The sequence below is a fragment of the Phoenix dactylifera genome, chromosome 17, assembly GCF_051530095.1.
Source record: "Phoenix dactylifera cultivar Ajwa chromosome 17, Ajwa_hap1_PhDact_Kaust_v1.1, whole genome shotgun sequence".
NCBI lineage: Eukaryota > Viridiplantae > Streptophyta > Magnoliopsida > Arecales > Arecaceae > Phoenix > Phoenix dactylifera.
In genome coordinates, this window is record NC_143206.1 from 3075182 (window position 1) to 3219360 (window position 144179).

The 144179-nt window shown below is 40.9% G+C and overlaps 1 non-coding gene and 1 pseudogene across 1 annotated transcript; one reads left to right on the forward strand and one right to left on the reverse strand.

Annotated features, from left to right (window-relative positions):
* Positions 1-44595: 44595 nt before the first annotated feature.
* Positions 44596-99605, reverse strand: LOC149750998 (uncharacterized; annotated as a pseudogene).
* A 202-nt stretch (positions 99606-99807) lies between these two features.
* On the forward strand, positions 99808-99916 carry LOC120113366 (small nucleolar RNA R71). The gene has a single exon (XR_005509316.1). It is a non-coding gene; the product is annotated as a small nucleolar RNA R71 (small nucleolar RNA).
* The last annotated feature ends 44263 nt before the right edge of the window (positions 99917-144179 follow it).

A 144179-nucleotide genomic window follows, 5' to 3' on the forward strand; every position in this document is an offset into this window, starting at 1 on the left:
CAAGAAATTAATAAGATGATGATGCATATTCTCAAGAGTTGAGAATTTGAGCCATGTAATTAGTGATTAATTTCTAAACGCTTCTGATCGATGGATCATCATGAGGATGGTGATCGACCCGATGAGATCAGTGCACTCATTACTTTCCCTATGGATGGACGAGACTCGAGTCCACGGTGTGGAGACACTGAAGTAATAGTGCAGGTGCTTGTTAAGAATAAGGGTACTAAGCGTGACCAAGACAAGAAGTCACTTGGATGTCTATCCACTCGTCAGTGACTTGCTTAATGTTGCAGTAGTGTGACTGGTCCTTTGACCTGCGATGCTTCGGCTACTCACAGTGAGGTTATTGTAGTTTGACCGCACAAATACATGGTCTCTAGCCATATGGATCCATGCAGTGTAGATTGGCTGCAGTAGGTTCACTGTAGGAGTAGGGTATGCATCTATAAGGAATCTATCGACCTTGATAGATAAGGAGAGATCCTATGTGATTTATAAGACTGAGTTCGTGAGACCTCGGCCGGGGCAGATTGCACAGTGGAGAAAGAATTCTCCGCTCTCGAACTTAAGTCGAATAAATCTTGACATATGACAGACGAAGGGGTTTGACGAGTTATCCATGACCTTCGTCTTGTAGGGATCCACGATAGAAGGACTGTATCACATGATAACTGCACCTAGAGGTTCATCATTCTATTCTGCTGGGTAGCCACTACATGCTGCTAGGTGTCACTGGTGGATGGTGAGACTCACAGGGATTATCTCGATGATCGATAAACCCTAATGAGTAGAGTTGGAATCGTTCCAATCCATTGAAAGAAGTTTTCAATGATATTGTGATAGAGATCACAATATATCTCACTACCAGTCAGAGTAGAACCTATGGGGTCACACACACTAGAGGCATTGACCGATCCGATGGTTGAATCGTATTAAGAATCACAAGTAATCAATTCGATTGATAATAAGTTGAAGAAGGAACAAAGGGAATTAATTAATTGGACTTAAAACAAGAATCCTACTTGGAGTAGGATTCCTTGAGTCCTAATTGGATTAGGACTAGGATTTCTACGTGGACTCGGATTCCTACTTGGACTGGGAATCCTATTTGGAGTAGGACTAGGATTCCTACTTGGAGTAGGATTCCTATAATCCTAATTAGATTATGAGTTTTGAATTAAATTTGGATTCCTACTTGGAGTAGGATTCCTAGAGTCCTAATCGGATTAGGACTTCGAATTCAAATTAGAGTCCTAATTGGATTAGGACTAGAATTAAACAAGTCCTAATTGGATTAGGATTTCTTAAGTCCTAATTAATTATTAATCTAATGAATCAACATGACTTCTAATTGGATTAGGATTGAAGAGTTCAATTGAGTCATGGTTCATTCAAGTTCTAATTGGATTAGGACTAGCATAGATTGAACCCAATTGATTCATGATTTGGTTAAGACCTAATTGGATTAGGACTAAGCCATAAGAGAGACTCCTAAGGATTAGGGCATCACAAGAATGAGGGGATCACGCCCCTCCCCCTTCTCATCTTGGGTGCGGCATGAAGAGACGGGCCGGCGCCCCTCTTTGGAAGAAAATAAGGAGCTCCTAAAAGTTAGGAGCTCCACACCTTTAAAAGAGGGACATCTTGGCGGAACCCTAAGGTAATAGAAGCCCTTCTTCCAGCCGTGGCCTCCCTCTCCTTCTCCTTGTTTTTCAGCCGCAAGCAAAGGAAGCAAAAAGTGTGGTGGCGGCCTTCCTCCTTCCTCCATCGTTTGGTTCCAACGCAAGGAAGAAAAGAAGGTTGCGTGGGGTTCGTTCCTCTTCCTCTTCTTCATCCTTCTTCTTCCTCCTCCCAAGCACAATCAAGGGTTGATTAAGAGGGAGGACATCAGCCATCAAAGTTATCTCTGCAAGGGAGCTAGCACCCCGGGGAGATAGAAAGCTTGGATCGGTTCCTGCTTCGTGTGGATACCCGTAGAGGCCGGGCACTTGAACGGCTTCAAGCGAACCTTCATCCAAAACCACGATCATTAGTTTGTGGTGATCATCTACCCGCACAAGGTGAAGATCTGATCTTCTAATATCTTTTAAAAGTTTTTAATTCTTATCTATCTACGAATGGTTTTTAAACAACGATCATGCGATGAACGGTTGATCCCGCGCATGCCTCTTCTGCTGCATCTAAAATTTTTGAAATTTTTCTGCGGCATGGGTGGGTTTATAACAGTGGTATCAGAGCCTAGGCATCGTAGATTAAGATAAGGATTAATTATTAATAGGCTTATTAGATCTGAAATTTAAATGATTATGCATGCTGAAAATTTTCTGCATGCATATTTTTTCTAGGGTGCTGATTTTTGCATGCTGATTTTTATGTGATAAAAGGATGATTCTAATTGCATTGTTAATGGGATTACAAAGTTTAGAATCATGATTAGCATGATCAGCAACCTATGTCATGAGATAATCAATTAGATTTCAGATCTGAAAATTATAATTGCTGCATGTGGTGATGATCATAGGATTCAAACACTTTTGGTATCAAATGTAATGACCTGCGATGTGATCTGTAATGTCATGTAATTTTTCAGATGCTTGCATGCATCTTATTTGATATTTTGAGAGACCTGCGTGCCTCCTAAAAGGGGATGTAATTTATTATTATTTTTATTTTACATCTGGTTGTATTTCTGTGATGTGATGTACGTCAACGATCAAGTTGAAGACAAGGCATGAGATGAACGGCGATCTAAGCGGTTGATGGCGATGGGATCAAGAGTTGATCAAGGATCGAATCAAGGAGGCCTAGAACCAATTCAAGAGTTGAAGACCAATTGATCGATTGACGTGCATGTGCTTGTAATACGACCTAATTAGAATCCATGATCAACACCTATTTAAAGTTTAGCTTTATTTGATGCTGCGATTATAACTGCGTGTGATGTGCCGTTTGCATGTGATGTGAATGAGGGCAGGGTAGATAGGTTTACATATGATATAGCAAACCCAATTGAGACCTAAATTAAAACCTCCTCAATCAAGTCGAGAGTGAACCAACATGAGCAAGTCATATTAGATTAATTGATCTAATTGGTGTCTAGGAAAGCATGAAAGGTGGTTACTTAATTAGGAGCTTACTCTCTGAGTAAGGGGAGCCTCCCACCTGCTTACCTGGCCAATTGTTCGATTACCTCTTATGAAGAGCTCAAGTTGCAAACACTAAGACCTGATTAACCAATATTAAGTTAATAGGTCTTCCACTGTAGTAGAGCTGCTAAGGTCTTTTTGATGTTGATTTGTCTCGGCTGGATATAGTGGGCAAGTTGCATCGTGGGGCTGGACCTCTCTATAGACATGAGATGTTGTAGAGTAAAGATGGGGTTGGGCACCAATAACTGTTAGGTGAGGACCCAATGACGACTTTATTTCCACGGTTATACGGTGGGTCTGACTTAACTAAGAAATGGGACCAATAACTGTTAGGTGAGGTCTTCATGGCTTAGAGACCAAGTTGCACTGCAACATGCTTGAGAAGCATTGTACAAGAGTTGTACACTCATCCATCTATGTGTCACCAATAACTGTTAGGTGAGGTGCCATGTAGATTGGTGAGACCGCAGTACCTACTAGAAATCCTAGTCGCGTAGGATTTCCGTTTTTTTACCAGGGGAGTGTAAGGGATTCGAAAAAATAGTGGGAGGTACATTTGTTCTAAAAGACCTTAGAATAGATTAAGGATCAAGTACAAAAGTCTAACTAGAATCTTTACTCTCTGCAGATCATAATATCAGCCTCAAACCCTTTGACCCGTATTCTTGAGACCAATCGATTGACTGGAACCAATTACAAGGACTGGCTAAGAAACCTCAAAATTGTTTTGAATTGTGAGAAAATAGGCTATATACTCGATTCAGATATCCCCACACTACCAACACGTGCTACTGATGTTCAGCGTGAAATGCATCAAAAGTGGATGGATGATGACATTAGAGTCAAATGCTATATGATGGCATCCATGTCAAATGAACTCCAATGCCAGCATGAGAATATGAAGACTGCTAGGGACATACTAGTACACCTGCAAGAGTTGTATGGTGAGCAGAGTTGCACAGCTCGTTTTGAAGTGTCCAAGAGGCTCTTCAAAGCAAAGATGCGCGAGGGACAGTCTGTCCATGATCACGGTCTGACTATGATCAAGGACCTAGAGGAGCTTGAGAAGCTCGGTATGAACATGCACAAGGAATTGCCAGTAGATCTGATCCTTCAATCCCTACCTGATTCATTTGGTCAGTTTATAGTAAACTACCACATGAATAAGATTGAATGCACTAAGACTGAACTGATAAATATGTTGGTAACTGCTGAGGGAGCCTTGAAAGATTCAAGGGGCAATGTCCTTGCTGCTGAGTTGACTTCTGGTTCCAAGAGAAAGTCCACTTGGAAGAAAAAGAAGCCTGTTAAGAAGCAGAAGAAAGACAAGAAGCCAAAGAAGAAAGTTCAAAAGAAAAAGGCTAATGAGAAAGGAAAATATTTCCACTGCAATGTCAACGGCCACTGAAAGAGAAACTGTCCTTCATACCTCGAGAGCCTGAAAAACAAGAAAGGTGACATACCTTCAGAAGGTATAGACTTGCTCATAATTGAAACTTGTTGCCCAAGGTGACAATCCAAGAGGGGGGGGGGGTGAATTGGTTTCTTCTAATTTTGGTGCTTTTAAAAAGGACTTTCTTAATTGAGTGCGGTGGATGCTTTCTTAGATTACTTGAATGAATTAAGCTAGTGCAAGAATAGAAGATAATGCAAGAGTAAATGTAAATACAAGCACAAATACAAACACAACAATATATAGTGGTTCGGTGCTCTCCTTAGCACCTACGTCCACTCCCCAAGCAATCCCTTGGGATTTCACTATAATCTCGCGGATTACAGTTGGATTGTTTTCCGGGCTCACAATCCAAAAACCTTTGTTGGTTTTGCGGGCTCACCAACGAACCTATACACTTGGTTTTCCGGGTTCACCAAAAACCTTTGTTGGTTTTGCGGGCTCACCAACGAACCTATCCACTTGGTTTTCCGGGTTCACCAAAAATCTTTGTTGGTTTTGCGGGCTCACCAACGAACCTATACACTTGGTTTTCCGGGTTCACCAAAAATCTTTGTTGGTTTTGCGGGCTCACCAACGAACCTTTACAAAGTGTTTAACAAATAAAAAGAAAAGATTCAAACTCCTAAATGAGCATATAAAACAATATGAACTACAAAGAAGAGTTAGAAAGTATTTATCGCTTTGAAGTCGCTTTGCTCTTCTTTGTCAATGATGCTTCACTCTTCAAGGGAGGATGGAGCTCTTGATGACTCTTTGAATCTGCTCAACCCCTTTCTTTTGACTCTTGAATGAAGCACTTGGATGAAGCTTGCCTTGCTAGGGTTCTCTCTTGAATGCACTTGATGTATTTTCCCAAAAGCTTGCTTCCTCTGATGAATACTCCCTCTTAAATACTTCTCCAACCTCCAAATAGTCCTTTCTGACCGTTGGATTGAAGAAACTAGCCGTTTATAGCCGTTGGGAGTCCAAAAAGCATTTCTGCACAACTAGCCGTTATGTTCAGCCCGTGTTTGGGTCGGCTCAACCTGTCCTTGGGTCGACCCAACTTTGCCTTGGGTCGACTCAAACATTCCTTGGGTCGACCCTCTCAGAAACCACAGAAACTTCAATTTCAGCCTTCCTTCCCATGGGTCGACCCAACCATTCTTTGGGTCGACTCAAAGTCCACTTGGGTCGACTCAACTTCTTCTTGGGTCGACCCTCTCAGTAATTCCAGAGAACCAATTTCTGTCTGTCTTTCTGTCTTGCCTTTGGGTCGACCCTCTCAGGGTTTGGGTCGACTCAAGCTTGGGTCGACTCAACCACTGTTTGGGTCGACCCTCTCAGTAAATCCAGAGAGCATTCTTCAGTTGTGTTTTTGAGGTTCTTCAAGGTTGGGTCGACTCATGCTTACCTTGGGTCGACCCAACTCACTGTTCATTTGTGCCATTTTTGCAGGAGTGTGCCAAATGATTTCTTGATGTGCCGGGGTTGACCCAATCATCCTTTGGGTCGACTCAATCCACACTTTGCTGCATCTCAAGGTTAGATTCATTCATATAAACAATGAAATGTATCTATATCAATTTATACAAATATACTGAGAGTAATGAACTTATAAATGAAGTATCGATTTAACTTATAACATACTCTTGTTAAATGCTTGTTAATCATCAAAATAACACTATCATTCTCAATCTCCCCCTTTTTGATGATTACAAAATAAAGAGTATGAGTCTATTGATACTTATCTTAAAATCAGTTTTTGAAAAGGGCTTAACTTGCTGAATTTCAGCTTTTCATATATAAGAGTGAAGTCTCCCCCTATATCATTTAAATGTTGCCAATTTGACTTTTTGAGTTACTCCCCCTTTCATTTATAATTCATTAAAGATGAAACTCCAAAAATTTGAGATAAAACATGAGTTTCAGATTATGTATCGAGGTGCGAGAGGTGCGTGCCAAATTCTGAATTTATGTGTGCCAAATTCTGAAATTTGATATAAATTTTTGAGTTGATCATTTTCATTGTTGCAAATTGCTCCCCCTTGGATGTATATGCTTTCCTATATGATTTTCAATTTGTTTTACAAATTATTTCTCTTTCTTTCTTTACTTCTTCTCTTATTACTCTTTCTTTACTTCTCCCCCTTTTTGTTACTCTATTTACTCTAAAGATATCTTTACTTCTCCCTTTACTTCTCCTAAGATACTCTTTCTTTACTTCTCCGCCAAGATGATCTTTGCTTCTCCTAAAGTACTCTTTCTTTACTTCTCCCCCTTTTTGTTATCATCAAAAAGATACATGGGAAAAAAGGCAATAAATGATAAACTTCAAACTTCATTGATCAAAATAGGAATCATTTTCATACATTCAGACCAAAAACAAAAGCAGATACAATGTTCCTTAATCAAAGTTTAAAGATGCATGATAAACACAAAATACATATGAGAACTAGATACATATCCTAGGCTCTAAACAAGATCATGAGACTCTCCCGGATCGCTTGGCTACGACTCTCTTGGGTCCCATTTCTCCAAGATCTTGAAGTAATCTACTGTTTGGAGATGATTGGAGAAGATTTGAGAGTGGGGAATAGGGTTTTCAGAAGAGGACAAGGGCAAACAGTGCCCTAGATAGCTCACGGGTCCCCCTTTTAACAGTGGGATCCCGACGTTGGGTCGACTCAAGAAACTTCTGGGTTGGGTTGACCCAAGTGCAGTATTTTTCTTTTCTCTTCCTTTTTGCTTCTAAAAATTTTTCTTGCTTCCAATCCTTATAAATTCTTTCTGGGACAATGATACATGAGTAAGGAATCTATAGATAACAAGTTTGACTCATGTTTCATGGATTTTTAGAAATTGGAGGAATGTATCATGAGACTACTGGCTCCCTTTTATATTTCTTCAATAAAAAGGATCACATATACCCAATTCTCTCCTTCTGAAATTTTCTTTCTCCTCCTTAATTAATCATTCCATTTGAGAGTTTTAGAATTTGTTCAATAAAATTGTCAATCTCGAAAATATATTTTCATAAGACTCAAGGTTTGAGATAAGACAACCTTTATAGAACTCATCTCAAGGTATAAACTTATTATATAATTAAAGCAAGTCTTGCAATATAAGGAGGTTCATCAAAATCAATCCATAAAATTCAAGGTATGCATCAAATTAAAGTAACTTTAGGATAAGATACTGAATATCTAAAGATCCCCCTTAAAAGATGCATTCTTCTTTAATTATTCTTATCTTTTGTTGAATTTCAGATTTTAATGATAAACGTGAATAAAACTGAAACTTTATGATATCAAGAATGTAGAGTGATCTAGAATTATTCAAAATTTATAGCAATCACTCTTTTTAATCTTTTAAGAACAAGTTATGCTTCCTCTTAATCTTTGAGAAGATGTACTGAAATATTAATCAGAAAATAATTCATTTGAAGCTCAAATTCTTTCAAAAGCATTTACATTTTCTTTCTTTTAAGAATCATTTGAGTGAGCTGAAATATTTCTAAACTTAAGATCATTCACTCTTTTAATAATATATATATATATACATATATATTTTGATAGAAGTCTTTAATAATGTAGGAGAGAAAAAAAATATATAGATGATTATTGAAGTATATATATATTTATAGAACTCAATTTCTTAATCAAAGTTTTTCAGCAATGTATATATGAAGCACAATAAATCTTTTCAATATCAAAAATAAAATCACATATTTAAAAATATTTGTTTGCAATCAAGATCATCGAAAGACACATCATTCAGACCAATATTAGTACACTTTGAAGATAAGAAATGATATGTTTCAGATGCGTATCGGGACAAGCAATCAAGGCATCAGAATTATTCTATTTTTCTTAAGCTGTAGTTTTATCTAGAAATTCATATTGAGTTTAAGCTTTTATACAAAATCAGATTCTGAATTTCATAAAGATTCTCAAGGAGGCTTTCAAGGTTGTAATTTGAGATATGTATCTTCTCATTTGTTGCTCATCTTAAACTATTAAGATTGAAAACACATATTTCAAAAACATTAGAGCACATCCAGAATCTTTGTAATTCATATTGAATTTTGGTACAAATTGGAGGACATTATGTACTAATGTTAGGCAAGTTGAAAGATAAATTATAATCAATTCATTTTGCCTAATTTTTTAATTTCTTTCTTTAACCATTCAATGAACATTTTGATTATCTTCATTTATTTTTCGGTTTTACTTTTCTATGCTCTATATTCTATTTGCTCCCTATCCGGTGGAGTTGGAAGGGGCACGAGATACTACCACTAGCCTCCCTCTTGTGCCGTCCCTAATATGCCCTACACCGAATAGTTGGGTCAAATAGTGTCGGGTACTACCACTAGCCTCCCCATTGACACCATCCCTATGATGAGCAATATAGAAGGGTTAAAATGTTCACTTCAAACTTTTCTTGTAATTAATTACGGATTTTATCTCTTCCAAAGGAATGTTCATATTAGTCTCACAAATGTGCCAAATATATTATGCTTGTTTTGCTTTTCCTAAAGATTGGAGTATTTGCCTTTACTTAGATTTTACTTCCCTTGAATAATTGTTCATTTTCTTTTCTTTATCTCTCTCTCTTTTTGTTATTCTCAAGTAATTTACATGAAAGAACAGAATAAAGAATTAATCTAATATGCTGCATATAAATGTATATCATGCAAACAGCATTTTCATTATGCCCAATGATTCATAGCTTATCACAAGTTATTTTGAATTAGAGGTTTGAGGCATAAGCTTGTGTATTTCATGGTTATGCATTATATAGAAAAAGGTAGTTTAATCACACCATGAAACAATTATTACTAGCATGAGAATGAAGCATGATATCAAGATGATCAACAATTAAAGGTTTAATCATGCAACCATATAATTTCACACTATTGATTTTGCTCAACTAACTCGCAAGAGAAGAGTTTAGATTACCAGTGCATTTAGCATTCTTCAAGCCAAATACCTTTTAGATTCTTTACACCCTTGGCTGAAGAAAATCTCTCTCTTTTTTTGTTTGCAAGGGAATGTTTATTGTATCTTTCATCGATGTGTCCTTCAAGTTGAAATTTCTTGCTCATAAATTCTGTATCATTAGCAAAATCTTTTTCTTTTCTTGAAGGCAATTCATTAGGTTCTCTAGGATACAAAAACATTCATACAACATATTTCTTAACTAGATGACTCAACATGAGACATGACAATAATTGAATTTGAGTCACTTTACTCAAGAGATTGCCTAAGTATAAGCAAGCACAAGTCACTTGAACTAAAGAGATAACTTCATTAAGTAAAATGGTTCAAGGACAAGCATGTGAGGCAATAAAAAGATTCATTAAAGTTAAATCAAATTTTTTTTTTTTGTTTTCAGAATCAATTTAACTTAGATTCTATTTGCATAAGATAATTATCAATAAGACGTACTAGCTAAGTTTTAATCAAATTATCTTAAACAGTTGTTTCTATCAAAATTCAGATTGTTACATAGAATCAAAATGATAAACTATATTCTCAATAAAGGATCTAGTTTTAATAAGAATAGTATGAATTGATATTTCTACAACTAGTATCTTTTCATTGAATTTTCAATATACATTGCTTGAAGAGTGATATCCAAAGAAATATTTGTTTTATCAGATTTGACATTATTTTCATAAGAACATATCAAGCATGACATGTATGACTGAAAAATATAAAAGATATACAATATATCATTTTCTATTTTTCATAAGATCAAAAGGAGTTTTCTAATAGAAACCATATGTATGACAAGCAATGATGATAGCTTTTAACAGAAATCATTTAAGTAGATGACTATCATACAACATTGTCTTTTTCATTTCTTCAAGGATTCTATCAACTCTATTTTATTTATGGTGTTCTTGGTGTAGAAACAATTGTATTCAATATTATTTTCTGTGCACAACTCAATAAGAAATTGGTTTTCAAAACTATGCCATGATACAATTTTATTTTCATAGTTTGCAAACCTTTTTCATTTGAACCCTTTTTGTGAGTTTGTGCCAATGCAGAAAATATTTTAATTTAAGTGCCAAGAACAAAACCAATATTAGCTTTGAGAAATTTTCCACAATTACAAAATCAGAAGGCTTATCTCCTAGGTTCACAATCCTAGAGATCCATATAAGTTCTTATGGAGAATTTTCAAAGGCTAAAGGTGAAAACAATATTTTCAGATTTAGAAATGATTCTAGTTTATTTTTCTAGATGACATACATAGCAAACTTTGACCTTGCAAAAATTAATCTAAGTGAACCAATGACAAGGTCTTTGAGATTAAGTCCATACTAGTATGAGTTGATTTTATACGCCAAAACTAGTCTATTTAATCTTGGTATTCTTAATGTATATATAAAAAAAAATATACCAAGTAGACATTCTTGTGTTTATGATCAATAGAAGATAATGCCGAGGATAAGAACTCTCAATCAAGTATATAGAGAATTCAAAGAGTTATTCTAAGAGTATTGATTAAGTAAATTATCCATCAATAACTGAAGCATAATATAGGAAGATGGAGTGATTTGGATATATTTTCTTTTTATACCAAAAGTATCACTTATATCACAGAAATGATTAATACTAGCTACAATTTCAATATGAGAGGATGCAAGAATTACTAATTTCATTATTTCTTCCATTTTGGTCACTCTTCTTAATTATATTTTAAGTTCTATTCTTTAACACGTGTCTAGAGAACCCATTGTCCAGATTCATTGGAATCTTGGGTAGCTAGACACATTTGCTAAAACTGATCATGTTTTCAACTTAGAAATCCAAGCTCTTTTGGGTCCTTGCAGGTTAGCTATAATTGTTCCTTTTGGAACCCATATTCTCTTAATTACCATTTTGTCTATTAGTTTGCAGGTTTTAGGATTACAAGTAATATACTTCTGCATATTTTTGCTAAATTTAAACAACATAGATTTAGCAAAAACAGATAATGAATTTTCAGTTTTCTGTTTCTGTTTATTAGTTTCACCAGATTTGTGAAAAATTGTTTTAGGATGAATAGTGGAGGATTTAAGAATTATATTCTCGAAAGATTTTTGAGTGTACCAAGGTTGATATCCCAATCCAGCTTTGTCATATACAGCTCTTGAATTTTCTATCATTAAATTCAGTTTTTCAGAGCTGAGAGTGAATCTTTCAACAATAGGTTTCAAATTATCAACTTCTTTAGTTAATTTTTCATTATCTTCTGAAAGCAGTTCATTGTTTTTCTTAAGTTTATCATGGCTTCCAGTGAGAAGTTGATTTCTCTGATTTAGTTCTTTATTTTCTTTAATTAAGATTTCAATTTCATTAGTCAGTTTTAGTTTTTCATCTATTAGGATTTGATTTTCATTCTTCAAGTTCTTGTTCCTACAAATAAGTTTCTTATGTTCTAAATACAAATCAGAAAAGACATCATGAAGTTTATCAAATGTAAAATCATCTTTAGTTTTAGCATGTACCTCATATATCTCATCTTCATGTGCCATTAAGCATGAATTTGCAATATGATGCTGCTCTTCTTCTACACATGATGTTTCAGATTTGTTAGTGCATTCATATTTAACTTCAAGCATATTCCATATTTTCTTAGCAGTTGTGCAAAAAGATATGCAATTAAGTTCACTATCATCTAATGCAGAAAATAGCACATTCATGGCTTTTGCATTTTGCTGATTCATTTTCTTATCATGATTAGTGCTTGTGTGTGGTCCATTGACTATGATACTCCATAAATCATAGTCATATGCTTGAATGAAAATGCACATGCGTGCTTTCCAATATGTATAGTTTATGCCATTAAAAAGTGGAGGTCTATCAATTAATTGTCCCTCTCCTATAGAACATCCCACTTGGGTTGTCATGATCTTTAACTCTTGATTGTGAGATCAATGAGTACTATTGGAGCACCTTGCTCTGATACCACTTGTTGCCCAAGGTGACAATCCAAGAGGGGGGGGTGAATTGGTTTCTTCTAATTTTGGTGCTTTTAAAAAGGACTTTCTTAATTGAGTGCGGTGGATGCTTTCTTAGATTACTTGAATGAATTAAGCTAGTGCAAGAGTAGAAGATAATGCAAGAGTAAATGTAAATACAAGCACAAACACAAACACAACAGTATATAGTGGTTCGGTGCTCTCCTTAGCACCTACGTCCACTCCCCAAGCAATCCCTTGGGATTTCACTATAATCTCGCGGATTACAGTTGGATTGTTTTCCGGGCTCACAATCCAAAAACCTTTGTTGGTTTTGCGGGCTCACCAACGAACCTATACACTTGGTTTTTCGGGTTCACCAAAAACCTTTGTTAGTTTTGCGGGCTCACCAACGAACCTATCCACTTGGTTTTCCGGGTTCACCAAAAACCTTTGTTGGTTTTGCGGGCTCACCAACGAACCTATACACTTGGTTTTTCGGGTTCACCAAAAACCTTTGTTGGTTTTGCGGGCTCACCAACGAACCTTTACAAAGTGTTTAACAAATAAAAAGAAAAGATTCAAACTCCTAAATGAGCATATAAAACAATATGAACTACAAAGAAGAGTTAGAAAGTATTTATCGCTTTGAAGTCGCTTTGCTCTTCTTTGTCAAGGATGCTTCACTCTTCAAGGGAGGATGGAGCTCTTGATGACTCTTTGAATCTGCTCAACCCCTTTCTTTTGACTCTTGAATGAAGCACTTGGATGAAGCTTGCCTTGCTAGGGTTCTCTCTTGAATGCACTTGATGTATTTTCCCAAAAGCTTGCTTCCTCTGATGAATACTCCCTCTTAAATACTTCTCCAACCTCCAAATAGTCCTTTCTGACCGTTGGATTGAAGAAACTAGCCGTTTATAGCCGTTGGGAGTCCAAAAAGCATTTCTGCACAACTAGCCGTTATGTTCAGCCCGTGTTTGGGTCGGCTCAACCTGTCCTTGGGTCGACCCAACTTTGCCTTGGGTCGACTCAAACATTCCTTGGGTCGACCCTCTCAGAAACCACAGAAACTTCAATTTCAGCCTTCCTTCCCATGGGTCGACCCAACCATTCTTTGGGTCGACTCAAAGTCCACTTGGGTCGACTCAACTTCTTCTTGGGTCGACCCTCTCAGTAATTCCAGAGAACCAATTTCTGTCTGTCTTTCTGTCTTGCCTTTGGGTCGACCCTCTCAGGGTTTGGGTCGACTCAAGCTTGGGTCGACTCAACCACTGTTTGGGTCGACCCTCTCAGTAAATCTAGAGAGCATTCTTCAGTTGTGTTTTTGAGGTTCTTCAAGGTTGGGTCGACTCATGCTTACCTTGGGTCGACCCAACTCACTGTTCATTTGTGCCATTTTTGCAAGAGTGTGCCAAATGATTTCTTGATGTGCCGGGGTTGACCCAATCATCCTTTGGGTCGACTCAATCCACACTTTGCTGCATCTCAAGGTTAGATTCATTCATATAAACAATGAAATGTATCTATATCAATTTATACAAATATACTGAGAGTAATGAACTTATAAATGAAGTATCGATTTAACTTATAACATACTCTTATTAAATGCTTGTTAATCATCAAAATAACACTATCATTCTCAAAACTAAACTAATGGTTTCTTCTACTTCTAGTTGGGTTATAGATTCTGGTTCTAATGCTCATTTGTGCACTACCATGCAGGGTCTAAAGGAAAGTAGAAGGCTGGCGGAAGGTGCGGTAACTCTTCGGGTTGGCAACGGGGCAAAAGTTGCTGCTGTGGCTATGGGCACCTACCCTCTGCGACTACCGTCTGGTTTTAGTTTATTACTTAGAGACTGCTATTATGTACCTGCTGCTAGCAGAAATTTGATTTCTGTTTCATGTCTAGCACAGGAAGGTCATGTTTTTATATTTGACAAAGACTGCTGTTCTATTTATTTCAGAAATAAAATAGTCGCACGTGGTTTTATGATTGACAGTCTCTATCATTTGCATATGGATGTATCTGTAAATGTGTCTGAGCAAGAAGTGAGTGCCAAAGGATCCAAAAGATCCAGGGATGAGATAAACCAAAAATATTTGTGGCACCTCAGGCTTGGCCATATTGGAGAGGACAGAATGAACAAAATGAATAAAGATGGGCTTCTCGGCTCATTGACTTCCGAGTCATATCCAGTTTGCGAGTCCTGTCTTCAAGGAAAAATGGCTAGTTGTAGGACATGGGGAGAGGACCACTAAAATACTTACCCTGATACACACAGATGTGTGTGGCCTATTCGATGTGCAAGCCAGAGAACGTTACTCGTACTTCATTATCTTTACCGATGATTATTCACGGTATGGGTATGTGTATCTTATGAGATACAAATCTGAATCGTTTGAAAAGTTCAAAGAGTTCAGAAATGAAGTAGAAAAACAAACTAGAAAATCTCTTAAGGCTCTTCGATCAGATCGAGGAGGAGAATACCCTAGTGGAGAATTTCGGGACTATCTTAAGGACAATGGCATAGTCTCACAATGGACTCCTCCGGGTACACCTCAACTCAACGGGGTGTCAGAGAGAAGAAATCAGACTCTATTGGATATGGTCCGGTCCATGATGAGCTTCACTGATTTACCTATGTTTCTTTGGGGAGATGCCTTACTTACCGCAGTATATCTACTGAATAGAGTTCCCTCTAAATCCGTTCCTACCACACCGTATGAGATATGGCATGGTAAGAAACCAAGTCTTGGTCATCTCAAGATTTGGGGATGTCTGGCCCACGTCAAAAGACTACAGGCGGACAAGCTAGAGGCTAGGACCATAAGTGCTCGTTTTATAGGATATCCTAAAGAGTCATTAGGATACAATTTTTACGTCTCAGAGGATCACAATGTGTTTGTGAGCCGACACGCCATCTTCTTGGAAAACTAGTTTATCCTTGATAGAGGCAGTGGAAGGAAAATTGAGCCTGAAGAGAAAGTCTCTGAAAAGCAACGAGTCATGGATCCTATCGAACCCATTCATACAGAGCCAGTACACTATGTCCCTCAACCACCTCGCAGATCTAGTAGGATCTCCCATCCTCCCGATAGATACTTAGGTATACTAGAAGAGGATACCGAGGAAATGTTCCTAGTGGGAGATAGGGATCACATACAGGATCCCAAAATCTACAACGAGGCGATATCTGATATCGATTCCGAGAAATGGTTGGAAGCTATGAAATCAGAGTTAGACTCCATGCATTCCAACCAAGTCTGGACCCTAGTAGATCCACCAGAAGGTATTGTACCTATTGGATGAAAATGGATCTACAAAAGGAAGATAGGTTCGGATGGAAAGGTAGAGACCTATAAAGCAAGGCTAGTGGCGAAAGGATATAGTCAACGCGAAGGCATTGACTATCAGGAGACCTTTTCATCTGTAGCCATGCTAAAATCCATCCGAACATTGCTTGCCAATGCAGCATTTCATGATTATGAAAAGATTCAGCATGGAAAACTCTAAAAGGGGTCTCTTACCCCTAAGGCATGGAATTCATCTCTTAAGAAAGATGTGCCCCAACACATCTGAAGAGATTCAACGCATGAGCAAGATCCCCTATGCATCAGCAATAGGGAGCCTCATGTATGCTATGCTATGTACACGACCTGATATAGCTCTTGCTGTGAGTGTCACAAGCAGATATCAATCGAATCCAGGTGAAGAACACTGGACAGCTGTGAAGAATATTCTTAAGTACTTGAGAAGAACTAAAAATTTATTCTTGGTCTTTGGAGGATCATCAGAGTTAAAGGTAGAAGGGTACACAGATTCAGACTTCATGACTGATGTCGATGATAGGAAGTCAACATCTGGATATGTGTTCTTGTGCAATGGTGGTACGGTGAATTGAAAAAGTTCTAAACAATCGATCATTGCTGATTCTACTATGGAAGCTGAATACATCGCCGCCTCTGAAACTGCTAAAGAAGGCTTCTGGTTCAAGAAATTTATTGCAGAGTTGGACGTGATGACATCAGATGCCATAACACTCTACTGCGATAATAATCGCGCCATAGCTTTTGCTAAGGAACCAAGGTCTCATCAGAAGTCCAGGCATATAGAGCGGCGCTTCCACCTCATACGCGACTATGTTGAGAAGAAGTATGTCAAGGTGCAGAGAGTAGACTCCGCGGACAACGTAGCAGACCCATTCACTAAGCAGCTGAGTCAGCAAAAGGCTGAAGCCCACCTTGAGAAGATGGGCCTAAGATATATGACCAATTGGCTTTAGTGCAAGTGGGAGATTGTTAGATGTATGCCCTAGAAGCCAATCTGGCTGACACATTGTTAATTCTAGGAACATAATTTTGTACTTGACTATTTATTATTGAATAAATGAAAGGCATCTTTTTTATTCATATTGTTATTGTGTCTATGAATCGTCCAAGGAATTAATAAGATGATGATGCATATTCTCATGAGTTAAGAATTTGAGCCATGTATCATTAGTGATTAATTTCTAAACGCTCCTGATCGATGGATCATCACGAGGATGGTGATCGATCCGATGAGATCAGTGCACTCATTACTTTCCCTATGGATGGACGAGACTCGAGTCCACGGTGTGGAGACACTGAAGTAATAGTACAGGTGCTTGTTAAGAACAAGGGTACTGAGCGTGACCAAGACAAGAAGTCACTTGGATGTCTATCCACTCGTCAGTGACTTGCTTGATGTTGCAGTAATGTGACTGGTCCTTTAACCTGCGATGCTTCGGCTACTCACAGTGAGGTTATTGTAGTTTGACTGCACAAATACATGGTCTCTAGCCATATGGGTCCATGCAGTGTAGATTGGCTACAGTAGGTTCACTGTAGGAGTAGGGTATACATCTATAAGGAATCTATCGACCTTGATAGATAAGGAGAGATCCTATGTGATTTATAAGACTGAGTTCGTAAGACCTCGGCCGGGGCAGATTGCACAGTGGAGAAAGAGTTCTCCGCTCTCGAACTTAAGTCGAATAAATCTTGACATATGACAGACAAAGGGGTTTGACGAGTTATCCATGACCTCCGTCTTGTAGGGATCCACGATAGAAGGACGGTATCACATGATAACTGCACCTAGAGGTTCATCATTCTATTCTGCTGGGTAGCCACTACATGCTGCTAGATGTCACTGGTGGATGGTGAGACTCACAGGGATTATCTCGATGATCGATAAACCCTAATGAGTAGAGTTGGAATCGTTCCAATCCATTGAAAGGAGTTTTCAATGATATTATGATAGAGATCACAATATATCTCACTACCAGTCAGAGTAGAACCTATGGGGTCACACACACTAGAGGCATTGACCGATCCGATGGTTGAATCGTGATTAAGATCACAAGTAATCAATTCGATTGATAATAAGTTGAAGAAGGAACAAAAGGGAATTAATTAATTGGACTTAAAACAAGAATCCTACTTGGAGTAGGATTCCTAGAGTCCTAATTGGATTAGGACTAGGATTCCTACTTGGACTGGGATTCCTACTTGGACTGGAAATCCTATTTGGAGTAGGACTAGGATTCCTACTTGGAGTAGGATTCCTATAATCCTTAGGTTTACTGACATTGTCAATGGCCTAAAAAGCCTTGGCAAAAACTATACTAACAGTGATCTTGTCAGAAAAATTCTTCACTGTCTACCAAGGTCATGGGAAGCCAAGGTGACGGCAATCCAAGAAGCTAAGGACTTGAACAAACTTCCACTTGAAGAGCTCCTTGGATCCCTAATGACTCACGAGCTAACAATGAAGCAGCACAGCGAAGAAGAGTCCTCCCATAAGAAAAAGGTAATAGCTCTTAAATCTACATCATCTAACAAGGACTTATCTTGCAGTAGCAGCAGTGAAGAAGAGGATCATGAGGGAGATGATGATGAGGCTCTTCTTGTGCGCAAATTCAGAAAATTCATCAACCACAAGAAGTCCTATCATCAAAGGAGAGGCCCCTCAAATTCCTATCGCAAGGATAAAGGTAAGGAAAGGAAAAATGAGGGGATTGGTTGCTATGAGTGCAAAAAGCCGGGACACATCAGAGCTGAGTGTCCCTTACTAAAGAAGAGCAGCAAGTACAAGAAGAAGAAAGCCCTTGTCACCACCTTATCGGACTCCGACGCATCATCTTCATCATCGGATGAAGAACAAGAAGTAAAGGCCAATTTCTGCTTCATGGCCAATAAAAATGAGGTAACGTCCGAAACGCATCTAGATTTTACATTTGATGAATTGTATGATGCATTTAATGAATTAATGATAGAATATAAGGCTATAAACCTTAAAAACAAAGAGCTAAAGCTAGCTAATCAATCTTACTTACATAAATATGATAAATTAGTTAAGGATAAGGACTCTATCACCAAAGAAAATTTAGAACTTAAGACAAGCAATCAACTCTTAACTCAAAAGACTAGTACCTTGAGTAAAGATAATGAAAAATTAACTAAAAAAATTTCAGAACTTAAAAACAATAAACAAATCTTAAACGAGAATCTCATAAAAGATTTAAACATTCTAAAAACCGAAAAACAAACTCTAACTAAAGAACTTGAAAAGCACAAACCTTTGGTTGAAAAGTTTACATATAGTTCTGAAAAATTGATTATGATACTTAATAGTCAACGAGCAGTATTTAATAGAGCGGGTTTAGGGTATAAACCAAAAAATAAGCAAAAACTTCTTAGTAACTTCTTTGTTAAAGCTGGGGAAAGTAAAACTAAGAAAATAACCTGTTTTTGTTGTGGAACCTTAGGACATAAAGCAAATGTGTGCGATTATAGAAAAGATAAAACTAAAAGAAAAATTAAAAGGGTATGGGTTCCAAAAGGAACCAACATGACTAACCATGAAGGACCCAAGAAAACTTGGGTACCTATGATTATATGATCTGCTTGTGTAGGAGTGTCTTGCAGCCAAGGTCAACAAAAATTGCTGGTACTTGGATAGTGGCTGCTCAAGACACATGACGGGTGACAAGGATCAATTCTTCACCCTTGAAGCTAAGAAGGGAGGTGCTGTGATTTTTGGAGACAACAACCAAGGTCACATCATTGGTATTGGTAAAGTTCAAATTACCCCTTCTACTTTTATTGATAATGTTAGATATGTTGATGGTCTTAAGCATTATTTATTAAGCATTAGTCAATTATGTGATAGAGGCTATAATGTTATGTTTAAACCATCACTATGCATCATAACAAACCCAAACGACAATAGTTTAGTTTTTAAAGGAATAAGACGTGGAAATGTGTATGTGGTAGATCTTGAGGATCTTGCCAAACACAACCCATGCTTAGTTGTTAATGAAACTAAGGACAATGATGGTAGTAGGCTATGGCACCATAAGTTAGGTCATGCAAGCATGGACACAATATCTAAACTAGTTAAAAGAGATTCCGTGATAGGTTTGCCAAAACTAAGATTTGAAAAGAATAAAATATGTGAAGCTTGTCAATATGGCAAACAATCTAGGAACTCCTTTAAATCCATAAAATGTGTCTCTACCTCTAGACCTCTAGAATTATTACACATGGACCTATTCGGACCAACTAGAACAACAAGCCTAGGTGGAAATAAATATGGTCTAGTTATTGTAGATGATTATTCTAGATATACATGGGTCATGTTCTTAGCTCATAAGGATCAAGCATTTTCTGTTTTCAAGAAATTCCATAAGGAAGTAACCAATGCTAGAGATACCTCAGTAATAGCTATTAGAAGTGACCATGGTACCGAATTTAAAAATCAGTTATTTGATGAGTTTTTTAGTAAAAAGGGGATAACTCATAATTTCTCTGCACCTAGAACACCACAACAAAATGGAGTTGTGGAGAGGAAAAATAGAACTCTAGAAGAAATGGCTAGAACTATGTTATGTGAAAGTAACCTCCCTAAGTACTTTTGGGGAGAAGCCATTAACACTTCTTGTCATATATTAAATAGAGTTTTATTGAGACCCATTATAAAGAAAACACCTTATGAACTTTGGAAAAACAGAAAACCAAAGGTAAATTACTTTCATGTTTTTGGATGTAGGTGTTTTGTTCATAATAATGGGAAAGACAATCTAGGAAAATTTGATTCTAAATCTGATGAGGGCATATTCTTAGGATACTCTACAACTAGTAAAGCCTATAGAGTCTTTAATAAAAGAACCCTAGTTATAGAAGAATCCATACATGTTGTGTTTGATGATTCTAGTGATATTTCTTCTAGTAAGAGAGTTAATTTTGATGATGATACGGAAATTCTTGAAGAAAAGATTGATGAGATGACATTACAAGATAACAGTCAAAAATTAATTGAAGATGCATCATCAAGCCAAGAGACTATAGTAGATCATGGGCTAACTAAAGCTTGGAGGTATGCTCACGGGCATCCTAAGGAACTAATTCTAGATGATCCATCTCAACCGGTTAGGACTAGAGCATCCCTTAGAAATTTAAATAACCATCTAGCTTTTGTCTCACACTTTGAGCCCAAACACATAGAAGAAGCCGAAAATGATGTAAATTGGATAAATGCAATGCAAGAAGAACTAAACCAATTTACTAGAAGCAAGGTATGGAATCTAGTTGAAAGACCTTCTGAATATCCAATTATAGGTACAAAGTGGATTTATAAAAATAAACTTGATGAAAATGGAATTGTAATAAGGAATAAGGCTAGACTAGTAGCAAAGGGTTATAATCAAGAAGAAGGTATAGATTTTGATGAAACCTTTGCTCCGGTAGCTAGACTTGAAGCAATTAGACTTTTACTAGCTTTTGCATGCTCTAAGGACTTTAAATTATTTCAAATGGATGTAAAAAGTGCATTTTTAAATGGGTATATTAATGAGGAGGTATATGTAGAACAACCTCCTGGTTTTGAAAATCATCAATACCCTAATCATGTTTATAAATTGAACAAAGCACTTTATGGTTTGAAACAAGCACCTAGAGCATGGTATGAGAGACTTAGCAAATTCCTATTAGAACATGAGTTCTCTAGGGGTAATGTAGATACAACACTGTTTCTGAAAAGGCAAAACAAAGATATGTTATTAGTACAGATTTATGTTGATGATATTATTTTCGGTGCTACTAACAATCGCCTCTGCGAAGAATTTGCTGATTTGATGCAGAGTGAATTTGAAATGAGCATGATGGGAGAGCTGAATTACTTCCTTGGACTTCAAATCAAACAATCTGAAGAAGGCATCTTCATCAGTCAAGCCAAATACATCAAGGAGATGCTCAAGAAGTTTGATATGGAGGGAAACAAATCAATCAGCACCCCCATGAGCTCATCATGCAAATTAGACCAAGATGAATCAGGTAAATCTGTAGATCAGAAACTATAAAGAGGTATGATAGGATCTTTACTGTATCTTACTGCAAGTAGGCCTGATATCATGTTTAGTGTTTGCATGTGTGCAAGATATCAGTCTAATCCTAAGGAATCACATCTAATTGCAGTTAAGAGAATCTTTAAATACCTAATAGGAACTAAGAACATAGGTTTATGGTATTCTAAAGAATCTAGTCTGAACTTAATAGGATATACAGATTCAGACTTTGCTGGATGTAAACTTGATAGAAAAAGTACCAGCGGGTCATGTCAATTCCTAGGAGAAAACCTAATCTCATGGTTTAGCAAGAAACAAAACTCGGTTGCATTATCTACTGCTGAAGCTGAATATGTTGCAGCCGGGAGTTGTTGTGCTCAAATCTTATGGATCAAACAACAATTAGAAGATTATGACATTAAACAAGATAAAATACCCATTAATTGTGATAATACAAGTGCCATTAATCTAACTAAAAATCCAATTCAGCATTCAAGAACTAAACATATTGAGATAAGACATCACTTCATAAGAGATCATGTACTGAATGGTGATGTGACACTACAATTTGTTTGCACTGATGATCAATTAGCTGACATTTTTACAAAATCCCTAAGTGAAGAGAGATTTAGTGTGCTTAGGAGGGGATTAGGAGTGATTGATCCATCCTAGTGGTATTTTCCACTAGTTCATTGATTTTGATGATTAGATCATGGTTAATTTAGAGTTTCTTTACAATGATCATCAAATCAGATCATAACTTAGTGATTTTCCCTCATACGGCACGAACATAGCATGATTTTTAGGTGCGTGCCAGGGTTCGAGACGACTCGAGCAAGTTTCAGAGTCGGCTCGTAAGGGGGAGTCGACTCGCACATTTACGGGAGTCGACTCGAGAACGATGGCAGCAGAGGGGGAGTCGACTCGCATACAGTCGGGAGTCGACTCAAGGTAAACAGGCTCATAAGGAGAGTCGACTCGCGCATATTTTGGAGTCGACTCGAGGTCGAGTCGACTCGCGACTCAGTGGAGTCGACTCGCAGTCGGGATCCGACTTTTTAACCCTAACTCCATCATTTAGAAAATACTTATTTTCACCGCCGCCACTGTTCAAAACCCTAGAGCCGACTCCTAGATCGTCTCCGGCCGCCCCTAGGTCTTTTTCCGTCGATCTTTCATAGTTCATTAGTGTTACGGGGGAACTAAGCCGCCATGCTCCAGTGACCGGCACGCGCGCCCATGAAGACTACGGCTGTCCTTTGATCCAGCAATCCGACCCCGAGTCGGACATCTTCGGCTCCACAGCCCGACCTCGAGTCGGCTGCCCTTCGATCCAGCAGTCCGGCCCCGAGTCGGACATCTTCGGCTTCGCAGCCCGACCCCGAGTCGGCTGCCCCTTAATCTAGCAATCCGACCCCAAGTCGGATATCCTCAGCATCGCAGCCCGACCCCGAGTCGGCTGCCCCCTGATCCAGCACTCCGACCCCGAGTCGGAGATCTCTTGATAACGACAGGCTGCTTCCCAGAGGCACGCCGAGGCCTCCTGCTCCACTGCTCCCTGCAACGGCTGTATCCGATGCTGTTCCACGATCTCCTGTATCAGCCGTACAAAGCGGAACTCCACTACGCCCTGTCATGGCCGTACCCAGCGCTGCTCCACGACGCCCTGTAACGGCCATGTCAGTGGCCACTCCATCGCGCCCCACGATGACAAACCCCCCTGAGAGACCCCCCAGCCAGGTATATATGCGGCTGGGGGGAGAAGGGGGGGTAAGCAATATCTTCCAGAGCACTCTCTTGCTTGCTATTATCATTTCTCCTCCTCCTCCAAGCTCCTCTGACTTGATCGTCGGAGGGCCCCCGCTACCCCAGTGGTGGTGCGAGGCTTGCTTGCAGGTTTCCCGGTGGAAGGTGGAGCACAATCAACATCGACCAAGGCAGCTCAGACGGAACCCCGTTCACACCGCTGTGCCAATCGTTCTCGGTTTGGACCACCAGCAACAGTTGGCGCTAGAGGAAGGGACTGATCTCAGAGCGATCGTAATGGCACGGCGAGGTGGTCGTGGAGCTTCCAATGCCTCCGGTCGCGGGGCGCCGGGAGGCCGATGCGTCTCCAACACATTCTCAGCAACACTCCACCATTCCACCCCCCATTCAGATGGTCGAAGCCGCTCAGTTCGACCAGTTAGCCCAGCAGGTTCGCACCCTCGCGGAGGCAGTGCAGAACCTGCAGGGTGTGATGTCTCGAGCGCCACAGTGGGCCCAGGAGCCGCTGCCCCCCGAGCGCTCACCTGTCTTCCTCAACCCGCGCTCCTTCCTCTCCCATGGGGAGGAGCGCCGGCGCGAGGAAGGTTCTCGAGCACGGTCCATTCTGCCAGGACCTTCTCATCGAAGCTACGCGGGGTACGAGAGGCAGACCCGGGCGCGTTCTCCGACCCCCCAGTCCTCGAGGGGCCCGCACTCCAGTCGGTCCCCCTCGCGCCGCTTCTTGTCTCCCACCCACCGGTCGCGCTCCCTGGACCGGCGGGTGGACGATCTCCACAGACAACTCCAGGTCCTGAAGGGCCACTCCAAAGATCTCTTCGCCGACTTGGAGATCTCCTCCCAACCGGCGCTTGCCTCGAGGATCCTGCGGACCCCAAATCCGTCGGGATTCAAAATGCCGGCGATCGAGCCCTATGACGGGGCGGCGGACCCGCGGGATCACGTGGAGAGTTTCAGGACTCTTATGCTCCTCCATGGAGCATCAGATCCCCTCCTCTGCAAGGCCTTCCCGGCGACCCTCCGTGGCCCAGCCAGGGCGTGGTTCGCCGGCCTGGAGGCTGACTCTATCCAGTCCTTTGACCAGTTCACTCGCCTCTTCATCAGCCATTTCGCCGTCAGTAGCTGGCGGCGATTGGTTTCCGACTCCCTCTTTGATGTCCGGCAAAACGAGGGAGAAAGCCTGCGGGATTACCTTACCCGCTTCAACAAGGCTACATTGGAGGTCCGGAACCTGAGCCAGGAGGTGGCTCTCTCAGCCCTGAAGCGTGGCTTCCGGAAGGGCAGACTCACCTTCTCCCTGGACAAACGCCTGCCGCGGAGCTTCCCGGAGCTGTTGTCTCGGGCGAACCAGTATGCAGACGCCGAGGAGGCAGCCGCCCACCGGAACAAGGAGGCCGCCGAGGCCCCTCTAAAGCTCGGGAAGAAAAGGCGAAAAGAGGCACCCCAGAGGAGGAACCCGACGCCTCAACATCGGCGCAGAAGCCCGTCACCGGCGAGGAACCACGGCGCCCCACGCCCTCGTTCTCCGCACCGACGCTTCAACCGGTACACCCCACTCCTGGCCCCCCGGGCCCAGATCCTTATGGAGGTCAAGGGGCGGGAGAACCTCCCGGTCCCGAGGCAGATGAAGAAAATCCCTGGGAGGAGGCCCTCTCGGGCGTACTGTGAGTACCACCGAGACCACGGCCACGACACCGAAGACTGCTTCCAGCTTCGGGACGAGATCGAGGCTCTCATCCGCCGAGGGCGTCTCGGTCGATATGTAAACGACCGACGTCCCCCCGCAGACCCGCGTCCGGCCGACCCGGCCCCTCCGGAGCCTCGGGAGCAGAATCGACCCGTCGCGGGCGTGATCCATACTATCACTGGGGGCTGCCCCCGGCCCGAGAGGAACGCGGGGGGCTCGACTGAAGCATCAAGGGCAGCCGTCGCAAAGAGGCAGAGGGTCGGTAATGTAATCACTTTTTGTGATGAAGATGTAAAGGGGGTTCAGACCCCCCACGACGACGCCATGGTGATCTCCCTCACTATGGCAAACTATGATGTAAGGCGTGTTCTTGTGGATAGTGGAAGCTCAGCTGATATTTTGTTTTACGAGGCCTTCCAAAAGATGAGCTTGTCCAGACAATTGTTGCACAAAACATCCACCCCCCTCATAGGATTCACTGGAGACGCTGTCTCGGCCGAAGGTGTCGTTGAGCTGCCTGTGACTGCGGGCGTTGCACCCGCAGAAGCCACGGTGCGGCTCGGGTTCTTGGTCGTCCGTGTTCCCTCGGCCTACAACGTTATCCTCGGACGACCCGGACTGAACGCCCTTCGCGCGGTGGTCTCAACGTACCACTTGCTCATGCGGTTCCCCACGGCGGCCGGGATTGGAGAGGTCCGAGGTGACCAATCGACCGCAAGGCAATGTTTCTTAGCAACTCTCAAAGGGAAGAAGCCCGTAGAAGCCTTAAGCGTCGAGTCCCTCGACGCCAGAGACGAGGTGGCCTTGCGGCACGGGGGGCCGGCTGAAGGTGTGATCGAAGTTCCCCTCGAGGAAGGTCGCCCGGACCGGACGGTCCGGGTCGGCACCAATCTCGACCCGGGAGCTCGGGCTCGGTTGGTGGAATTCCTCCGAGCCAATGCCGATGTATTTGCCTGGTCGGCGGCCGATGTACCTGGGATCGACCCGGAGGTCATTTCTCACGCCCTCAACGTCGACTCAACCCACCGACCAGTAAAGCAGAAGAAGAGACACTGTGCCCCGGATCGGATCCGAGTGGTCGACCAGGAGGTAGATAAGCTCTTGGAGGCAGGATTCATAAGGGAGGTCAGCTACCCCGAATGGCTGGCAAATGTCGTACTTGTCCGGAAGGCGAGCGGAAAGTGGAGGATGTGCGTCGACTACACCGACCTGAACAAGGCATGCCCCAAGGATAGCTTTCCGCTTCCGCGGATAGACCAACTGGTCGACGCGACTTCCGGATATCAGCTGCTGTCTTTCATGGACGCCTTCTCCGGCTACAACCAAATAATGATGGCTCCACAGGACGAGGAGAAAACTGCCTTTATAACAGACCGGGGGCTGTACTGTTACAAGGTAATGCCCTTCGGTCTGAAGAATGCTGGCGCCACTTACCAGCGCCTCGTCAACAAAATCTTCAAAGAGCAAATCGGCCGGAACATGGAGGTGTACGTGGACGATATGCTGGTGAAGAGCCGCCATGCAGACCAGCACATCGCGGATCTGGAGGAGACTTTTGCCACCCTACGGAAGTTTCGCATGAAGCTGAACCCAGCGAAGTGCGCCTTTGGCGCTTCGGCCGGGAGGTTCCTCGGTTTCATTGTCAACCAGCGGGGGATCGAAGCCAACCCTGACAAAATCAAGGCCATCCAAGATATGTCCCCTCCGACCAAAGTGAAGGAGGTTCAGGAGCTCGCTGGGAGGGTCGCCGCGCTCGGACGATTTGTGGCAAAGTCGGCCGAACGCTGCCAACCGTTCTTCAAGGTGTTGAAGCGCCCGAAAGACTTCCTTTGGACGGCCGAATGTCAAGTGGCATTCGACCAACTCAAGGAGTACTTGGCGTCTCCTCCCCTGCTGTCCAAGCCGCAAGAGGGGGAGATGCTCTACCTCTATCTGGCGGTCTCCCCAACCGCAGTCAGCGCAGTACTGGTTCGGAAAGAGGCAAAGCTCCAGAAGCCTGTGTACTACATCAGCCGGGTCCTACGGGATGCCGAGACGCGGTATACGAAGGCGGAAAAGATCGCCTTCGCGCTGCTCACCGCGGCCAGGAGGCTTCGCCCCTATTTCCAGGCTCATCCTGTCACCCTCTTGACCGATCAACCACTGCGGCAGATCCTCAGCAATCCTGAGAATGCGGGACGGCTGGTGAAGTGGGCAGTAGAACTTGGTGAGTTCGACATCCGCTACCAGCCCCGACCCGCCATCAAGGCCCAGGTGCTCGCGGACTTCCTCGCTGAGTGCACTGTGCAGGAGGCGGAACCTAGGCCGCCGGAAACACCCAGCCTCGACCTCCCAATCTGGACGCTTCACATTGATGGGTCGTCGAACCCCGAAGGTGGAGGGGCCGGGCTGGTCCTTACCAGTCTCGATGGAGTGATAGCCGAGTATGCCTTGAGGTTCGGATTTCCAGTGACCAACAACGAGGCGGAATACGAGGCCCTAGTCACAGGACTCAAACTCACCAAGGAGCTCGGCATCCGGCGTTTGAAGGTCTTCACCGACTCCCAGCTGGTGGTCGGGCAGGTCCGAGGGGAGTTCGAGGCTCGGAGCCCGACCATGCAGAGCTATGTCTGGAAGGTGCAAGCACTCATTCCCGACCTCGGCAGTGTTGATATTCAGCAGGTCCCAAGAAGCGAAAATGCCAGGGCCGACAGGCTGTCCCGCTTGGTGGGCGCAGACGCGCACAACTTGTCGAGGGCGATCTACCTGGAGACCCTGGATGCCCCGAGCATCGGCGAGGCCGGAGCGGTGATGGCGATTGATCCGGAGCCATCTTGGATGGACCCGCTCGTCGCCTACCTCGCCGAAGGAATCCTCCCAGAGGACGAAGATCAAGCTCGGCGACTCGTCATGAAGTCCGCCCACTACGTACTCTATGAAGGGAGGCTGTATCGGACCTCGTTCACCGCCCCCCTCTTAAGGTGCCTCCGCCCCTCGGAAGCGGCCTACGCCCTCAGCGAAGTCCACGAAGGCATCTGCGGATCGCACCTGGGGGCTAGGTCCTTGGCGCATAAGATCATGAGGCAAGGCTATTATTGGCCTACCTTGTTGGAGGACTCAAAGGATCATGTGCGGAAATGCGACGCCTGCCAGCGCCACGCCAACGTCCAGAGAGTCCCTTCTGTCCCCTTGGCACCAATCACTGCACCCTGGCCCTTCGCCCAGTGGGGAATGGATATCCTCGGACCATTTCCCATCGCTTCAGCTCAGCGGAAATTTTTGATTGTTGCAATCGACTACTTCACCAAGTGGGTGGAGGCAGAGCCGCTGGCCACTATCACGGAGGTGCAAGTCCGGAAGTTCGTGAAGAAGAACATCATTGTCCGATTTGGGGTACCTCGGGTCCTCATCTCGGATAATGGGCGACAGTTCGACAACAAGCATTTCCGTGACTTCTGCGAGGAGTTCGGGATCGAGCATCGGTTCACATCTGTGTCGCATCCCCAAACCAACGGCGAGGCCGAGGTCACAAATCGGACAATCCTCCAAGGAATCAAAGCGCGAATCGGTCGGACGGGGCAAGCTTGGGTCGAAGAACTCGAGAATGTCCTTTGGGCGTATCAGACCACGCATCGGACCCCTACCGGGGAGACGCCTTTCAGCCTAACCTATGGCACGGAAGCCGTTGTCCTCGTGGAGCTCGGACTCCCCTCACCTCGGGTGGCCGCGCACCGACCCGAGGCCAATTCGGAACAACTCCGAGGGAACCTGGATCTCTTGGAAGAAGCGAGGGAAATGGCGCAGGTTCGGATGGCGATGTATCAGCGGAGGGTGGCCCGATATTACAACTCCAAGGTCCGACCGAAGCTTTTCAGAATCGGAGATCTGGTGCTAAGGCGAGCTAAAGCATCTCGACCTGCGGAAGGTGGGAAGCTAGCGCCAAATTGGGAAGGTCCATATAAGGTTCGCTGGGTAAACCGACCTGGCTCCTACCAGTTGGAGGCCCTAGATGGTCGAGAAATTCTAAGGAGCTGGAATTCCGCTAACCTGCGGATGTATTACCAGTAGAACGACGATGCCAGAAAGACAGTTCAAAAATGTATAACGTTTTGCATTTCAATAATTTCTGGTTACAACGGCGTGCTCGTGTGATTACAAGGAATTCCCAGAGGGGAATTAGGGTGTAAAGAAAGTAAAGAAGAGGTGGAGACTCCGTGGAACTGAAGATCCGGGATCTCAAACCCTCCATCCGAAACAGCTGCAACCCCGCTGGAAGTGGGTGCTTCTAACCGGAGGCACCAGCGACGCCTCACGAAGAAGACGAGGAACCACCGCTGGAGAAGCCGCCGCTGCCCCCAGGGGAACGCCGCCTCTAAAGGATATTCCGATCCTCCCCAGTGTCAAAGGAGAGAAGGAATACGAGGGAGAAGAGCATATGGAGGCGCGGTCCCGGATCGAGCGTCTGGTGCAGAGCTCAATCGGGAGGCTGAACTTCAAGGAGGGGAGATGTGATCCCGGATGAGAGGAATCAGCAAAGAAAAGAAAAACAGGTCGGGGGGACGAGGCCATAGGCCGAAGGGGGGAAACGTTCCATAAATTGGAGAACCAATCCAAAATCGTTGTAGACCGAACCAATCATGAGTTCCCAACCATGGGTCGAATGAAATCCGATCTAGATTGGATTAGTCTTTCTGTACCCACCCGCCACCCCTGTTTGAGAGTGATTAAATATCAATAGGGGGAGACCCTCCTTGCTGATCCCAGATGAAACGGCTAGTTGGCTGAAGTCGCGAGGGGCGCGCCTCCCGTTCCTTCGGCAGGAGTCTCTCAGCCACGCGCCAGAGAGAAGGTCCACGATCCATGGCAACTTGAACAGCTCCGGCTTGGCAAACTCCATCGCACCTGCACCTGTATTTATAGCCAAACTGCAGCCCCCCGGTCGTTCCGATGCGGGTGGCTCCCATAAATGCGGACGCATTGAATCCGGAGCCGTTCTGACTCTCGAGGCGTATCTTCCCGCGATTTCCTAAGCGTCATTCTCCTTAATCGCATTCTTTGTGCAGGACACTCCGGGTGGCACGTACCCCTAGGTCCACATATCTCCGCTCGCGCCCAGGCCGCATCCGCCTCGAAAAACGCGCGCATCGCGGCCGCTTAACTGACACTCCTCGCAAGCAGCAACTGGCGATCCGATTTCCCAGGTAACGCATCAATTAGCGTTTAATGCCCTTCTGGTGTTCCCCAGGCAACGCTTGGAGAAGAGGAGAAACACGATCGCAGCTGGCCACGGAGAAACCCCGTCGGGCTGCAAGCGACAGGCGCATGGCCAACGAGCGGAATTTCCCGAGGCACGGCCCTCGGATGCCAGGCTAACCCGATGATCATCCCGGGAGCAGACTAGCCTGAAGCCCCGACCGGTCGCCTCGGCTTGCGCCAGCCTTGGCCGACCAACGAGCGGAATTTCCCGAGGCACGGCCCTCGGATGCCAGGCTAACCCGATGATCATCCCGGGAGCAGACTAGCCTGAAGCCCCGACCGGTCGCCTCGGCTTGCGCCAGCCTTGGCCGACCAACGAGCGGAATTTCCCGAGGCTCGGCCCTTGGATGCCAGGCTAACCCGATGATCATCCCGGGAGCAGACTAGCCTGAAGCCCCGACCGGTCGCCTCGGCTTGCGCCAGCCTTGGCCGACCAACGAGCGGAATTTTTCGAGGCTCGGCCCTTGGATGCCAGGCTAACCCGATGATCATCCCGGGAGCAGACTAGCCTGAAGCCCCGACCGGTCGCCTCGGCTTGCGCCAGCCTTGGCCGACCAACGAGCGGAATTTCCCGAGGCTCGGCCCTTGGATGCCAGGCTAACCCGATGATCATCCCGGGAGCAGACTAGCCTGAAGCCCCGACCGGTCGCCTCGGCTTGCGCCAGCCTTGGCCGACCAACGAGCGGAATTTCCCGAGGCTCGGCCCTTGGATGCCAGGCTAACCCGATGATCATCCCGGGAGCAGACTAGCCTGAAGCCACGACCTGAAGCCTGGCTTAGCGCCGCAAGAATTTCCTGAGGCCTAACCCTCGGATGCCTGGCTTAGCGCCGGAAGAATTTCCTGAGGCCTAACCCTCGGATGCCTGGCTTAGCGCCGGAAGAATTTCCTGAGGCCTAACCCTCGGATGCCTGGCTTAGCGCCGGAAGAATTTCCTGAGGCCTAACCCTCGGATGCCTGGCTTAGCGCCGGAAGAATTTCCTGAGGCCTAACCCTCGGATGCCTGGCTTAGCGCCGGAAGAATTTTCTGAGGCCTAACCCTCGGATGCCTGGCTTAGGGCCGGAAGAACTTCGAGAGTTAGGAGTCGGCAAGACGCTGCCAAGAGTTAAAAAGAAAAAAAAAAAGGAAGACGGGCGGGGGAGGGCCCCCGGTTAAATAGGCGGAAAGGCGGGTGATGCCTCGATGACGCCAGAGGACGCCTGGCCGCCGAAGGGTCGCTCGCGCCCCAAAGGCGAATCGATACCATTAAGGAAGGATGTCCGCCGAAATCCTCAGACTGCCAGGTCAGCAACAACCGCCATATGCCATAAAGAAGGCGGGGAGCTCGAAGCGCGCGCGCCTCTCCGAGGGATGGCGGCAATCTCGAAGCATCACTCCCTTCACCCGTTCCCCTTCTGGTTCCAGGCTCGGAAGTGGGGGGCTACTGTTACGGGGGAACTAAGCCGCCATGCTCCACGTGACCGGCACACGCGCCCATGAAGACTACGGCTGTCCTTTGATCCAGCAATCCGACCCCGAGTCGGACATCTTCGGCTCCACAGCCCGACCTCGAGTCGGCTGCCCTTCGATCCAGCAGTCCGGCCCCGAGTCGGACATCTTCGGCTTCGCAGCCCGACCCCGAGTCGGCTGCCCCTTAATCTAGCAATCCGACCCCAAGTCGGATATCCTCAGCACCGCAGCCCGACCCCGAGTCGGCTGCCCCCTGATCCAGCACTCCGACCCCGAGTCGGAGATCTCTTGATAACGACAGGCTGCTTCCCAGAGGCATGCCGAGGCCTCCTGCTCCACTACTCCCTGCAACGGCTGTATCCGATGCTGTTCCACGATCTCCTGTATCAGCCGTACAAAGCGGAACTCCACTACGCCCTGTCATGGCCGTACCCAGCGCTGCTCCACGACGCCCTGTAACGGCCATGTCAGTGGCCACTCCATCGCGCCCCACGATGACAAACCCCCCTGAGAGACCCCCCAGCCAGGTATATATGCGGCTGGGGGGAGAAGGGGGGGGTAAGCAATATCTTCCAGAGCACTCTCTTGCTTGCTATTATCATTTCTCCTCCTCCTCCAATCTCCTCTGACTTGATCGTCGGAGGGCCCCCGCTACCCCAGTGGTGGTGCGAGGCTTGCTTGCAGGTTTCTCGGTGGAAGGTGGAGCACAATCAACATCGACCAAGGCAGCTCAGACGGAACCCCGTTCACACCGCTGTGCCAATCGTTCTCGGTTTGGACCACCAGCAACAATTAGGTTTCTCATCCCATTCTAGGTCAACCATGCCTCGCAAAGCCACTGTCCCAAGCCGGAAGAGGCCCCATTCCGCGACCGGTGCCGAGCGGCGTTCCAAGGCTCGGAACGACCCCGTGAGGCCACAACCTCCGGCTCGTTCCCCGCCGAGGGCCGTTCCCTCGAGGCCGTGTGCCGGAAAGGCGGTCTCCACCGGGAGATACGTCGATTTCGACTATCTCTCCCGGGAGGGCTTCACTATAGGAGATAGACTTAGGGCCCAGGGTTTAGAGTACTTTTGTTCCCTAGACCTCCCCACATATCCTGGCCTGATTAGAGAGTTCTATGGTACTGTCCATAGGGGGGATGGGGGAATAGAGGGAACCGTAGCCGGTGTCCCACTGTTTATTTTCGAGGATTTCATAGCCCAAATCCTCCACCTTCCACAGTTAGGGGTGGCTCCCACACACCCCGAAGATAGGACTGAGGCCCTTACGGCCATTCTAGGGCATCCACCCCAGTCCCCTTTAGATGAGGTGTCCGCCAGCTCACTTTCAGTTGAGATGCGGCTCCTCTTGAGCATCATTTCTCGGTCTTTGTTCCCAAAGACCGGACGGTTCGACTTTGTGTCTGAGAGGGACCTAGCCCTCATGTACTACTTTCTCCAGGATACCCCCATAAACTTTCCCAAGATGATATATAGATACCTATGTGAGCCACTAGATAGACCTAGGCTCACCCTCCCCTATGGCATGTTGTTCACCCTTATCTTTAGGGAGGCCGAGATCCCTATTCCTGAGGGGGAACCCTCTCGCGCATTGCGATGGACAGATCGCATGCGTCCGGGGACCCTACACAGGATGGAGTTTCGGAAGGTCGAGGGGACATGGGTTAGGAAGTCTTCTACCTCCACACGTACCACCAGACACTCTCCTAGTCCTGACCCAGACTCTGATTATCCCACTCAGCCTTCCACTCCAGTACCCTCCACCTCAGCCGGACCCTCCTCCTCAGCTCCACCACCCATGGAGGTCCGGATCGCTCCTGAGCAGCTCCTAGAGTTGCGGCAGGAGATTGTCAGAGACCTGCGGGATGATCTACTTCGGGAGCTCCGAGGTTCAGTGCCTGCTCCCACTCCTGCACCCACATCTTCTGAGTTGGTCCCTTCCTTGACTGCCGTGACTGACATGACGGCCCATGTACGGAAAGAGATCTACAATGTCCGGAGCTTGATCCAGGCTCAGTTCTCCAGCATGAGTGAGGTCACGGGTATCACTCGGAAGATGCGCGATGACATCCGGAAGGACATGAGCACCACTACTCAGGGGGCCGAGCGCTTGTCGAATGTGCTCATCGACAAGCTGGACGCACTTCAGAAGTCGGTGACCGAGCTCGACACGATGCATAGCAGGGCCACCTCGGCCATCATCCGACAGCTAGAGCACGTCACCAATGCGGTCCAAGCACTCGCTGAGCGCATACCTCGGGGAGCCACATCCTCTTCGAGGAAGCCCTAGATATCGTTTGTATTTGGATATGTATTGTTTTTCTTTACTTATTGTATTCTCAAATGTATTTACATACAAATCAATACAATGAGTAGCCATATTTTCTGCAATTCTGTGCCATTTGATCTATGATTGCTTGCGTGTTCTGATTACCTCCTTTTTGATACGATGACAAAAAGGGGGAGAAATATTTAATAGATATGTAAATGGAATTAACATAAAAGGAATCAAAATGAAAATTAAAACATAATTTGTTCTTAGTGGATTTGGTACCTCGAGGCTCATTATCTCTCTGTTGGGGCTCCTAATGGAGTAATCTCCAGAATCTATTCAAGGGATATTCGGAGATTAGCCGAATCCTACTTAAGAACAAATTGACAGATTTTCTCTCTAAAAACCAAAAATTTCAGTTCAAAAACTTCAATGCATTAAAAGAAAATTCAGAGAATCAAAACAAAGTAGAATGCGTATGTTGAGGGGGAGAATCTGAATTTTTAAGAAAGCTAAATCATTAAATATATATAAGCCAAACAATTGATTGCATGATATGAAGGCTTATATAATTCCGAATGAAAGGGGGAGCTTTAACTCCAAAATTTATTGTTTCACACCTTTCAAGATTGGATAAATCAAATAACCAGACACTTGAATTCATTTATGGATTTTATTTCCTTGTTTATTGAGCAATTCACTTTACATATACTCAAAGTTTTGTCATCATCAAAAAGGGGGAGATTGTGGAGTGATTGATTAAAACTCCTATTTGATTTTGATGAGCTCAAAGCATTTGAGTATATCTTATATTTACTAATGAATTCAATTAAGTGTTTCAGTGAAAATCGTGTCTAAGTGTTTCTAGACTTGGTTCAAGATATTTTGGATAAGGTATGAAGTCAGTTTGAACCAAAGTCTGAGACTTGAGTCGACTCTAGGATATTACGAGTCGACTCCAAGCGTATCAGAATCACTGGCACGGGCTCGAGTCGACTCCAGACCAGTACGAGTCAACTCCGACTGAGAACAGACAGACGAACAGAAAGCATCAACTCAAAATCTGTCAGCGAGTCGACTCCTGAAGTGCGCGAGTCGACTCGGATGCTTACCGAGTCGACTCCGGAGTAATATGAGTCGACTCCAAGAAGCTACAGACAGAAAAGTCAGAGAGCGTTTTTTTGACCCTGAGATTCGAGTCGACTCCTGTGGAACGCGAGTCGACTCCGATGGTTGGCAGGTCGACTCCAAAGAAAGTGAGAGTCGACTCTCAGTGGAACACAAGGCAAAAGTTAGAGAGCAGTTTTCGGACTCTGAGATTCGAGTCGACTCCCGCAATACGCGAGTCGACTCCGAGACAGCGCGACCCCAAAAAGACAGAAGATCAATTTGTTGTCTCTGAGAGCCGAGTCGACTCCCAGACAGCTCGAGTCGACTCCAAGGCAGCGCTACACCAAAAAAGCAGAAGGCTATGTTTCGGAAACTGATAGCCGAGTCGACTCCGGAGAAGTTCGAGTCGACTCCAAGACTGGACGAGCCAAAAGACAGAAGATCGGGAGTTCGGGCTCTGAGCGCCGAGTCGACTCCCAGGATTGTCGAGTCGACTCGAGTGGGCCAAGTTGAAAATTAGCTCCATGGATTTCATAAGATGAGCCGACTCCGAAAATGCCAAGTTAGCTCCAGAAGTTGGCGAGTCAACTCCGGGTCAAGACGAGTCGACTCCCAGTCGAAGAGGCTACTTTAATTCAAATCCGGAACAGTTGCCGAGTCGACTCCAGAAAAGCATGAGTCGACTCCCGCTACAGCCGAGTCGACTCCGGATCGCGCGAGTCGACTCCGACCCCCCAACGGACATATTGTCAGGTTGTGCAGAGTGTGCAGAACGGGCAGAAAAAGGTCTCTAACGGCTAGTTTCCGTGGGGGATGGGTTAAATAGCCACAGAGGACTGTAGCAAGGTAGAGAAGCACCAATCCATTCAAAGAGATCAAGCTTTCATTCTCTGCAAGTTGGTTTTTCAACGAAAAGAGGGAAGAGCGGCATTAACTCCATCCAACTTCCTCTTCCCAGCATTTAAAAGAAGACTCCTCCTGCATTCAAGTCGACCAGACATTCAAGAGGAGACCCGAAGTTCAAGAAGCCCTACTCAACTCCAACTCAAACGTGTTTGAGGGCTTCTAACCTCTCTTCAGTTTATATTGTTATTTATCTGCTTTTGAGAAGTTTTGTTTTTCTGTTTGTCCTTTTTCTTTACATCTTATCTTTGCTTGGTTCAATCGGGGGATTGAATCAAGGGTGTAGAGGTTAGTTGGTGAGCCTAGGTTAAAACCAACGTGTAAGGGTTCGATTGTGATCCCGGAAAAATAATCGGGGTGGTTCTAGTCGGTGAGCCTGGGAAAACCGACCGAGTTCGTTGTGAGCTCGTAAAACAACAAGTTAGGTTGTGAGCTTGTAAAACAACCAGCTGTAATCTAAGGGGTTATAGTGAATTCCCAAGTAAGACTTGGGGAGTGGACGTAGGAGCAAGGGTTAGCTCCGAACCACTATAAAACTTTGTGTTTGTGATTGGTTGTCTCTTTCTATTTCTCTCATTTCATTCACAGCACATAGTAACGAATTAATCATCACGCTAAAGCATTAATTAGTCATCCACAAACGTTTTAAATAGCTAAATTATTTTAAAACCCAATTCACCCCCCCTCTTGGGTTGTCTATCTGGGCAACAACATGGAAGCTCAAGGATAGAGAAAAGAAGCTTCACTTCCTTATAGTATGGTTCTGACATTAGTTTTCATGTACTTCAATTTGAATTTAGAAGGGGAGACCAAGAAGGAATTACTATGTTCAGATGTCTACAATGACAAATCACTGAAGAGAATGGGATTTGTCAAAGCTGAAGGAAAATGGATTCATAAAGGAAAAGGAATTCAAGATAAAAGTGGTCAAGACACTCCAACACCACTTAAAGGCAAAAGAATCCCTACTCAAGCACATCCAAAAGAGCCTCCAGTCAGTCAACCTCCTCCAATCCAAAAATTCTCAGATCCTCCACTAAGACTTGAGAAGTGGCAGTTAAAATTTATTGGAGATAACATTATAAAAGCACTGTTCAATTCTGGAGTCTGCTGGAATTTAGTGATTGATCTCACTGACTTAGTAAAAGAAGTAAAAGTTGAACTTCAAAGATTGAGGCAACTGGCAGCTAATCAACAGAGGAAAATTACTGAAATTGAAGAACACTTGAAAGAACCAAGAAATTATCTTCAAAGTTCTCTACAAGAACTGAAAGAAGAGCACACTCAGCTTTCAGCTTCTATCTCTGCACTGAATAACAAGATTGATAAGCTGATGAAAGAGGAAGAGGAAGATCAGTTTGGACCTTCATCTTCAAAACCTTGAACCAAGACTGAACCTACACTGAACCCCATGTTTTCAAAACATAACTTTGTATTGAGCTTCGTTTCATTTTTTTTGGCACACTTGTATGTTGACTGAACATGATACCAATTGTATTTGATTTATCAAGTGTACTTCATTTATCAATTGCAATGAATACTTACCCTTCTTGAAATATACATTTTCTTGAATTGTATGTTGCTCTGATACATTAAAAATATATTGAGTCTGATACCTTCTCTCCTTAATACAACTGTTAATTAATCCTTAAAGCTTAAGCTTACAAAAAGAGGGAAATTGAAATCATTTTTTTTCCCTTCCTTTTGTTGATGACAAAAAGGGGGAGATATGTAAAAAGAATTCCAAACTGAGATGAGAAAAGAAGAAAAGAATTACAAAGTATATATGACATTAATGGTAATATATAGGGGGAGATTTAAATGGTAATATATATATATATATATTGTAATGGTACTGCCAAGAAAAATCTTAAGAAAAGAAGAAGAAAAAGAACTCTGCATAATCTAAATGTTTGTAACTGATAGGGGGAGATTTTCTCTTCAACTTGTTGAAATTATTCTTATATCTCTTAATATCATCTTTGCTCTGAACTTCATTACAAAATTCTTATAATTGCTCTGAAATTTATTACTAAATTCTTTTAGACTTAATGGTTTTGTCATCATCAAAAAAAGAAAGATTGTCAACCCTAAAGAATGAATTTTGATGATTACAAAATACTTGAGATAATGTTGTGTACTAATGATGTTGGCTTAATTGTGAAGTTCTATAAGTCAAGAAAAATCAGAAAAAATGAAGCACTGCAAAATCATTGTCTTTAATTCTTCATAAACAGTTTATTGGATATGTTCTAAAAAGGAAAATGATTTTAATCCAATCCATGGAGATCAAAGATGAAGCCTAAAGTTTTCTATTTGAGAAACTTGAGTCGATCCCTAAGCAAAAAGGATAAGTTTGAGTTGACTCTGGCATGTTTTCTTCAAGTGGCACGGTCAATGAGTCGACCCTCACTAAACATGAGTCAATCCTTGTGTAGTTCAAAGTAAACAGAGAGCTTTTACTGCCTAAAATAAGATTTGAAGAGTCGACCCTTATTCCAAATGAGTCGACCTCCGACATTGAAGAGTTGACCCTTGTGTTTGAAGAGTCGACCCCAGTCAGTCTCAGCAATGGCCAGAAAATTATTGGATGAGTCAACCCTTGTGTTTAAAGAGGTGACTCCTGAAGAGGATGAGTCGACCTTTAAGGTTAAAGAGTTGACCCTTTGAAGTTACAACAGCAAGAGCCGTCTCAATATCTTGAAATGCCGACCCAGAATAAACATGAGTCGACCCCTGTACTGCTGGGACCACAACGAAAAGCTTGTAACAACTTTTGTCTTCTTTTGTAATAGAAAAGATTTCCATCAGAACGGAAAGAAAGGAATTCAAATTCCTCTGATGAACTCGTCTATAAATTGAAGGAAATCTCAGAAAGGAAAGATAACGAGGAAAAAAACATAATCAAAGAGAAGAGACCACAAGAATCAAAAAGATAGAAGAAAAAGAGCTAAAAAGTTCATCATCCTCACCGATATTCTTCAGAAATCTTTTTCTGTGAGGAAATCAGTCGAAGCTTCTCATTGCATCAAGAAGAGCTGGTGTTCAAGCATTGAGACACTCTTCCATAGCCAACCTCTTCATCGGCTTCAGCTTTTATTTCTATTGATTTATTCTATATTCTCTGAAGCTTTGAGTTTTCTGGTTACAACAATCATTTATTTGGATTATCTGTTGCTATAACAGTTTTACTATCTGAAACTTGTAAAGGCTCTTCCAAGCCTTGATTGGAAGTTGTTGAATCGAGAGTATTCAGCAAGGAAAAAAGTTTTTGGTTGGTTTGTCTGAAAACCAACTAGATTGTTTGTGAGCCCGGAAAAACAAACAGTGTAAAGTTTTTGGTTGGTTTGTCTGAAAACCAATTGGGTTGTTTGTGAGCCCGAAAAATAAACGGTGATAGGTTTCGGTTGGTTGCCTGAAAAAACCAACTGGATTTTTGATTGTGAGCTCGGAAAATAATCAGGCGGTAATTTGCTGGATTATAGTGAAATCTCAAGCATGGCTTGGAAAGTGGATGTAGGTGCTGGAAGTACACCGAACCACTAGATATCTTTGTGTTTGTGTGTGACTTGCTTCTCCTCTTCTACTGCATATTTCTAACTCCATTCCTCATCTTAATTCACTGATTTATTTGTGTAACTTTAATTCCGCTGCTAAATCTCTAAGTTACTAGAAGATTTCAGTAACTCATTCACATCACGTTATTAATTTTAAAAGATCCAATTCACCCCCCCTCTTGGGCTGCACCTCTAGGCAACAATTCTGTAGGCCTAGAGTAGTACATTGTAGAGATCTTCGACCCATTGCCCTTTGGCCTTATCGAGTCTAGCTTTCAGCCCCTGGAGGATAGTTCGATTTGTCACCTCTGTTTCTCCATTAGTTTGAGGATGGGCGACCGAGGTGAAGCAATTGTCGATGCCGAGCTCAGAGCAAAATTTTCTGAAGCGAGCATTGTCAAACTATCAGCCGTTGTTGGATATGAGGATGTGGGAGAGCCCAAACTTGCAGATTATCGATTTCTAGATGAAGTCTCGCATTTTTGGCTCGGTGATTTGGGCCACTGGCTTGGCCTCGACCCACTTGGTGAAGTAATCGATGGCGACAATGAGAAATTTTTTTTGTCCAATGGCTTGAAAAAAAGATCCCAAGATGTCGATTCCCCATTGGGCAAATGGCCATCGGGCACTGATTGAGGTCAGCGGGACTGAAGGTCGGCGTTGAATATTGGCGTCTCACTGACATCGGTCGCACTTTTGGACGAAGTCTACTGCGTCTTTCTGGAGCATAGGCCAATAATATCCTTAGCGTAGAATTTTATGGGCTAAGGCCCTACCTCCTAGGTGGTTCCCGCAGATCCCTTCATGTACCTCTCGCATGGCATAGTCCGCTTCTAAGGGATGAAGATATCTGAGAAGGGGGGATGTGAAGGATCTGCGATAAAGCTTGCCTTCATACAGGAGGTATCGGAAAGCTTATCGTTTAATTCGGTGGGCTTCGAGCTCATCATCAGTGAGGACTTCGTTCCACAGGTAATTGACGAATGTGTCTATCCAGCTAGGCTCAGTTTTAACGCAGACAACTGGTTCGGACTCCTCGGTGCTCGATGCTTGGAGGTACTCGAGCGTCGTAGTCTTCGGAAGCTCACTTATGCGGAAAGTTGCCAGCCTCGACAGCTAGTCCGTCCTCTCATTCTCTGCTCTGAAAATGTGCTGGATGTCGAAGGCGCTTAATGTGGAGGTGATACCGTGCACCTTTTGGAGGTATTTCTGCATTGACGATTTTCTTGCCTCAAAATCTCCCAAAACCTGGCTCACAACCCGTTGGGAGTCGCTGAAGACCTTCAGGCTTTTGACCTCGAGCTCTTTTGCCAATTTGAGCCCTGCAATGAGCGCCTCGTATTCTGCTTCGTTGTTAGAGGCAGAAAACTCGAAGTGTAGGGCTTGTTCTGCGACCATCCCATCTGGGCTGGTAAGAATGAGGCCTGCACCGCTACCCCCCGAGGTTGAGGAGCCGTCCACATGTAGAACCCGTGGTTGCTCCGGGGCCTCCTCTTTTGATGTGAGCTTGGGCTCGGGGTCATCTAGTAAGGTGCACTCTACTATAAAGTCAGCGAGCACTTGTGCTTTGATTGCTGGCCTCGGGCGGTACTCGAGATCGATTTCTTCGAGCTCGATCGCCCATTTTGCGATTCTCCCCGTGCGATCCGACCGTTGCAGAACTTGCTTTATGGGTTGGTTAGTCAATATAGCCACTGTATGAGCCTGAAAGTACGGTCGAAGCCTTCGGGCTAAGATGAGCAATGCGTAGACCGTCTTCTCTAGCTTGGAGTACCGGGTCTCTATGTCCCGTAGAACTCAGCTGGTGTAGTATATCGGTCTTTAAGATTTGTCTTCTTCTCGAACCAGAACCGAGCTGACTGCTATCGGGGATACAGCCAGGTACAGATAAAGGAGCTCGCCCTGCTAAGGTTTCGTGAGCAACGGAGGGTAGGCGAGATGGCGTCTGAGCTCCTTAAAGGCTTGTTGGTATTCTTCGGTCCACATGAAGTCCTTCGATCGTTTGAGAATCTTGAAGAACAGGAGGCATCATTCTGCTGACTTTGAGACAAACCTCCCTATGGCCGCGATTCGCCCGATGAGCTGTTGTACTTCTTTGACCGTCCTTGGTGGCATCATCTCTTGTAGTGCTCGAATCTTTTCTGGATTTGCTTCAATCCCACGTTGAGTCACCACGAAATCGAGAAATTTGCCTGAGGTGACTCCGAAGGCACATTTTGTGGGGTTGAGCTTCATCTGGTACCTTTTGAGGATGGAGAATGCCTTATCAAGGTCGGTTATGTGGTGCTCGGCTGTCTGGCTTTTTACCAATATGTTGTCTACATAGACCTCCATGTTCTGACCTATCTGGTCCTTGAAAATCTTGCTGACCAGCCTCTGATAGGTGGCCCCAGCATTCTTTAACCCGAATGGCATCACTTTGTAGCAGTAGAGGCCCTTGTCGGTGATGAATGCCGTCTTCTCCTCATCCTCGGGTGCCATCCGAATCTAATTGTATCCCGAGAAGGCGTCCATGAAGGTCAGCAGTTAGTGTCTCGAGGTGGAATCGATGAGCTGGTCGATCATAGGAAGGGGAAAGCTATCCTTTGGACAGGCTTTGTTTAGGTCGGTGTAGTTCACATGCGCCATTTTTTATTAGCTTTCTTTACGAGGACTATATTGGCGAGCCAATCTGGTTAGGTGACTTCTCGAACGAAGCCGGCCTCGAGGAGCTTGTCAACCTCCTCGGCCGTTGCTCGCTGTCGTTCCGGTGCGAAGCTCCATTTCTTCTGCCTCATGAGCTTGTAGGTTGGTTTCACCTGGAGTTAGTGGACCATGACCTCGGGATCTATTTCCGACATATCAATAGGTGACCAGGCGAAGACGTCCGTGTTGGATTGGAAAAACTCGATCAAGCGATCCCGCTCATAAGGACTCAGGCCGGAGCCGATCTACACAGTCTGCTCCGGATGATCTTCTCTGAACGAAATTTGAAGGAGAAGCTCACCAGGCTCTGCTCGTTGCTTGTTGAGCTCATCGCGTACCTCCAGGGTTTTGATGGGCAGTGCTTGGTCCAAAACTTAGGCAGACGCGTCAGTTGATTGTTCTGCTTGGCTTGGTGTTTTGATTGGTTGCTTTGCTTTGAGGGTCGCCATCTAGCATTGCTTGGCTGTCATTTGATCCCCTCGAACTTCGCCGATTCCTCACTCGGTAGGGAACCGCACGAGCAGATGGTAAGTCGAGATTACAGCTCGGAGGGCATTGAGTTCTGGTCGGCCAAGGATAGCATTGTAGACCGAAGGCAGACGGACCACAAGAAAGTCCATCCTCACAGTGCTCTCTTGAGGAGCGAGCTCGGTCGTGATAGGTAAGTTAATCACGCCTTCATCCAGAACTGAATCTCCGATGAATCCAACCAGCGGAGCATTCATTCTTCGGAGCTGGCCCTCCGTTATTCCCATTTTTTGGAAAACATCATGATATAAAATGTTTGCCGAGCTTCCATTGTCAACTAAAATACATTTTATATCAAATTTATTTACGACCATAGAAATGACCACAGCGTCATCATGAGGAGTTTCAACTCCTTTTAGGTCCTCGTCCGAGAACGAGATGGCTTCAAAGGTGCGTTGACGCTTCGAAGGGACTTTCCTCTCGGTCAGTTCTTCAGCTGAGCTTCCTTCGGTCGGGCCTCTCCCTATGGTGTTGATGGTACCAGCGATGGGCCTGCTATCATTTTGACCTTCAAGCGGTGCAGCATTCTCCGCTAGTCTTTCTTCATCACGTCGGTTCCGCATGAATTGGTTGAGTATCCCACGGCGAATGAGTGCTTCAATCTCATCTCGGAGTCAGAAGCACTCCTCTGTGTCGTGGTCGTGGTCTCGATGGAAGCGGCAATACTTCCTAGAGCGCTGCCGAGTTTCTGACTCCCGCATTAGAGGTGGAGGTCGGAAATAGTCTCGGCCTTCTATTTCCATGAGGATCTCTGCCCGAGTTGCGTTGAGGAGAGTATAGTTTCCGTACCTCCCCGGGAGCATCCTTGGCCGAGGTGGAGATCTTGGCCGAGGTGGGGACCTCGGTCGGGGTTGCGCCCGCCGACGAGGTGGACTCCTTAAACGAGGCAGGTTCTTCTTTCGGCGGGAAGATCGACTTCTTGGGCAACTGCGCTCCTCGCGACGCCTTTCTGCCATTTTGAGGCTTGTTTGGCTGCGTCCCGCCGGAAGGCGATGGCCTCTTCAGCCTTTGCATATTTTCGAGCTCGGGCCAGCATCTTGGTGAAGTCAGCGGAAAAATTCTTCTCAATGGAGAAGAGGAACCTGTAGGACCAAGCTCCTGTTTTCAGCGCGAACATGGCGATCGACTGATCAAGCTCGCGGACCTCCCAGGTTGCGGCGGTGAAATGGTCGATGTGGTCTTTGAGGGACTCTCCTTCCTTTTGCTTGATGTCGAGAAGAGAATCCGACGTTCGCTGCTGGCATCGGCTGGCGGCAAAATTGGCAGCAAACTGCCTGCCAAGCTGCTCGAAGGAAGACACGGTGCTCGGCTTTAGACCGGAGAACCAAAGTTGAGCCATTCCTCGGAGGGTTGCGGGGAAAGCCATGCAGAGCACAGCCTCCGAGGATCCCTGCAGTGCCATGAGGGCTCGGTAACTCTCCAAGTGGTCCAGGGGGTCGGTGGTCCCATTGTAGGACTCTATTTGAGGCATTTTGAACCTCGGTGGGTCCGGCTAGTCCTCGATCTGGCGGGAGAAAGGCGACTTGATGGTGAACTCAAGGTCGCCCTCGCGCCTTGCCCTCTGGTTTTGGAGCGCCTCAATCTGCCGCTCGAGTTTTTCGACCTTCCTATCGAGCCCTCCGCCTTGAGAAGTCGCTGTGGCGGCTTGTTCTGGCATCGACCGCCCCGGGGTCGATCCGGCTTCTGAAGGCTGTGGTCTTTTATCCTGGTTCTTCCTTAGTGGCTTTCTCCGGGAAGATGCCTGGGTTGAACCTTGGTGACAGCGTCGTTCCCCATTGTTGACCCTTGAAGAGTCATGGGGATCTCGGCCTTGGGACATAGGTCCGTCTGGAAGGAGCGCCGATCGGACATGAACCTGCGGAGGCGGCACAGGATGGGCCTCCATACGCTGCAGGCCTTGGACTGCTGCTGCTAGTGCCTGGACTTGCTGCACCAGCGTATTGTTTTGCTCAGGCTATATTTGAGGAACTTGATCTGCCGGAGGCCTTGGTGGCGGGTTCTGGATTGAGTGGCCAGGACTTGGCACGCGATGCCGAGAGGCATTAGAGGTTCCTCTGCTTCTCAGTCTCATGATCACGACTCGGTCCCTTCCTCTAGTGTCAACTGTTGCTGGAAATTGGATCCGGGGGTGACCGCAGACCGAGGGGGAGGAGCTCCGGCTGGTGGTGCGGCGGTTGACGGCTGTCTCTGGTGGACCTGCAAGAAGCCTGTGGCTGGGGTTTCCGGCGTAGGCCCTCCAATGCTTAAGTCAGAGGGGTTTTTTAATGGAGAGAAGTAATGGCCGGGGAGGAAGAAGAGGTCCCGCCTTGAGCTTTTTCCTCTCTTTTTATAGGAGGGAGTGCAGCGGTTACCTGTGATCGGCCGTGATTGCGCGAATCAATGAGTTACCGTAAACGGCTCGAGATTTTGGGCAAGCTAGCGATCCGCTGAGATCATGTGGATTCAAATATTGACAGCCGTTGGGGTGGAGATTACGAAATTTGATCCTAGATATGGAGGACTTGATTTTTGATGGAGTGGGGAGGTCTGCTTCTTCCTTTGACTGGGTCTTACTTGGCTTTGAGATCGATGGGGCTTAACTCTGCCGAGACCATGCCTACCGAGGTCACGCCGAGATCGAGGTCGTAAGCTCTGTGGTCGTCAATCCCGATACCGGGCGCTCTGAGGTCGAACGCTCTGAGGTCGGTCGCTCTGAGGTCAGGCGCTCTGAGAGTATGCTTGCTGTCGTCACGTTTGTCATCAAGTGCCGGCGATTTGACCACGTGCTTTGAGTGATCCATTTTTCCTCCAACATCGTGCAAGCCAGAAAGCTCAAAATTCCTAGGAAACTCGATTGGTCAGGGCGAGGGTGCAATGCCAAGTTTGTTTTTGTAAGGCTTGGATGCATGCGTCGGCGTATGTTGGGCTAGCTCAAAAGATGTAGATCAAAGGTAAAATAAAAAGTAGCATAGATCTAGATGCCTTGATCTTCAAAAACTTTTACTATTGTCGCACCACATTTCGAATAAGATAAAAATAGATAGGAGAATAGGGTTGGGCTACGGTGGTACGGTATAATGCTGGACTACTATAGATGATTTAAGTTATATCTACTTCTAGAATAAAAGACTAAGGTCCAGATAAAGATGAAAGATAATTTAATTGGATTAATTATTGATGGATCTTTTTGATAGAGTTCAATTTCATTATTTATACTAATACATAATAATTGCTCTCAAATATTATTAACCATCTATTTTGACAATTGCTTCTCACATCTGGTCTTCACTCCCAGTAGCTTTAGTAACTATTGTCTACTGTCCTAATATTATTCATGTACGCAAGAATGATTACTCTGCAACCACAAAACCTATAGTCATGCCCTATCGACCTTCTATTTACCCAGGTTGCTTGTATTGCCCATCTACAATATAGTTTGTTCTTGAGAATTTAGGATCGGTATGATCATCTCAGTCTTTTACTGGCCAACGGCCAAAGCTTGATTTTTCGGCATGCTTGTCTACATCTTGACCAATTCTATCTATTCTCAACTTAGGATTTTATAGTATAATTTCATTGTTGAACTTTACTCAGTTTTAGTAAGAGTCACGTGACTTTCATATGCTGTGATTCTTTCAAACTTAATCCATGTGATGCTTATTCTCTATTTTGATTCTTTCAAACTTAATCCACGTGATGTTTATTCCTATCTGTAAGCTAATTTGTTGAGATATGGTGTAAATAGAGGAGTCTCTAGGACACATCCAAGGTTGAGGGAGTTTCACTGTAATTTCCTCTCTTGTTTTTCGGTGGGGGGGGGGGGGGGGGGGGGGGGGGGGGGGGGCGGCGGCGATCATAATGATGGGTTAATTAGTAAGAAGACATGTGTTATCCTTTGTTATGCAATTTAGCTAAGGTTCGCTAACTGCCAACGCCATTTCAATAGTCCAGGTTGAAGAGAGCAACTATTAATTACCTGCCAGAATTGATGGCTATTATTTGTTAAATTTGATTGAACAGAAATTATACAAAAATAAAATAATGACTAATATAATAGTCATTTGTTCATAATAGTCAATAAAGAAAAAGAAATCCATTGTTTATTGCAAATATTATTCATAGAACAAAATTATAATCTTTAGTAAGTGCAAGGATTTGAGTTGAAAAACATGTTATAAAGATAAGAAGTCTAAATATCAGATAATGGTTGTCTAAACAACAGAACAGTAAAATAAAGATTCTTCTAACTTTATCTCCTAGTAGCCCACTCCTTAGTAGGGAGATTCAAAGTAAAACTGACTGCCAACATTTTTGTCAAAAGAAACGAAAAGATTGTTATCTAGATACCTGTTATTCATACATAGTAGTTCTGGCGCGTACGTATTAGAGAAGGATCAGGATGACAGGATGATGGGAGCTAGCAAGCTAAAGCATTTAGCATTTGCTCTTTTAGGCAAGATATTTCTGTTCTTCTTACCCCCAAACCAACAATGAATATGGTGCTGTTTTCATTTTTTCTTTCTTTCTTAACTGCATGCCTTTTTCCTAAAATTTGAACTTGTTGATGATAATGTTAATTATGTTTTTATTTCTTAGTTAGATTCTAAAGAACAAATTGAAAACATTGTTCTTGTTTGATCTTAGATTATTGGGGATCTATTTGGACTTCTCAAAGTAATGGGCTTCAGAGCATCATATTTTTTAGAATGTAATTGTTGTTAGAGGCCTTAACAAGGACCTTAACAATAGGAATCATGAGGGTTGTATTATATGTAAATCCGTCCATAAAATTGTGGACACAAGGAGTATAGGGATACTTTTTTTGTTACCAATCACGCAAGATCTTTTGAAGTTGCATCAATATGATGGATAATCAAGAGTTTTCATTACAATACAAGAATAGACAATATTATTTGATCCCTATAAAATTGTTAGAACAATTTTTATAGTACAATTACTATAATGCATTGAATTGGATTAGCAATAAGACAAATCCATGTCTTTTTGATAGAGACCAAAGGTGTACACCTTGAAGTAGATCGACGAAAGGTGTACACCTTGATGTAGATCGACCGAGAACCATTTGCCTTAGAATGGTGACTTGCGGAATAACTCCAATAGGAAACAAAGAGCTGTCTACTTACAAGAGATGGGAGGAAGATTTCAGAGAAAAAAGGCATGGAGATAGCTAGGGCGAAAAGAGTTTGAGGAGAGAGGGACTCTTGGAAGGAGAAAGGAAGATATTTGATTTGGGAGAAGGAAAGAGAGCTGGGGGGCCGCGCATTGGGCTCCCGGGAGGAAATGGAAATTTGGGGAGAATTCAATCAGGCAGGAAACTCATGAAAGCCATCACTTAACATTCTATCATGATGACACAAAATGCTGCTAATCAAGCTAACATATGCTGAGAACTATATGCATTTTTGTGTATTGAAAACAAATGTTACAATGACCAATTGATATTGATGTAGATAGCAGGGCTTTTGTTTCTAAAACTTTGACCAGTAGAGCTTTTGCTAATAAAGTTTTTTAGAGAGAATTTTTTGCTATTTATCAACTATATTTTTGAAGAATGTAAATTTTTTTCATCTTTTTGGTAAATAAATTAAAAAATATTGCTCATAGTATTTTCAATTGTCTAATTATTTATATCATAAAAAATTATTATTATAAAATATTTTAAAATAAAAATATTTGTTTTGATATTTTAATTTAAATTATATAATGCATCTTTACATTTTTATAAAAATATAACAATATTTTTGTAATATTATTATATTATAATAATATCGTAATATATTAATATAATATTATTTTATTAATATAATATTATAATAGTATTGTATTATTACGTCATTATTATATAATGTTAATATATTATTATATTTTTGTCAAAATATCATAAAAATGATAGTACTACTCTAATGCAGTACAATACAATATAGTATAATGTAGTTAGATAATGTTAATATTATTATATTATTATATTTTTGTCAAAATATCATAAAAATGATAGTACTATTCTAATGCAGTACAATACAATATAGTACTATTCTAATACAGTATAATACAATATAGTATAATGTAGTTATATTTTAATATGAAAAATTAAGGCTCCTTATGTTGTTGAGATTGTAAGGGCTTGCAATCTTGGGTGGTAGGCCCGGTCAAAGTGGCCTTATGTCCCATCATGTCTTGCGCGTCCATGGACAAATGCCTTCAAATCTATATACATGATAAGTTGGAAATCTCTTCAGTACCTTGGATCGAAAACCATAAATTCAGGGAGCTGTGGTCAAATTTTTGTCTGCTTTTAGAATTTCACATCCAAGGTGAAAATATCAGATATCTAAGTACTCTAATGTAGTTATATTCCCTGACGTTGTGTCAATGACCTACGTCAGCGTGGAGAATAGATTCTTTTGAAAATATACCTTGCTTTAGGCAAGTCTGAAGTATGTGAACAATGTTCTTTTTAGGGCGACTTTCGATGAGGTTTGCAATTTAGATAGTGATACTTTAATTCCAAAGCATGTGATAAATGCGCGTAGTTATCAAATTTGACCCAACTTGAGGCAGAAAATAATTTAGCAGCCCTTCCAAGCATGAACTTAAAATATTTAGTATATCTTTCTTCGCAATTGCTTAAGGAATTGGCCTCCAGGATTAGTACTTTCATCAATCCCTTTTCCGAGCCAAGGTAACAGTGTTGTCGAGGAATTGGCCTCCAGGATTAGTAAGTTCATTATCTATGTTCATGCTTCCAAAGGTGAGAGACTATGATAAGACATGAATCATTGGTTGATGTAAGAGAAACTTGGTAGGATGGACAGGGATTGTATCTCTCGCATGAAAGAAGGATTCACCTTCCTTCATGCAAATTAACCTTTAGATAGTGCAATGGTCGCTTCAAGATTTGTGCAGCCAGATAAATTAACGAATTTGGAATGCTTTGAGATCCGTATGGGATGTGATCCTATGGTCAAAGTTGTAAAAGAAGATCAGTCATTCTTTCGCATGAAAGGAAGGTACACCCCAAACCTTCGCAAGATAAGGGTCAGGATTGTGGGGGCTTGGATAGGTGGCCGAGGGCTAAGGTTCTAAGGGAATGAAATCAAAGCCAATTTTTTTAGGACTCGTTTGGTTCGCAAAAAAAAATTTTTCTCACTGAAATATTTTTTTTGGAAGTTGATGACTAGAAAAGTAGTTTTGGCATTTTTAGTTGACAATGGAAAAGTGGCATATTATAGAGTAGCTTATGCTTAGTTGAGCATCTACTTTTTTAGAAAAGTTACGCAAAATACCTGTTATGCCCTTAATGTCATGGTCCCGATTCGAGATCGCATACCGGGGGTCGCCGCAACCATCGCATACTCATAAAAAATTCTCCCCACAAGCATGCAACCCATCTCAACATAATAACATAAACACGCAGTAGGGTGCCCTATTACTGAAGCAACACTTTCGCATCTTTTTAATTCTGCCAAACTCTCCACTTTCGCCATGCATCTTTCTTCATAGGATACTCCTACATATTAGGATGACCTACATATTACTCAAAGGACCTTCTGTAGCCATAGAGATCTCACATTATCTTCCGCATTATTTGGAATTTTTATTTATCTTTTGATAAGGCACAATTTTTTTCTATAAAAAGGCCTTGCATCTTTCACCTCGACACTCATCTTTCTTCCTCCTACTGACCATCCTTATGCCTTCTCTTGATCTCCTTTCACTTATTTTGATGAGGGAGACAAGGGCAACTCATTTGTTTTGATCAACTAACTTTTGACTAGTTTGCCGAGTTGGAATATCGTCATAAATTAGGGCATCATCTCAAATGAATACATTTCTTAATTGGAATATCCTCACTATTAATTTGTTGTTTGGTTCAAAGCTTCTAATTCAAAAAGTTGACATTCTCTTAATTGGCCTTTGGCTAATTGTAAGCCCTCACCATTTTTGTGCTGTTTTGAGCAGATCTTTGCATGTTTTCACCCTTATCAATCATGTCCCCACCTAACCCCTGCACCTGATGCACTCATTCTTCCTCTACTGCAATCAGTGAAGAAGTGTCGTAGGTAGAAAATTTGATCATCTTGAAGCTTCGATGGGCTAACATAGACGAAGGATCTATTACCTTAGTCAAGAGTGAAGTGAACACCTGAAGAGTATTAATCCAATCAGCCTTATACTCATACTTGTGAAATTATATTAGTTGATAATAATTAAAAGCATGACCTTTTAACTTTGTATTTTTTTGCATGCCTCTTTCAATATAAGCTTTCCATTAATGGTTTGGGCATCAGTATTCTTCAGTGTTCAGCCTACCCCTTGACAAATCAGGCCAATGATCTTCAACACTACTCATAACAGCTAGATCGAGTCCTTCAAAGTAGAGTTGACAAATCTCTATTAAGATGTATGATTCCTGTAGAAGCTTATGAATTGATGTCCAAAGTTCTTCAGAAAGTTGAAGAATCTAAAAGGTTATGAAAAATCTATAGAATAGACCTCATCATTGTGAAACTTTTGTGCAATCCCTAGCTAGATAATGTATACTATTATTTGTTCTACTATTATACCAAATTCATCACTTCTTCGATCTTCTAGCAGCCTTTTTTATGTAATGCTGAGATTTATACTATCCATAATCTACATAAAGGTTTTTAATTATACATTATCCTGGGTATCATGCCAAATTGGCATTTGCATTATCATGTTGCCCCCTTGCATATAGAATATGCATTGCATAGAAAATCCTTAGAAGCTCCCTTTAATAATGTTGCCCCCCATCCCTTGTGATGCTTATGGCCAGTAGTATAAAGTTGTTACAATTTTTTCCTCAAATTCCTGGGCAAATGTTCATGAACTAATATTAGCTAGAATTTGGCAACTTCCCCGGTGATCCTTTGCAACTCACCATAAACAACAATCTCAAAATTTGACAAGGTATTGACCGAAATATCCCTTAATTTTATGATCAATTGTAACTTTGCTAGGCCTTGGTTAACAAATGCCAGGGCTTTATTATATTGTCTTCAATAGTTATCTGTGGATAAACCAAAGCTTAACAATTTGGGTTCCTCAATGATCACAGTACTTCTCTATATTGGTTGATAAGCTGATTCATCAATTACAAGGATGGGTTTAGTTGTCTTCACTATCTAACACATTGGAAAATACTGTAGCTTTGCATATCGGGTATCAACAATATGAACAAGTTGTTCAACTCATTCCAACAGCAAAGTCAAAGATGCTACATATCGCTCCAAAAGTGGTTTTCGTATAGTGGTCCCTATCTTACCAGCTGCTACCCAAATTTTCTTCTGCAGTGACATAATAGGAAATACATAGCTGTCCTATTAGAGCCTATGTAATGATGACTAGACAGTGTCCCACCGACCATGCTAGAAAGCTTGTTGGTGCATTTTCCATCCAGTCTGGACATGTTGCAAGATGCACTGCCGGAATCCTACTGGATATGGCAGAAAGCTTGTTGGTACCCTTTCCATCCCGTTCAAACATGTCGCAAGATCTACTAGTAGAGTCCCATTGAATGTGCCAGAAAGCTTATTGGTGCTCTTTCCATCTCGTCTGAATGTGTCGTAAGATTCATTGGCAAAGTTTTGTCTAGGTGTTATAGAGAAGAGTGGTGACAAGCCAAGTGGCCACAGGTATATGCATATGGTCATGCCATTGGTGTCAAACTAGCTAGAAAGTGATCGAAGAGAGAATAGACGTGGGTCCAAGTGCCTTGACATTCAAGTACTTTTGCTACCGTTAGATCACTATTCAAATGAGATAGATAAGAGGTTTAGCGCTAGGCTACGATATTAGAAGCTAAGTTATAATTACTCCTTGGTTCAAAACTATAGTGGACTAAAATAAGATAAAATATGTTGGATTGATTGTTGAAGGATCATTTACAAAGTTCAATTTTCACTTATTTATACTAAGAGTAACAACTATACACTTTGACGATTGTCACCATGTATGGCTTCTACTTTTGGCAGTTTTGATAATTGACAACGATTATCCTCCACTTTGGATATTCGTCAACATGACTACTCTGCAACTGCCAAGCCAATAGTCATATCTTTTCGGCCTTAATGTAGCTTAGCTTATATTGCCCTTTTTGTTTATTTCAGCCTATAATACAGTTCTCTATATTTGAGATTATCCTTAAGGCCTCAGTCTATTTCAATGTATTGTAGTTGATCATAGCTAAGTTTTAGGCTTTTGGAATGTTTATAACCGAACTTTCTTTCTTCTATCTATACATCTATATTGGGTGAAATTTATTATGGTTGAACTCTCCTCATATCAGTAAGGGTTATATGATTGTCACTTGCTTTTGTTTTCTCAAACTTAATCCACATAGTGCTTGCTCTCAACTACTAGCTAGATTGCTAAGATGGGGTGTGCTGACCCAAAGATTGATTTTGATGATCACAAAATCTTGAAGTACAATTACTAATGTTTGTGTTGCAAGAAGAAAGATATTTATTTTGCAAGGAACATAACAAGTTGGAAGAATAGAAGAAGACCTCAAAAGCTCTCAAAAAGTTGAAAGAAAGCTATACTTCATTAGCCCAAGTTTCAAGTTCAAAGGATTCAAGTTGAAGGAGCAAATTTAAAGAAAGATTCAAAAGAATAGTCCTCAAGTCGAGTCCTGAAAGTTCAGAGTCGACTCTGGCACTCTGAAGTTTCAAGGAACAGTGCTCGAGTCGACTCCGGGACTCTGTGAGTCGACTCCGATTGAGAACAGACAAAAAGATAGAGAGTTGATTTTCAGCACTACAGTACTCGAGTCGACTCCAGCTACAGTCGAGTCGACTTTCAGCTATAGTGTCGGCAGACTTCTATTCACGAGTCGACTCCTGCTTCAGCCAAGTCGACTCCTGCTTCAGCCGAGTCGACTCGAGCACGCTGGGAGGCATAACGGCTAGTTTTTTCTTGACTCCAACTACTTTATTTTTATCTCTAACGGCTAGATCTTTACTTCCACGCCATCTAAAGCTATAAAATCAAGAAGAGAGCTAGAAAAGAAGTTAAGAAAGTGGGAGAAAACACATAGGGAAGAGATTTCAAAGAGATTTTAAGAGAAACCTCCCAAAAGCACAAAAGGGCCATTCAAAGCAAAAAAGAGAGAAGAGGAGCATCCGAGTGAATCCCAAAGCTTCCTCTCCAACTGTGTGCTGCCTCAGTGATCCTCTACCTCGTGCAAAATTAGAAGAGGGTCAAGTAAAGAAGAAGTCGAGTTCCTTCATTTGCAAAACTTGGTTGAGGGCTTCTTCTCTTTACTCTATTTGTTTACATTGTTATATCTGCTTGTTTAAGAAGCTTGTATTTATTTTAAACTCTTGTTCTAATATCTTGTAACTTGATTCAATCAAGGGATTGAATCAAGGGGTTAAGGTTTGTTCGTGAGCCAAAGGAAAAAATCAACGGTGTAAGGTTGTGGTTGGTGAACCGGAAAAAACCAACTGGGTTTGATTGTGAATCCGAAAAAACAATCGAGTGGTTCTAGTCGGTGAGCCTGTGAAAACCGACCGAATTCGTTGTTATCTCGTGAAAACAACAAGTTAGGTTGTGAGCTTGTAAAACAACCGGCTGTAATATGAGGGATTATAGTAAAATTTCCAAGAGGTCTTGTGGAGTGGATGTAGGTGCTGGGGTGCACCAAACCACTATATGTTTGTTGTATTTGTGATGCTTTCTTTCATTGTTTAATTTCCTCACTTACTTACTTAGATAAATATCTAATTGAATTGCTTGCTTAACTCTTATCCGTGCATCCTTTAGTTGCAAGTATATTCAAATTGTTTAATCAAGTTTCATTTAATAAAACTGCATTAAGATTCATTGTATTGAAATGCTTGCTTGGGAAAATCTAGACTAATTGTTTATTGAGTCCGCTGTTTAATAGTTTTAATCTTGATCAGATTAGAATCAAACTATTGCTAAGTTTAAATTTTACTGTGCATCTATATAACTTAGCTTAATTAATGAAAAAGTTTAGAAGTAGTTGAAAAGTTTTAAAAGACCCAATTCACCCCCCCCCCCCCCCTCTTAGGTTGTATCTACTGGGCAACAAGTGGTATCAGAGCCAGGTTCTCTAAGATTAATTATTGATCTCACGATCAAAAGCCAAAGATCATGACAACTCAAATAGATAGTTTTCTAGGAGAGGACAATTAATTGATACACCTCCACTATTTAATGGCATAAACTACACACATTGGAAAGCACGCATGTGCATTTTCATACAATCACTTGATTATAATTTATGGAGCATTATAGTCAATGGGACACACACAAACACAAACACTAATCATAATAAGAAAATGACTCAACAAAATTCAAAAGCCATGAACCTATTATATTGTGCATTAGATGGGAATGAGTTTAATTGCATATCTTCTTGCATAACTGCTAAAGACATATGGAATATGCTAGAGACTAAATATGAAAGCACTAACATTTTTAGTGAATCTGAAAGTAGCTCTAAAGAAGAAGAGAGGCAAGGTGATATTGAAAACCTATGCCTTGTAGCACACAAGGACGAGGTATGTATTGAAACGCAAAGTGTCTCCTCTTCTGAATATGAAGTATATAATAAACTTGAAAATGAGTTTACACTTGATGAGTTACATGATGCATTTCTTGATCTAATGAAAGAACATAAGAAACTCATTTGTAAAAACAAGAACCTGAAAAATGAAAAGAAAACCCTAGTAAATGAAAAACTGAAACTGTCTAATAATTATGAAATACTAATTAAGAAACATACTAATAAAACTGAAATCTTAATTAAAGAAAATAAAAAACTAAATCAGAAAAATCAACTTCTTACTGAAAGTCATGATAAACTTAAGAAAAATAATGAATTGCTTTCAGAAGATAATAGAAAACTAACTAAAAAAGTTGAAAATTTGAAACCTATTGTTGAAAGATTCACTCTCACCTCTGAAAAATTAAATTCAATGATAGAAAATTCAAGAGCTGGATATGACAAAGTTGGATTGGGATATCAACCATGGTACATCCAAAAATCTTTCAAGAATATATTTGTTAAATCCTCCGTTGTCTATTCTAAAACAGATTCTTATAAATATGATGAACAAAAATTAATTAAAATCTCTTCTGTTCATCCTAAAATAGTTTTTCATAAATTTGATGAACCTAATGAACAAAATCAGAAAATTAAAAATTCATCATCTACTTATGTTAAATCTATGATTGTTAAATTTAACAAGGATATGCAGAAATACACATCTTGTAATCCTAAAATCTGCAAGCCTATGGACAAAATAGCTATTAAGAAAATATGGATTCCAAAAGGTAACCTACAAGGACCCAAAAGAGCTTGGATTTTTAAGTTGAAAATCTGAATATTTTCTGCAGGTGTGTCTAGCACTCAAGAGTCCAACAAAAGATGTTAATTTGCACATTGGGTGCTCTAGACATATTTTAAAGAATGAAACTTAAAATATACTTAAGAAAAGTAATTGAAAAATAGAAGAAATAATGAAATTAGTAATTCTTGCATCCTCTCATACTGAAATTGTTTTATTAGTTGATTAAAACATAACTTGCAAGTATTAATCATTTTTTTGTGATATAAGTGATATTTTTGGTATAAAAAATATATATCCAAAACACTCTATCTTTCTATATTATGCTTTACTTATAGATGGATAATTTGGTCAATCAATTCTTCCAGAATAACTCTATGAATTTTTTATATGCTTGATTGAGAGTTCTTATCCATGGCATTATCTTCTATTGATCATAGACATAAGAATATGTACTTGATATGCTCTTAAAAAATATGCATTATAAATACTAATATCAAAGAAATTTTTTTGGCATATAAAATTAACTTATGCTAGTATGGACTTAATTTCAAAAGATTTTGTCATTGGTTTACTTAGATTATCTTCTGCAAGGTCAAAGTTTGCTATACATGTTAACTAAGGAAATAAATAAGAATCAATTTCTAATTCTAAAGATGTTATTTCCATCACTAAGTTTTCAAAAGCTTACATTGGATTTGTTCTTGGCAAATAAAATTGAAGTATTTTCTGTATTTGCTAAATCTTATAAAAGTGTTTCAAATGAAAAAGGTTTTCAAACTGTGAAGATAAAGAGTATCATAGCACATTGTTGAAAACCAAAATTCTGATAAGGTTTGCACAGAAAATAATATTGAATACAATTGTTTCTGCATCAAGGACACCATAAGTAAAATAGGATTAATAAAATTCTTGAAGAAATGAAAAAGATAATGTTGTATGATAGTCATTTTTTTTTATGATCAGATAATTAAGCATATTATGAATGTTTCAATTAGAGGTTTTATATATTGAAACTCAAGAACCAAAATCTATATGTATAAAAATATTTAAGTTATGATTAGGTCCATAAAAATATTTTCATTACAAGAGGATGGAGTGATTTTAATATATGATATATATTTTTTGCCATATAACTATTTAAACTTACTTTTTAGAGTTCCATTCCTTGTCTTTTTTTTTTTAAAGCTATCATCACTGCTTGTCATACATATGGTTTCTATTAGATCTATTTTTGATGAAAACTTCTTTTGATTTTCTAAAAAATAGAAAATGAACTATTGCATATCTTTAATATTTTTCAGTCGTACATGTTATGCTTGATATGTTCTTATGAAAATAATGCCAAATCTGATAAAGATACTCCTGTCTTTGGGTATCATTCATCAAGCAATGCATATAGAATATTCAATGAAAAGATCCTAGTTGTAGAAATATCAATTCATTTTATTCTTTATGAGACTAATGATCTTTCATTAAGTCACTAAAATCAGATTATATATGTATATGGTTAATCTTTTTGCTTACATATAACAATCTGAAACTAAAACACTTTAAGAAGAATGAATAAGATTATAATTGGTCAAGTTAAACTAAATCATTTTTGAAAGAGATAGAATTTGAAATTTTGCCGATAAAATCTAAAAGCTTGTTAATAATTAGAACCAAATTGAGTTTTTCAGAAATGCACTTAATGAAGAAAAATTGGTGACTGCTAAAAGATTCAATCAAGAAAAGATGAAATAGATCTTGATGAAATTCTTGCATGATTAGAAGTAAAGATCACCATTATCATTTGCTTGCTTTATGAGCTTTATATTCTGTCAAATGAATGTGTAGAATACACTCCTATGTGCTTATTTCATTAAAGAAGATCTATGTAAAATAACCACCTTATTTGAAATCACTCATTACAAATATCATAAAGCAATATGTGATTTGGAACAAGCACCAAAAGTATGATATAAAAGCTTGAGTAACTTTTTGATAGAAAGTAATAGTGATAAATCTATGCATTAAAAAGAAGAATTTATGATATCTTATTTGCTCAAAGTATACATTGATGACATCATTTTTGGTTCTACTAATGAAGATTTATATGAAGATTTTACTAAGCTCATGCAAGGTGAGTTTGAAATATGTATAATGAATGAATTAATATTTTCTCTTGAACTCCAAATTAAGACAAACAAGAAAGGGGATCTTCATTGACCAAAATTAGTCTACAAGAAAACTCTTATAGAAGATTAGCATGAAGAAGGTATGTCTATGACCCCATCTTGTAGAATTTGAAAAGGATGAGCAAGGTAGATCTATTATTTTAAAGCTGTATTGAAGCATGACAGAATAATTATTTTATCATACAGCTAGTAAAACAGATTGTATGCTCAAAAAGGAGAAGATTGCTGACCCAAAGATTGATTTTGATGATCACAAAATCTTGAAGTATAATTACTAATGTTTGTGTTGCAAGAAGAAAGATATTTATTTTGCAAGGAATATAACAAGTTGGAAGAATAGAAGAAGACCTCAAAAGCTCTCAAAAAGTTGAAAGAAAGCTATCTTCATTGGCCCAAGTTTCAAGTTCAAAAGATTCAAGTTGGAGGAGCAAATTCAAAGAAAGATTCAAAAGAATAGTCCTCGAGTCGACTTCTGCAAGTTCAGAGTCGACTCTGGCACTCTGGAGTTTCAAGGAACAGTGCTCGAGTCGACTCCGGGACTCTGCGAGTCGACTCCGATTGAGAACAGACAAAAAGATAGAGAGTTGATTTTTAGCGCTACAGTGCTCGAGTCGACTCCAGCTACAGTCGAGTCGACTCCCAGCTACAGTGCCGGCAGACTCCTATTCACGAATCGACTCCTGCTTCAGTCGTGTGAAAACCCAAAAAAAAAGGGAGAAAGGGTTAACGGGCCGGCCCGAAAATACCGGGCCCGTCTCCCTCTTACGATCGTGCCCTAGGCACGATCGTGGAAGAGGGGTTGCAAGGGGGGAGGTGGCGGCGTGAGGGGAGGCCGGTCATCGGGGGAGGTGACTCGCCGGGGGAGACCGAGATCCGGCCGGCCGCGGGGGAAGCTCCAAGCCTCTTTTCTCTTCGGTGAAAACCCCACAAAAAGCTTGGGGTCCGAGGGTTTTAGTCCGGTTTACTCGCGGTTCCTCCTCCGATTTCTCACCGGAAAGATCGTCGGAACACCCCGTCGGGCTGAGGTAAGCATGGCTCCTTCCCTTGCATTTCATTTGCTAGATTTTTGGGTCAAGTTGGTGGGATTTTGGCCGGTGAAGCCGTCGGAGAGGGATCCGAAATAGGGTACCCCTGTTTCGGCCTCTCTCTTCCGGATTCCGCCGCCGCCGGCCGCCGAGTTGGCCGGGATCCATGGCGGTGGGGTTGGTCGGGTTTGTGTGAGGGTCGGAGATAGATTTCTAGGGATTTGGTTGGTGATGGGGGATGGTGGATCCGAGGTCTTCTTCCTCGTGATCCCATCCCTTCCTCCTCTTCCTCTCGCGTGGGTTGGCCACCGGCGGCGACGACGGCGGTCGGGGGGGAGGCTGTTTGGGTTGCCGTCGGGTGGGGGGGAGAGGCCGAGCCACCATGAGGAGGGCCTTCGGCTGATGAAGGGAGAAGAAGAGGGGAGGACTTTAGTTGACAATGGAGGAAGGGGGAGGGGGCAGTGTTGGTTTGGGGGGAAGAAGAAGAAAAAGGAGAAGAAAATTCTTCTTCTCTCCCTCTCTTGGTTGGCCACCATCGCCGGTGACAACAACAGTAACGGCCGGCAACGGTCCGACCAGTGGTGGCCGAGGGTTGGGCAGGTGGCGGCTACTGCCCTTGGACCAAAGAAAATGAAGGAGGGGAGGAGTACTCCCAACCATGAAGAGAGAGAAATCATCCCTTTATGTTGGTCTCTTTACCGGGACCGGCCATCATCGCTGGCGTGGCAGCGACCATGGCTGGCGACGACGTAGGCCGGTGGTACAAGGTGGGAGTCGGGCCACCCCGACTGTCCTAGATCTGGAGGGATTGAGATGTTTGGGGACCTGGTGATGGACCCCATAGTAGATGTGGATCATGGTTTAGAATATTTAAATATTAAATAATTTAGTTTGTGATTTATAATTGATGTTGTAGGGGAAGAGTCAGCGGTGCCAGGAGATTTAGATCAGGGGACTCAGCACCCCAGCGCGTAGGTTGTGATTCGGACCCGTATTTGAGTCAGTCTACAATTTCTGTAAGAATCCCTACATCTGAGCACTTTTATTTACGCATATATTGGATTTATCGTTGGATATATTTTATCAGTATGTTGCTATTTGTTTTTGAGCTTGTATGACTCTATCAGGTGTGCATTTTGATTGCTTTGGAAATATTGAAATAATTAAATTGGGAAGGAATAACATATTTTTGAGAAATTATGAAAATATGTGACGTGATTGAAATGTGATTAAACATGTAAAACTAGACATATAAAATGGGTTGGACTAACCTTATCATGAGATAGCCTCTATGAGCTCACGCGTAGGATAGCTGCCACGAGCTTATGCGTGGGATAGCCTCTACGAGCTTATACGTAGGATAGCCTCCACGGGCTTACGCGTGGGATAGCCTCTACGAGCTTATGCGTAGGATAGCCTCCACGGGCTTACGCGTGGAATAGCTGCCACGAGCTTATGCGTGGGATTTGTGCAGTCTTGGACTGGGACATGAACTTGGTTAGTCCAAAGCCAGAAGTGAAAAGTCTGAAAACTTGGGAATCAGAGTAATACGGGAATGGATCACATAATGTGAAAAAGAATTTGTGTATATGTTCTAGTTATATACACTTGTTGTTTGTTGAGCTTTTGAAAAGATGAAATGACATTTATTTGATGTTTTGATGATTTTATTATTACTATTGTGTGTGGCTGTTGGGATTCTTACGGGGCTGGAAAAGCTCATACTACACTTACATTTTTTTTCAGAGGCACTGGATTCGTAGGATCTGTCGGGTGGGACAAGAAGTGAGATCGATCTGGAGTCAAACTGCTAGATAGTTAGAAGTTAATTTATCTTTTGCTTATGGACATTTGAAATTATGTAATCATTCAGTACATTTTAGTTGGTTTGGTTTAAATACATTAATTATGGATTTATTGGAATTGTTGTTTATCTTAGGCCTTGCATGATCTTTAGGGCACTGCTCTAGGGCTCATGCGGCCGGTCGCATATCGGACCCGGGTGATGGGTTCAGAGCGTGACAGATTTGGTATCAGAGCTTAAGGTTAAGGTATCCTAGGGTTTAGGTTCAGGTGAGTGTGAGTGGGGAGTTATGATAGAAAAACTATCAGAGCCTTGGTTTATAATCACATGAGATTGTAACATGAATGATATTGTAATCTAAGGTTTAAGACCACTAGAGACTGTGGGCTTAGTGGCATTAGAGTTTGAGGTTTAAGATCACTGAGGATAGTGATAAAATCAAAATCTGAGCATATGTTTAAGATCACTAGGTATTGTGGCAGAAATATATCATAGCTTAAGGTTATGATCGCTTGGGACATGACAACTAATTTCAGTGCTTAAGGTGTGAGATCACTGGGCATTGTGATAAAATGTATGCATCGGGTTTGGCTTTCGATGAGTGTGGAAAGAAAGTATAAATTGTCTTTGATCATGATAAGAAAAATTTGACCTAAGATGAGTGTAGGTCAGCAATGGCATATCGGTTATGCCATGTTCAGATATTATTTAAATGATCTGAAAGTTCAAACTTGATATGGGTTTTGATGTTATCGTACTTTTGATTTTGCTGCTAATTATTAGAGTGGGATTTGTACGTTGATTTAGTATTGGAGTGAGCTAAGAAGATTTCATAATATTGAAAAGAATGTTTTTCGAGGTTAAATCTGTATGTAGATTATATTTGGAATTGATATGTTTGAATATTGTAAATTTGCATATTTCTATTAGTGGATTAAATTCTTAAGGCCATATAGTATGCAAATTGGTGGAGTATTCTAATTATTTGAATTTGTATATTTGGATTGGGCTCCTGAATTTTTTTTATAATTGTTGGAGATTATTGGATGTGTTAATTTAAAACTCAAGCCTAGATTTAAGATTTGAGCAGGGATCTTTTGTCATTGTTGATGAAGCCACTAATAAATGTCATATTGAGTAGAGACTTCGGTCATGAGATGCTTACATGAATTATCATATATAGCATTGTTGATGGATGTTAAGAATCTTGGTGAAGAAAGATCTGGAGATCGATAGAGTTAATTCCTACTCATAGTGGTATTGGCTCAACATTCCTAACCTATTGAATTTGAAGTAAATTCTGTTGGAAGGAAAATCAATGTAGATTTTCTAATTAAATTGCTAAGGGAATACAAGAATTACCCCCTTTAAATTAAACTTAGATATTTTTGGATTCTAAGAAGGTTGTGGAGATCACGTAGTGACCTTAAACTTGACTAAAGGATTGGGGGTTAGTTATGGTAAGTATACTCTATATAAATCGAGAACAAAAAGATCTAGAGGTTTTGCTCTAGTTCTACTTGAAAATTTAAAATTTGGATTTTCTTAGTCTCGATACAAAGTTATACTTTGGTCAGAAATTATTTTGTGACTTTAGAGAATTTGATGAGTTAGATCAGAGTGCGCAACGGAAGTGTAGTGGTTTGAGTTATTTTGAAACCGATTAGAAAAAGAAAAAAAAATAATGATAATACCTTGATCTGAAGGGTATTATTATGGAAGACTTGAGTTAGTTTTCTAGTAGAGGGGAATGTGGTTGATTCTTTGCCTACTGGAAGTAGTTATGGGCTCTCCTATTTTTGATAATTCTAAGAAGAATTTTGGGGCATCTCAAATTTAGCGTTAACGGATTGATAGCTCTGTGATTAAGCTTGGGCCTGGAATGATTTAACATAGTTCTTCGACTCCTAGCTCTGACATTGTTAATATACCTATTTGAACAGATTTGCGATTTTCCTAGGATAAAGGTTGATCATTTAATCACAGGCAAAGTTAAGAAAAGAAAAATAATTATAGAATATTAAGAGCATTTGATACTAAAGATTTCTCCTATTTCTGTTAAGCCAATTTTGATCTCTATATAGAATCAAGATAAATTAATTTCTTTGGGATATAATTTTGGCATTTTAATCCAAGGTTGGGAGTTTGGAATTCTTTTGAAGGAGATCAAAAGGACTTACTACGTGTGGTAAATAGAAAGGATCAAGTTTTGAGATGCTGTGATTTTTGTATGTCAAAATCTTGTGAGTAGGTACTCCGAGAGGGAGACTATTTGACATCTCAGGGATGATGTGGGAGAAAGAAAAGTACTGGGACCAGAGATAGTACAACAAACTGTGGATAAGATAAAGGTGATCAGAGAACGGCTCCTTATAGCTCAGAGTAGACAAAAGAGTTATGCTGACAATAGGAGAAGAGAACTGGAGTTTCAGGTTGGTGATCATGTTTTCTTGAAAGTATCTCCTACTAAAGGTGTGATGAGGTTCGGGGTTCGTGGCAAATTGAGCCCTGGGTATGTTGGTCCGTTCGAGATCTTGGATAGAGTTGGAGAAGTGGCATACCGTTTGGCTCTACCACCAGCTTTATCAGGCGTACATAATGTATTCCATGTTTCAATGCTGAAAAAATATATTCCGGACCCGAACCATGTGGTAGATTTTGAGCCTATAAGTCTGCATGAGGACCTAACTTATGAAGAGTACCCAGTACGGATTGTGGATAGAAAGGATCAAGTGTTGCGACGTCGGACCATTCCTTATGTAAAGGTGCAATGGAGCAATTACTCAGAAAGAGAGGCCACTTGGGAGCTCGAGGAAGAAATAAAAGCCAAACACCCTCAACTCTTTGGTATACCAGGTATGTTAATTTCGCGGACGAAATTTTTTTTTAGGAGGGAAGAATGTGAAAACCCAAAAAAAAAAAGGGAGAAAGGGTTAACGGGCCGGCCCGAAAATACTGGGCCCGTCTCCCTTTTATGATCGTGCCCTAGGCACGATCGTGGAAGAGGGGTTGCAAGGGGGGAGGCGGTGGCGTGAGGGGAGGCCGGTCGTCGGGCGAGGCGACTCGCCGGAGGAGACCGAGATCCGGCCGGCCGCGGGGGAAGCTCCAAGCCTCTTTTCTCTTCGGTGAAAATCCCCACAAAAAGCTTGGGATCCGAGGATTTTAATCCGGTTTACTCGCGGTTCTTCCTCCGATTTCTCGCCGGAAAGATCGTCGGAACACCCCGTCGGGCTGAGGTAAGCATGGCTCCTTACCTTGCATTTCATTTGCTAGATTTTAGGGTCAAGTTGGTGGGGTTTTGGCCGGTGAAGCCATCGGAGAGGGATCCAAAACAGGGTACCCCTGTTTCGGCCTCTCTCTTCCGGATTCCGCCGCCGTCGGCCGCCGGGTTGGCCGGGATCCATGGCGGTGGGGTTGGTCGGGTTTGTGTGAGGGTTGGAGATGGATTCCTAGGGCTTTCGTTGGTGATGGGTAATTAACCCTAACTACTAAACAACCCAAGACAAGCGCTAAAGGTTTAATCTAGTAGCAGCCTTAAGAATTAGAGAGATCGATGAAACTAAACAACACAAACACAAGCGGTTGCATTTGATTTAGACGAGTATTCTTCCTAAGATCTGAAATTTCTGACGCAGCAAATTATTAGATCTTAGTTGCTTCACAGATTAGAGGGATCAAACAATTACGGATTTGATATCTAACCTAGCAATAGATTGCAACGAATAATAAACTAGTAGGCCTCCTAGTAATTAAACGAAAACAATCATGAAAATATGCACAGAAGGACATTCGACATCAAAGCATGAATTGAACAATGAAAATAAATTCAGATCTCACAGTTTTATTGATTCCGAGGCTTCTGTTTCCTTAGACCAATAAAAGCTTTAGCCACGCAGAGCCATGGATGCAAACTTCCAAGGAGAAAAGAGAAAGAGGAGTCCTCCAAGAGAAAAGAGAAAGAGCCCCCTTTTCAGCCCCCTTTCTTTCACCTTTATCCCTTCCAAAAAAATCTCCTAACAAATATTCAAATCTGACTAATTACAAAAAATAAAATAAAGTCCTAATATAACTGGGAAAGTGGTGTTTCCAGCTGGGATTTTCGTGCATCAAATCTGGAAACTTCTGAAAATTGACCGAGTCAAATCCACGTATTGCAGGCTAAGGACGTGCAGCAACTTCGAGACCAATTTTGACCTTGATAAATTTAGTATCTATCAAAACTCAAAACATAAAAGTTGTAGAGCATTTTCTTGGCATTCCACAGCATCTTGAATCATCGCAATCAGAGCTCGGATGAGAAAGTTATGCTTAGATTACGAAGCAATGTCGAAACTGTCCAAAATCATCCAATTAGCTTCGTTTTGTACTTAACGCTTCCATTTGCATCCTAAATCAAAATATAAGAATAATGAGTACATTTAGGCACAAAATAAGTATACAAGACTAAACATTAAGAAAGAAAAATATGACATTTTGCATTCTCATCAATGGGGGAAGGTGGATCCGAGGTCTTCTTCCTCGTGATCCCGTCCCTTCCTCCTCTTCCTCTCGCGTGGGTTGGCCACCGGCGGCGACGACGGCGGTCGGGGGGGAGGCTGCTTGGGTTGCCGTCGGGTGGGGGGGGAGAGGCCGAGCCACCATGAGGAGGGCCTTCGGCTGATGAAGGGAGAAGAAGAGGGGAGGACTTCGGTTGACAATGGAGGAAGGGGGAGGGGGTAGTGTTGGTTTGGGGGGAAGAAGAAGAAAAAGGAGAAGAAAATTCTTCTTCTCTCCCTCTCTTGGTCGGCCACCATCGCCGGTGACAACAATAGTGGCGGCCGGCGACGGTCCGACCAGTGGTGGCCGAGGGTTGGGCAGGTGGCGGCTGCTGCCCTTGGACCAAAGAAAATGAAGGAGGGGAGGAGTACTCCCAACCATGAAGAGAGAGGAATCATCCCTTTATGTTGGTCTCTTTACCGGGACCGGCCATCATCGCCGGCGTGGCAGCGGCCATGGCTGGTGACGATGTAGGCCGGTGGTACAAGGTGGGAGTCGGGCCACCCCGACTGCCCTAGATCTGGAGGGATTGAGATATTTGGGGACCTGGTGATAGACCCCATAGTAGATGTGGATCATGGTTTAGAATATTTAAATATTAAATAATTTAGTTTGTGATTTATAATTGATGTTGTAGGGGAAGAGTCAGCGGTGCCAGGAGATTTAGATCAGGGGACTCAGCACCCCAGCACGTAGGTTGTGATTCAGACCCGTATTTGAGTTAGTCTACAATTCCTGTAAGAATTCCTACATCTGAGCACTTTTATTTATGCATATATTGGATTTATCATTGGATATATTTTATCAGTATGTTGCTATTTGTTTTTGAGCTTGTATGACTCTATCAGGTGTGCATTTTGATTGCTTTGGAAATATTGAAATAATTAAATTGGGAAGGAATAACATATTTTTGAGAAATTATAAAAATATGTGACGTGATTGAAATGTGATTAAACATGTAAAACTAGATATGTAAAATGGGTTGGACTAACCTTGTCATGAGATAGCCTCTACGAGCTTATGCGTAGGATAGCTGCCACGAGCTTATGCGTGGGATAGCCTTTACGAGCTTATGCATGGGATAGCCTCTACGAGCTTATGCGTAGGATAGCCTCCACGGGCTTACGCATGGGATAGCTGCCACGAGCTTATGCGTGGGATTTGTGCAGTCTTGGACTGGGACATAAACTTGGTTAGTCCAAAGCCAGAAGTGAAAAATCTGAAAACTTGGGAATCAGAGTAATACGGGAATGGATCACATAATGTGAAAAAGGATTTGTGTATATGTGCTAATTATATACACTTGTTGTTTGTTGAGCTTTTGAAAAGATGAAATGACATTTATTTGATGTTTTGATGATTTTATTATTATTATTGTGTATGGCTGTTGGGATTCTTACTGGGCTGGAAAAGCTCATACTACACTTACATTTTTTTTCAGAGGCACTGGATTTGTAGGATCTGTCGGGTGGGACCAGAAGTGAGATCGATCTGGAGTCAAACTGCTAGATAGTTAGAAGTTAATTTATCTTTTGCTTATGGACATTTGAAATTATGTAATCATTTTGTACATTTTAGTTGGTTTGGTTTAAATACATTAATTATGGATTTATTGGAATTGTTGTTTATCTTAGGCCTTGCATGATCTTTAGGGCACTGCTCTAGGGCTCATACGGCCGGTCGCGTATCGGACCCGGGTGATCGGTTCGGGGCGTGACAAGCCGAGTCGACTCCTGCTTCAGCCGAGTCAACTCGAGCACGCTGGGAGGCAAAATGGCTAGTTTTTTCTTGACTCCAATGACTCTATTTTTGTCTCTAATGGCTTGATCTTTATTTCCACGCCATCCAAAGCTATAAAATCAAGGGGAGAGCTAGGGAAGAAGTTAAGGAAGTGGGAGAAAACACATAGGGAAGAGATTTCAAAGAGATTTCAAGAGAAACCTCCCAAAAGCACAAAAGGGCTATTCAAAGCAAAAGAGAGAGAAGAAGAGCATCCGAGTGAATCCCAAAGCTTTCTCTCCAACTGTGTGCTACCTCAGTAATCCTCTACCTCGTGCGAAATCAGAAGAGGGTCAAGTAAAGAAGAAGCCGAGTTCCTTCATTTGCAAAACTTGGTTGAGGGCTTCTTCTCTTTACTCTATTTGTTTACATTGTTATATCTGCTTGTTTAAGAAGCTTGTATTTGTTTTAAACTCTTGTTCTAATATCTTGTAACTTGATTTAATCAACAGATTGAATCAAGGGGTTAAGGTTTGTTGGTGAGCCAAAAGAAAATCCAACGGTGACCGAATTTCTGTCGGTTACTAATCCGTCATAAATAGTGACTGATAATGATCCGTCACTAATTTTCCGTCACTATACGCGTGTTTTTTGGTAGTGCTTGATCAATTTACCAAAATGCAAAATGGGGACCATGGACCATTTTGTGGTACCTTGATTTAGTCGATTACTAGCATATATCCTGCAGGATATGCAGGTACGAGTTTTTCCTTCTTTTCCCAAATATTCTTGAAATGCAACTTAGCATTGTAAAAAGTTATAATAAATATAAGGCTTCCATAGCCAAATTTTTGTTGCATATTAAAAAATAAACTTTTATCATTACACAATAAAAACCCTCATTTTCACTGTTCATATGAGCATAGTGAAAAAGAATTCTACACAAGTTGAGCCACCGTGTGTTCCTCCTAAAGAATGATTTTGGTGACAACAAAATATTTGAGTTACTAACACACTTGGAATTGCCTTAGAAAAGAAAAGAACTAGTTATAGGAAATCATGGTGAGGAGCCATCTCTCAAGTTAGAGGAGTCGACCCTCTAAGTGTAAAGGGACACTTCACAAGCAAGGAGCTATCTCTAGTTCAAGCAGAGTCATCTCTCAGAGGAAATTCAGATCAAATAGAAGCCATCTCCGGTTCAAGCACAGTTATCTCCCAAAATTGAAGGAAATGCAGATTAGGGAGGAATTATCTCTAGTAGCTTAGAAGGTATCTCTCGGGGACGAGCAAATAGATAGCATTCAAGAGTCATCCTCGATACTTTAGGAGTCATCTGCAAAATATAGGAGTTGATTGACACCGTCATTCACTAGGAGTCGTCTCTATAAGGATAGGAGCCATCTCCCAAGCATAGAACAGAGTGAAGTCGGTCCAAAGCCATCTCAGGAATCCAAGACTCGTCCCACGAGTTCAGGAGTCATCTCAAGCCAGAAGGAGCCATCTTAAGAAGAAAGACCAGGAGTCATCTCTCGAGTACCAGGCGTTGACTCCAGGAGATTGGGCGAAAGAGCAATATCAAGAGTTGTCTCCATAGGTCATGGGAGCTATCCCCAAAAAGGTCAAAATCATTTTAGCAAAAAAAAAAAAAAGGTCAAAATCAAATCTCGAACCTCCCACCATTCGGAGTTGTCTCCCCAAAGAAAGGAGTATCCCCTCTGCACCAAGCTAATGCTCTAACGACAACAAACAACTAGTTGTCTACGCCCAATGACAGCATTTAATGCAGTTACTAAGACCTCCAACAACTACAAATGATGACACTATTTCCTCCACCATATGTATGAACAAAAGGGAAAGAGTAATTAAGAAATGTAGATTAGTGTCCCCCTTCATTTGGTTTCAACCTTTGGGAGCTTAACCTGCTGTATCTAATATTTTCAAATGTTCAAGTTTTGTATTTATGCTTGCACTTGGCTTATGGGGAAGACGTAATTGGTCAGTTGAGTGGATTTAGGTGGGTGACATTTCATAAGGCTACAAAGAAAAGAAAACGAGGGGAGTGAACATGTCGTTCTGAGATTTTCTATTTTTAGTTATAGACATATGGAGCTTACTTGTAGGGTTTTTGTTACGAATGGATGAATACATTTTCTTTTTGGATCCTTAATAGTTTAATATAGATACTTCGATTTTAATTATATTTTTTTTATTTATTATGATATTGTTGGCATCGAGTGGACTTTATATTTGGTTTTATTATGGATGTGAAGATCAAGATTTTATACTTTATCATTGTACCATGAACCTGGTTTCATGTTTCATTATATAAAAGGACATAAAAAATAGTGATAAATCATAGTCATCAACAATAGTCTTCTTGCACCTCATCATGAAAAATAATTCATCACAACAGAAAGTTTTGAGTGACAAAGGTGAATCATCATAAAAAAGTCTTTTTAGTAATTAATTCCTTAGCAAATCATCCTTTTAGGGTTATTTACCAACCATATCTTAATTTTTTGTCACCAAAATGCTCATCATTAAGTTTTACTTTACAGACCATTTGTCATTCATCACTAATTGTATAAGTTTTTTCTGACCAACAAAAACTTGTTACAAAAGAATGATTTTAGCGATGAAAATCAATACTCATAAAAGCTTGCTGTTGCTCACTAATTCTTTACCATCTCATTATTTTAGGGTTATTTATTGGCGATATTTCGATCGTTTGCCACCAAGAAAATTGTTGCAAATATTTGTCCTTGATGATCATTTCCATTTTGTCATTATTTGTATTAGTTTTTAGTAACCAAGTTAGTCACAAAAGAAGGTTTTTAGCGACAATATTGCATCCTCATAAAAGCTCATTTTTGATCATTAATTCTTTATCAATTTATCATTTTTGGGCTCTTTAGCAATAATTTTTCAGTCTTTTGCCACAAAAAAAATCATTGCCCGTGTCGCCTTTAGCAACCATTCATGTTTCATCACTAAATATATATTTTTTTTAATGACTTTATGTTTTTGTCATTCAAACTTTTATCCATTGGCCCTTACTTTTTGGACCCCTTTAAAATTAAAAAAGTATATTCTAATTATTAGATTAGATCAAATTTAATTATAAACCAAAAACCTAAAATTTGAAAACTTCTTTTCAACTCTTTCCCCCACCGCCATACCTAATGGTCCTCTTTCCTATCTCTCCTCGATCACCCCACCTCTCTCTTTCCCTCCTCCATGCCATGCTCCCCTCCCTCTCTCTATCCCCCCCAAACTCTCTCTACTACCATTTTCATTCATTTGTAATGTATATTCTCTTATTTGATTTTTATGTCATTTTACTATTTCCAAATTTACTTCTCTATTTATATCCAACTTTATCATTTATCATATAAATGTCTCGATTTTATAATTTAATATTTTACTTCATTTTCTGCTACTTTCATTTAATTTATCTTTCCATTTTCAATCCATTTATCTAATTTGAAATTTTCTTTGGGATCTTCAGTTGTTTATTTGTTTTTCATTATCACATCTTGTACTTTTGTTCATTTTTGGTATGTTTGCATGTTTTGGTGGAAGCACTTGCTATACTTAGAAGATGTTCTAATATGCAATTCATTAGTAATTTATCATAAGAGAAATCACAAGCAGAATCCTCTATTTTATGAGGGGGTGTGTGCATATATATATTGAATCCTCAACTATAACGGTCACCAGAGATGCTCACGTCCCCGAGGGTGGACTAGAGCATTGGAGGCAATTCTTGATGCAGAGGGATTGCAGCCTGTCACAAAGAGACATTCCATTGAGATGCAGCCAGGCAACTTTGCAAACTTCAAGGAGGTGGCCTACCTTGAGGGACTAAATCCAGGGGTACTTGCAGCTAGGGGCCTCCAATGCTAGTTTGGCATCCCGGACTTTGTGGCAGAGGTCGAGGGCAAGGTCCTCGAGCTCAAGGAGAACGGTGAAGAGGCTTTTGAGCCAAGCAGCGGTGATCCTAGTTTCATCATGGGTGAGGCTATTCTCAGTGGGGTTGGGGATCGGAATTACATAATCTCATTAAATGAAATCGGTCCTCTACTCCTCTTCAAATTTGATTAGAATTGCATGATAATAAAATACATTTTGCATTTTTTAAACTAAAAAAGTGTCCAAGAAACCTAAGGCCTGGACCAAAGTCTGAAGCCCAAGTAAGTATCGAGCATGGGCTTGGAAAGTACACTTAAGGCTAGGCTAGGCCAAGATCGGGCTTGACTAATTCCAGTTATATCTTGGGCTAAGCTCAGCCTATCTGTCGAATAGGTCTGGCCGACACAGGTTCTCACATACTCCTCTCATTTAAGTTTAGACATCCTCACCCAACTAAAGATTCAAATTCATTCAAATCTAATCACAAGTGTCATAAATCCACTATAAATACTACAATCAGCCTGTGATCAACTTAAATGGGCTTGTGCTACTATTTTCCTTTGTCCATAGGGGCTATGGGTTAGGTTCGCCCTGATGCCACCTGTAACAATCCACAATTTCACCTAAAAAAGCCAGTCAAAAGTTATTATTAGATTTATTAACCCTCTATAAGTACCCAAGATCTATCCAGTGCATATCAAATATAAATACACTCCTGCACAGGTTCTTCCAAATGTTCTGAAATGGACTCTATATTCTTCTTCTTCTTGTCTGCTAATATGCAATCCTTGCTAGGCCACCCAATTAGGATATTATTCGTACTTTTCCACATCGTGTGAACAATTTGGAAGGAGTGCATTTGTTGTATCTTTAATAGTAGAAAGTTCTACGATATTCTTCTGTTAAGCTTATCATGGACTAGCATCGCTAAAAATAAGAAGGTGAACCTTGTACACAAGTTTCTATGTCTACTTTAAGTTTCTTTTTGTGAGGCCCAGCCTTATCAGGCCTACCAGTTGGCCCGACCCGATGCCAAAATAGCGGCCCGAAGGTATGTTTCAGTCAAAAATGGGGCAGAGCCCTAGTAGAACTCGAAGCAGGAGGAAGAGTCCTCATCCTCCTCGACCTTCGTTGGAGGCTAGGATAAGCCAGCCTCCACTGCTATATAGGGCCTTCCCAAAATTCCTTCAAGCACTACTTACGATTGCTGACCACCCTCACCTCTTTTCTCTCGTCGAGTCCATGGTTTGTATTCATTGTGCCCGCCAGAAATCAAGGCCAGAGAGCTCGCCGAAGAAAGGTAAGGCTTCCATCTACCTTTCTTTTTCCTCCTTGCTGTGATAGGACCACTTGCCGACCGATTAACCCATCGAAAATTGACCGAAAAAGCTTCTATTTCACATCCCTTGTTTCTACTGGCCTTTCTTTCCCCTTTTCCGGCCACCGTTGCCCTTGGCATTCATCACCAAGAGCCCCAGCCCTTCCTTGCTTCCGCCCTAGCTAAAGCTAGATCTCTAGCCACCAGTGAGCTGGTTGGGATCCAAAGACAACCAAGCCAGCAATCACCCTCCTTGGGGCCTTATTTTTGGGCTGAATTTTGTCGGTTAGCCACCGCCGCTAGTCACTCTTTACTGCCGACCACCACCTCTAGTGCCACCTCACCGGGCCACCATGGTTAGTCATCAACACACCTTCTTCCTTCCCCAGTTTACCAAAAAGAAAGAAACAAACAAAGAAAGAAAGAAAGAAGAAGAGGAGGAGAGAGAGAGAGCGCTCATCCCTCTCTTTCTCTCCCTTATTTCGCTCTCTACCTGGACTTTCTATCTCTATTCTCTCTAGGGTTGTTGGATCAAGTAGGGACTATTTATAGTGATTATGAATTGACCCTAGCGAACAGCCCGGATCCACGGTCATTGGGTGGCGCACCAGTCCCCAACCTGGCTCTTACCAAACATGTTTGATTTGTCACCCCAATCCTTGTTCAATCATATGTGCCTTAGTCCGAGCACGACTCATTGAATTTTACTTTAATCGAACCGATTAGAGTGCCGGGCACTTCCGCTTGGTCGGCCCTATAAGGATATTAAAATTTAAAAATTTTATTTTTAAAAATAATTAGATAAAATTTTAATAAAAAATATAATTTTTGGATATTGGGCTCTAAGAAGAATTTTTGGAATTAATTGGATCTATTAGTTGGATTGCATTCGCAAAGTAAATAATGTTTCACTTTTTCTAAATTTATCAGTAATTATTAAATTATTATATTCATAAATTTTGAGTGGTGTTATTCATGATGCTTGAATTTGATGGATAGTATATTATTACAGAATATATTAATTTAAAATATTATGATGGTATATGATCTTATAATAAATATAATGAAAGAAACCCTTGTAGGGTAGCATGCATGATTTAAAAATTTTCTAGAAATCAGCGGAAGCAATTAAAAATTAAACTCTTTAATTTTCATGTATGCTTGAGATTTAATCTCTACCATAAAAGTAAAATCAGGATTTAAACATTTATGTAAAACATGAAACTATGATTGTATATCTAACATACAATTCTGAAATTTCAGCAATCCTGAAATTTCAGCAACCATGTTAAGATCTAATATTAACATCTAATGAGATCAAATCTCATACCTGATTTGCTGGAAGCCTTTGATAAGTCCTTGATCATGCTCTGTAGCCGTACACGCATCCAGCCTCTATGGATTGTCCATGTAAAGCTCCAGGAAGATCAACGTCTGCGGGAGTGCTAGCTCACGCAGAGGTGCTGCAATGGCTGAACCTTTCTTTTTCGTAGCACTCAACCTTTGATTATTCTTCGAGAAGATGAAGGATGGAGATGAAGAAGAGGAAGGAGAAGAGGTGGGCGGCCCAAGCTCAGAATTTTCAAATGTAGGAGACTGAACGATCTGATCCCAATCATTAGAAGATGAATCACCTCAAACCACAGCACTTGGAGACTTTCCTTGGCTGCTAGAGGCGTGGATCACTGGTTCTTTGATGGTGGAGGAGAATAAGAGCCAAGCGGAAATAGGCTCTTCTTCCTTATGGCCTAGGGTTCTTGGGAACAGCGGCTTACGTGCATGAGAGAAAGAGAAGAGAAGAGAATAGGGTTTTCAGGTAGAAAGGAGTATCATCTAATTTCATTCCATCCATACACAAAATACGTGAGTGTATATATACATGGTTAATCATGACCCAAATCCAAAAACTTCCCTAGGCCAAACCATATGAGAAAATACTTAACTCAAGCCTATGTACACCCATGACTTGCATGCTCTCTCTTCCTTTGAGCCTAAACCTAGCCCAATAATAATTAGCCCCCTCAAGACCCAAATACTTGAGTCTTAAGCAGGTAGAAGACCAAATCCCGTCTCTACCTAAACCGAAACAGGCCTGGGGTCGACCACTTAATAGCATGAGTCGGCCCTTACTCTTCAGGGGTCGACTCATTAACAACATAAGTCGACCCTTGCTCTTCAGGGGTCGACTCATTAACAGTATGAGTCAATCCTTACACTGTTTTCACTGCAGTTTCTTGCATTCCTTGCTTTGGATGCACCACACTTTTGCCTACATCAGAACCCTTGAAACCCCTAAGAAGTACTTCATAACCCTAGGCGTGGGGGGTCCTTTTTATAGCCAAAGCCCCTCACGCCTTCATCCCTATTATGCACCAATTAATTGCCATCAAAATGGCAATCAAAATCCCTATTAAATAGGGACTATTCACGGTGGAAAAGAGGAGGAGGCGTGGCCATATAATTCTGCATTTGAAGCCCTAAAAAATGGGGATTCATTCCTTCCAAAAGAAAGAGCCGCACGCCCCTAGCTTTGGTCCAATCTTTTCACGCCATGAGTCCCTAACATTTAGGGATTCATGGCGCCACCTTTTTAGGAACCAAACCCTCCATGCCTCTTCTGATTTCTCACGCCAACTCTTGGCTAAAAAGAAAGAGAGAGGCGCCATGAATCTTAGGAGATAAGATGACGTGTCAATCTTCTCCAAAAAAGAAAGCTAGGTTTCCAATTTTTAGGGATTCTTCTCCTTATCAATTTCTGAATTTTTGAACTTATATTCTTTATCAAATAAGGACTTCTAATTGACTCGGATCAAATCCAATCCAATTTGGTCAAGTCCCATCAATTTGGTCAAGCCCAATCTACTTGGGTTGAACCTAATCCAATTAGGTCAAACATTGATGTAGCCCAAATTGAATCTTATTCAATTTGGCTCAACCTAAGCCCAATCATTCAATCAAATTAAGTTCATTAACAATCTAATTGCTAATTAATCCTTCAATAATTCAATAATTATTTTAGTGCAACCTTTGCTTAGGGTAATTTGTCAATCGAATTAACCAATATACCCTTGGACAATTCTTAATCGTCTGTCAGCCATTTGATCAACCTAGAAACTTCTATGCATGTGACCCCATAGGTTCGAACCTAAGCCGGTAGCACAATAACAACTTTCTGTACTAATCGAAATGACCATCTAGCAATAGTACCCGACATCTGGATAGGCCGAATGATTGCAAAGCAACATTCAAGAATTCTTGGACTATGGTTACCGTATAATTCATCCCTATGACTCCTAATGCCTAGGATGACTTTAGAGTTCACTGTCAACTTTTTAATTAGTTCATCTAAAATGTGTTTCAACTTTACAAATCCTGTGACTCCTGACAAGGATTACCCTAGCCATGATTTTGCTAAATTGAACACAAGAGCATTATCTCCTGTCACCAGGAGGGGTCAATCCCTTCTTGACTGACACACCGACTTCGCAAATACTTGACTGTGCCCAGATTACTTTCATCACTAAATTAGAAATTCAGATAGTCCGATACCAAAGCACAATGAGTTGCTTGCTAGTCACTATGGTGATCTCAAGTCGGAGGGATACTTATATCCATATCCACTCGAAATATCTTCTGACAGCAGAGTATTCCGAATCAGATCACATTCAGTGAAATGTACTCCTACACTTCACCTGTGTGGCATACTAGTGTCTCTACACTCTTTGGTTAAGAGGATATCCAACAAATATGGCACACAGATGAGAGCACAAAAGTGCGACCTACATGTCACCTAAATCAGTATTATTGCTAACCGATAATGATAAATTCACTGGATTAATATATTTTGGGTTTGACATAGATTTTCATAAATTAGAGATAAAATGCACATTGAGTACAAATTTAACTAAAGAAGGATCCCTTCCCAGATCCGACCCGGTTGAAGATCGGGTCGGGTCCGAGTCAGGTTCGGGTCCGAGTCGGGTCCAATTTTTTTAGGCTTATTGAGAAAGAATTTTGGGCAAATTTAATTTGGCCATATCATAACTATGAGGTGCTGGGTAACCCATGACTTGAAAGACTTGCAATAGACCTCCAGTCAGAACAAATGATCCGTGACGAACTAAGTCCGTCCGTTTACAAACCAAATTTCACATCACACTATTTGTTTTTTTTATCTATATGACTGAACTTGGTGTCTCCCAGCTCCCATATCAGGAGGGCCAAAGATCGCACAACGCCCAGCCATCCCGTCTGCCCACGCGCATCTCCTCCTTCATTCCGTGATCGATCTCGCGCTCCCAGCTCTTCCGTGATCAACGCCACAACTCCTCCGCCTCAGCCCGCGCCTCCTCCAGCCCGTGATCTAGCACGAATTGACACCCTCCGCCCCATCCAAGCCGTGATCGGACTTCCAGAAATCGGATCCCCCAAGCATCCCATCCGCCCACTGCATCTCCTCCCTTCCGATTTAAAGCATCCCAGCTCCTCCCAGCATCACGCGACCATGAATGGTGTCTTCCCGAGATCCCGCGTGCATCAGCTCCCGGAATCCAAGCCTCCCATGATGCCAGCAGCGGTCCCAGCAAAGATCCCACAGTCAAGCCTCCGAGTCCGCCCCTTCCGGAATCTCAAGCATCCTCACATGACCTATAAATAGGGAGCCATCGAAAGAAGAAGGGGGAGGTGGGGAGCTCTCGGCGAGTGGCCGGTGGGTCCAAGGCGGGTGGTCGGCGAGCCCAAAGAAAGGAGAAAGAAGAAACAGAGCATTGCTCTGTTTCTCTTGGGAAGAAGAAAGAAATAAAAAAATTGTTATTTTATGTTGAGGGAGAAGCTTATTTGTTTTATATATATATATATTTATGTTATTTGTAAAAGGGAAGAAACATTAGGTTTCTAATCTCCACTTTTATTTGTAATGAATTTTCTTTTTATCAAATCTATCATTTCTTTTTCATGCAATCCTTGTTCTAGGTTTAAGTTAATTTCTGTTTCTTTTTTATGCAATCTTTTAATTCTTCTTTGATGCAATATATTAAATTTTCTTTCATGCAATTTATGTTCTAGGGTTTTGATCTTCTTAGCACTTGCTTTCATCCATTTTAATTTATGCCAAAATTTTCCTTTGAATAGTTAAATATTTCATGAATTTATAAATGCTCTTTGATTTCTAAGTACTTATCTTTTTATTATTTTTAAATAAAGAAAATTCTCTGGTAAATTAGAGAATCTATCATCATCCCCGACATCATGTTTTTCTTTTGTTATTCAAAAATCGATTTTGAATCCAAGTGAATGTTCTAATTTTTATGCAACTCCAATCGCCTTCCTGTGGATCGAACTCTTACAACCACTATTCTTCGAGTAGGAAAGGTAAGAGTAAAATTAATTTAACTTTTGTTCGTCGGTTCTAACAACGATCTGTCTAGCATATTTTTAGGTAGACAGAAATCGGACGAACAGCACACAACGACCTACACTTGATAATGCCATTGTCCTAGTAATAGCATATCATTTGGTCGTGAACAAGTTTAAGGACTTGTAGATAAATCCTTCTTTGTCATTTAAAAGAGTCCTAAGGACTTCATCACATTATATGAGTTCATGAAGATGTACAATATATGCGATGAAAAATGCCAAATAACTTTTATTATTTATTAATTCATATATATCTCAATCATCAACAGATTGATGATTGACTTTTAGGACACATTTTCCAACATATAATTGATTCATTTTGACATCGTATAATTTTAAAACTAAAATATGAAATCTTGAACTATTTGAATTTCGACCTCCCTATATTGAGGACCCCACAAATAAGAGCTAATACATTGGCACATAATTTTTTTTGAAGTTTATGTCCAAGATGATAAATAGCTCACTGCAAGGAGATTAGTCGTTGTATGACCCTGCACAGAAAATATGTGGTCATAGCCTAGATTGATAAGATGAGTTGAATATTTAAAAAAATTTAAATTTGTGAACCAAAATTTAATATTTTAAGAAAGATTTGATTCATATATTATTATTGCATATATGCTTATTTTCTATAAATTATTATCTATTTGATAGCCTAATTTGTTTACCTAAGGTGATCATTGCCTATTGGATTGTCTAGCTCATTGTACAATTTATTTTTTTTATAGATTTAGAGAACTAGTCTGATCAGTATTTTCAATATAGAAGAGTGACTAGCAGAACTTTGGCACAGATTATCTTATATTAGAGTTTATCTAAATTGATGTATTACCTTAGAATAATATTAGAATTGTGAGATATTTAAATGTTGAGTTGGAAATAAAGTTTGCATCTTATTATTTAAATTGTTCTGCTACATATGTATCACAAAATGTTGGAATGCCTTGCATGCCTGTGGGTAGAGTTCCTTATGAGTATGCGGTGATTGACACAACCCCAGTTCGTGAACTCGGTCGGGGGCGTGACACTTTTTTTCTCTTTTGCTTTCTATTTTTCTTTTCTTTTAGTTTACTGCTTTGCTCTAGTTTTTTTCACGAAAACTAGAGGAATTAAGACATTTCCCTAAATTTATTAAAAAGGACCCAAAGATTGATTTTGATGATCACAAAATTTTGAAGTATAATTACTAATATTTGTGTTACAAGAAGAAAGATAATTTGTTTTGCAAGTAATATAAAAAATTGGAAAAATACAAGAAGGCCTCAAAAGCTCTAATGAAAAGTTGAGAAAAAGCCACACTTTATTAGCCCAAGTCTCAAGTTCAAAGAATTCAAGTTGGAGGAGCAAATTCAAAGAAAAATTTCAAGGAACATTCCTCGAGTCAACTCCTGAAAGTTTAGAGTCAACTCTGGCACTTTGGAGTTCCGTGGCACAAAGCTCGAGTTGACTCCTACAAAATGTGAGCTGACTCCTGCAAGAAAAGATAGAGACACAAGTTTGAAGAGTCAGAGCTCAAGTCGACTCGCACTCAAGTCGACTCAAGCTCGAGTCGACTTAAGCGCGAGCCGACTCTCGCAGAAAAGACAAAAATTCAGTTTTGAAGAGCCTGAGCTCGAGTCGACTCCCAACAAGCTCGAGTCGACTCCTGCTTCAGCCGAGTCGACTCAAGATCTACTCGAGTTGACTCAAAAACTGCTGGAAGGCAACGGTTAGTTTTTCACGGCTCCAACAACTAGTTTTTTACTCCAATGGATCTATTTCATCTCCAACGGCTCTAAAATAGTTCCCAAGAACTTCTAAGCTTTATATACAAGGGAACCAAGTGGATTAAGAGGGAGCTCAACTACCAAACTCAAAATATCATTAGTGAGCCCTAAAAATCGGAGTACTGAAGTGAGCAAACCATTGAAAGTATTAAAGCCAATCATTCAACATCAATCCTCAGCTCTGAAAGTTGGTGAAGCATTCAAGGACATCCCTCAATACCAACGACGTCACTATTGCTCCTATCTCTTTTTGTATTTTTTCTTTTAGTGTTTGAGCAATAGTCTGTGCATTAAATTCTTTCAATCTCATTTGTACAAGTTTCAGTAGGTTCTAAAATTTGGGGGAAGGTTTTGTCCAAACCTTAATTGGACTGCGTATAGATTTTGGTTGGTGAGCCTTTGGAAAAATCGACTGGGCTGTTTGTAAATCCGAAAAACAAACGTTGTAAAGATTTTGATTGGTGAGTCTTGGAAAAACCAACTGGGTTGTTTGTGAGCCCGAAAAACAAACGGTGTAGGTTTTGGTTGGTGAGCCCGAAAAACTAACTGGGTTCGTTGTGATCTCAGAAAAACAACAAGTTGGTTGTGAGTTTGTAAAACAACCGGACTGTAATCCGTGTGATTATAGTGAATTTCCAAGGAGACGCTTGGAAAGTGAACGTAGGTGCTTGGGATGCACTGAACCACTATACATGCTTGTGTTTGTAGTATTTTTCTTGTGCATCTTGCTTTACTTTCATACTTGCATAGTGTAGTTGCTATAGCTTAATTTTCTACTGCTTTATTTGTGATTGCCTAAAGCTTAAGTAAGATAACACTTTATCATTCCAATGCATTCAATTCAAAGTTAATTTGGGAACATAATTTTTAGAAAACCTAATTCACCCCTCCTCTTGGGTTGTCACCTTGGGCAACAGCTTTGCTCCAGCCTTTTTTCATGAAAACTAGAGGAATTAAGACATTTCCCTAAATTTATTAAAAAGGATTTGTGAATGAGTACATATTATAGTTGAGGTGAATAATAGTATTGCTAGAAGGTAAAAACCAAAACTCAGCTGAAAGGAGTTACAAGGTCAATGAGTAGCCGCCTGCGACAGAGGCGATAGTGCAGTAGAGGAGATAGAGAACACGAAAATGCTAAGAGGCTATCCAATGCTTTGCCCAAGCATTTCCTCATATCCAGAATTTTTGCAGAGTTTTATGCAAGACAATGGTTATAGAGCTTTTCTCCATAGAAAAAATGTCGGAGTTTTGCTCATGCCAAACCCAACAACTAAGTGCCATACGAAGTTGTTCCTAAGCTTTTCTAACCGACAACAATTGGTTTCTTGGGTACATATGATAGAAACAGAAAAAAGAAGGCTATATATGCAAAAAAAAGTTATTTATGAGGGTATATATACAAATATCAATTTTGTGTAAGCACATAAATTTCAATATTTAGGAGGGTATGTATGCAGAAAAATCCTATTTTTTTTCCAAACCAATAGTTGTGAGAATATCAATCCATGCGGTGAGACCAACTAGTAGTTCTAGTGGGCTCTCTCATAATCTTGCTATCAGAGATAAAGAGAGAGTAGCAGATGAGTGGGCAAGCTAGATTTAAGCCAAATTATGATTTAGTCTAAGGCTGAGAGTGGAAATTGGTTCATGACTAATTGGCCAATAAAATTACGGGAAGTTTGGATCATTTTAAACAAATATACATGAAATTTACTAAAACTATATAAGCCAGAAAAATAAAATAGACTTTTTTTTGATGAATTTAGTAACTATTTTGTTGCTCAGTAGAGAGATCCATTTTGTTGTTCTGATTAGAGCCTCTAACTCTAGAGAAGCATTAAATCTAGAGACTGAGTTACGCATCTAAGGTAACCACTGTTAATCCTATTTTAACTTTTTCTTCTAAAAATTTAAGAATCCTAGGCTTTAAAGCTAGAAATTAATGGGATATGGAGTCTCAGAAGGATGTCACAACATTTAGATTTTAGGATGATGAGTTGGACTAAGGAAGAAGGTACAATGAGTTGATAAATTTGTTGTAGCCATAATTAGTTTTACTAGAAGGATTTTTGGATCTAGTCAGCTTAGACTGTAAGTTATCTCTACCTCTAGTGTTTTATCATGCACATGACCTAATATATAAATTATACTGCTTCACAATCATCTGCATTATTTGAAAAATTATTGATATTATCTGTGCACATTATATATACTTTGTATAAATAATTCTTTAAAATATTAGATAAAGCATGATATGATTTACTTGGGCATAAACTAAATTTTTTTGTAATGATAAATGCATTGATTTAATTATGTTGCTCTCCTCTCTAGTCTGATTATGATCATACGGGTTCAGGATTTAGTCTTCTTTCAGACCTCCAATAGGACGATGACTAGCACATGTCGATTGATGGCATATTGTAGTCAAAAGCTAGTTTTCTTTTGGACCTAGCCAGTCAGGACTGATCACTGGCACATGCTGATGGAAGCATATTTTCTATGTGAATTTAGAGATAATTGATGCAAAAATAAAACTGTTCTCCCAAGTGCAGGAGAATCGCACAAGTAGTATAACTCGGAAGTCCGAGGTCGATTCCTCAGAGAACGATCTATAGATTATTAGCGTAATTTTTTAGATGTGATTTTTAGTTGGTCTTCAAAAATTAAAAGCAGAGAATAATAGATAATTAAACAACGTTCAAGAATATAGAGAAGGCTAGGGATCTGGATTCTCCCTTGATAATGTAATTTTCAACAATTAAATTTTTGCGATTCTTGATTAAGGATTAATTAGATAGAAACCAAAAACTTGATGCAAAAATAAAACTGTTCTCCCAAGTGCAGGAGAATCGCACAAGTAGTATAACTCGGAAGTCCGAGGTCGATTCCTCAGGGAACGATCTATAGATTATTAGCGTAATTTTTTAGATGTGATTTTTAGTTGGTCTTCAAAAATTAAAAGCAGAGAATAATAGATAATTAAACAACGTTCAAGAATATAGAGAAGGCTAGGGATCTGGATTCCCCCTTGATAATGTAATTTTCAACAATTAAATTTTTGCGATTCTTGATTAAGGATTAATTAGATAGAATAGTTCTAAGCATGGAATATATACTTTGAAAACATGAATTCAACATTCAAGTATTTATCGTGCCGGTTACGTCTACGATAAATCAAAAATCGAAACAACCCATGCATCAATAAATATAAACCGTACAAGATCTATCTAACAAATAAGTATGCAAGAACCAAGAGCATATAATAGATGTAAATCAAAGAAAATAATCGTTCAGAATTTTACTTGAAGAAAGCAAACTATCAAGGGTTCTTCCATCACCCTTGACCAAAGGTGTTAGCCTCCCATTACAAAAGCACTAGCCTTTCCCTCTCTTATTTCCCTTTTTTTTTCTTTTTCTTTTCGGAAACAGGGCATACCCTATTTCCTTCTTCTCTTTTTTTTTTGTTTAAAAACTCTGCAGCAGCCTGACGCCCCCCCTGTTCTTCTTCTTCGATGGCCCCCGGCTCCTCTGTTCTTCCCCCCTTTTTATACAATCAAAACCCCTCCAAATAACCTTCCAAGCAAATCAAAACGGACACTGGAATCTGGGATGCGGATCCGGAAGCTTTGAATGCTGAAAATTAGATCACGAATTCGCTGCTGTGGACCTCACGAACGGCTGAATGCACGTGGAGCGGGTTGAAGAAGAACGGATCACTGATCCGGGAGGTAATCGCGGGATGCTGCTATGAAAAGGGATGAGAGCTGCAGCAGCTGGGGCGTTAATCCGCTCTGTGATCGCGGACGGAGGCGTGCGTTCATGAGGAGCTCAGATGCGGGTCCGGCAGATGGCTGAGAGCGCGGGAGAAGCGGACACGGTGGAGACGGGATGCTGGGAGGCTTCACGGGCTCGGGCGCTGGAGCTGATCGCGGGAGAAGAGCAGATCATGGATCCTTGGCGCTGTTTCCTTCTTTCGACCACAAAGAAATGGGAATGCGGTGAAGATGGGAAGCTAGGAGGCGCCTTAAACGGGCGGAAGAAATTTGGGTGAGTGGAAATACGGGATGCACGCGTGAGAGGAGCTGGAGATTAGGTGCGGGAGATCAGATCACATATCCTGATTCGGGGGAAAGATCACAGTTCTTTAGACTCGTGAATGGTTGAGGTGGGTGAAATCTGGTTGAGAGGATGCGGCTTGCACGCGGAGATGCTTGCGAGATGATGGGCTCGACTAGGCCATGGCGAGATCGGGTGCGCACAGCTTGGGCTATGCATCTTCCTGAACCAAATCTGTATCAAATATGCATTTTATTTTTGATTTACGATAACCTATACGAAACAAAAGTATAATATTAACTCGACGAAATTATCATCATCTGTTAACAATAAGACTAATTTAAGTGGTATGTAGATCGCACTTTTATGCTCTCATCACACCCCCCAACTAGCTTATTGCTAGTCTCTAGCAATTAATGAGCAAATGATAACATGAGAGTACAAAAGATGTTGGTCAATCCTTTGACTTTTTATTAAAGCTAAAGACACAAAACTAAGATACATACCCACTTTCGTAGAGCATCACGATTGCACTTAGCATGTGCAACAAGCCGTTAAACCCCTAGGTTACCCTAGTGGACGAGTGTTGTCTCGTGAGGATTTTCAGGAATGTTACCCACAAACATCATGAATGATATGAAACGAGATCCTAAAAATATGAAATAAAGCCTAAGCTAATACACATGTAATTAATTAATATATATTTTCAAGCACGGCAACTTTGAAAACAAGGAAAATATGAAAGTATAGTGTGCATAAAATAGTATGACTTTCTCAGAGTACTAATACCTCCACCACATCATGGTACCGCTTGAATTTTAGGTGTACTACTCAAGTTCACAAGTGTTTACTACAATTTATTAGAGCCTGATCCATCAAATTTTTGGAATATCTTATGTTGTCTAAAATTGTCAAGAATGGTTCGCATAAAAAAAGGAGCTATCAATCCCAACTAAATATCCAAAGTACACAAAGGTCCAATACAATGGAGTCAAACCAGCCATTACCACATGTCACTGGGTTCAGCCCGACCAACCCTATTAATGCTTTTTTTTTTTTTAAACACATATGGTGATTACAATAGTCCAACCCCCTTAGGCTCTAGCAAGGTCCATGTAGCGAGTTTTCGGCCAATGACTCCTGATCCAGTTGGCTCAAGGCATTAGGTGAAACACCCCTCGGGCTTAATTACTCGAACCAAACTACGCCACGAGGTTGGACTAGTCATCTCCTCATTTATTTATTTATTTATTTTTATTTTTTTTATTTTTTTTTCAAGATAGAGAAGGTAAACTGAACCATATAATGTGACTGCAACGTGACTATAGGTCAACCAAGGTCGGAACATAAGGCACTTAGATGATCTAGCCGGGGTATTCAACCTCTATCTTTATGTGAAAACCAAATCGAGAACCTTATAGTACAGACAAGGATACTCGTACTTCTTTTATAGATATGGCTTAATAAAAATGCATTAAACAAATGTGAACTCCTGAGGCCTTCCTGTAATCATTAAATACATGTGCGGGGATCTAATAATAGGTCTCTGATCAGTCATAGTATGCATGTATTCCTTGCCTTAATATTTGCACAAACTCAATATGAAAATACATGTGCATTTGCTTAGAAAAGAATGCAAAAACTTTTTTTTTTTTTTTTTTGCAAAATATTTTCCTCCCCCCAACTTAAACATTGCATTGTCCTCAATGTAATAGATGCAAGAAAACTATATATGAAAGACAATAGAGAAAATAATATTAGGAAGAAGAGGAATACCTTGAGCTGTTGATATCTAGAAAATAAGACCTACAAAATAAGAAGAAAACTAGAAGTAAAAGAAAATTTAATTCTAACTAATATACACATACCTTTGCCTTCATGTTCAGTCATAAGAAGGCTCCTCCAAGAAAAAAGAGTCTTCTTCATCTGCAAAATTCTCAAGAAAAGGTTTAAGTCTGTGTCCATTTACCTTAAAAATTCAACCATCCCGTGGATTCTCAATCTCAACCGCCCCATGTGGAAAAACAGTTTTTATAATGTAAGGACCTGTCCATCTCGATCGCAACTTACCAGGAAACAGACATAAGCGGGAATCATATAAAAGAACTTTTTGCAAAGGTTCAAAAGATTTTTTTAAAATTGATTTATCATGTAAGATCTTCATTCGTTCTTTGCAAATTTTAGCATTGTCATAAGCATCTCTGCGAATCTCATTAAGCTCGTTCAATTGCAATTTTCTAGCTAGACTGGCATCTTGTAAATCAAAATTCAATTTTCTAATTGCCCAATACGATTTATGCTCTATTTCTACAGGCAGATGACACGCTTTTTCGTAAACTAGCCGGTAGGGAGACATGCCAAGAATGGTTTTGTATGCAGTACGATAAGCCCATAATGCATCTGATAGTTTTAAGGACCAATCTTTTCGTGATGGGTTCACCGTTTTCTCTAAAATACGCTTGATCTCTCTATTGGCTAACTCTACCTGGCCACTAGTTTGCGGGTGATATGGGGTAGCAACTTTGTGGGTGACACCATACTTTTTTAATAATGTCTCAAAAGGCTTATTACAAAAGTATTTTCCACCATCACTAATTATGACCTTAGGCATCCCAAATCGTGAAAAAATATTTTCTTTTAAAAACTTCAGGACGGGTTTGTGATCATTGGTCTTACAAGCAACAGCTTCTACCCATTTGGACACATATTCGACACCGACTAAAATGTACTCATATCCAAAAGATGGTGGGAATGGGCCCATAAAATCGATACCTCAACAATCGAAAATTTCGATAATAGTAATGGGTTGAAGCGGCATCATTTGCCTACGAGTTAGACTTCCAATACGTTGACATGGATCACATGTCCTGCAGAACTTGTGGGCATCTTTGAACATAGTGGGCCAATAGAAACCACATTGCAAAACTTTTGCAACAGTTTTCTTAGAGGCAAAGTGTCCACCGCAAGCATCAGTGTGGCAGAAAGAAAGTACGCTTTGTATATCATGATCCGGTATGCATCGTCTAAAGATTTGATCATTGCAATATTTAAACAAATAGGGTTCGTCATAGTAATAATTCTTTACTTCGCGCAAGAAAATTTTTTTATCTGTCGACTCCCAATGCTCCGGCATCCGGCTTGTAACAAGAAAATTTACAATATCTGCATACCATGGTATACTAGAAAGTGCAAACAACTGCTCTTCAGGGAATGAGTCCTTGATGGAAAACTGTGGCACTGAATCATGAAAAACTAATCGTGATAAATGGTCAGCAACCACATTCTCTACTCCTTTTTTATCTTTGATAGTGTTCGTCCTTTTCCTGTCTAACTAAATATATGCTAGACCGATCGTTGTTAGAACCGACGAACAAAGTTTAAATTTAATTTACTCTTACCTGTTCTACCCGAAGAATAGTGGTTGTAAGAGGTCGATCCACAGGGAGGCGGTTGGAGTTACATAAAAATTAGAACGTTCACTCGGATTCAAAATCGATTTTTGAATAACAAAAGAAAAACATTACTTTGAGGATGTTAAATGATTCTCTAGTCTGCCAGAGAAGGTTTTCCATTTGAAAATAACGAAAAGACAAATACTTGGAATAGAAGAGCATTTATAAATTTAATAAAATATTTAACTATTTAAAGGAAAACTTTGGCATGGATGAAAACAGTGCTTAGGAAGATTGAAGCCTGAAACATAAACTGCATGAAAGAAAATTTCATATATTGCAACTAAAACAAGAATTCTTGAATGCATAAAAATAAATTGCAGAAATTAAACTTAACCTAAAACATGAATTGCATAAAAGAAAAATTAATGGATTGCATAAAAGAACAATTACAATAGTAAATGAAGATTGGAAGCCTAATGCTTCCTCCTTCTACAAAATAAAATATAAAAACAAAGGAAGAAAAACAAGAAAACTCCCCTTTTCCCTCTCTCCTATTTTTTATTCTTTCTTTTCACAAAACAGAGCCATCTCCCCTGTTTGATTTTCTTTTTGATTTTCTTTCTTCTCTCCCAAACCGAGCCCTCTCCCCTGTTCTTCTCTTTTCTGTGGACCCGCCGGCCCCCTTCTTCTTCCTCGCCGAGCTCTCCTCCTCCTGCCGAGAACTCCCCTATTTATAGATCGCCCGAGCCTGGAGGAAGAGAAACGGGCGAGGGATCATGGCCGCTGGGATTCCGGAAGAGGAGGAGGGCGCGGTCTGCGACCGTGGGCGGGATCTCGGCTGCATCACGGCGGAAGCATAGGCGGAGGAGGCTGGATCACGGGACGGTTGCTGGAGGAGGAGGCGATCATCCGAGATCGCACATGGAATGGAAGGCGATCCGGGATCGATGGGAGGATGCCGTGGAAGATGGACGGATGCGGCTGGAGGCGATCTGTGAGGCGGGATCGTTGGAAGGAGGGGCTGGCCGCTGGGATTCCGGGACGATTGGGCGCGATGGAGGAGGCTGGATCGCTGGGATGTTCACCGCGTGAAGAACGCGGGCTGCTGGCACGGTGGCTGGCACGGGAGTTGGATGCATTCGAACGGGCACTTGGGATCGATGTGGCGGACGCATGGGATCATTCCCTCTCCCCTGTTTTCGCATGGATGCTTTGATGCGGGTGAGAGGATCTCCCTTCATTGAATATGGGTTATGTGCCAGTTTCTGCAATGGAATTGGATTTTGGAAGAAGGTCTGGGACTTTCTTTGCCCTCCTGAGATGGGAGGAGTCATCTGTTCTGACTGGAGGTCAATTGCAAGTCTTTCAAGTCATGGGTCACCCAGCACCTCATAGTTATGATATGGTCAAATTAGATCTGCTAAAAATTCTTTCCCAAAAGTATAGAAAAATTGGATCCGGACCCGAACCCGACTCGGACCCGACTCGGACCCGAACCCGACTCGGACCCGACTCGATCTTCAACCGGGTCGGATCTGGAAAGGGATCATTCTGAAGTCAAATTTGTACTCAATGTGCATTTTATCTCTAATTTATGATAATCTGTGTCAAACCCAAATATAATATTAATCTAGTGAATTTATTATTATCGGTTAGCAATAACATTAATTTTAGTGACATGTAGATCGCACTTTTGTGCTCTCATCACACCCCCCAACTAGCTTATTGCTAGTCTCTAGCAATTAACAAGCAAACGATGAAATGAGGGCACAAAAAGATGTAGTCTAACTTATGACTCTCTTTTTTTTTTTCTTTTTTTTTTTTTTTTAAACTAAATACACAAAACTAAGATATGTACCCATTTTCGTAGGGAATCACGATTGCACTTAGCACGTGCAACAAGCCTTTAAACCCCTAGGTTACCCTAATGGACGAGTGTTGTCTCGTGAGGGTTTGCAGTGAAGTTACCCACAAACTTCATCAGTCAGGGATTTCCAATTTTTAACTCGAAATTTGAACAAGTATTACTGTATGAACTTAGAATTGCAAGGACAATAAAGACTTATTGCTATCATATTTAAGCAGACTCTAACTCAAGTTTCATTACTCCCCATCTATCTGCTAACAAGTCAAGAATGTAGTGAGGTGCAAGATAGTATCATATAAATGAGTGGCTTTCACTTACTTCCAACATGATCACTTCAATTTTCAAGACTTTCTAGAGTTAAATGGTAATGAACACCCCAGATTTATTTATTTATTTATTTATTTTATTTTTATTTTTTTTTGAATGAAAAGAAGAATGACTTGTGCAATATCTAGCCTTATTAAGCTTTCTAGCTAACCCATGTAGCGAGTGTTAGGCCAATGACTCCCAATCCAGATGGCTCAGGGCACTAGGTGTAGAGACACCCTAACAGGCTTAATAACTCAAGTTAACTAGGCTTCAAGGCCAAATTAGTCACTCCGAGTTTAATCTCAATCATACTCACCTTTTTACGCGAACACTCGCTGCTTGTCAGGCAAGAGGCCCGGTTACTCAGTGAGAAGACTTAAAATAAACTCATTATTTTTATTTTATTTTATCTTTCTTTTTTTTCTTTTTTTTTCTTTTTTTTTTTGATTAGGATGTTCATCACACATATAACTTTAAATTATCCCGAAGATTAAAAGTATTCATATTAGTTGCAAGTATACATACCCCACTATTCATATGCTTACGTGTTGGTGCTAAATCATCTTGTAACATGTTAGCAGAAGATAGGTGGGACGAAAACTCAAGCTAGAACTGCTATCATATTCCTTAACTCAAAGCTATTGTCAAAGCAATTCCTAGTTTGTACAGCCAAAAAGATTAGAGTTTGAGTTAAAAATCTGAACTCCTTTTTTTTTTAATTTTAATTTTTTTTTGGCATAAAAAATCAAAAATATTCTCACCCCCATACCTAAATCTAACATTGTCCTCAATGTTAAAGAGAATTTAAAGCAGTAATAGGATAGAGGAGAAGTTACCTGATATGGGTGGATAAAGTAACAATTGGGGCCAAAAACCCCCAAACCTGCATGTTAGTAATTTTTTAATTTTTTTATTTTAATTATTATTATTATTATTATTATTATTTTAATAATATTTACATGTTGGGTTGCCTCCCAAGAGCGCTAAGTTTTATGTCTTCAGCCGGACAAAATGTAAATCCTCCTTTTTTTTCAACCATTATCTAAGAATGGTTTTGGAAGAGTCTGATGAAGAACAGTCGGCTGATGACGATCTATGCTCATAAGGAGAACAGAACTAAGGGGCGCATGTTTGACCCCTTCCTCGGAATGGGCAAGGTAAGCCTCTAAAGGATCCTTATTATAGGTTTGTAAGAAAGTCTCCTGAACCAGACTTTCAATCATGTCAACTTCATTGATTTCTTTGTCATCTAGTGGTTGTTTACTTATGTTAAAGACATTAAGTTCGACTTTCATGTTGCCAAAAGATAACTTCAGCATCCCATTTCGACAGTTAATCACAGCATTTGCTGTGTCTAAGAAAGGTCTACCTAAAATTATAGGTGTGTGACTGTCTGGATGTATTGCAGGTTCAGTCTCAAGGATAACGAAGTCCACAGGATAGTAAAACTCATTTACTTTCACTATTACATCCTCTACAATCTTCTTGGGGTACTTCACCGTCCTATCTGCTAAGGAAAGGGTAATATTTGTGGGCTTTAATTCCCCCAAACCTAACTTTTGGTACACATAGTAGGGAAGTAGGTTCACACTGGCTCCTAAATCTAATAGGGCTCTCTGGATGATCGTCTCTCCTATTTTTATTTCAATGGTGGGGCAACCAGGGTCTTTGAATTTCGGGGCAATCTGTTGTTGAATGAGAGATGAGGCTTGTGCAGCCATAACAGCTTGCCTAGGAATACTGGTTTTTCTTTTGACCGTGGTGAGGTCTTTCAAGAATTTTGTATAGGAGGGAATTTGTCTTATGGCATCGAGAAAAGGTATATTTATTTGAACAGTTTTAAAGACTTCCATGATATCATCAAAGTTAGATTGTTTCTTGGAGTCCTGAAGTCTGCTGGGGAAGGGAACCTTGGGTTTGTATGTTTCTATAGGTTTTTCCCTTTTTTCTGGTTTGTCCTGTTCTTGACCTCTCTTCTGAATTGGGTTCTTATCGGATTTATTTTTATTTTCTTTTTCATATTCAGAAAGTTGGACTTTATTGTCCACTTGCTTGCCAGACCTTAGAGTGGTAATCGCCTGGACTTCATAGGTCGGATTTCCATTGATTTGATACTGACCTCTTTGATCTTGATTTTGTTGTCTACTAGGGTTAGGCACTGGTTGACTAGGTAGTTCACCTTTCTTTCTATCCTCTAGAGAGTTTGCTATTTGGCTTAGACTAACCTCAAGTTTTGCAATTGCTTGCGCATGGAATTGGTTAGTCTGGGCTTGGGCTGTATTGGCCTGTTGTTGTTGCTTGATAAAATCTTGTTGTTGTTTCATCATATTAGCCATCATGGTTTCTAATTGTGAAGGTTGCTGTGGGATAGGGGCATTATAAGGAGGTACAGATGGAACCAATGGTTGGTTTATTTGTAATGGACCTATCCTGGGGAAGTTGTTCTGAAAACCTGGTGGACCACCTTGATGCTGAATAGGTTCATTTTGCTTGTATGAGAAATTTGGGTGGAACCTATTATCAGGGTGATAAACTGGGCTGAACGAGTTGGGAGTGGGCTTCTTAAAGGCACTATATGAATTTAGAGCATTTGCTTGCTCGGCCTTTATGGTGGGCAGATTAGGGCAGCACTCCACTAGATGCTCCGGACTGTTACACAAGACACACAAATTATATGACTCGTGATCTACTTTCATGACGTGATTTGACTCTTTGTATGAACTCGAACTAGTGAAAATAGTGAAAGCATCAAACTTTTTGCTTAAGTTATTCATTCCAGTCACCAGATTGGACATGACATTTTTGAGTTCTGGATCTGTTTTCATTTCATAATTACCTGGTTTTCTAGATCCGAACTCATCTCTATTTACTTCCTCACCATAGCTACTCCAATTTTGGGCATTCTCGTCTAAGTCAACAAGAAATTCATAGGCTTGATCCGGGGTTTGGTTCATGAACCTACCTTTATGCATGGACTCGATCATGTTTCTATGTGCCGGAGTTAGTCCTTTATAAAAGAAGTGGACCAGATCAGCCTTATCAAGCCCATGGTGTGGGCATTTGACCAACAAGTCATGGAATCGTTCCCAAGTTTGAAAGAATTCTTCTTCAGATTTTCCTCTAAAAGTTCTGATGGCATCCTTAATTTTTTCAGTTTTTACTATGGGATAGAACTTAGCCATGAACTTCCTAGACAGCTGTTCCCATGATGTGATGGAATTTGAAGCAAAGGAATACAGCCATGCAGCAGCACGATCTTCTAAAGTCATGGGAAACAATCTTAATTTAATACCCTCTTCATCTAAGTTTTGATTTCTAAATGTTTGACAGATTGTCAAAAACTTGTTTAGATGAATATAGGGTTGTTCACTCTCGAACCCATGAAACTTGGGTAACATGTTTATTGTTGCAGCCCGAATTTCAAATTGGGCTGCATTATTTATTGGCAATACTATACATGTAGGTGGACTAGTGGATGCAGGAGCGAATAATTCATTCAGGGTTCTAATATGTTCACCCATTGTAGAGATCGACGGTTGGTTTACAGTTCGCAGGTTATGATGAAAAGTTCTATCAATCTCAGGATCAAATGGGGTTAACTTATCCCTTAATGACCTTCTACCATGCATACATTTTCCACAACTTAATTAGACTCAATTTTTTAAACGAAATCCTAAAAGATAAGAAGAAGGGCTAGACCAAGATGACCACAATCAACACCACACAACAATTTGACCCTATTAGTCTTAGAGCTAAGTGAGGTTTAGTAGCTTCTTAAATCTAGTTGCACAGAGACTTATCAGGTTAAAAAGTTCCTGAAATTCTCTCTAGATTAGACAGCTCCTAATCTCCCTTTCAGATTAAGCTTGAGCTTACCAGTTAAGTGATCCAGTAACCAGTGACCAGGAAAGTCCCGGGGTGTGCGTTGGTGCCAGAAGGGATACACCGATACCACAATACCCGTAACAGTTCTCACTGTTGTAAAACTTTCCTAGACATCACCAATTACTAAATCCTCACTGGAGTGGCTTTCAGCCGCTTCTTTCCAAGAGCCTAATTGAGCTCGAAAACCCTAAGGCCAACGTCTAATTTGATTTTAATTTAATTTGGCTTAGGATATGTATGCAAGGTGGTGATTTTTGGGCTAAGGACAGGTAATGACTTCCCGACCTTATCTTTTTAATGGGTTTTGCCCTTAATTACTTTATGCAAATGCTTAATACTAAATGCAGCAAATAATCAATATTTTTTTTTTTAAAGTTTATGCAATGTCATTAGGTTGTATTGATTAAATGAGCAAGCAAAAATTTTTTTATTTTTATTTTTATTTTTTTAATAATTTTTTATTTTTATTTTTATTTTTTTTATAGCAATAACTTGAATGTAAACTAAACACAATTCTTATGCGTCAGTCAATCTCCGAATGCCCGTTGAATAAGCTCTGGAGATTACTCCGTGAGGAGTCCCAATAGAGGTATGATAACCTCGGGGGATTGCACCCTATCAATTACTAACAAAAATAATAATTTTTTTATATATTTTTTTTGATTTAATTTAAAAATTTTTTCTTTTTTTCTACTTCAAATTTCGAATCTCAGAATTCAAATTTTGAATTAAAAAAAAATTTTGAATTTTTGATTTTTTTTAAAATTTTAATTTTTTTTTTGAATTTTAAATTTCGAATTTCAAATTTTAGAATTTAATAACTATGAAATTATTAACTAGAAATTATCAAAATAAGGAAAATTAATAAAAATAAAAAAAAATAAAAAAAATAAAAACTTACTACCGGAGTACGTTCACTCCGGACATCCAAAATTTGATTTGATCTTCGTGATCGTTCTTGCTTCTCGATTTGCCTCCCCGACAGCGGCGCCAAAATTCTGTTCGTCCTTTTTCTGTCTAACTAAAAATATGCTAGACCGATCGTTGTTAGAACCGACGAACAAAGTTTAAATTTAATTTACTCTTACCTGTTCTACCCGAAGAAAAGTGGTTGTAAGAGGTCGATCCACAGGGAGGCGGTTGGAGTTACATAAAAATTAGAACGTTCACTCGGATTCAAAATCGATTTTTGAATAACAAAAGAAAAACATTACTTTGAGGATGTTAAATGATTCTCTAGTCTGCCAGAGAAGGTTTTTCATTTGAAAATAACGAAAAGACAAATACTTGGAATAGAAGAGCATTTATAAATTTAATAAAATATTTAACTATTTAAAGGAAAACTTTGGCATGGATGAAAACAGTGCTTAGGAAGATTGAAGCCTGAAACATAAACTGCATGAAAGAAAATTTCATATATTGCAACTAAAACAAGAATTCTTGAATGCATAAAAATAAATTGCAGAAATTAAACTTAACCTAAAACATGAATTGCATAAAAGAAAAATTAATGGATTGCATAAAAGAACAATTACAATAGTAAATGAAGATTGGAAGCCTAATGCTTCCTCCTTCTACAAAATAAAAAATAAAAACAAAGGAAGAAAAACAAGAAAACTCCCCTTTTCCCTCTTTCCTATTTTTTATTCTTTCTTTTCACAAAACAGAGCCATCTCCCCTGTTTGATTTTCTTTTTGATTTTCTTTCTTCTCTCCCAAACCGAGCCCTCTCCCCTGTTCTTCTCTTTTCTGTGGACCCGCCGGCCCCCTTCTTCTTCCTCGCCGAGCTCTCCTCCTCCTGCCGAGAACTCCCCTATTTATAGATCGCCCGAGCCTGGAGGAAGAGAAACGGGCGAGGGATCATGGCCGCTGGGATTCCGGAAGAGGAGGAGGGCGCGGTCTGCGACCGTGGGCGGGATCTCGGCTGCATCACGGCGGAAGCATAGGCGGAGGAGGCTGGATCACGGGACGGTTGCTGGAGGAGGAGGCGATCATCCGAGATCGCACATGGAATGGAAGGCGATCCGGGATCGATGGGAGGATGCCGTGGAAGATGGACGGATGCGGCTGGAGGCGATCTGTGAGGCGGGATCGTTGGAAGGAGGGGCTGGCCGCTGGGATTCCGGGATGATTGGGCGCGATGGAGGAGGCTGGATCGCTGGGATGTTCACCGCGTGAAGAATGCGGGCTGCTGGCACGGTGGCTGGCACGGGAGTTGGATGCATTCGAACGGGCACTTGGGATCGTTGTGGCGGACGCATGGGATCATTCCCTCTCCCCTGTTTTCGCATGGATGCTTTGATGCGGGTGAGAGGATCTCCCTTCATTGAATATGGGTTATGTGCTAGTTTCTGCAATGGAATTGGATTTTGGAAGAAGGTCTGGGACTTTCTTTGCCCTCCTGAGATGGGAGGAGTCATCTGTTCTGACTGGAGGTCAATTGCAAGTCTTTCAAGTCATGGGTCACCCAGCACCTCATAGTTATGATATGGTCAAATTAGATCTGCTAAAAATTCTTTCCCAAAAGTATAGAAAAATTGGATCCGGACCCGAACCCGACTCGGACCCGACTCGGACCCGAACCCGACTCGGACCCAACTCGATCTTCAACCGGGTCGGATCTGGGAAGGGATCATTCTGAAGTCAAATTTGTACTCAATGTGCATTTTATCTCTAATTTATGATAATCTGTGTCAAACCCAAATATAATATTAATCTAGTGAATTTATTATTATCGGTTAGCAATAACATTAATTTTAGTGACATGTAGATCGCATTTTTGTGCTCTCATCAGATAGTGATGTCAAATTCTTGGAGTAGAAGTATCCATCGTATTAAGCGTGGTTTGGCCTCTTTCTTATCCAACAAATATTTTAGTGCCGCATGGTCCGTGAAGATAACAATAGGAGCACCAAGGATATAAGCGCGAAATTTATCTAAGGCAAATACTACTGCAAGCAATTCCTTCTCGGTGGTAGTGTAATTCATTTGAGCATCGTTTAAGGTTTTACTTGCATAGTAAATGACATATGGCTTATTATCCTTGCGTTGTCCTAGGACAGCTCCTATTGCATAGTCGCTAGCGTCGCACATAATCTCAAAAGGTAATGACCAATCGGGTGGTCGCACGATGGGTGCAGTGCTAAGCATAGACTTCAACTTTTCAAATGCCTCCTGACAGGTTTCAGTCCAATTGAATGGTGTATCAAGGGATAGGAGGTTACATAATGGTCGAGATATGACACTAAAGTCCTTGATGAACCTCCTATAAAATCCGGCGTGACCCAAAAATGATCTAACATCTCTAACCATCTTGGGTGCAGGTAGCTTAGCAATTAAATCAGTCTTAGCTCTATCTACTTCCATGCCCCTCGATGAAACAATACGTCCTAAGACAATTCCCTTTGGCACCATGAAGTGGCATTTCTTCCAATTCAGTATCAAATTCTTTTCCATACATCGAGCTAAGACAGCTTGTAAATGTGACAGGCAATCATCAAATGTGTCGCCAAAAATGGAGAAGTCGTCCATGAACACTTCCAAAAATTTTTCGTTCATGTCTTCAAAGATGCTGAGCATGCATCTTTGGAATGTTGCAGGTGCATTACACAACCCGAATGGCATTCGTCGGAAAGCAAATGTGCCAAAAGGACAAGTAAAGGTAGTCTTCTCTTGATCTTCCGGTGAAATTTCAATTTGATAATATTCCGAATAGCCATCGAGAAAACAATAGAAATCATGCCCTGCAACCCTCTCCAATACTTGGTCTAGGAAGGGTAAAGGAAAGTGATCCTTTCGTGTGACCAAATTCAGCTTTCGGTAGTCAACACACATGCGCCAACTCGTCGGGACACGAGTTGGAACTAGTTCACCTTGTTCATTTTCTACTACCGTCAAACCCGATTTCTTAGGAACGACTTGAGTAGGGCTTACCCACTTGCTGTCGAAAATTGGGTAAATAATATCCACGTCAAGCAACTTGAGGACTTTTGCCTTAACCACATCTCTCATTGTAGGATTTAACCTTCGTTGCATTTGCCTTGTAGTTTTGGCATTGTCCTCCAAATATATCCGGTGCGTGCAAATTAAGGGGCTAATTCCCTTCAAATCGGCAATAGACCACCCTAAGGCTCCTTTATGATTCTTTAAAACATCAATTAATTTTCTTTCTTGGGTATGATCAAGTCCAGACGAGATGATTACAGAAAAAGTATCTTCGGATCCAAGAAAAGCATACTTAAGTTCCTTTGGTAAGGGTTTCAATTCGAGCTTGGGTGCTTGCTCATGGGATAGTACTATTTTCACCTCTCGAGGCGACAATCCCTCAAATTCTCCTACTTTTGGTCTCCACCCATTGACCATCTTGATATCCAGATTATCCACAATAGGTGTGCCTGACAAATCATCATCATTGGTTCCATTAGGACACCAATCAATTAAGCTATCATTGAATGGGTCGTTAATTGTTTTAGCTAACAAATATTCTTCTGCGATGGTTTCAACCCAATCAACCTCCTTACTCTCTTCGGGATCATTGGGTTGTTTGCACACATTAAAAATGTTCAGTTCTAAGGTCATGTTACCAAAAGAAAACTTCATGACGCCATTCCTATAATTAATCAATGCATTAGAAGTTGCAAGGAATGGACGTCCTAAAATGACCGGAATCTGAGACTGTGAGTTCGAAGCCGGATGTGTGTCCAATATAATAAAATCGACAGGAAAGTAGAACTTGTCTACTTGGACTAATACATCCTCGATAATTCTCCTTGGAATTTTAACTGACCTGTCAGCTAATTGCAAAGTGACGGAGGTTGGCTTCAACTCACCTAAACCAAGTTGCTCATATACAGAATATGGCAACAAATTCACACTCGCCCCTAAATCTAACAATGCTCGCTCTATCCTAAAGTCGCCTATGATGCATGAAATGGTTGGGCAACCTGGATCTTTATATTTAGGGAGAATGTTGTGCTGCAAAATAGCACTCACATTTTCAGTTAAAAATACCTTCTTCTTAACATTTAGTCGGCGTTTGACAGTACACAAGTCCTTCAAAAATTTGGCATATGAGGGTACTTGTTTGATTGCATCAAGAAGAGGTATGTTGATCTTTACTTGTTTAAAAAGCTCAAGAATTTCAGAATTAGGTTCGAGCTTTTGCAACGGCTTTAACCGTTGTGGAAAAGGTGGAGGAAAAGGACATTCAACTTTCTTAGTAGAAGTTGGGACCTCAACTTCTTCTTTGTCCCTTTCATCAACTTTGGGAGCATCAGAATTAGAAGTGACCTGCGGTCTCAATGGGACGGTTTGATCAATGACTTTCCCATTACGCAAAGTCATGATGCTCTTTGCATGCTCTGTATGCGAACTAGAAGGAGCCGTATTATTACTACCGTGCACTTGTGGGTTAGGTTGGGGTTGAGCTGGAAGCTTACCCTTCTCTTGGGTACTTAGGACGGTAGTCAACATTGACAATTGGTTCCTTATGTCTTCAAAATTTCGAGTATTTTGAGCATTGATATTAGCTTGACCTTGTAGAAAAGTTTGTATGGATTGCAAGGTATCCTCGATATTTGGCTTTTGAGAAGGTGATGGTGCATAGGTAGGATGTGCAGGTGGAGGAGCTGAATGGTGTGCCTGTTGAGGATGATCGTTTCTCCACCTAAAGTTTGGATGATTCTTCCAACCAGGGTTATAGGTATTCGAGTATGGATCGTTATAAGGCTTTTGGTAGGAGTTCATAGCATTTGCTTGATCGTGCAAGACTTCTTTGAATACTGGTATGGTGGGACAATCTGCAGTAGTATGATCCGACATATCGCAGATACCACAACACTTATTTCTAAGTTCTATAGTCTTGACAGGCTCAATCTTCCTAAGCTCAATTTCTTCTACCTTCCTAGTGAGGGCTGCCATTTTAGCATGAAGATCATCCTCAGTTCTGAGGTTGTAAAGGCCTCCCTGTACAGAGCTAGTAAGCTTAGGTAAAGACTTGGTGTTTCTATCCCCATTGTCCCAAAGTTGGGCAGTCTCAGCAAGGGAATCCAAATATTCCCACGCCTCATCAGGGTGTTTTTCTAAAAATCTACCATTGCACATGGTCTCTACAAACTGTTTCAACTGTGGAGATAAACCTTCATAAAAGAAGCTAATGGTTCTCCAAGTTTTGAATCCGTGATGAGGGCATGAGAGAAGAAGGTCTTTAAATCTTTCCCAACATTCATAAAATGTTTCATTATCTTTTTGTTGGAAATTGCTAATATGTCTTTTTAAAAAGTTGGTCCTTTGTGTGGGAAAGAACTTCTTCAAAAATTCTCTCTGCATATCTTGCCAAGTTCTTATTGATCTAGGTCGCAACGAGTTTAGCCACGTTTTGGCCTTATCCTTTAGAGAGAAAGGGAACAATGTCAATTTGAGGACATCCTCGGTGACGTTTGGCACTCTAAATGTAATACTTAATTCTTCAAAATCTTTTAAATAAAGATACGGACTCTCGGATTCTAATCCGTGAAACTTGGGAAGCAATTGAATTACCCCGGGTTTGATGTCAAAATGTCCTACATTATCAGAAAAAATTATGCATGAAGGTTGACTAGTCCTAGCCGGTTGTAAGTATTGTCTTAGGGTCATAACATGGGGTTCACGTTCTCGATCGTGGTGACTCCCCGCATCTTCATTAAAATCAGCCATCTCACAAGGTGTGAGATATTGAGAAGGAATTTTAGGGGTATGTCCTAAGGGATGATCTAAAGTTGTACGACTTAATCGACCAGTGTCGTCCCTATTCCACTTTAGCATGCAAAATATTTCCCTCTCTTTTTTTATTTTATTTTATTTTATTTTATTTTAAATATAAGTACTAACTAAAGATAACCTAAAACGACACCCTAAAATAAAAATCTATTCACAATCAAACATGCAACAAAGCATTACACCTCAATTTCTAATATTTTTCTTAAATTTCTAGACAGCTCCTAACTGGTTTGAAGAGGGCACCTAAGCCTCCAATCCGGTCTAATGAACCGAGTTGACCAGGTAAGCTCCCTAGTAAGTGGAGGGGTCACGATGCGTTCGCAAAGGTCCCACTTAAAACCCACTTGCCTCGAACAGATGAACTGTCTTCCTTATAGGGACAAAGCTTGCCTAGACATCAACTAAGCCACAGAGCGAAATTGGTGCAACTTTCGGTGGTCTTCGTCCTATTGAGCTCGAATGTCCTTAGGGGCCAACGTCTAGTTGATTTTAGTTAAGCTTAGGATATTTATGCACTGGGGTGATTTTTGGGCTAAGGACGAGTGATGAAATCCCGACCTTATCTTTTTAAATGGGTTCTGCCCTTAAAATATTTTATGATGATGTTTTATACTATATGCAACAATCAAGAGATTTTTTTTTTAATGTTTTATGACATGACATTAAATTTCATTGAATAGGTGATCAAGCAAATTATTTATTTTTTTAAAAAAATTTTATGAGTTGAAGTTTGAAATTTGAAATTTGAAATTTTAGATTTTTCCTCTTTTTTTTATAAATTTTTGAATAATCACCCTTGATCTTTTCTCAAAATTTTTTTTTATTGATTTTCAATTAGCAACAAGGGGTAATGAGATATAGTAACAATAAAATTCTGATTCTAAAAAAAATTAAATGCAGAAAATTTAAAACAGAAAGCAGCAAGGTTTTATATTAATATAATGGTCTTAAAAGTCTCCGAATGTCAATCAGACCGTTCAGATTATTGAACAATTTGTCTTGCACTAGCTGACCAAATTTGAGTCAAATCAGACATCTAATATCTATGATATCAGAGTTTGATGCAGACTATGTAGGGAACTAAAAATAGTAGTAAAGATTTTTTTTTTTTTCAAAAGACAAATACTAACTACTAAGGTACTAATTAAATCTAAAATTATACTAATAACTCAGCCGTTCTCCGACAACGGCGCCAAAAACTTGATGCAAAAATAAAACTGTTCTCCCAAGTGCAGGAGAATCGCACAAGTAGTATAACTCGGAAGTCCGAGGTCGATTCCTCAGGGAACGATCTATAGATTATTAGCGTAATTTTTTAGATGTGATTTTTAGTTGGTCTTCAAAAATTAAAAGCAGAGAATAATAAATAATTAAACAACGTTCAAGAATATAGAGAAGGCTAGGAATCTGGATTCCCCCTTGATAATATAATTTTCAACAATTAAATTTTTGCGATTCTTGATTAAGGATTAATTAGATAGAACAGTTCTAAGCATGGAATATATACTTTGAAAACATGAATTCAATATTCAAGTATTTATCGTGCCGGTTACGTCTACGATAAATCAAAAATCGAAACAACCCATGCATCAATAAATATAAACCGTACAAGATCTATCTAACAAATAAGTATGCAAGAACCAAGAGCATATAATAGATGTAAATCAAAGAAAATAATCGTTCAGAATTTTACTTGATGAAAGCAAACTATCAAGGGTTCTTCCATCACCCTTGACCAAAGGTGTTAGCCTCCCATTACAAAAGCACTAGCCTTTCCCTCTCTTATTTCCCTTTTTTTTCTTTTTCTTTTCGAAAACAGGGCATACCCTGTTTCCTTCTTCTCTTTTTTTTTTGTTTGAAAACTCTGCAGCAGCCCGACGCCCCCCTGTTCTTCTTCTTCGATGGCCCCCGGCTCCTCTGTTCTTCCCCCCTTTTTATACAATCAAAACCCCTCCAAATAACCTTCCAAGCAAATCAAAACGGACACTGGAATCTGGGATGCGGATCCGGAAGCTTTGAATGCTGAAAATTAGATCACGAATTCGCTGCTGTGGACCTCACGAATGGCTGGATGCACGTGGAGCGGGTTGAAGAAGAACGGATCACTGATCCGGGAGGTAATCATGGGATGCTGCTATGAAAAGGGATGAGAGCTGCGGCAGCTGGGGCGTTAATCCGCTCTGTGATCGCGGACGGAGGCGTGCGTTCATGAGGAGCTCGGATGCGGGTCCGGCAGATGGCTGAGAGCGCGGGAGAAGCGGACACGGTGGAGACGGGATGCTGGGAGGCTTCACGGGCTCGAGCGCTGGAGCTGATCGCAGGAGAAGAGCAGATCATGGATCCTTGGCGCTGTTTCCTTCTTTCGACCACAAAGAAATGGGAATGCGGTGAAGATGGGAAGCTGGGAGGCGCCTTAAACGGGCGGAAGAAATTTGGGTGAGCGGAAATACGGGATGCACGCGTGAGAGGAGCTGGAGATTAGGTGCGGGAGATCAGATCACATATCCTGATTCGGGGGAAAGATCACAGTTCTTTGGACTCGTGAATGGTTGAGGTGGGTGAAATCTGGTTGAGAGGATGCGGCTTGCACGCAGAGATGCTTGCGAGATGATGGGCTCGACTAGGCCATGGCGAGATCAGGTGCGCACAGCTTGGGCTATGCATCTTCCTGAACCAAATCTGTATCAAATATGCATTTTATTTCTGATTTACGATAACCTATATGAAACAAAAGTATAATATTAACTCGACGAAATTATCATCATCTGTTAACAATAAGACTAATTTAAGTGGTATGTAGATCGCACTTTTGTGCTCTCATCAATAATTTTCTTTCAGGCCTCCAGTGGGGTGATCATTGCCACATGTCGATGGGCGGCATGTTATAGTCAAGATCAAGTCACTTCTCGGGCTAGCCACGGGCCAATAATAGCCATAGCTGTAAAAGCTGGGAGAGTCTGAATGGATGGTTCATCTACATTGATTTAGAAATTTATTTTGATCAAATGTATTAAATAATTTGAATTCTATATTGGTAGACATATATTATATCATGTACTAATAATCAAGCTTCTATAATTGAAAATCTTGTACTCTAAAAATTAATTTTTTATGTAAAGATTATATGCTGAGTGTTGCCCAGATAGACAACCCAAGAGGGGGGGGGGGGTGAATTGGGTTTTAAAATAATTTGGATATTTAAAACGTTGTGGATGACTAATTAAAACTATTGCAAGTTGTTTAATTAAATGCTATGTGCTGTGAGTGATAAGAGAGGAAGAAGAAGAGAGACAATCAAACACAAACACCAAGTTTTATAGTGGTTCGGAGCTAACCTTTGCTCCTACGTCCACTCCCCAAGTCTCACTTGGGAATTCACTATAACCCTCTTGGATTACAGCCGGTTGTTTTCCAAGCTCACAACCAAACTTGTTGTTTTACGAGCTCACAACGAACTCGGTCGGTTTTCCCAGGCTCACCGACTAGAACCACCCCGATTGTTTTCTCGGGATCACAATCAAACCCTTACACACGTTGGTTTTAATAACTAGGCTCACCAACTAACCTCTATACCCTTGATTCAATCCCCCGATTGAATCAAGCAAATACAAGTTGTAAATAGAATAGACAAACAGAAAAACAAGCTTCTCAAAAGCAGATGAAAGACAATATAATCTAAAAGGAGTTTAGAAGCCCTCAAACGCTTTTAAGTTGGAGAAAAGGAATTGCTTCTTAAACTTCGGTCTCCTCTTGAATGTGTAGTCGACTTGAATGCAGGAGGAGCTTCTTTAATTGCTGGGAAGATGTAGGTGGATGCAGTAAATGCAGATCTTCCCTTTTTCTCGTTGAAGAACAAGTTGCAGAGTTGAATGCTTGAATACTTGGAGTGGAATGGTTGTTCTCTGCCTTGCTACAGTCCTATGTGGCTATTTAAACCAACCCCCACGGAAACTAGCCGTTAGAGAGCTTTTTCTGCCCGTTCTGCACACTCTGTACAGTCTGAAATGTGTCCGTTGGTGGGTTGGAGTCGACTCGCGCGATCAGGAGTCGACTCGTCTGTAGCGGCAGTCGACTCATACTTTTCCGGAGTCGACTCTGCAACTGTTCCAGATTTGAATCAAAGTTGCCTTCGCGACTGGGAGTCGACTCGTCTTGACCCAGAGTCGACTCGCCAACTTCTGGAGCTGACTTGGCTTTCTCGGAGTCGGCTCATCCCATGAAGTCCGTGGACGTATTTTTGAATTTGGTCCAGTCGAGTCGACTCGACTGTCCTGGGAGTCGACTCGGCGTTCAGAGCCCGAACTCCCTATCTTCTGTCTTTTGGCTCATCCAGTCTTGGAGTCGACTCGAGCTTCCTCGGAGCCGACTCGGCTCTCAGTTTCCGAAACTTGGTCTTCTGCCCTTTTGATGTGAAGCTGCCTTGGAGTCGACTCTAGCTGTCTGGGAGTCGACTCGAATCTCAGAGGCAGTAACTTGATCTTCTGTCTTCTTTGTGGTCGCGGAGTCTCGGAGTCGACTCGCATAATGCGGGAGTCGACTCGAATCTCAGAGTCCAGAATCTGCCCTCTGACTTTTTCTTTGTGTACTGCTGAGAGTCGACTCTTGCTGTCTTTGGAGTCGACCTGCCAACCATCGGAGTCGACTCGCGTTCCACTGGAGTCGACTCGAATCTCAGACCTGAAAACTGCTCTCTGACTTTTTCTTTGTATTCCTCTTGGAGTCGACTCTTACTACCCTGGAGTCGACTCGGTGAACATCGGAGTCGACTCGCACACTTCGGGAGTCGACTCGTTGACAGGTTCTGAGTTGAAGCTTTCTGTTCGTCTGTCTGTTCTCAGTCGGAGTCGACTCGTACTGATCCGGAGTCGACTCGAGCTCGTGCCAGTGAACTTGATACGCTTGGAGTCGACTCGTGATACTCTGGAGTCGACTCGAGTCTCAGACTTTGGTTCAAGCTGACTTCTTAATTTATCCAAAAATTATGAACCAAGTCTTGAGACACTTAGACAAGATTTTCACTGAAACACTTAATTGAATTCATTAGTAAACAAGAAATATACTCAAATGCTTTGAGCTCATCAAAATCAAATAGGGTTTTAATCAATCACTCCACAATCTCCTCCTTTTTGATGATGACAAAACATTGAGTATATGTAAAGTGAATTGCACAATAAACAATCAAATAAAATCCATAAATGAATTCAAATGTCTGGTAATTCAATTTATCCAAGCTTGAAAGGAGTGAAACAATAAATTTCGGAGTTAAAGCTCCCCCTTTCATTTGGAATTATATAAGCCTTCATATCATGCATTCAATTGTTTGGCTTATATATAATTAATGATTTAGCTTTCTTAAAATTTCAGATTCTCTCCCTCAACATATGCATTCTACTTTGTTTTGATTCTTTGAATTTCCTTTTAATGCTTTGAAGTTTTTGAACTGAAATTTTGGTTTTTAGAGAAAAAATCTGTCAATTTGTTCTTGAGTAGGATTCAGCTAATCTCCGAATATCCCTTGAATAGATTCTGGAGATTACTCCATTAGGAGCCCCAAAAGAGAGATAATGAGCCTCGAGGTACCGAATCCACTTAGAACAAATTTGTGTGTTTTAAGAGTTTAGCTTTTTATTGATTTCCATTGATTCCTTTTACATATTTTATACATATTTTTCCCCCTTTTACATATTTTATACATATTTCTCCCCCTTTTTGTCATCATATCAAAAAGGAGGTAAACAGAACACACAATCAAACATAGATCAAAAGGCACATTATTGAAGAAAAATGTGGCTACTCATTGTATTAATTTGTATGTAAGTACATTTCAGAATACAATAAGTAACGTAAAGCAATACATGTCAAAGCAAAATACAAAAAGTAGCTACGGTCTCCTCGAGGATGTAGGTCCTCCTCTCGAGGATGTATCTCCTCCTCTCGAGGATGTGACTCCTCCTCTTGAGGATGTGGCTCCTCCTCTCGAGGATGTATCTCCTCGAGGCATGCGCTCCACGAGTGATTGGACCGCATTGGTCACGTTCTCTAGCTGGCGAATGATGGCCTGGATGGCCCTGCTCTGTGTCGTATCCAGCTCGAGTACTGACTTCTGCAGTCCGTCCAGCTTGTCGATGAGCACATTCGACAAGCGCTCGGCCCCTGCGGTGGTGGTGGACATGTCACGGCCGATGTCATCCCGCATCCGTCGAGTGGTGCTCGTGACCTCACTCATGCTGTGGAACTGGGCCTGTATCAAGGTCCTCATGTTGTATATCTCTTGCCGCACCTCAGCCGTCATGTCTGTCACGGCTGTCAGGGAAGGGACCAATGCGGAAGATGTGGGCGCAGGAGAGGGAGTAGGCACCGAACCTCGGAGCTCCCGAAGCAACTCATCCCTCAGATCTCGGACTATCTCCTGCTGCAGCTCCCGGAGCTGCTCAGAATCAATGCGGACCTCCACGGATGGTGGAGCCGAGGAGGAAGGTCCAGCGGAGGTGGTAGGAGCAGGAGTGGATGGAAGATCTGGTAAGTCTGGAAAGTCAGAGTCTGGCTCAGGACTGGGGGAAGGTCTGGTGGTCTGTGTGGTGAGGGTAGACTTCCTAACCCAGATCCCCTCTCTCTTCCGAAACCCCATCCTGTGTAGGGTCCCTGCACGCGTGCGATCAGTCCATCACAATGCGCGAAAGGGTTCCCCCTGAGGAATGGGAATCTCGTACTCCCTAAACAGAAGAGTGAATAGCATGCCGTATGGGAGGGTGAGCCTAGGTCTATCTAGGGGCTCACACAGATACCTATAGATGAGTTTGGGGAAGTTGATTGGAGTGTCCTGAAGAATATAAAACATCAGAGCTAGGTCTCTCTCATTTACAAAATCAAATCTCCCTGTCTTAGGAAAGATGGACCTAGACAATATACTCAAGAGGATCCGCACCTCAATCGGTAGTGAGCTAGCGGATACCTCGTCTAGAGGTGACTGGGGTGGATGCCCTAGAACGGCCGTAAGGGCCTCAACCCTGTCCTCAGGGTGTGTGGGAGCCACCCCTACTTGTGGAAGGTGGAGGATGTGGGCAATGAGATCCTCCGTAACGAACAGAGGGACACCGGCTACTGTGCCCTCGATACCCCCATCTCCCCGATGGACGGTACCGTAAAACTCTCTAACAAGGCCAGGGTAAGTGGGGAGGTCTAATGTAAGGAAAAACTCTAAGCCCTGGACCCTAAGCCTATCACCTATGGTGAACCCTTTCCGGGAGAGATAGTCGAAGTCGACATATCTCCCGGTGGTGACGGCCTTTCCGGCCAATGGCCTCACGGGAACTGCCCTAGGCGGGGAACGAGCCGGAGGTGGTGGCCTCGCGGGATCGTGCCGCGCCTTGGAGCGCCGCTCGGGACCGGCCTCGGGTCGGAACCTCTTCCGGACTACGGTCTTACGCGGCATAATGACCTAGACGGGATAAAAAAAAACTAAAGGACGGAGAAAGGTCGACGGAGAAGGCTTGGGACCGACCGGGGACGACCTAGGAAGGGATGAAAACCCAAAGACCGGTGAAGAATCGATTGGAAAAAGCCTTGGGAAGGATTGGGGACGAGCTAGGAGTTGGCTCTAGGGCTTGTGAACAGTGGCGGCTTGAGAAAGAAGTGTTTTCGAAACGACAAATCTAGGGTTAAAAAGTCGGATCCCGACTGCGAGTCGACTCCACTGAGTCGCGAGTCGACTCGACCTCGAGTCGACTCCAGAATATGCGCGAGTCGACTCTCCTTATGCGCCTGTAGGAAAGGTCGACGGAGAAGGCTTGGGACCGACCGGGGACGACCTAGGAAGGGATGAAAACCCAAAGACCGGTGAAGAATCGATTGGAAAAAGCCTTGGGAAGGATTGGGGACGACCTAGGAGTCGGCTCTAGGGCTTGTGAACAGTGGCGGCTTGAGAAAGAAGTATTTTCGAAACGACAAATCTAGGGTTAAAAAGTCGACTCCCGACTATATGTGAGTCGACTCCCCCTCTGCTGCCATCTATGCGAGTCGACTCCCGCAAATGCGCGAGTCGACTCCCCCTTAGGAGCTGACTCTGAAACTTACTCGAGTCGTCTCTAACTTTGGCACGCACCTAAAAATCATGCTTCGTTTGTGCCAAACGAGGAAAAATCACTAAATTAAGATCTGATTTGATGATCATTGAAGAGAAACTCTATTTTAACCACAAACTAATCATCAAAATCAATGAATCTAGTGGAAACTACCACTAGGATGGATCAATCACTCCTAATCCCCTCCTAAGCACACTAAACCTCTCTTCACTTAGGGGTTTTGTAAAAATATCTGCTAATTGATCATCAGTACAAACAAATTGGAGTGTCACATCACCATTCAATACATGATCTCTTATGAAGTGATGTCGTATCTCAATATGTTTAGTTCTTGAATGCTGAATTGGATTTTTAGTTAGATTAATGGCACTTGTATTATCACAATTAATGGGAATTTTATCTTGTTTAATGCCATAATCTTCTAGTTGTTGTTTAATCCACAAGATTTGAGCACAACAACTTCCGGCTGCAACATATTCAGCTTCAGCAATAGATAATGCAACCGAGTTTTGTTTCTTGCTAAACCATGAGATAAGGTTTTCTCCTAGAAATTGACACGACCCGCTGGTACTTTTTCTATCAAGCTTACATCCAGCGAAGTCTGAATCTGTGTATCCTATTAAGTTTAGGCTAGATTCTTTAGAGTACCATAGCCCTATATTCTTAGTTCCTATTAAATATTTAAAAATTCTCTTAACTGCAACTAGATGTGATTCTTTAGGATTAGCCTGATATCTAGCACACATGCAAACACTAAACATAATATCAGGTCTACTTGCAGTAAGATACAATAAGGATCCTATCATACCTCGATACAGTTTCTGATCTACAGGTTTACCTGATTCATCTTGGTCTAATTTGCATGATGAACTCATGGGGGTGCTGATTGATTTGTTTCCCTCCATATCAAACTTCTTGAGCATCTCCTTGATATATTTGGCTTGATTGATGAAGATGCCTCCTTCAGATTGTTTGATTTGGAGTCCAAGGAAGTAAGTCAGCTCTCCCATCATGCTCATCTCAAATTCACTCTGCATCAAGTTAGCAAATTCTTCGCAGAGACGATTGTTAGTAGCACCGAAAATAATATCATCAACATAAATCTGTACTAACAGCATATCTTGGTTTTTCTTTTTCAGAAATAGAGTTGTATCTACATTACCCCTAGAGAACTCATGTTCTAATAGGAATTTGCTAAGTCTCTCATACCATGCTCTAGGTGCTTGTTTCAAACCATAAAGTACTTTGTTCAATTTATAAACATGATTAGGGTATTGATGATTTTCAAAATCAGGAGGTTGTTCTACATATACCTCCTCATTAATATACCCATTTAAAAATGCACTTTTTACATCCATTTGAAATAGTTTGAAGTCCTTAGAGCATGTATATGCTAATAATAGTCTAATAGCCTCAAGTCTAGCTACAGGAGCAAAGGTTTCATCAAAATCTATACCTTCTTCTTGATTATAACCCTTTGCTACTAGTCTAGCCTTATTCCTTATAACAGTTCCATTTTCATCAAGTTTATTTTTATAAATCCATTTAGTACCTATAATTGGATATTCAGAAGGTCTCTCAACTAGATTCCACACTTTGTTTCTAGTAAATTGGTTTAGTTCTTCTTGCATTGCATTTATCCAATTTACATCATTTTCGGCTTCTTCTATATGTTTGGGCTCAAAGTGTGAGACAAAAGCTAGATGGTTATTCAAATTCCTAAGAGATGCTCTAGTCCTAACCGGTTGAGATGGATCATCTAGAATTAGTTCCTTAGGATGCCCGTGAGCATACCTCCAAGCTTTAGTTAGCCCATGATCCACAATAGCCTCTTGGCTTGATGATGCTCCTTCACTCAACTTTTGATTATCATCTTGTAATGCCATCTCATCTATCTTTTCTTCAAGAATTTCAACATCATCATCAAAATTATCTTTCTTACTAGAGGAGATGTCACTAGAATCATCAAATATAACATGTATAGATTCTTCTATAACTAAGGTTCTTTTGTTAAAGACTCTATAGGCTTTGCTAGTTGTAGAGTAGCCTAAGAAAATTTCCTCATCAGATTTAGAGTCAAATTTACCTAGATTATCTTTCCCATTATTATGAACAAAACACCTACATCCAAAAACATGAAAGTAATTAACTTTTGGTTTTCTGTTTTTCCAAAGTTCATAAGGTGTTTTCTTTATGATGGGTCTCAATAGAACTCTATTTAATATATGACAAGAAGTATTAATGGCTTCTCCCCAAAAGTACTTAGGGAGGTTACTTTCACATAACATAGTTCTAGCCATTTCCTCTAGAGTTCTATTTTTCCTCTCCACAACTCCATTTTGTTGTGGTGTCCTAGGTACAGAAAAATTATGGGTTATCCCCTTTTTACTACAAAATTCCTCAAATGACTGATTTTCGAATTCGGTACCATGGTCACTTCTAATAGCTATTACTGAGGTATCTCTAGCATTGGTTACTTCTTTATGGAATTTCTTAAAAACAGAAAATGCTTGATCCTTATGTGCTAGGAACATGACCCATGTGTACCTAGAATAATCATCTACAATAACTAGACCATATTTATTTCCACCTAGGCTTGTTGTTCTAGTTGGTCCGAGGCCTAGAGGTAGAGACACATTTTATGGATTTAAATGAGTTCCTAGATTGTTTGCCAAATTGACATGCTTCACATATTTTGTTCTTTTCAAATTTTAATTTTGGCAAACCTATCACGGAATCTCTTTTAACTAGTTTAGTTATTGTGTCCATGCTTGCATGACCTAACTTACGGTGCCACAACCAACTAGCATCATTATCCTTAGTTTCATTAACAACTAGACATTGGTTATGTTTTGCAAGATCTTCAAGGTCTACAACATATACATTTCCTCGTCTAATTTCTTTAAAAACTAAACTATTATCATTAGGGTTTGTTATAATGCATAGTGATGGTTTAAACATAACATCATACCCTTTATTACATAATTGACTAATGCTTAATAAGTTATGCTTAAGACCATCAACATATCTAACATTATCAATATAAGTAGAAGGGGTGATTTGAACTTTACCAATACCAATGATGTGACCTTGGTTGTTGTCTCCAAAAGTCACAGCACCTCCCTTCTTAGCTTCAAGGGTGAAAAATTGATCCTTGTCACCCGTCATGTGTCTTGAGCAGCCACTGTCCAAGTACCAGCAGTTTTTGTTGACCTTGGCTGCAAGACACTCCTACACAAGTAGATCATATAATCTTAGGTACCCAAGTTTTCTTGGGTCCTTCATGGTTAGTCAAGTTGGCTCCTTTTGGAACCCATACCCTTTTAATTTTTCTTTTTGTTTTACTTTTCCTATAGTCACATACATTTGCCTTATGTCCTATAGTCCCACAACAAAAGCAGGTTATTTTCTTAGTTTTAGTTTTCCCAGCTTTAACAAAGAAGTTACTAAGAAGTTTTTGTTTATTTCTTGGTTTATACCCTAAACCCGCTTTATTAAATACTGCTCATTGACTATTGAGTATCATATTTAACTTTTCAGAGCTATATGTAAATTTTTCAACTAAGGGTTTGTATTTGTTAAGTTCTTTAGTTAGTGTTTGATTTTCTGCTTTTAGATCATTAAGTTCTTTTGTGAGATCCTTATTTAAGATTTGTTTATGTTTTTTAAGTTCTGAAAATTCCTTAGTTAGTTTTTCATTATCTTTAGTTAAGGTATTAGTCTTTTGAGTTAAAAGTTGGTTGCTTGTCTTAAGTTCTATATTTTCTTTGGTGATTAAATCCTTATCCTTAACTAATTTATCGTATTTATGTAGGTATGATTGATAAGCTATTTTTAGTTCTTTATTCTTAAGATTTATTGCCTTATATTCTATCATTAATTCATTAAATGCATCATAAAGTTCATCAAAAGAAAAATCAAGATGCGTGTCGGAAGTTACCTCATTTTCATTGGCCATGAAGCAGAAATTGGCCTTCTCTTCTTGTTCATCATCCGATGAAGAGGATGATGAATCGGAGTCGGATAGTGTTGTGACAAGAGCCTTCTTCTTCTTGTACTTGCTCCCCTTTTTCAGTAAAGGGCACTCAGCTCTTATGTGACCCGGCTTCTTGCACTCGTAACACCCAATCCCCTCATTTTCCCTTTCCTTACCTTTGTCCTTGCGGTAGGAATTAGAGGGGCCTCTCCTTTGATGATAGGACTTCTTGTGGTTGATGAATTTTCTGAATTTGCGCACAAGAAGTGCCTCACCATCATCTTCCTCATGTTCTTCTTCTTCACTGCTGCTACTGCAAGATAAGTCCTTGTTAGATGAAGTAGATTTTAGAGCTATTACCTTTTTCTTATGGGAGGACTCTTCCTCGTTGTGTTGTTTTATGGTTAGCTCGTGCGTCATTAGGGATCCAAGAAGCTCCTCAAGTGGTAATTTGTTCAGGTCCTTGGCTTCTTGGATTGCGGTCACTTTAGCTTCCCATGACCTTGGTAGACACCGAAGGATTTTCCTGACAAGCTCACTGTTAGTATAGTTCTTGCCAAGTCTTTTTAGGCCATTGACAATGTCAGTAAACCTAGTAAACATGCATGTAATTGTTTCATTAGAATCCATTTTAAATAGTTCATATTTATGAACCAAAATATTTATTTTGGATTCTTTGACTTGATTCGTGCCCTCATGGGTCACTTCAAGTCTGTCCCAAATCTCTTTTGCAGAATTGCAAGTAGAGACCCTATTGAATTCATTTCTATCTAAGGCACAATAAAGCACATTCATAGCTTTAGAGTTTAGTTGTGCCTTTCTCATGTCATGTTCATCCCAATCCTTTTCTAGTTTGGGTACTGTGACACCCTCTACATATATGGATGGGATGTATGGCCCATTTACTACAATGGTCCACATCTCATAGTCTTGGGCTTGGATGAATATTCTCATCCTAGCCTTCCAATATGAGTAGTCGGATCCATTAAAGAATGGGGGTCTTTGGGTGGACTGACCCTCAATGTGGGAAGATCCAAATGGGGTTGTCATTTTGATCTTTTACTCTTGGGTGAAAGAGTTTAGGCTCTGATACCACTTGTTGCCCAGATAGACAACCCAAGAGGGGGGGTGAATTGGGTTTTAAAATAATTTGGATATTTAAAATGTTGTGGATGACTAATTAAAACTATTGCAAGTTGTTTAATTAAATGCTATGTGCTGTGAGTGATAAGAGAGGAAGAAGAAGAGAGACAATCAAACACAAACACCAAGTTTTATAGTGGTTCGGAGCTAACCCTTGCTCCTACGTCCACTCCCCAAGTCTCACTTGGGAATTCACTATAACCCCCTTGGATTACAGCCGGTTGTTTTCCAAGCTCACAACCAAACTTGTTGTTTTACGAGCTCACAACGAACTCGGTCGGTTTTCCCAGGCTCACCGACTAGAACCACCCCGATTGTTTTCCCGGGATCACAATCAAACCCTTACACACGTTGGTTTTAATAACTAGGCTCACCAACTAACCTCTATACCCTTGATTCAATCTCCCGATTGAATCAAGCAAATACAAGTTGTAAATAGAATAGACAAACAGAAAAACAAGCTTCTCAAAAGCAGATGAAAGACAATATAATCTAAAAGGAGTTTAGAAGCCCTCAAACGCTTTTAAGTTGGAGAAAAGGAATGGCTTCTTAAACTTCGGTCTCCTCTTGAATGTGTAGTCGACTTGAATGCAGGAGGAGCTTCTTTAATTGCTGGGAAGATGTAGGTGGATGCAGTAAATGCAGATCTTCCCTTTTTCTCGTTGAAGAACAAGTTGCAGAGTTGAATGCTTGAATACTTGGAGTGGAATGGTTGTTCTCTGCCTTGCTACAGTCCTCTGTGGCTATTTAAACCAACCCCCACGGAAACTAGCCGTTAGAGAGCTTTTTCTGCCCGTTCTGCACACTCTGTACAGTCTGACAATGTGTCCGTTGGTGGGTTGGAGTCGACTCGCGCGATCAGGAGTCGACTCGTCTGTAGCGGGAGTCGACTCATACTTTTCCGGAGTCGACTCTGCAACTGTTCCAGATTTGAATCAAAGTTGCCTTCGCGACTGGGAGTCGACTCGTCTTGACCCAGAGTCGACTCGCCAACTTCTGGAGCTGACTTGGCTTTCTCGAAGTCGGCTCATCCCATGAAGTCCGTGGACGTATTTTTGAATTTGGTCCAGTCGAGTCGACTCGACTGTCCTGGGAGTCGACTCGGTGCTCAGAGCCCGAACTCCCTATCTTCTGTCTTTTGGCTCGTCCAGTCTTGGAGTCGACTCGAGCTTCCTCGGAGCCGACTCGGCTCTCAGTTTCCGAAACTTGGTCTTCTGCCCTTTTGATGTGAAGCTGCCTTGGAGTCGACTCTAGCTGTCTGGGAGTCGACTCGAATCTCAGAGGCAGTAACTTGGTCTTCTGTCTTCTTTGTGGTCGCGGAGTCTCGGAGTCGACTCGCGTAATGCGGGAGTCGACTCGAATCTCAGAGTCCAGAATCTGCCCTCTGACTTTTTCTTTGTGTACTGCTGAGAGTCGACTCTTGCTGTCTTTGGAGTCGACCTGCCAACCATCGGAGTCGACTCGCGTTCCACTGGAGTCGACTCGAATCTCAGACTCGAAAACTGCTCTCTGACTTTTTCTTTGTATTCCTCTTGGAGTCGACTCTTACTACCCTGGAGTCGACTAGGTGAACATCGGAGTCGACTCGCACACTTCGGGAGTCGACTCGTTGACAGGTTCTGAGTTGAAGCTTTCTGTTCGTCTGTCTGTTCTCAGTCGGAGTCGACTCGTACTGATCCAAAGTCGACTCGAGCTCGTGCCAGTGAACTTGATACGCTTGGAGTCGACTCGTGATACTCTGGAGTCGACTCGAGTCTCAGACTTTGGTTCAAGCTGACTTCTTAACTTATCCAAAAATTATGAACCAAGTCTTGAGACACTTAGACAAGATTTTCACTGAAACACTTAATTGAATTCATTAGTAAACAAGAAATATACTCAAATGCTTTGAGCTCATCAAAATCAAATAGGGTTTTAATCAATCACTCCACACTGAGCCTGTAAGATCACTATCTCTTTTCTATTTTTTGTTCTAGGTGTGGAGGAATAGTGTTGACCCCCTAATGGATTTTGATGAATACAAAACACTAGAGTATAATTCCACTTATCTTAACAATTTATTTGAGAAATTCAGGTGTTTTATTAAAAATATTGTTAAGAAATGTCTAGGCAAGTTCTCATATTTTTCAAGGATTTATTGAAGAATTTTTGAGTTGAAGAAAACAGATCAGGGACAGCCGAGACGTCTCCGGGTTATCTCAGAGACGTCTCTGGCACGAACAGAAAGAATTGGCACGTCTGGAGACGTCCCCGGCACCTGGCGAGGCGTCTCGCAGGGTCGAAGTCGACTCCTGACTCTGCGGAGTCGACTCTCTCAGAGGCGGCAGAAAGGCCGATTTCAAGGGATGCGCGCGAGTCGTCTCCGAAGGACGCGGAGTCGTCCCCACGAGTAAAAAGCGGACTTCCCGAGACGTCCCCAGAGAGTGCGGAGTCGACTCTCTCAGGGGATTCCAGAGGACATGTTTTTCGGTGATACAACTACGGAGTCGTCCCCGAAGTCGCGGAGCGTCCCCATGGAAAAAGCGCAAACATCCCGAGACGTCCCCGTAAAGTGCCGAGCCGACTCTCTCAGAAAAACAGAAGAACAAGCATTCAAGTCGTTCTTCTTCAGAGACATCCCTGTAAAAGTGCCGAGTCGACTCCAAACAACGTCAAGAGAAATTTTATACAGCCGAGACGTCTCGCGTCGAAGCGGAGATGTCTCCGAAGCACCTGGAATGCGACTGACACACTTTTTCAGGTAAATTTGAATTTCAAACGGTCATATTTTTGTGTCTAACGGATCTATTGCCTTTTGGGCTATAAAAGGGAGCTTTTAAGTGCCTTCCAACAACTTCTCACCAACCCAACACAAGATCATTCAAGAGAGAAGAAAGAAAAAGAGGTTCAAGGGAGTTAGAGCTTTCAAGAGGAGAAATCAAGTGCATTCAAGCTTTCCCATCTGATTTCGTGCTCAACTACTCACTCCCACTCGGCATTCAAAGCTCACATTCAAGCCAACGCGATCCACATCGGAAGAACCACCATTACCCACGCTTCCAACGGCTAAAAGGGTTCTTCCAGGTTTTATTATTTCTCATTGTTATATTCGCTTCATTAAGAGCTTTTAAATCATTGTAAAACCTTTGTTTATTGTGCTTGTTCCAGTCAAGGGACTTGGAACAAGGGATAGGCGTCCCAAGCCTAGGTTAAATTGGGGGATTGTAGGGTTCGTTGTTAGCCCGGGGTAAAACAACGAGTTGGATAGTGAACTCGCAAAACTACCGTACTGTAATCGCTGATTATAGTGAAAATTCTCAAAGGTGTTTGGGGAGTGGATGTAGGAGCAGTGGAAGCTCCGAACCACTATAAATCTTTGTGTGTTTGCGTTTGACTGTGATTGCTACTTTAAGTTTTACCTTTGCACATACACTTGTGTGTTTTGTTTTAATTAGTCAAAAAGTTTTAAAACACCCAATTCACCCCCCTCTTGGGTGACCATCTCTGGGCAACAAGTGGTATCAGAGCAGGTGCTCTGTGTATTTCTTGAAGACCTAACCGTCTTAGCCAAAGATCTAGATGGCAACACCCTTCAACAATGTTCCTGCTGAGGGGCAGGCAACCAATAGACCTCCACTCTTCAATGGGACAAATTATTCCTATTGGAAGACTAGAATGAGAATTTTTATTCAAGCACAAGATTATGCCTTGTGGAGGGTTATAATCAAGGGACCACACGAACCATCTCACATGGTTAATGGCATTCAAGTTCCCAAACCTGAAGAGGATTGGGATGAGAATGATAGTAGGATGGTTCAACTCAATGCTAGAGCCATGAACTCATTGTTTTGTGCTCTAGATGTGAATGAATTTAATAGAGTCTCCACCTGTAGTTCCGCCAAGGAAATATGGGATAGGCTCGAAGTTACCCACGAGGGTACCAATCAAGTCAAAGAGTCTAAAGTGAACCTTCTAGTTCACAAATATGAGTTATTTAAGATGGAACCCAACGAAACCATTTCATGCATGTTCACACGCTTCACGGACATAATAAATGGTCTAAAGAATTTGGGCAAATCCTACACTAACCCAGAACTTGTGAGTAAAATTCTCAGGTCCTTGCCAAAAGCATGGAAAGCGAAGGTCACGGCGATCGTGGAAGCTAAAGACCTCAACACATTGGGACTTGAACAACTATTGGGCTCATTGATGACGCATGAGCTCACAATGAAGCAACATGAAGAAGATTTGCCGAAGAAGAAGACAATCGCACTCAAGGCTACTTCGAGTGTGTGTGAAGAAGAAAGTAGTGAGAGTGAAGAAGAAAGCGAAGATGAGGACTTGGGCTTAATAGTAAGAAAGTTTAAGAAATTCATGAGAAGAAAGAAACCCTTCCCAAGAAAGAAGTTTGGAGGGAGAAATGATTAAGAAAAGAAAAAAAAAAAAGAAAGAGACCCAATCATATATTATAATTGCAAGAGACCGGGACACATCCGTTCCGAATGCCCTCAACAGAAGAAGCACTTTGGAAAGAAGAAGAAGAAGGCGTTGAAAGCAACTTGGGATGATAGTGACACATCATCCTCCGAGGAAGAGAAGGAAGAGACCGCCAACTTGTGCTTCATGGCATTCGAAGACGATGAGGTATGTCAAAGCTCAACCACAAATTTTACTTTAGAAGAATTATATGAAGCTTTCCAAGAGCTCATGAGTGATTGTAGTATGTTAGGAGCAAAGAATAAAGAATTAAAGGCCTCCAATCAAAAACTAAAGGATGACATTAAAAACCTATTGATTGAGAAGGAGAGCGTTGAAAATGTTAACACCATTGACCTAGAAAATAAAAATTCAAAGCTTAGCATTGAAAACGAAACGGCAAAAACACTAATTAAGGAATTAAATCTAAAAGTTAAATCCCTACTCAATAGTAATACCTCACTTACGCAAAATGTCGAATCCCTTAAAAATGATAAGGAAGAATTGGTTAAAGAAAATTTGGTTCTTAAAAATGAGGTACATAAGTACAAACCAATTGTGGAGAAATTTATACTTAGTTCTGAAAAATTAAATCTTATTCTATCCAATCAAAGAGCTGTTTTTAATAAAGCCGGATTAGGATACAAAACTAGCAAACAACAAAAATATCTAAAGAACTTTTTTGTGAAAGCAAAAGATACCAAAACTGAAAAACCTACACGCTTTCATTGTGGAAAAAGTGGACATAAAGCCTATTCTTGCATTCAAAGAAAGATTCAATCTAACAAGAATACATTTGTAAAAGGTAAAAATACAACTAAAGTGTGGGTGCCTAAGGGGACCAACTACACTAACCAAGAAGGACCCAAGAAAACTTGGGTACCTAAGAGCTTCACATGATTATTTTGCAGGTATGCCTTGCAGCCGGGAGTAAAAAGAGAATGTCGTATCTTGATAGTGGTTGCTCAAGGCATATGACCGGTGACAAGAGCCTTTTCGTTACCTTGAAATCGAAAGAAGGAGGAGTAGTCACATTTGGAGACAATGCTAAAGGCCAAATCATTGGCGTTGGTAAAATCTCCATATCACCCTCCTCATTTATTGACAATGTATTGTTAGTTAATGGATTAAAACATAATTTATTAAGTATAAGTCAATTTTGTGACAAAGGCTTTAAAGTGTCTTTTGAATCTTCACTATGCATAATTAGTAGTCCAATTGACAATGAAATCATACTTACGGGACATAGGCGTGGAAATGTTTACATGGTAGATCTTGATGATCTCACCATGAAGGATGGCCAATGTCTTGTAGCCATGGATGCCAAAGTCAATGAGACCAGCTGGTTATGGCATCGTAGGTTAGGGCATGCTAGCATGGATTTAATTTCTAAATTGATTATAAAAGATCTAGTCCAAGGATTACCAAAAATAGACTTTGAAAAGAACAAAATCTGTGCTGCATGTCAACTAGGGAAACAAACAAGAAGTTCCTTTAAGTCTAAGAACATAGTCTCGACATCAAAACCCTTAGAACTAATTCACATGGATTTATTTGGACCTACTAGAACTGCTAGTCTAGGGGGTAAGAAATTTGGTCTTGTAATTGTTGATGATTTTTCACGTTTTACATGGGTTTCATTTCTTGCACATAAAGATGAGTCCTTTCCCGCTTTTATCAAGTTTCATAATAGGATTTCGAATGAACTTAATCTTAAACTAAAAGCAATTAGGAGTGATCATGGTACCGAGTTTGAAAATCAGTACTTTGAAAAATTTTGTGAAGAAAATGGTATCAATCACAATTTCTCGGCCCCTAGGACACCCCAACAAAATGGGGTGGTAGAAAGGAAGAATCGCACACTAGCAGATATGGCTCGTACCATGTTGTGCGAATCGGATCTACCAAAGTACTTTTGGGCTGAAGCAATAAATACTGCATGTCATATTTTAAACCGTGCTTTAGTAAGATCTATCTTAAAGAAAACACCTTATGAGTTAATGAAAAATAAGAAGCCCAATATAAGCTATTTTCATGTTTTCGGTTGTCGCTGCTTTATTTTAAACAATAGAAAGGACAATCTAAGTAAATTTAGTGCTAAATCAGATGAGGGGATCTTCTTAGGTTATTCCTCATCTAGTAAAGCATACAGGGTCTTCAACAAGAGAACTCTCATTGTTGAAGAATCCATTCATGTTGTTTTTGATGAAGCTAATGGAGATTCTTCTAAAAAAGAAAAAGATAGTGATGTAGGTATACTTGAAGACAGAATGAAGGAGTTCTCCATACAAGACAAACAACTTGAGGATGAAGTCAAGGAAGATACGATTCAGCAAGATGAAGAAGATCAACCCCAAGCAAGAAATCAAGATCTTCCGAGGGAATGGAGGTATGCACATGGTCATCCAAGGGATCTAATCCTTGGTGATCCTTCACAAGGGGTAAGGACAAGATCCTCTCTAAGAAATACTAGTAATTATCTTGCATTCGTTTCACAAATAGAGCCCAAATCACTAGAGGAAGCCGAAAAGGATAAAAATTGGATAAATGCTATGCAAGAGGAATTAAATCAATTTGAAAGAAATCAAGTTTGGACTCTAATGAAAAGACCCCCTAATGTTTCAATTATAGGCACCAAGTGGGTATATAGAAATAAACTAGATGAAGATGGAATAGTAATAAGAAACAAAGCTAGACTAGTTACCAAAGGCTATAATCAGGAGGAAGGAATAGATTTTGATGAAACTTTTGCTCCTGTTGCTAGGTTAGAGGCTATTAGACTACTTTTGGCATACGCATGCTTCATGGATTTCAAACTCTATCAAATGGATGTAAAAAGTGCCTTTTTAAATGGTTATATAATGGAGAAAGTTTATGTAGGACAACCTCCAGATTTTGAAAACCACTTACATCCAGATTATGTTTATAAATTGCATAAAGCATTGTATGGACTTAAGCAAGCCCCTAGGGCATGGTATGAAAGATTAAGTAATTTTCTAATTGAAAATAAATTTAAAAGAGGAAATGTAGACAAAACCCTCTTCATTAAAAGCAAAGGGAATGACTTATTGCTTGTGCAAATTTATGTGGATGATATAATTTTTGGTGCTACTAATGATAGTCTTTGTCAAGAGTTTGCCAAGCTTATGCAGGGAGAATTTGAAATGAGCATGATGGGTGAGCTCAACTTCTTCCTTGGGCTACAAATAAAACAATCAGAGGAAGGCATCTTCATCAGTCAGTCCAAATATATCAAGGAAATGTTGGGAAAATTCAAGATGAAGGATGCAAAGGAAATCAGCACACCCATGGGCTCAAGTTGCAAGCTTGACAAAGATGAAAAAGGTAAAAATATAGACTGCAAATTGTACAGAGGTATGATAGGCTCTTTACTTTACCTTACTGCTAGTAGACCAGACATATTATTCAGTGTTTGCATGTGTGCTAGATACCAAGCATGTCCCAAGGAATCACACTTGCAAGCTGTTAAAAGAATTTTCAGATATCTAGTAGGGACATCTAATATAGGCTTATGGTATTCTAAACAATCTGACATAAATTTAATTGCTTATTCCGATGCTGATTTTGCCGGATGCAAACTCGACAGAAAAAGCACAAGTGGCACATGTCAATTCTTGGGTGCTAACTTGGTTTCTTGGTTTAGCAAGAAACAGAATTCAGTTGCCTTATCCACAGCTGAGGCTGAGTACATTGCAGCTGGAAGTTGTTGTGCCCAAGTTCTTTGGATTAAGCAACAACTTGAAGACTTCGGTATCAAAATGGACAACATACCAATTAGATGTGATAATACAAGTGCAATTAATTTAACAAAAAATCCTGTCCAACACTCTAAATCAAAACATATAGAGATTAGGCATCACAAGGGATCATGTGCTGAAAAATAATGTGATGATTGAGTATGTATGTACTGAAAATCAATTGGCCGATATCTTTACAAAGCCCCTTAATAAAGATAGGTTCAACTTTCTAAGGAATGCTTTGTGCTTGTATGACCCTAGCAATTAGATTGAACTTGTAATGCAAAGCTTTGTAAGCTCTAGAAATACATGTGAATGCTATTCAAGCTAGTAATACACCTTAAGGTCACAAATAGCAAACCTAGTATCTATTAAGTGAAAGCATGAATCTATCTAAGTTAAATGACGAATTGTTTGACTTTCCGGAGGATGGTTACCCTCCCTTGGACTCTTCATGGAGATATTTTCAGAGCCTATTTCATAGGCATTCGAAACTTGGTCAAACATTCCTCATTTCAATATTTATAAATTCAAAAATCATTATAAAAACTTTTGTAGGATGTATTATTGAAGGGAAGGATCACAAGCAAACTCACTCTATATTCACCAAAAGAAATCAAGTTGATTATTGTGGTTGAATAAAATAAATTGGGAAAAGATAGAAATCAGTCTGAAATTTTTCAGTGCCGGAGACGTCTCTGGCAAATCACAGAGACGTCCCCCCGGCGAGACGTCTCACATTAGTCACGGAGACGTCTCGGGGACCGAACGAAAGTTTTTAAATTAGGTCGAAACAGCTCGAGCCGACCCGAGCTATCCTCTTTCGTCCCCAACAAAAAACCCTAGCCTCCATTTTCTTTCCACCACAAACCAAACCAAAATCTCCCCATTTTCCTAGAGTTTCCAATCCATGGCACCTAAGAGAGCTAGGCGAACGGGTGGGAGGCATCCTAGGGTAGCAAACGACGACGAGGAACGGAGGGAAGAGCCTTCCGCGCCATCTCCTCCGGTTGCTCCGCCAACCGTGACCCCTTCCTGTGCAAATCGCACAGTAACCACGGGTAGGTTCATAGATTTCCAGTTCTTAGCTAGTGAGGGGTTCTCTATTGGAGAGAGACTCCGAGCCCAAGGTTGGGAATACCTATGTACCCTAAACACATCAACCTATCCCGGCCTAGTTAGAGAAATGTTTAGCAACATGGCCTTAGGGGACTTGGGGTACACCGGATATGTCCGAGGGACATTGATAGAAATCAATGAGGATATTCTATCTAGCGTATTACAAATCCCTAAATACGGTGAGGCTCCGACCTCACATCCCCAAAGGGAGATTGCCCTAAACCTACTCTTAGGAAGAGAGGACTACGGCCCTCTTGACGTAGTTAACTCCCAAGACCTCAATGCCGAGATGAGACTGCTTTTGAGCATTGTTAACCGGGTCTTGTTTCCAAAAACCGGTCGCTTCGATTTCGTTTCGGAGCGAGATTTAGCTATCATGCACCATATCTTGCTAGGGATTCCCCTAAACCTCCCTAGACTTATGTTAAACTACATCTCCATATGTCATAGGTACTCTAGGTTTAGCATACCATATGGGATGATCTTTACCTTACTGTTCAAACATTTCAAAGTTCCAATTCCAGAAAATGAGCCGGCAAAACCTTTAAGAAACACCGACTACTACAATGAAAGCACAGTGCGTAGAATGGAGTTTCACAAGGTAGATGGATCTTGGGTTAAGGTCCCTAAAAGAAAATCCCAAACCTTAGAGCCTGAGATCCCACATCAGGAGCCCGACCACCACTCTCCTCCACATAGCCCTATGGCCTTTCCTGATGTACCTTCAAGCTCGGCTGGACCATCCACCTCTATGCCTCCTCCTCCTCCAGTCAGTGGGCCATTCACTTTATCAGATGAGCAGATGCACACCCTAGCATCTGTGATATGCCAGCAGATGAGGGAAGAGATGAGATCCATAGTCTCTGCTGAGCTGGCCCCCATCCGTACCTCACATGAAGCTCTCCTACAAGAATTGAAGGAAATCAAAGCTCAAGTAGAAGCTACAGCATCAGAATTGGTTCATGTGGGTACCATCCAAACTATAAGATCAATTGAGCTACAGGAGAAATTGAAGATCATATCAGATGGTCTTCAAGAGTTGACGAGCTCTGGAGGCAATGTGGGCACCGCGGCTGCCCAACTTAGAGGAAAAATTGAAAGGGCAAGTCTTGAGTTCGAAGCATTAGTGGCAGCCTTTCATCAATCTCAGGGAGATCAGTTTAGAACTCTACTGGATTCTATAAATGCATTTATAGAGGATGCGGCTAGGGCTATTGAGCAACGTCGCCGTTGAAGGACATTTTGTAAACATCTAGGGTTCACTTTTTTTTGTAAAATCCTAGGCTCATTTTGAAACCTCTTTTGTATTAGGAATCAATACTTGTAATGATTTCCTTTCTAACCTTGTAATGACTTCAAATGATTGCAATGATATATGAATGTCATACAATTCCTTTTGAAATCTTGTGTATGTTTCTAATTTTGAGGAATCAAACTTTGTGTATGTAATTCTGTGATGTGCCACAAAAAATCTCATAACATACCTTAAGTGTTCAAATTTGACACAACTTATCAACGAATATGAAACAGGGGGAGCACAACTTGTGATAACTACTTTTAAAAGGTCTGAAATGAATTCCAAAACAAAGGGGGAGTGAAATGTATGCTGAATTCATTAATAAAAATAACTTGAACAGAGGGAGCATAACTTGAATATCCTTGAGTGATTCATGATAATATGCTGAATTCTACTAGGAATTGTGTTTTAGGTACCTAAGGAAAATTTGTCCCCTTCATTGTTGATGACAAATAGGGGGAGTAGAACCAATATATGGAGTGTACGGAGTAGAACCAATATATGGAGTATATGGAATAGAAAATAGAACAAATATATGGAGTATATGGAATAGAAAATAGAACAAATATATGGAATGCAAAATTTACACTCATACTTAAAAGTTGAATTAGAAAAGATAAAATTGAAGAATATTGGCTTTAAGATAATTGCCCTTCTGGAAAAGAAAGGGGGAGTCAAAAAAATGCTTAGCTTTCAATTGTCTTCAGCATCAATATTTCATCAACTTACATCTTAACTTGATTCAAACTCAGTTGATATGCTAAAATTGCTCAAGAGCTACTAAGATCAATACTTATGCATAAGGATAGAACTGAAAGTTGACTATTTTGAATTATGCACGCTATATCTAGCTCTAACCAAAGCACAATACTTGTACATCTGATCAAATACTGTGTATATGTTTAAATTTCGAATTTTGCATATACTCAGTGTTTTATCATCATCAAAAAGGGGGAGATTGTTGACCCCCTAATGGATTTTGATGAATACAAAACACTAGAGTATAATTCCACTTATCTTAACAATTTATTTGAGGAATTCAGGTGTTTTATTAAAAATATTGTTAAGAAATGTCTAGGCAAGTTCCCATATTTTTCAAGGATTTATTGAAGAATTTTTAAGTTGAAGAAAACAGATCAGGGACAGCCGAGACGTCTCCGGGTTATCTCAGAGACGTCTCTGGCACGAACAGGAAGAATTGGCACGTCTGGAGACGTCCCCGGCACCTGGCGAGGCGTCTCGCAGGGTTGGAGTCGACTCCTGACTCTGCGGAGTCGACTCTCTCAGAGGCGGCAGAAAGGCCGATTTCAAGGGATGCGCGCGAGTCGTCTCTGAAGGACGCGGAGTCGTCCCCACGAGTAAAAAGCGGACTTCCCGAGACGTCCCCAGAGAGTGCGGAGTCGACTCTCTCAGGGGATTCCAGAGGACATGTTTTTCGGTGATACAACTACGGAGTCGTCCCCGAAGTCGCGGAGTTGTCCCCATGGAAAAAGCGCAAACATCCCGAGACGTCCCCGTAAAGTGCCGAGCCGACTCTCTCAGAAAAACAGAAGAACAAGTATTCAAGTCGTTCTTCTTCAGAGACGTCCCTGTAAAAGTGCCGAGTCGACTCCAAACAACGTCAAGAGAAATTTTATACAGCCGAGACGTCTCGCGTCGAAGCGGAGACGTCTTCGGAGCGCCTGGAACGCGACTGACACACTTTTTCAGGTAAATTTGAATTTCAAACGGTCATATTTTTTTGTCTAACGGATCTATTGCCTTTTGGGCTATAAAAGGGAGCTTTTAAGTGCCTTTCAACAACTTCTCACCAACCCAACACAAGATCATTCAAGAGAGAAGAAAGAAAAAGAGGTTCAAGGGAGTTAGAGCTTTCAAGAGGAGAAATCAAGTGCATTCAAGCTTTCCCATCTGATTTCGTGCTCAACTACTCACTCCCACTCGGCATTCAAAGCTCACATTCAAGCCAACGCGATCCACATCGGAAGAACCACCATTACCCACGCTTCCAACGGCTAAAAGGGTTCTTCCGGGTTTTATTATTTCTCATTGTTATATTCGCTTCATTAAGAGCTTTTAAATCTTTGTAAAACCTTTGTTTATTGTGCTTGTTCTAGTCAAGGGACTTGAAACAAGGGATAGGCGTCCCAAGCCTAGGTTAAATTGGGGGATTGTAGGGTTTGTTGTTAGCCCGGGGTAAAACAACGAGTTGGGTAGTGAACTCGCAAAACTACCGTACTGTAATCGCTGATTATAGTGGAAATTTTCAAAGGTGTTTGGGGAGTGGATGTAGGAGCAGTGGAAGCTCCGAACCACTATAAATCTTTGTGTGTTTGCGTTTGACTGTGATTGCTACTTTAAGTTTTACCTTTGCACATACACTTGTGTGTTTTGTTTTAATTAGTCAAAAAGTTTTAAAATACCCAATTCACCCCCCTCTTGGGTGACCATCTCTGGGCAACAAATAGTTGGGGCTGGGACTAAGCAAAGAGCAATCTAGATCTTGAAGGTACCTACTAGTTATTTTGAAATAAAAAATATCATTAGACATTTGTATGAAATTTCTTTATTGACTTCTTGAGATTGTAGACTTTTATTTGAACAATTATTAGATCAATTGTTTTTTTTACTACCACTGTATCAATATTTAGATAATATATGAATATGAAAAAGATAGGCCTTGCATGTTCTGTGGAATTAAACCCTATAGATATGTGGTCATCTCCTATATGCTTGGCTCATGCTATTAGGTTGGGGTCTGATAGAATCATAACTCATGAAATAAATCGTTAGTAGATTCCTCTATTAGATGGTAGTTTATCGAACAGGTTTGATGATACTACATCTGCAAGACATGAGAGATGGTGATTTGCTGCTAAAATAGGAAGTGCATCTCATTTTATGTGGTAGTTTATCAATAAATATTATAGGGCGAATAACTTATCATTAGAGAAAACATAGAAATTGATAGACATTAGGACCTCTTTAACATCACATTTATTTCTTACTTTTTATTTTTAAAAATAAAACCACAAAAACCAATGCAGAAAACATGGCACCATTGTTTTTCAATTTAATTTTTTTCTCATTTCTAAAAATAAAAAATTGGAACCGTCATCATATTTATATTTTTAAAAGTAATTTTCTACAACAAACATATTTATATTCTGAAAATATAGAAAGAAAAAAAACAAAATTTTTATTTTTCTATTCTAAAAATTTAGAGAACATAAAAAGTGATGCAAAACGGCAGCTAAGATAGTGAAAGCAATATTTATAGGCTATGGAGAAATTTTACTAGTTAAATTATAGTGTCTTGCATGTATGTTAAGATTACCTTGCTCCTCTTAGATGAAAAGGAAGAAGTTTTTTTACCTTGCTCCATTGCTTCTAATTCTTTAATCATAACCAAAAGCAAGATATTTCTCCACCTTCGTTTCTATGCTCTCTACATGGAATATGATCTCCCTAGACCAATATATCTACTTCCTTTGACAAGATTCTAAGCCATCCATGCGAATATATTGCTCAGAATGCACTCAAGAACATGATAAGAAATCATGCGTGAAGGAGGAAAATAGGAAGAACAAAACTCAAAAGTATCTGCGCATTAGAAAATTCTTCCAAAACATGCACCATAGGGGAATCCTATCAGCGTCCCCAACCTTGTTAAACCATGCCAATGACCAAATTTATTCTATCCCAACGCATTTAGAAGGATCAATTACATGAGTTACAGTCGCAAGTCTCGGGCACGAAGACGCAAGTGGTGTTGGGCGAGTTGGGAGGGTTGCATTTGATGAGATAGCAGCACCGCATCGATGAGCAGTTGTTGGGGTCATTGGTGGCACAGCAGTTGCATGTCTTGCATGTATGTGAGGGGGGGTTGTCAGCATTAACCTCCGTGCCAATGACTTTGTCAATGGGTTGGTATTCGACCATGCCAGTCGGTAGATATTGGATGCTCGGTTGCGGCTCGAAGGCAACAACATCTCCTACATTGCATGTGGTTTGTAAAAGGTTAGTGAGTTAGCGAGTGAGAAGAAATTTAGAATGGATTGATTGTGAGTTAAAGAAGGATCGCCAATTGGAAGCAGGGTAGTGAACAGTAGAATGAGAGTGAAGATTAGGCGAGGGGCGACCTTGCCCATGGCTGTCAAGATGGGTAGGAACATGACCAGAGAGAGAGAGACAGAGGGCAAGGTATAGGACCGGAGGGGAGGGAGGTTTTATTCTCTTAAGTAATCCTTTCGCAAATTAAGGAAGTTTCAATTCATTGATTTGTTTCTTGTTTTTTTTCGTAGAGGTCATGGGGGGAGCAAGGATTTACTGTAGAGGTGGAAATGATGATGATGGGAAGCACCAGCTTGCTATATTCAGTAAAATACCTAGCATAAATCGGTATTTATGGTAGGATTCCAATTTGAATAGTTGCTTTGGAGGAAAATATAGAAATTCATAGACCAAAATGGTGAAAAATTATATTTATAGAAACTTCCAGATTTGCTAAAATGTCCGCTCAAAAATCAAGAAATATCTTCTATTATTCTAATTCTATAAAATAATTTACATGTTGCTGTATATGGATCTTTTATCAAAAGATGTTTAATGGTGTACAGGAATGACACCTGCCCGACGCACAGGGAGAAAATAAAAATTCAAATTTAATGTTATGCAATAGAATAATAAATAAAAACCTGAAAAATAAAATAAAAATATATCTAAGTGAAATGTATTTCCTAATTATTGACTATTTTGCTTTGTAGCATCTCACTAATAAAAAAATGAGCACTAATGGAAAAGATAAATTGTTTAATAGAATAGTTGAATATTTGTAATAGGATAAACAAATATGTGCTTATGTGGAGACATCTAATCCTTATTAATTTGATGCGGGAGATTCAAATTCTTTTTCTTTTGAACTTGAGCCAACCAAAATGAAAACAATAAAGAAAAACAAATTAGTAATATTTATATGCTTTAAATGAATAAGTAGAGAAATAATATAGTTATAATATTTTCTTAGGTTAATCATACGCTAAGCAATAAGTTGTTGAAGCTGATGGGGGGAAAAGTGGACCACCCCACAAAGTACAATTAAAACACCTGAATCCGACGGCAGGTGTAATCTCAATAAGGATAACCTCGGCAAGCACGACATCAACAAGCACGATATCAACAAGCACGACCCAACAAACCCGACCTCGGCAGGCACGACCTCGACAGGCACGACCTCGGCAGGCACGATCTTGGCAGGAATGACCTCGGCACGCATGGTCTCGGTTGAGCAAAGCCCGATTGACCTCGAGCCGACCCCGACTCCACCAACAGTCCAGCCGGTCCGCCTAAGGAAAGGACCGTCAGATCCTCCATATCCGAGATCAAATACCGCAATCTCCGCCTCAACGGCTGTCAATATTTGAATTCATGCAATCTCAACCGATCGCCAGCTAGCCCGAAATCTCGGACCGTTTAAGGTAACTCATTTAACCCAAGGTTTGCGCAATCACGTCCGATTGCGTGTAACCGCTACACCCCCTCCTATAAAAAGGGAGGAAGCTCTAGGGGGAGGATCCTTCTCCTATGGCCAAAAAATACCTCTCCATTATCTCCATTATTTCCAAAGCCCATCTTTGACTTAAGCATCGGAGAGCCTTCGCCGGAACCCCTGGCCAAAAGCTTCTTGCAGGTTTGTCGGAGACAGCCACCTGCCACTTGCCGACAGCAGAAGCGCCTCCTCGTCGGCTCGCGGTCGCCCCCGGGTCTATTTCTAGCAGCAGAAGCAAATAACTTTTTTCAACATGATCCCTTTAAAAAATGCCACAAATCCTAGTTAGACCTTACGGAGGCATTGTTAGTTAAGAATGTTCAAACAAAGATTTAGCATTCCTACAATATTTACTAAACAAATTCTTCCAGCATTAGAATTTGCCTTAACTACAACGTAAGGCTAAAAGTGGAATAGATATGGATCGGATATTAGTATATCCATATTTGTATGCATATTTTTAATGGATATGAATACGAATGCAATATTAAATAGATATCAAAATTAATATCTTTGTTTATTCTAAATGGATACAGATATCAATCGGATACCTAGCATATCTATATTTATTTTAAATGGATAAACAAATCGGATATTAAGAGTATATATCTATATTTTTCTATTTTAATATAAATGTAAATTGGATATATTTCGGTTATTAATAGGATTTTGAGTAGGATTGAATAGTGAAAATGACATGATCTTAAAGGATAAATTCAACAAAAAACTAATTTTAGCAAGCACTGATTGAAGCAAAAACTGTAAATAAAATTAAAAAACATCATTCAAAGCAAGAATTCAATAATAAAAATTAACAATAAAGATAAAATCATAAAAGGATAAATTCAACAAAATATTGCAATTTCAGCAAGCATTCATTAAAAGCAAGAAGACAATCTTCATTGAAAGCACTAATTCTAAAACAAAAACTACAATGACATAAAGGATAGATTTAAATACCAAAGTACAATTTTGACAAACATTTATTGTAAATAAGAATCTATAATCATAATCCAAAACATCACTTAAAGCAAGAAGTAGATTGTAAATATGTAAACAAAAAAATATATTCAGAAGAGGAGATAATAGATACAAAATATTGAAAATCGGAATGATCACCATACTCTCCCTAGTTCGCATCAATGCATGCTTGTTCATACTAGTAATAGATGTACCAAAATACATACATAATTATGAGAATCAGCCGGATTAGGTTTGTCCCAAATTGAAATCAACAATGCTCACCGATTTCAGTTCAAAAAAATTAGGATCAAAATAGAGGAGATTCCATCCTTTGCCCGATCGTCCCGGATCGTTGGTAATGGGCCATAGAGCCATGGCCGGAGATGACTCCATAGGATCGTTCAAATAGCCACCGACTGTTGGGGTGGTGCACAACCGCTACCTTGATTGTTGGCAGATGCAATGACCACTAAGCTAATCCCCATCCAAAACCCTTTAATTCTCCCACTCCCTTTCAGATGACCCACCGCCAAGCCTCCCTTATCTATCTTCCTCATCTTCAGCAGCCTCTATGCCACCACAATTGACTATCGCTGCCTAGAACCCCCTCATTTTCCCTCTATAATATGTTTGGTTCTATTTCTCCTATTTCAAGCCTTGCCACCACAAAACCTCACCGAAATCCACTCGCCAATGAGTCTCTCACCCTCCAAGTGCCCCCTTTGGCCAGGTTAGCTGCAACCAAGGCATCTAGGGGTGTTGCTCCCTCCCTCCTACCCTGCCTTGATTTTTGTGCATGCAACTGAAGTGTTGTAGCACTGCACAAGCCATGGCCACCGTGCCAAAGAGAGATGGCTTCAAAGTCAGACTCATTCAAGAGTGATAGTCAATTTTAAAGACCACGCAATAGCACGTATCTGGTAGGATAGTGATTACGGATATCGATCCACAGGGATTGGGGTACAGTTGTTTTCTTAAAAAAAATATTTAAAAGGAAAAGTTTGCGAAGAAAATTAAACTAATAAATTTAATAAAAAAAATTGTAATTAAAGGGATATCAGTTTAAGAGAACCTAGGGTAAGGAATTCACCACTAACATCGGAATAAGGATTAATTATATTTTTAATTTATTCTTGGATTATTATGCAAATTGGCTACAAGCCTAAAAAGCATTCGAATAAAATTTCACAAAAGTAATTTAGGCATAATCCATCTTCAGTTGGCATGCAATGTCTACCCTAAACTAATGTGGTAGCACACCACATCTTCCTTAAGCATGGACTATCTTATATTTACCTAGTGATCATGAAGAACAGTTGTACGAACATCATACTTAAAATCACAGAAATTAAATATGATTGTTGACCCCCTAATGGATTTTGATGAATACAAAATACTAGAGTAGAATTCCCTTTATATTGACAATTTACTTGAGCATTTCAGGTGTTTAGCTAAGAATATTGTTAAGTATTGTCAAAGCATGTTCCCGTATTTTTCGGTGGATTTATTGAAGATTTTTGAGATGAAGAAAATGGATCAGGGGCAGCCGAGACGTCTCCGGCTTGTTCCAGAGACGTCTCCGGTAAGCAGAGAAGAAGCTGGGACATCTGGAGATGTCCCCAGCACTTGCCGAGGCGTCTCGCAGGGTCGGAGTCGACTCCCGGCTTTCCAGAGTCGACTCTCTTAGAGACGGCAGAAAGGCCGTTTTCAAGGGATGCGCGCGAGTCGTCTCCGAAGGACGCGGAGCCGACTCTCTCAGGGATTCCAGAGGACCCATTTTTCGTTGAGAAAATGTCGGAGCCGTCTCCGACGTCGCGGAGTCGTCCCCGCGCATAAAGCATAAAAAATCCCGAGACGTCCCCCGAGGCATGCGAGCCGACTCTCTCAGAAAAATAGAAAAATAAGAAATCGGGCTGTTCTTCTTCAGAGTCGTCCCCAGAAAGCGCCGAGTCGACTCCGACATTGTCGAAGGATTTCTTATACAGCCGAGACGTCTCTCGTTCAAGCGGAGACGTCTCCGGAATGCCTGGAACGCGACTGACACATTTTTCCAGGTTTTTTTTTAAAATCCTAACGGCTCTATTTTTGTTTCTAACAGATCTATTGCTTGCAGAAGTATAAAAAGGAGTTTTTAAGTGCATGAAAAAAACTTCTCACCCACCTAACACTAAAGCATTCAAGAGAGAAGAAAGAGAGAGAGTCTCAAGGGAGTTGGTGCTTTCAAGAGGAGAAATCAAGTGCATTCAAGCCTTCTTCATCTGATTTCGTGCTTATCTACTTGCTCCCACTCGGCAATCAAAGCTCGCATTCAAGCCGACGTGATCCACATCGGAAGAACCACCATCATCCAAGCTTTCAACGGCAAAGAGGGTTCTTCCGATTTTGTTGTTCTTTATTGATTTATTTGCTTTCATAGAAGCTTTTAAATTCTTGTAAAACTCTTAAACATTGTGCTTGTTCCAGTCAAGGGACTTGGAACAAGGGTTAGGCGTCCCAAGCCTAGTTTAAATTGGGGGATTGTAGGGTTCGTTGTTAGCCCGGGTTAAAACAACGAGTTGGGTAGTTCACTCGAAAAACTATCGGACTGTAATCGCCGATTATAGTGAAAAATTCCCAAAGGTGTTTGGGGAGTGGATGTAGGAGCAGTGGAAGCTCCGAACCACTATAAACCTCTGTGTTTGCGATTGATTGTGCTTACCGCTTTATTTTCATTCTTGCACCTACACTTGTGTGTATTGTTTAATTAGACTAAAAATTTTAAAACACCCAATTCACCCCCCTCTTGGGTGACCATCTCTGGGCAACAAGTGGTATCAGAGCAGGTGCTCTGTGTATTCTTGAAGACCTAACCGTCTTTGCCAAAGATCAAGATGGCAACACCCTTCAACAATGTTCCTGCTGAGGGGCAGGCTACCAATAGACCTCCACTTTTCAATGGGACAAATTATTCCTATTGGAAAACTAGAATGAGAATTTTTGTTCAAGCACAATATTATGCCTTGTGGAGGGCTATAATCAAAGGACCACACGATCCATCTCACATAGTTAATGGCGTTCAGGTTTCCAAACCTGAGGAGGATTGGGATGAGAATGATAGCAAGATGGTTCAACTCAATGCTAGAGCCATGAATACATTGTATTGTGCTCTAGATGTAAATGAGTTTAATAGAGTCTCCACCTGCAGTTCCGCCAAGAAAATATGGGATAGGCTTGAAGTTACCCACGAGGGTACTAATCAAGTCAAGGAGTCTAAAGTGAACATTCTAGTTCACAAATATGAATTATTTAAGATGGAACCCAATGAAACTATTTCATGCATGTTCACACGCTTCACTGATATAATTAATGGTCTAAAGAATTTGGGTAAATCTTACACTAATTCAGAACTTGTGAGGAAAATTCTCAAGTCCTTGCCAAAGACCTGGGAAGCGAAGGTCACGGTGATTGTAGAAGCCAAAGACCTCAACACCTTAGCACTTGAAGAACTATTGGGCTCATTGATGACGCATGAGCTCACAATGAAGCAACATGAAGAAGATGTGCCAAAGAAGAAGACAATCGCCCTCAAGGCCATTTCAAGTAATTGTGAAGAAGAAAGCAGTGGAAGTGAAAAGGGAAGTGAAGATGAAAACTTGGCCTTAATAGTAAGGAAGTTCAAAAAATTCATAAGAAGAAAGAAGGCCTTCCCAAGAAAGAAGTTTGGAGGGAGAAATGATTGGGAAAAGGAAAAAGAAAAAGAAAGAGACCCAATCATATATTATGATTGCAACAGACCGGGACACATCCGCTCCGAATGCCCTCAACAGAAGAAGCACTATGGAAAGAAGAAGAAGAAGGCGTTGAAAGCGACTTGGGATGATAGTGACACATCCTCCTCCGAGGAAGAGAAGGAAGAGACCGCCAACTTGTGCTTCATGGCATTCGACGACGATGAGGTATGTCAAAGCTCAATTACAGATTTTACTTTAGAAAAATTATATGAAGCTTTCCAAGAACTCATGAATGATTGTAGTATGTTAGGAGTAAAGAATAAAGAACTAAAGGCCTCCAATCAAAAACTGAAGGATGACATTAAAAACCTATTGATTGAAAAGGAAAATTATGAAAATGATAGCATTATTGACCTAAAGGATAAAATTTCAGAACTTAGCATTGAGTATGAAACTGCAAATACACTCATTAGGGAATTAAATCTAAGAGTCAAATTCCTACTCAATAGTAATACTTCACTTGCACAAAATGTCAAATCCCTTAAAAATGATAAGGAAGTACTAGCTAAAGAAAATTTGGACCTTAAGGATGAGCTGCACAAGTATAAACCAATTGTGCAGAAATTTACACATAGCTTGGAAAAATTAAATCTTATTCTATCCAATCAAAGAGCTGTTTTTAATATAGCCGGATTAGGATACAAAACTAGCAAACAATAAAAATATCTAAAGAACTTTTTTGTAAAAGCAAAAGATGTTAAAACTGAAAAACCTACATGCTTTTGTTGTGAGAAAAATGGACATAAAGCTTATTCTTGCATTCAAAGAAAGATTCAAACTAATAAGAACACATTTGTAAAGGGTAAAAACACAACCAAAATATGGGTTCCTAAGGGAACCAACTACACTAACCAAGAAGGACCCAAGAAAACTTGGGTACCTAAGAGCTTCACATGATTATTTTGTAGGTATGCCTTGCAGCCGGGAGCAAAAAGAGAATGTGGTATCTTGATAGCGGTTGCTCAAGGCATATGACCGGTGACAAGAGCCACTTCATCACCTTGGAATCAAAAGAAGGAGGAGTAGTCACATTTGGAGACAATGCTAAAGGCCAAATCATTGGCGTTGGTAAAATCTCTATATCACCCTCCTCATTTATTGACAATGTATTGTTAGTTAATGGATTAAAACATAATTTACTAAGTATAAGTCAATTTTGTGACAAGGGCTTTGAAGTGTCATTTGAATCTTCCCTATGCATAATTAGTAGTCCAATTGACAATAGGATCATACTTATGGGACATAGGCTTGGAAATGTTTACATGGTAGATCTTGATGATCTCACCATGAAAGATGGCCAATGTCTTGTAGCCATGGATGCCAAGATCAATGAGACTAGCTGGTTATGGCATCGTAGGTTAGGACATGCTAGCATGGATTTAATTTCTAAATTGATTAGAAAAGATCTAGTTAAAGGACTACCAAAAATAGATTTTGAAAAGAACAAAATTTGTGCTGCATGTCAACTAGGGAAACAAACAAGAAGCTCTTTCAAACCTAAGAACATAGTTTCAACATCAAAACCCTTAGAACTAATTCACATGGATTTATTTGGACCCACTAGAACTGCTAGTCTAGGGGGTAAGAAGTTTGGTCTTGTAATTGTTGATGATTTTTCACGTTTTACATGGATTTCATTCCTTGCCCACAAAGATGAGTCCTTTTCCGCTTTTATCAAGTTTCATAATAGGATTTCAAATGAACTTACCCTTAAACTAAAAGCAATTAGGAGTGATCATGGTACCGAGTTTGAAAATCAGCATTTTGAAAAATTTTGTGAAGAAAACGGTATCAATCACAATTTTTCGGCCCCTAGGACACCCCAACAAAATGGGGTGGTAGAAAGGAAGAATCGCACACTAGCAGATATGGCTCGTACCATGTTGTGCGAATCGGATCTACCAAAGTATTTTTGGACTGAAGCAATCAATATTGCTTGCCATATTTTAAACCGTGCTTTAGTTAGATCTATTTTAAAGAAAACACCTTATGAGTTGTTGAAAAATAAGAAGCCCAATATAAGTTATTTTCATGTTTTCGGTTGTCGCTGCTTTATTTTAAATAATGGAAAGGACAATCTAAGTAAATTTAGTGCTAAATCAGATGAGGGGATCTTTTTAGGTTATTCCTCATCTAGTAGAGCATACAGGGTCTTCAACAAGAGAACTCTCGTTGTTGAAGAATCCATTCATGTTGTTTTTGATGAAGCTAATGGAGATTCTTCTAGAAAAGAAGAAGATGGTGATGCAGGTATACTTGAAGACAGAATGAAGGAGTTCTCCATACAAGACAAACAACATGAGGATGAAATCAAGGAAGATACAATTCAGCAAGATGAAGAAGATCAACCCCAAGCAAGAAATCAAGATCTTCCGAGGGAATGGAGGTATGCACATGGTCATCCAAGGGATCTAATCCTTGGTGACCCTTCACAAGGGGTAAGGACAAGATCCTCTTTAAGAAATACTAGTAATTATCTTGCATTCGTTTCACAAATAGAGCCTAAATCACTAGAAGAAGCCGAAAAAGATGAAAATTGGATAAATGCTATGCAAGAGAAATTAAACCAATTTGAAAGAAATCAAGTTTGGACTCTAATGAAAAGACCCCCTAATGTTTCAATTATAGGCACCAAGTGGGTATATAGAAATAAACTAGATGAAGATGGAGTAGTAATAAGAAACAAAGCTAGGTTGGTAGCCAAAGGCTACAATCAGGAAGAAGGCATAGATTTTGATGAAATCTTCGCTCCTGTTGCTAGGTTAGAGGCTATTAGACTACTTTTGGCATATGCATGCTTCATGGATTTCAAACTCTATCAAATGGATGTAAAAAGTGCATTTTCAAATGGTTATATAATGGAGGAAGTTTATGTAGAACAACCTCCAGGTTTTGAAAACCACTTACATCCAGATTATGTTTTTAAATTGCATAAAGCATTGTATGGACTTAAGCAAGCCCCTAGGGCTTGGTATGAAAGATTAAGTAATTTTCTAATTGAAAATGAGTTTAAAAGAGGAAATGTAGATAAAACACTCTTCATTAAAAGAAAAGGGAATGACTTATTGCTTGTGCAAATTTATGTGGATGATATAATTTTTGGTGCTACTAATGATAGTCTTTGTCAAGAGTTTGCTAAGCTTATGCAGGGAGAATTCGAAATGAGCATGATGGGTGAGCTCAACTTCTTCCTTGGGCTACAAATAAAACAATCAGAGGAAGGCATCTTCATCAGTCAGTCCAAGTACATCAAGGAAATGTTGGAGAAGTTCAAGATGAAGGATGCAAAGGAAATCAGCACACCCATGGGCTCAAGTTGCAAGCTTGACAAAGATGAAAAAAGTAATGTGTAGACTACAAATTGTACAGAGGTATGATAGGCTCTTTACTTTACCTTACTGCTAGTAGACCAGACATATTATTCAGTGTTTGCATGTGTGCTAGATACCAAGCATGTCCTAAGGAATCACACTTACAAGCTGTTAAAAGAATATTCAAATACCTAGTAGGGACATCTAATGCAGGTTTATGGTATTCTAAACAATCTGATTTAAATTTAATTGCTTATTCCGATGCTGATTTTGCCGAGTGCAAACTCGACAGAAAAAGCACAAGTGGCACCTGCCAATTCTTGGGTGCTAACTTGGTTTCTTGGTTTAGCAAGAAACAGAATTCAGTTGCCTTGTCCACAGCTGAGGCTGAGTACATTGCAGCCGGAAGCTGTTGTGCCCAAGTTCTTTGGATTAAGCAACAACTTGAAGATTTTGGTATCAAAATGGACAATATTCCAATTAGATGTGATAATACAAGTGCAATCAATTTAACAAAAAATCCTGTCCAACACTCTAAATCAAAACACATAGAGATTAGGCATCACTTTATAAGAGATCATGTGTTGAAAAATGATGTATTGATTGAGTATGTATGCACTGAAAATCAATTGGCCGATATCTTTACAAAGCCCCTTTGTAAAGATAGGTTCAATATTTTAAGGAATGCCTTGTGCTTGTATGATCCTAGCAAGTAGATTGAATTTGTAATGCAAGCATGATTTGACTTCAATGCTATAGCTTAAATGATTTAACTCCTCAAACATATGCAATGCTTTGTATGCTCTAGAGGTACATATGAATGCTACTCAAACTCATAATACACTTCAAGGTCACATATAGCAAACCTAGAGCCTAATAAGTGAAAATATTAATCTATCAAATTAGATGACGAATTGTTTGACTTTTCGGAGGATAGTTATCCCCCTTGGACTCTTCATAGAGATATTTTCAGAGCCTATTCCATAGGCATTCGAAATTTGATCAAACATTCCTCATTTTAATATTGATAATTCAAAAATTATTGTCAAGCTTTTATAGGATGAATTATTAAGGGGGAGGATCACAAGCAAGCTCACTTAATAATCGCCAAAAGAAATTAAACTGATCATTGAGGTTGAATAAAACGAATTGGAAGAAGATTGGAAATGTTCTGAAATTTTTTCAGTGCCGGAGACGTCTCTGAAGAATCGCAGAGACGTCCCCCCGGCGAGACGTCTCGCATTAGTCGCGGAGATGTCTCGGGGACAGAATGAAATTGTTTTTAACGGGCCGAAACAGCTCGAGCCATCCCGAGCTGTTTTCCATCGTCCCCAACGAAACCCTAAACCCTCGCATCCATCTTCTCTCCACCACCAATCGAACCAAAATCACTGCCCATTTCCCTAGATTTCCGGTTGATGGCACCTAAGACAGCTAGGCGTAGCGTTGGGAGGCGTCCTAGGGTGGCGAACGACGAAGAACGGCGGAAAGAGCCCTCCGCGCCGTCTCCTCCGGTTGCTCCGCCAACCGTGACTCCCTCCTGTGCGATTCGCACAGTAACAACAGGTAGGTATATAGATTTTCAATTCTTAGCGGGTGAGGGGTTCTCTATTGAAGAGAGACTCCGTGCCCAAGGTTGGGAACACCTATGTTCCCTAAACGTGTCTACCTACCCTGGCTTAGTGAGAGAAGTTTTTGGTAGTTTGGCCTTAGGGAGCTCGGGGTACACAGGGTATGTCCGAGGCACATTTGTAGAAGTCAATGAGGATATCTTGTCTAGTTTATTGCAAATACCTAAGTACGGTGAGGCTCCGACCTCACATCCCCAAAGAGAGATTGCTCTAAACTTAATTCTAGGTAGAGAGAACTGCGGTCCTCTTGACATTGTTAAGTCCCAAGACCTCAATGCTGAAATGAGATTGCTTTTGAGCATAATCAACAGGGTCTTGTTCCCAAAAACCAGTCGCTTCGACTTCGTTTCGGAGCGAGATTTGGCCATTATGCACCACATCCTGTTAGGGATTCCCCTAAATCTTCCTAGGCTCATGTTAAACTACATTTCAATCTGTCATAGGTCCTCCAGGTTCAGCATCCCGTATGGGATGGTCTTTACCCTACTTTTCAAGCATTTTAAGGTTCCTATCCCTGAAAATGAGCCAGAGAGACCCTTGAGACACACTGACTTTTATAACGAGAGCACACTACATAGGATGGATTTTTACAAGAAAGACGGGTCTTGGGTTAAGGTTTATAAAAGAAAATCCCAAACTGTAGAGCCTGAGATCCATCATCAGGAGCTTGTCCACCTCTCTCCTCCACATAGCCCTATACCCTTTACTGATCATATGGAGAGCTTTCCTTTTCCTGATGTACCTTCCAGCTCGGCTGGACCATCCACTTCCATGCCTCCTCCTCCAGTTGTTGGATCGACTCTCTTGTCGGATGAGCAGATGCACACCTTAGCATCCATGGTGTGCCAGCAAATGAGGGAAGAAATTAGGTCAGTGGTTTCTGCTGAGATAGCTCCTATCCGCACTTCACATGAAGCACTTTTAGAAGAGTTGAAAGCAATTAGAACTCAAATGGAAGCTATAGAGTCAGAGTTGGTTTGTGTGGCATCAAACCAAACTAGAAGATCAAGTGAGATACAAGCTGAATTGAAGATCATATCGGATAGTCTTCAAGAGCTGACAAGCCCTGAAGGCAATTTGGGCAGTGTGGCTGCCCGGCTTAGAGGGAGGATTGATAAAGCATCCCATGAAATTGAAGCATTAATGAAAGCGCTCAATCAGTCTCAGGGAGATAACTTTAGAAGATTAATGCTAGCAATTCATAAGTTTGTGGAAGCTGCTAGTGGGGCTCTTGAGGGTGCTGGCCAGTGAGGCACATTTTGTAGACATCTAGGGTTCATCTTTTTGTAAAGCCCTAGGCTTATATGAAACTCTTTCTTTTGTGTTTGCAATCAATCCTTGTAATGGCATCAAATGTTGTAATGCTATATGAATGCCATATCCTTTCTTTTTGAATCTTGGAGTATGTTTTTTGAATATTGTGATGTGCTATGGATGTTAAAATGTCATAATATACCTTGAATGTTCAAACTTGACAATGTACAACCATTTCACTATTTTGCCAACTTGACAATGCATATGAAATAGGGGGAGCACAACTTGTAATAATTGAATTTAAATGGTCTGAAATGAATTCCAAAACAAAGGAGGAGTAAAATTCACTTTCCCAAATCATTGAATGGTTCATGTTAATTAGATATAAATGCTGAATTCTAATCGAAAAAGCAACATGGATGCTGAAATCTTATTTGCAATCTGAAAAAAGAAGTAGAACCATTCAAATAGGCATCGCGTTTGGGGGGGAATGTTGGACATATTTTGCGGAACACTGTCAGCATGTCCTGCCGCCTGGCACTAATTTGTCCCCTTCATTGTTGATGACAAAAAAGGGGAGTAGAACCAATATGGAATGCAAAATGCAAAATTTTTATGTTTATCACACTCATACTTGAAAGTTTAATTAGAATCAACAAAATGAAAAGATAAAATTGAAGAATATTGGCTTAAAGACAATTGTCCTTCTGGAAAAGAAAGGGGGAGTCAAAAGTATTTGGCTTTTGATTGTCTTTAGCATCAATATTTCATCAATTTACACTTTAACTTGATTTAAATCTAAAAGTGATAGATGATATGCCAAAATTGCTCAAAGAGCTACTAAGATCAATGCTTATGCATAAGTATAGAACTGAAAATTGACTATACTGAATTATGCATACTATATCTAGCTCTAACCAAAACACAATACTTGTACATCTGATCAAATACTGTGTATATGTTTAATTTTAAATTTTGCATATACTCAGTATTTTGTCATCATCAAAAAGGGGGAGATTGTTGACCCCCTAATAGATTTTGATGAATACAAAATACTAGAGTATAATTCTCTTTATATTGACAATTTACTTGAGCATTTCAGGTGTTTAACTAAGAATATTGTTAAGTATTGTCAAGGCATGTTCCCGTATTTTTCGGTGGATTTATTGAAGATTTTTGAGATGAAGAAAACGGATCAGGGGCAGCCGAGACGTCTCCGGCTTGTTCTAGAGACATCTCCGGTACGTAGAGAAGAAGCTGGGACGTCTGGAGACGTCCCCAGCACTTGCCGAGGCGTCTCGCAGGGTCGGAGTCGACTCCTGGCTTTCCAGAGTCGACTCTCTCAGAGATGGCAGAAAGGCCGTTTTCAAGGGATGAGCGCGAGTCGTCTCCGAAGGACGCGGAGCCGACTCTCTCAGGGATTCCAGAGGACCCATTTTTCGTTGAGAAAATATCGGAGCCGTCTCCGACGTCGCGGAGTCGTCCCAGCGCATAAAGCATAAAAAATCCCGAGACGTCCCCCGAGGCATGCAAGCCGGCTCTTTCAGAAAAATAGAAAAACAAGAAATCGGGCTGTTCTTATTCGGAGTCGTCCCCAAAAAGCGCCGAGTCGACTCCGACATTGTCGAAGGATTTTTTATACAGCCGAGACGTCTCTCGTTCAAGCGGAAACGTCTCCGGAATGCCTGGAACGCGACTGACACATTTTTGCAGGTTTTTTTTTTAAATCCTAACGGCTCTATTTTTGTTTCTAACGGATCTATTGCTTGCAGAAGTATAAAAAGGAGTTTTTAAGTGCATGAAAAAAACTTCTCACCCACCTAACACTAAAGCATTCAAGAGAGAAGAAAGAGAGAGAGTCTCAAGGGAGTTGGTGCTTTCAAGAGGAGAAATCAAGTGCATTCAAGCCTTCTTCATCTGGTTTCGTGCTCATCTACTCGCTCCCACTCGGCAATCAAAGCTCGCATTCAAGCCGACATGATCCACATCGGAAGAACCACCATCATCCAAGCTTTCAACGGCAAAGAGGGTTCTTCCGGTTTTGTTGTTCTTTATTGATTTATTTGCTTTCATAGAAGCTTTTAAATTCTTGTAAAACTCTTAAACATTGTGCTTGTTCCAGTCAAGGAACTTGGAACAAGGGTTAGGCGTCCCAAGCCTAGTTTAAATTGGGGGATTGTAGGGTTCGTTGTTAACCCGGGTTAAAACAACGAGTTGGGTAGTTCACTCGAAAAACTACTAGACTGTAATCGCCGATTATAGTGGAAAATTCCCAAAGGTGTTTGGGGAGTGGATGTAGGAGCAGTGGAAGTTCCAAACCACTATAAACCTCTGTGTTTGCGATTGATTGTGCTTACCGCTTTATTTTCATTCTTGCACCTACACTTGTGTGTATTGTTTAATTAGACTAAAAATTTTAAAACACCCAATTCACCCCCCTCTTGGGTGACCATCTCTGGGCAACAATGATTCAAAAGAAGATATTCATTAAAAATAATAAGTTCATACAACCCCAAGAATATAAAATAAAATATAAAACTCGTATCCCTTTGTTAGGGCTGCATCCAGCCCTAGTGAAGAGCTTCGGCTTCCATGCAGTGGTGGACGGCAGCAGCAGCACAGCAGCGGGCTCCCGTCACTTTCTTCTCTTCTTCTTGTGATTCCCCTGAGATCGATTCCTTCCTTTGGGAAATCATTCCCAAAATGCCCAGAATCTTCTCCCTCCTCTGTTTCTGTGGGATTCCGCCTGAGAGAAGATGGGAGCACCCCCCGGTGGGGGAAGAGGGAATGCCCCCCGGTGGGAATCAATCCTCCTCTGTTCACCCTGGGGCCTTTTATAGGCTGCAACCTTGATCTCTCCTCTTTCCTATTTCCGAGTGGAGGATAAGGATGAGGCTCAGAGATTTCTGCTTAATCTCCGGATGCGTTGGGCTGTTGTGGATGCAGAGGATTCCGCTTGAAGTGAGATCGCTGAGATGGGAAGGTGTTTGAATGGATTCGGATGAAATTAATCCCGAAGCAGGGGAATGGAAGATGGCTGTTGGGATCTCGGATGAGAGAAATCTGGAAGGGCTTCAACGTGGAGAAGATCTTGGATGGCTGCTGGGAGATAGCTGGTTCATCCCGTGGATAAGCTGACACTCTGCTCCGAACGGGATAGGCTGCGGATGTTTGGGAGATATCTAGAATGAATCCGAGTGAAGAGGAGGATCGGTGAAGCTAATCCAAATGCTAGGAAGGATTCGAAGAAGACGTGGACATGAAGTTGAGAGGGATTTACAGACGAAGAGGATCACAGGATAAGCTTGGAATTCGGAAGAAGAGGTTGGCTGCTGGCTTGGTTTTGTTCAAGAGATAAGGTTGCGGCTGGAACAGGGGAGTTAGAACGGCTTGAATGCTCATCCTTGGAGCTCGGGGATGTTTCTGTTGGCTGGACGGGAAGGAATCCGGAAGCAGAGGAGAGCTGGGAGATCCGGGATAAG